We start from the raw sequence: 144,179 nt of genomic DNA, 5'->3' as shown, positions 1-144,179 counted from the left end.
ATTATGGGGGTGCATTATACTATATGGAGGATTATCAGTGGCGTATTATACTATATGGAAGGCTATGTGGGGCCATTATAATATTTTGAGGGCTATGTGGGGGGCCATTATACTGTTTAGAGGGCTAGTGCAGGCCATTATACTGTATATAAGCCCATTATAGTGTATGGAGGGCTCTGTGGGGGTCACAGTTGGGGGATCATACTGTGTTGGTGTCACCATACTTTGCCTTGGGAGCTGAAGTGGGGTACTGTAGGGTCATTATACTGTGCATGTGGAGGCTAATGTGGAGGAATGCACCATGGGGGTATCATACTGTGTTTGGGGGGCACTTTTGTTGGCATCATACTTTATGGGGAAATGAAAGAGGGATCTAGGACTTTAGCAGGAGGACAATTACTATGTAAAGCCTGGAAAGTTGTGAGATCTGCTCTTCTGTGATACAGACAAATATTTATTTATTTATTTATTTGGGGGGGGGGCAATTAGAGCTTCTGCTATGGGGCCCCATGATTTCTATGTACGCCCCTGGCTACACACAGACACGTACGTAGAAACCGTGCATGCCACCATCACCATACACAACCAGTGTCCTGGTCCACCAGTGGCCTTTGCAATTCAAGTCTAAGTGGGTTTAAACAAACTGTCTCCATAAGAAAACCATGTGCTTGGAACAGCAGGAATACAGTAACACCAGGTTAATATTCTTCGGGCACAGAGATGTAAATGCAGCAAACCCTCTCGAAAAGGAGAATTCCCTAAGCAATAAGTACCCACATAATTGGAGGGACAAATTGCTAGCCCTTGCTGCACCATGGTGTATGTCCAATGGTGGCTATTCTTAGTCTAAGGCCCCACTATCAGTATTTGGTCAGTATTCGGTCAGTATTTTTTCCCAGGAGTGTTAGCCAAAACCAGAAGTGGGTGATAAATACAGAATTGGTGACTTGTTTCTATTATACCTTTTCTCTGAATGTTCCTCACCTGGTTTTGGCTAACACTCCTGAGAAAAAATACTGACCGAATACTGACCAAACACTAGTTGGCCTAAGTTGCTCTTCAGATTGCATGGTGATAAAGAATCAGAGGGTCACATACAGTGTACCTTCAGAATAAGATCTCATAAGGGCACAGTACCTTGAATTGTGAAGAACACAATAATGTTTTTCATACAATTCTATTGTGTTCTATTCAGGATATATTAAAAAAAAAGTATGGTCCTTATAAAATGGGGTCAATACAATCTCAGGTGAACAACAACATATGATGAATTACACCAGGTCATCATTAATTTACCAAAAATAGACTTAACTGCTGAAACAGTGTGGGAAAAATTAAAGGGGTTGTCCAGTGAAAACAAGCTCCAATCTACGGGAACCTTTATCCCCTTTAGAGTGGAGCGGTGGTGCGCATGGGACCAACGTTACACAGACTTCCATCAGTAACACACTACGCCGCCAGGGACTCAGATCCTGCAGTGCCAGACGTGTCCCACTGCGTAAGTCATTACATGTCCGGGCCCGTCTGAAGTTTGCTAGAGAGCATTTGGATGATCCAGAAGAGTATTGGGAGAATGTCATATGGTCAGATGAAACCAAAGTAAAACTGTTTGGTAGAAACACAACTCGTCGTGTTTGGAGGAGAAAGAATGCTGAGTTGCATGCAAAGAACACCATACCTACTGTGAAGCATGGGGGTGGCAACATCATGCCTTTGGGGCTGTTTCTCTGTCAAGGGACCAGGACGACTGATCCATGTACATGAAAGAATGAATGGGGCCATGTATCGTGAGATTTTGAGTACAAACCTCCTTCCATCGCAAGGGCATTGAAGATGAAACGTGGCTGGGTCTTTCAGCATGACAATGATTCGAAGCACACCGCCAGGGCAACGAATGAGTGGCTTCGTAAGAAACATTTCAAGGTCCTGGAGTGGCCTAGCCAGTCTCCAGATCTAAACCCTATGGAAAACCTTTGGAGGGAGTTGAAAGTCCGTGTTGCCCAGCGACAGCCCAAAAACATCACTGCTCAAGAGGAGATCTGCATGGAGGAATGGGCCAATATACCAGCAACAGTGTGTGCCAACCTTGTGAAGACTTACAGAAAACGTTTGACCTCTGTCATTGCCAACAAAGGATATATAACAAAGTATTGAGAAGAACTTTTGTAATTGACCAAATACTTATTTTCCACCAAAATTTGAAAAAAAATTATTTCCAAATCAGACAATGTGATTTTCAGGATTTGTTTTCTCATTTTGTCTCTCATACTTGAGGTCTACCTATGATGTCAATTACAGGCCTCTCTCATCTTTTTAAGTGGGAGAACTTGCACAATTGGTGGCTGACTAAATACTTTTTTTCTTCACTGTATATTAATACTCACACTACACACCATACACATATTTAATAAAAAAACAATATATAGATGAGGGTGCTTTTTGAACTAAAACTTCTGTACTAGGGCTGGTATTACCACTATACAATTACCATGTCATGATAACATAAGTTTTACACCAGTGCTCTGCATACAATATATTTGTGTACTGTGCAGGTTCTCAGCAGTGACGTTGTCGCTGATTGCATTCATTTATTTTTTATTTTCTTTTTCGTTTGGCCCAGACCGCTGTGACCTCTTCTTCCATCTATAAGTTGTCCCTGAAAAATGTAACATAGAAATATGTAAATTACTGCTTTTTCAGGACCCTTCTCACATTCCAACACATCTACACAAACTATATAGCACTATATTACAGAAGGGGCATTATTACTGACTAGGGCACTGGTTAGTGTCCTCCTTTTGTGCCCCACACAATAACAGTGCCCCTACACAGTAATAATGTTCCCTCTTTATTTCTTTATAGTAATAATGCTCCCCTGTGCCTCCTTATAGTTATACAGCATCCTACAGAAATAATGTCCCCCTGTGCCTCCTTATAATAATAATCCCCCTTGACCTCTTATAATAATGATCACTAACCTCCTTATAATAATACAAACTCTCAGGTGCAATATTATAATAATAATAATGCTGCCTCCTGTGCTCTCCCTATAATCATTCCCCATTGTGATTCTCCTTATAACCCACCCCCCACCTATACTGTGCCTCCTTATAATAATACCACTGAGCAGGTGTTTACATACAAGACCCTTTTGCAAGAGTCCTATCACGGCACATAGGCGTAGTCATAGGTCATACCTCTACACTTTTAAGACAAGGAGAGGGATATGTGTTGCCGGACTTACAGTTATTTCGCCCCCTACTGAAGCCTCTTAGTGTTCCCGCCCACTATGATACCCCTTCTATGGCCCCCATAGCGTGTGGTGCCCCCAAAAATTCCCCCATACAGAATAATGTTCCTACATTTTTCCACCTACACAGCATTATGTCCCCAAAATCCTGATACAATAAAATGGCCACTCCAGCCCACCACACATTATAATGGTCAACCCAGAACCCCACACATACGATTGCCACCACTGACCCCTCACAGTATGATGGTCCCTCCACGGCATGATGGTATCCACAGCCCCGCACACAGTATGATGGTTCTCACACAGTCACCCACGCAGTATAATGGTTACCCCACAGCCCCCTACAAAGTATGATGGTCCCCCCACATCCCCAATACAATATGTTGGAGCCACCCATATAGTATGATGGTCTCCCCACAGGCCTCCACATAGAATGAGGGTCCCCACAGCGTCAATACAGTATGATAGTACCCCACAGCCCCCAAATAGTATGATGGTCCCCCTTACAGCCCCAATACTGTATGATGGCCCCCACAGCCCCATATAATTTGAGGGTCCCCCTCACAGCCCCAATACAGTATGATGGTCCCCCACAACCCCCATATAGCATGATGGTCCCCTAACAGCTCCTATACAGTATGATGGTCCCCGTTCACAGCCCAAATACAGTATGACGGCGGTCCCGCACAGCCCCCAAATAGTATGATGGTCCCCCTTACAGCCTCAATACTGTATGATTGCCCCCCACAGCCCCATATAGTTTGAGGGCCCCCCTCACAGCCCCAATATAGTATGATGGTCCCCCACAGCTCACATATAGCATGATGGTCCCCATAACAGCTCCTATACAATATGATGGTCCCCCTCACAGTCCAAATACAGTATGCGGGACCCCACAGCCCTCAAATAGTATGATGGTCTCCCTTACAGCCCTAATGCTGTATAATGGCCCCCCCACAGCCCCATATAGTTTGAGGGTCCCCCTCACAACCTCAATACAGTATGATGGTCCCCCACAACACACATATAGCATGAGGGTCCCCCTAACAGCTCCTATACAGTATGATGGTTCCCCTCACAGCCCTAATACAGTATGACAGTCCCCGTATAGTATATGGGATACCAACACAGCTTCAACACAGTATGATGGTCCCCCTGAGAGCCCCCATATAGTATGAGGTTCCCCCTCACAGCTCCAATACAGTATGATGGTCTCTCTCACAGCCCCAATAAAGTATGATGGTTCTATACAGCCCCCATATAGTATGATGAACCCCTTTACAGCCCCAATACAGTATGATGGTCCCCCTCGCAGCCCCAGTAAAATGTCATGGTCCCTCTCATAGCCCCAATATTGTATGATGGTCCCCCTCAGTCTAATATAGTATGATGATAGAAAAAAGAGAGGGGTCGCTCACTGGTCTATTCGGGTGCTCTGAAGAAAAGAGTAATCTCAATTGCAAAAAGAACTTCGGCACTCCATACATGAAAATATAAGAAATATTGTATCTAGACTAATGTCACTTTGAAAAATGAAGGTTTTTTGCGCATAATTTGGCCAAATTATGCGCAAAAAACCTTCATTTTTCAAAGTGACATTAGTCTAGATACAATATTTCTTATATATTCATGTATGGAGTGCCGAAGTTCTTTTTGCAATTGAGATTACTCTTTTCTTCAGAGCACCCGAATAGACCAGTGAGCGACCCCTCTCTTTTTTCTATTAATCATTTTTGGGATCCCGCTCCTGGAGCATTGCAGCAGGTACGTGTTCACACTATTAGAAGTTTGACAGCCTTTTTTCTGACCATGTGTCCCTCCCATTCAGTCACAGGTGGTTTTAACTAGCTCTACCAGCCCATACATTGTAGGTTAAAAGCCCAAGCAGAGACATATTGTCCATACAGGCTTACAGCCCAAGATTGGCATATCCAGTGGTAGCGTAGCGTAGTTTCCCATCATACGAAGGTGACCTTGTCGTGGTTGATGGGCACACATAAATTGGCCAAATTATGCGCAAAAAACCTTCATTTTTCAAAGTGACATTAGTCTAGATACAATATTTCTTATATTTTCATGTATGGAGTGCCGAAGTTCTTTTTGCAATTGAGATTACTCTTTTCTTCAGAGCACCCGAATAGACCAGTGAGCGACCCCTCTCTTTTTTCTATTAATCATTTTTGGAATCCCGCTCCTAGAGCATTGCAGCAGGTACGTGTTCACACTATTAGAAGTTTGATAGCCTTTTTTCTGACCATGTGTCCCTCCCATTCAGTCACAGGTGGTTTTAACTAGCTCTACCAGCCCATACATTGTAGGTTAAAAGCCCAAGCAGAGACATATTGTCCATACAGGCTTACAGCCCAAGAGGGGCATATCCAGTGGTAGCGTAGCGTAGTTTCCCATCATACGAAGGTGACCTTGTCGTGGTTGATGGGCACACATAAATTGGCCAAATTATGCGCAAAAAACCTTCATTTTTCAAAGTGACATTAGTCTAGATACAATATTTCTTATATTTTCATGTATGGAGTGCCGAAGTTCTTTTTGCAATTGAGATTACTCTTTTCTTCAGAGCACCCGAATAGACCAGTGAGCGACCCCTCTCTTTTTTCTATTAATCATTTTTGGAATCCCGCTCCTGGAGCATTGCAGCAGGTACGTGTTCACACTATTAGAAGTTTGACAGCCTTTTTTCTGACCATGTGTCCCTCCCATTCAGTCACAGGTGGTTTTAACTAGCTCTACCAGCCCATACATTGTAGGTTAAAAGCCCAAGCAGAGACATATTGTCCATACAGGCTTACAGCCCAAGAGTGGCATATCCAGTGGTAGCGTAGCGTAGTTTCCCATCATACGAAGGTGACCTTGTCGTGGTTGATGGGCACACATAAATTGGCCAAATTATGCGCAAAAAACCTTCATTTTTCAAAGTGACATTAGTCTAGATACAATATTTCTTATATTTTCATGTATGGAGTGCCGAAGTTCTTTTTGCAATTAATATAGTATGATGGTCCCCCGCAGCCCCCATATAGTATGAGGGATCCCCTAGCAACTCCAATACAGTATAATGGTCCCCCTCACAGCACCCATATAGTATGAAGGTCCCCCTAACAGCTCCAATACAGTATGATGGTCTCCCTTACAGTCCCAATAAAGTATGTTGGTTCCCTACAGCCCCTATATAGTATGATAAACCCCTTTACAGCCCCAGTAGAGTACGATGGTCCCCCTCGCAGCCCCAATACTGTATGATGTATAACGTTCGTGGTAGTGGAACCACTGTGCCGTGGACCGAGGAGAGCCTGGACGGGCGTGACTAGTCAAATACCTGACTCTTCAGTAGAGCCCCTGATAGTGGGGTTAGACTTGGCTCCAGATGGACGCCAGGTGTTACTCCAGGACAGATCTTGGACGCATGGCAGCTGACCGCCAAAGGGGCAGGTAGATGGAATGGCCAACACTGGATTGACTTGACGAGTACAGGCAGGCATGGCAGGAATACTGGAAGAATTGGCAGGTGTAGACAGGTACAGCTGGTCTACAGACTGGCTCGGCAGGTGCAGGCAGGTGCAGCTGATATACAGACAGGCAGGTGCTGCTGGGCACGGCTGGAATACAGGCAGACAGGTGCTGGTGGGCACGGCTGGAATACAGGCAGGCAGGTGGTGGCATGCGCGGCTTGAATACATTAACATAAGGCAGGTACAGGCAGACAGGTATAGGACCGGTAAACTGACTGGAGTGTTCAGGGGACATGAGAACTTTCAAGCATGCAGACTACTGATATAACATGTTGCTCAGGCACCTCCCAACAGGTGAAGGTGCCTTAAATAGTAAGTGTCTCTCAGCCTTTGGCTGGGGACACTTTGGGACGGAGCGCGCTGTCCCTTTAAGAGACTGGGAGCGCACCCTAAGCACAGTGCCTGGGGATCTTTGAGCAGTGCGCAGACCACCGGCAGCAGCAGGAGGAGGAAGTGTGGGACAGAGGTTGCAGCGGTGAGTGAGCCGGCGTCCCTGTCGGGGGATGGAAGAAGCGTGCAGGAACGCCGGGGCTACATTATGTTCCCCCTCACAGCCCCTATATTGGATGATGGCATCCTCTGAACATCCATTCTGAACTGTCTTCCCACCTCTCCTCCTGCTCTCTCTTTGACCGCCTCCAATCTGGCTTCCGACCACACCATTCTACTGAGACTGCCCTGACTAAAGTCACCAACGACCTACTAACCGCCAAATCTAAGTGACAATACTCTGTCCTCCTCCTCCTAGACTTGTCATCTGCCTTTGACACAGTGGACCATTCCCTCTTACTACAGATTCTCTCATCTCTTGCATCAAAGACTTGGCCCTATCTTGGATCTCCTCATACTTAACAGACAGGACATTCAGTGTCTCCCACTCACACATCACCTCCTCATCTCATCCCCTATTTGTCGGTGTCCCCCAAGGTTCAGTCCTAGGACCCCTGCTCTTCTCCATCTACACCTTTGGCCTGGGACAACTCATAGAGTGTCGTGGCTTTCAGTACCACCTCTATGCTGACGACACAAAGATCTACTTCTCGGGACCCGATATCTCTTCCCTACTAACTAAAATCCCACAATGTCTGTCCGCTATCTCATCCTTCTTCTCTGACAGATTTCTAAAAGTTAACATGGATAAAACAGAATTCATTGTCTTTCCACCAACTCATTCATCCTCCCCACCTGACCTATCTATCAACGTCAATGGCTGTCCACTCTCCTCAGTCCCTCAAGCTCACTGCTTTGGGGTAACCCTGGACTCTGATCTCTCCTTCAAAACACATTTCCAAGCCCTTTCTACTTACTGCCAACTCCAATTCAAAAATATCTCTGGGATCCGCACATTCCTCAACCACAAATCCGCAAAAACAATAGTGCATGCCCTCATCATCTCCCCCTTCGACTATTGCAACCTCCTGCTCTGTGGCCTCCCCTCCAACACTCTCGCACCCCTCCAATCTATCCTAAACTCTGCTGCCCGACTAATCCACCTGTCCTCACGCTATTCCCCGGCCTCTCCCCTCTGTCATTCCCTTCACTGGCTCCCCATTGCCCAGAGAATCCAGTTCAAAACCCTAACCCTGGCATACAAAGCCATCCACAACCTGTCTCCTTATATCTCTGACCTAGTTTCCCGGTACATACCCGCACGCAACCTCCGATCCTCACAAGATCTCCTTCTCTACTCCCCTCTTCTCTCCTCTTCCCACAATCGCATACAAGATTTCTCCTGTGCATCCCGCCTACTCTGGAATTCTCTACCCCAACATATCAGACTCTCGCCTACCATAGAAACCTTCAAAAGGAACCTGAAGACTCACCTCTTCCGACAAGCCTATAATCTGCAGTAACCATTGCTCCACCATACAGCTGCACGACCAGCTCTACCCTCACCTTCTGTATCCTCACCTATCCCTTGTAGATTGTGTGCCCTCGCGGGCAGGGTCCTCGCTCCTCCTGTTCCAGTCGTCGTCACGTTTTGTTAAAGATCTTTGTAATAGTTCATGTATGTACACCCCTTTTTCACATGTAAAGCGCCATGGAATAAATGGCGCTATAATAATAAATAATAATAATAATAATCCTCGCAGGCCCCATATAGTATGAGGATCCCCCTTGCAGCCACAATGCAGTATGATGGTCTCCAACAGCCCCATATAGTATGAGGTTGCCCCTAACTTCTCCAATACAATATGATTGCCCCCCTTGCTGCCCCAATACTGTATGATGGTCCCTCTCACAGCCCCAATATTGTATGATGGTCCCCCACAGCCCCATATAGTAGGATGGTCTCCCGCAGCCCCCATATAGAATGAGGATCCCCCTAACAGCTCTAATATATTATGATGGTCCCTCTCACAGCCCCCATATAATTTGAGGGTCCCTCTCACAGCCTCAATACAGTATGATGGTCCCTCTCACAGCCCCAATAAAATATGATGGTTCCCTACAGTCCCCATATAGTATGATGAATCCCTTTACTGACAGCTCCAATACAGTATGATGATCAGGGTATCATTATAGTGTATTAGAGCAGTTAGGGGACCCTCACAGTGCCAATACAGTATGATGGTCCAGCACAGCCCTATATAGTATGAGGGTATCTATCACAGCCCTAATACAGTATGATGATACCCCACAGCCCCCATATAGTATGAGGGTCCCCTAACAGCTCTAATACAGTATGATGATCCCCCTTACAGCCCCAATACAGTATGATGGTTCCCCTCGCAGCCCCAATACTGTTTGATGGTCCCCCTCATAGCCTTAATGCTATATGATGATCCCCCACAGCCCCATACTGTATGAGGGTCCCCCTCACAGCACCAAAACAATATGATGGTCCCCCACAACCCCCATATAGTATGAGGGTCCCCCTAACAGCTCCAATACAGTATGGTGGTCCCCCTTACAGCTCCAATAAAGTATTATGGTTCACACAGCCCCCATATATACAGTTATATGAAAAAGTTTGGGCACCCCTATTAATCTTAAGCTTAATGTTTTATAAAAATTGGTGTTTTTGCAACAGCTATTTCAGTTTGATATATGTAATAACTGTTGGACACAGTAATGTTTCTGCCTTGAAATGAGGTTTATTGCACTAACAGAAAATGTGCAATCTGCATTCAAACAAAATTTGACAGGTGCATAAGTATGGGCACCCTTATCATTTTCTTGTTTTAAATACTCCTACCTACTTTTTACTGACTTACTAAAGCACTTTTTTTGGTTTTGTAACCTCATTGAGCTTTGAACTTCATAGCCAGGTGTATGCAATCATGAGAAAAGCTACTTAAAGTGGCCACTTGAAAGTTGTTCTCCTGTTTGAATCTCCTCTGAAGAGTGGCATCATGGGCTCCTCAAAACAACTGTCAAATGATCTGAAAACAAAGATTATTCAACATAGTTGTTCAGGGGAAGGATACAAAAAGCTGTCTCAGAGATTTAACCTGTCAGTTTCCACTGTGAGGAACATAGTAAGGAAATGGAAGAACACAGGGACAGTTCTTGTTAAGGCCAGAAGTGGCAGGCCAAGAAAAACATCAGAAAGGCAGAGAAGAAGAATGGTGAGATCAGTCAAGGACAATCCTCAGACCACATCCAGAGAGCTGCAGCATCAACTTGCTGCAGATGGTGTCACTGTGCATCGGTCAACTATACAACGCACTTTGCACAAGGAGAAGCTGTATGGGAGAGTGATGCGAAAGAAGCCGTTTCTGCAAGCACGCCACAAACCGAGTCGGCTGAGGTATGCAAAAGCACATTTGGAGAAGCCAATTTCTTTTTGGAAGAAGGTCCTGTGGACTGATCAAACCAAGATTGAGTTGTTTGGTCATACAAAAAAGCGTTATGCATGGCGGCAAAAAAAACACAGCATTCCAAGAAAAACACTTGCTACCCGCAGTAAAATTTGGTGTAGGTTCCATCATGCTTTGGGGCTGTGTGGCCAATGCCGGCACCGGGAATCTTGTTAAAGTTGAGGGACGCATGGATTCCACTCAGTATCAGCAGATTCTTGACAATAATGTTCAAGAATCAGTGATAAAGTTGAAGTTACGCAGGGGATGGATCTTTGAGCAAGACAATGATCCAAAAGACCGCTCCAAATCTACTCAGGCATTCATGCAGAGGAACAATTACAATGTTCTGGAATGGCCATCCCAGTCCCCAGACCTGAATATCATTGAACATCTGTGGGATCATTTGAAGAGGGCTGTCCATGCTCGGCGACCATCAAACTTAACTGAACTGGAATTGTTTTGTAAAGAGGAATGGTCAAAAATTCCTTCATCCAGGATCCAGGAACTCATTAAAAGATACAGGAAGCGACTAAAGGCTGTTATTTTTGCAAAAGGAGGATCTACTAAATATTAATGTCACTTTTCTGGTGAGGTGCCCATACTTATGCACCTGTCAAATTTTGTTTGAATGCAGATTGCACATTTTCTGTTAGTACAATAAACCTCATTTCAAGGCAGAAACATTACTGTGTCCAACAGTTATTACATATATCAAACTGAAATAGCTGTTGCAAAAACACCAATTTTTATAAAACATTAAGCTTAAGATTAATAAGGGTGCCCAAACTTTTTCATATAACTGTATAACAAACTGAAATAGCTGTTTCAAAAACACCAATTTTTATAAAACATTAAGCTTAAGATTAATAGGGGTGCCCAAACTTTTTCATATAACTGTATTAAAACGAACCCCTTTACAGCCCCAATACAGTATGACAGTCGCCCTCACAGCCCCAATGCTATATGATGGCCCCGCTGCAGCTCCCATATAGTATGATGGTCCCCTTCACAGCCCCAATATAGCATGATGGTCTCCCACAGCCCTATATAGTATGAGGGTCCCTCTTACAGCCCTAATACAGTATGATAGTACCCCATAGCCCACATGAAGATAGTGCACACAGTAGTTACCAGCCAGGGCCCTCTAAAGTACGTTTCGTCTGTTTTGCTTCCTCAGAAAGGGCGCCCTTTTCGCAATTTTCTAAATTTGAATTTTCATGCCATTAAATCAGAGAGATATGTCACAAAAAATAGTTAAAAAATAACATTTCCCACATGTCTACCTTACATCTGCACAATTTTGGAACCAACATTATTTTGGTTAGGAAGTTCTAAGGGTTAAAAGTTGACAAGTGATTTCTCATTTTTCCAACAAAATTTACAAAACCATTTTTTAGGGACCACATTAATTTGAAGTGACTTTGAGGGTCCTTTATGACAGAAAATACCCACAATGCTCCAAACTACATTCAAGAAGTTTATTAACCCTTCAGGTGCTTCACAGGAATTTTTGGAATGTGGAAGAAAAAAATTAACATTTAACTTTTTTCACAAAAATGTTACTTTAGACCCATAAAAAAAATTTCCGCAACAGTAACAGGAAAAAATGGACCCCAAAATTTGTTGTGCAATTTCTCCTGAGTAAGCCGATACCCCATATATGAGGGAAAACCACTGTTTGGGCACATGGCAGGGTTGGGAAGGGAAGGAGCGCCATTTGACTTTTTGAATGTAAAATTTGCTTAAATAATTAACGGACGCCATGTCGCATTTGGGGAGCCCCTGATGTGCCTAAACAGTGGAAACCCCCTACAAGTGACACCATTTTGAAACTAGACCCCTCAGGGAACTTATCTAAATGTGTAGTGAGCACCTTGAACCCCCAGGTGCTTCACAACAGTTTCTAACATTCAGCCGTAAAAACAAAAATTTCAAATTTTTCCCACCAAAATGTTTTTCAGCCCTCAATTTTGCATTTTCATGAAGGTAACAGGAGAAATTGCACCATGCAATATGTTGTGCAATTTCTCCTGAGTAAGCCGATACTCCATATGTGGGAGAAAACCACTATTTGGGCGCACTGCAGGGTTCGGAAGGGAAAGAGCACCATTTGACTTTTTGAATGTAAAATTTGCTTGAATAATTAGCGGACGTCATGTCGCGTTTGGGGAGCCTCTGATGTGCCTAAACAGTGGAAACCCCCCACAAGTGACACCATTTTGGAAACTATACCCCTCAGCGAACTTATCTAGATGTGTAGTGAGCACCTTGAACTCCCAATGTACTTCACAGAAGTTTATAACATTCAGCCGTAAAAATAAAATTTTCACATTTTTCCCACAAAAATGTTTTTCAGCCCCCAATTTTGTATTTTCATAAGGGTAAGAGGAGAAATTGCACCATGCAATATGTTGTGCAATTTCTCCTGGGTAAGCCGATACCCCATATGTTGGCGAAAACCACTCTTTGGTTAAGTGCCCACGTAGCGTTTTTGTAGCGTTTTTGCGGCATTTTTACGGCTGCGAAAACGCTTGTAAAACAGTCTGCCATGAAAAGCAATGTGAATTTGGATGTGCTGTGCACATGATGCGCAAATTTGCGTGCCAAATTCGCATTGCGTTGCAAAACGCAGCATGACCATTTCTACTGCGATTACGCTGCAAATTCGTGGCCATTGAGGAACATTGAAACGCAGCAAACCCGCAGGTATATGTGAAATTTGCTGCGTTTCAATTAAATTCAATGGCCGCGAATTTGCAGCGTAATCGCGGTGCGTGTGGTACCTGGGATGAAGAGGAGACTACAACTCCTCTTCATCCCGGCTACCACGCGGTGAAAAAAAGAAATAATAAAGTTAAAAATAAACAAAACCTGTATATTCACCTCTCCGGCGGCCCCCAGTCTGCTCCCGGCCACGTCCTCTCTGCTTGGCGTCCCGCGGGGTACTGTCAGGACCTGCGGTGACGTCATTTAGTCACCTGATGGTCACGCGACCGCTGACTAACAGCTGACTAAATGACGTCACCGCAGGTCCTGATAGTACACTGCGGGACGCCGAAGAGAGAGTATCGCAGGATCGCCGCTGGGAGCAGACTGGAGGAGACCGGAGAGGTGAGTATACAAGTTTTTTTTGTTTTTTTTTTAACTTTTTAATTCTCTTTTTTTTTTTTACTATAGATGCTGCATTTAAAGCATCAGTTGTTCACACATTATAAATCCATGCCGGTTGCATGGATTTACATTGTGTGACCAACTTGTCAATCACTTTTCCAAGTGATGCTCAAAATCGCTTGGAAAAGTGCTTGAAAAAACGCATGCAAAAACGCGTGTAAAAACGCTGAGAAAATGCTTCTCTCTGGCAGAAAAAACGCATGTAAATCTGCATGCGTTTTTTCTGCCAGAGAGAGGCAAAAACGCTCTGCATCAAATCTGCTACGTGGGCACATAGCCTTTGGGCGCACGGCAGGGTTCAGAAGCGAAGGTGCACTGTGTGACTTTTTGAACGCAAAATTGGCTAGAATCGAGAGCGGATGCCATGTTGCGTTTGGAGAGCCCCTGATGCGTCTAAACAGTGGAAACCCACCACAAGTGCCCCCATTTTGGAAACTAGACCCCTCAAGGATTTTATCAAGGGGTATAGAGAACATTTTGAACCCAGAGGTACGACACAGAATTTGATAACATTAAGTCATCATATTGAATAAGTTGTCATTAGACTTGAGCGCAAGTGCTCGCTACGTGAGTTTGCATCGGGTACTCGGGTATGCACCAAGTATCGCGGGTTCTCGAGTGACATGCTCGTGTCCCCGCCCCGCATGTTTCACGATTGTTAGACACTCAAAAGAAACATGTGGGGATTGCCCATGCATGGCAGGCAATCCCAGCGTGTTTTCTTTGGGTGTATAATAGCCACTAAACATATGGGGCGGAGATTCGAGCATGTCACTCGAGCACCGACAATACTCGGTGCATACCCGAGCACCCGATGCAAACTCAAGTAGCAAGCACTTGCGCTCAACAGTAGTCGCCATATTGTCGTCATTTTTTTTTTTACTTTTTCAAAAGATGCCAACACAACCCTAACCCCAACCCTAATACAACCCCAACCCTAGCACAACCCTAACCTTAACCCTAGCACAACCCCAACCCTAGCACAACCCTAACCCTAGCACAACCCTAACCCTAACTCTAGCACAACCCTAACCCTAGCACAACCCTAACCCTAGCACAACCCCAACCCTAGCACAACCCTAACCCTAGCACAACCCCAACCCTAGCACAACCCCAACCCTAGCACAACTCTAACCCTAACCCTAGCACAACCCTAACCCTAGCACAACCCTAACCCTAGCACAACCCTAACCCTAGCACAACCCTAACTCTAGCACAACCCTAACCCTAGCACATCCCTAACTCTAACCTTAGCACAGCCCTAACCCTAGCATAACCCTAACCCTAGCACACCCTAACCCTAGCACAACCATAACCCTAGCACAACCCTAGCACAACCCTAGCACAACCCTAACCCTAACCCTAGCACAACCCTAACCCTAGCACAACCCTAAACCTAGAGTTTATTTTTTACGCCATTCCTTGTGTGGTATAAGTGATTAGACGACTTTATTCTTTGGGTCAGTGCAATTACAGCGATACCAGGTTCATATCGGGTTTTTATGATTGACAACTGTCACACACTAAAAAAACCCTTTTTTTTTTGCAAACACTAGTTTTTGCATTGCCATATTTTGAGAGCTATAATTTTCCATATCTGCCGACAGAGTCATGTAAGGCCTTGCTTTTTGCAGGACAAGTTGACGTTTTTCTTGGTACCATTTTCGGGCACGTGACATTTTTTGATCGCTTTCTATTCCGATTTTTGGGAGGCAGAATAAACAAAAAGCAACAATTCAGAGATTGTTTTTTTTTATGTCGTTCCGCATGTGGTAAAATTGATAAGGCAGTGTTAATCTAAGTTTACAGTGGTACCTCATTTATATCTTTTTTTATGTTTTGGCGATTTTACACAATAAAAACTATTTTATAGAAAAAATATTTTTTTTTGTATCACTATATTTTGAGAGCTATAACTTTTTTATTTTTGGATGATGGAGCTGAATGGTGGCTTGTTTTTTGCGGGACAAGATGACGTTTTCAGTACTACCATTTTTATTTACATTCGTCTTTTTGATCGCACTTTATTCCATTTTTTGTTTGGCGGTATGATGATAAAGCATCGTTTTTTGCTTTGTTTTTTATTTATTTTTTTACCGTGTTCACTAAAGGGGTTAACTAGTGGGACAGTTTTATAGGTCAGGTCGTTTCGGAAGCGGCAATACCAAATATGTGTACTATTATTGTTTTTTTCATTATAATATTTATTTATAGGTCCAGTATATTTTTATTTTTTTTAATTATTATTATTTTTTTTTAAATATCTTTACAATTTTTTTTTTCACTTTCTGACACTTTTTTTTAACTTTTACACTTTGTCCCACTATGGGACTTTCATTTTTTGCAGGCTGATCGCTTGCACAGCATAAGGATGAAGCATCATCCCCTATGCTGTGCAGGCTGCAGCCCCTGCACACACAAGTTAGGTAGAACGAGGACTGAGCACTCTTACCAGTTCCTGCATCGGAAATGCGATTTCGATCGCAGCATTTCTGGGGTTAATGTGCTGGGAGCAGTGCGGCACTGCTCTTAGCACATAGTACCGAATGCCAGCTGTGACAATCAGCTGACACCCAGTGGCGATCGCGCCCGCACAGTCTCTGGCGTAATAATACGTATCTGGTCCAATAGGCCCAGGCCACAGATACGTATAATTATGCCCCACATCAGAAAGGTGTTAAATAAAGACTTATCATTTTATTTATTGTACAGGAGTCTTCTTCTGTACGTTGTGTATGTATTCTTTACTCCTGTAAAACTATAAGACCTTTTTAGGCTATCTGCGGAACCTGTCTGCCACCTTGGAGGCTGAGTACCCAGCCCAGAACCCTGTACCTGAAACCATGTCGGCAGTATCTGTACCCTGTGGCCGCATCGGCGGTACCTGCTTGCTATCCCGAGACCAGTGTGTCAGAACCTATCCCAAGTGGCCGTCCGGTCAGCACAGTCTGAACTTGTCCCAAGTGGCCATTCTGTCTGCACAGTGTGAACCTGTCCCAGTGGCCGTCCTGTCGGCACAGTCTGAACTTGTCCCAGTGGCTGTCTCGTCTGCACAGTGTGAGCGTGAACCTGTCCCAGTGGCCGTCCTGTCTGCATGGTATGAAGCTGTCCCAGTGGCCATCCCATCTGCAGAGTCTGAACCTGTCCCAGTGGCCATCCTGTCTGCATGGTGTGAAGCTGTCCCAGTGGCCGTCCTGTCTGCATGGTGTGAAGCTGTCCCAGTGGCCGTCCTGTCTGCACAGTGTGAACCTGTGCCAGTGGCCATCCTGTCGGCACAGTCTAAACTGGTCCCAAGGGCCGTCCTGCCCTATTGACAATATGAAATAACGTATCTGCCCTGTGTGGTCAGTTGCTACTGCCGGACCTGCCATGGAGTAGTACCTGGCAGCTACCTGCCGCAAAAACCTGACCACTAGAGACTCCAGTGAACACCAAGGTAGCTGCTTAGTTACCCCCCTCCAGGGTAAGTCCAGTCTGTGGCACAGTTGGTCCACTAACCTCGTGAGCCACCTAGGAGCGTAACAGTATGAAAATGCAAAATGAATATTCACCCCTTCCCCTGCCCATAATCTCGCTCACCCCTCCTGGCTGGCGTCACTGATTGGTTACCGTCAGACTGCTGTGTTACTTGCATCGCAATCCTCAGACTTGCCGTCTGCTCTCCTGACATGAGCATGACAGCATGTATTTCTATGCAGCTGTCACTCTCAGGTCAGGAGAGCAGACGGCTAGTCCGTGGATTGAGATGGGATCCTAGGGCATACAACAGTCTGACGGAATCACTCATGCCAGTGTAGAGGGATGGGCGGGATTATGGCTGGGAAAGCGGTGAATATTCATTTCCATTTACATAATGTATGCTTGACTTGCCCGCGTGCGACAATACATTTGTCCAGGGCTTACAGCAACACAACAGGGCCATGTTCAGAAATAAAAGTTACATATCCTGAAAGGGCTGCCCTAGCCCTATTTCAGGATACTATTAGTATACAGCACAAAAATGACCTGACAGATTCCCTTTAATAGAGAACACAGACCTGCCTCTTGAACAAATAAGAGCTCAAAACCATAGTCATTAAATACAGATCCAAGAGTAGAAACCCTAACAATTGCAGACCCAAGACCAGGTCCGGCACCCATTTATAGACCCCAGACCAGAAACCAAACTGCCCTGTTACTGGTCTCAACTTAGATAAGTGCAGAAACAGAAAGAATCAAGAGTATGTAGGGCACCCAGGAGGTTCATTGTCTGTTTTTGGAGTCTCCTGGACATCTAGGCTAAGAATGAATGGAGCGATGTCCATGGCTCTGATCTCTCTGGTCTACGAGATTTCTAGAAACAGTTGAGCATTGTAAGATTCTGTGATTGCTCATGTGTTTTCCGTATCTTCTGTAAAGTTATATGGAGAGAGCTATGCACACCTTTCTATTCTCCTCCTAGATGCTTGGGTTGTATCAGCTGAGGACCTCTGTTGTCCTAAAAGGTGAGTCTTAAAGTAAGACCGCAAAGAGAAAATTATATTTTATTCACCACGATACTGTATACTCCATAAACTGCCTAAGGAGTTAACAAAATAACTATTCAGTGTGTGCAGAGTCCCTCCCCGTGGTAGGTGTGGTGATGTCCCTGGCAGCAGAAATATTAGACAGTGTTTGCAGAGCTGAAACTGAGTACAACATATTTCCCATGAGGCTTAGTTCTTCGAGACGTCTCTGTACTTACCAGTATCATATAAGTGTATATACAGTACACCATATCCCCAATGTTAGCACCTTCAGGTAAAACACGTTTCAATAATTGTCTTCTCATGACAATGCATGATTTCTAGAGTATGACCAACACTTCCCAATGATTGTAGTGCCCTTAGGCACTGCTAGAGTTCAGGATGAGGACGGCTGTCATAGCTAGCAGTATAGGTTCTCTACGTATCACATCATGGTAAATAATATATGGCTACACCTGCATTTGGAAGATGTATTGATCTGTTCCGTTTTTCGGAACAGACTAACGGAATTAATGTTTAAAGAGGATTTGTCATCAGGTTAAGAGTGTTCAGTTTTTGCTCTTATTTTATTATGGCTGCTTTCCTGAGAATTCCTTTTTTTGTATTTCTTAAATCTGCCATACGGTTCCAGAGATATGAGTCTTTTTGTTCAGTAATAATTTTTATGGTCTATTTATGGGCATTGCTCCAGGAATTCTCTGTGTCTTTAGGCTGCTCTGCATTATTACAATGTAAGCATCACCCCCTTGGTAAAGATTATAAAAATTTGCACTAAATAAAAGCCCCATATCTCTGGAACCATAGGGTGGCATTAAACGAATAAAAAAATTAAATACACTTTCTAATCATGCAGGAGAATAGACCAGGGAATCAAAGCTGTACCATTATATCTCACACACTGAGAAACCTGCTGTAACCCATGGTGGGGGCGTGTTCTTCGTTTTTCAGTGTGTTGCTGACTGCTTATGATTGGCCTGCACCATATAGGAGGAAGAGGTATACGCCCCCAGTGAAAACTATCTGATAACACCCACTTGGACTTAACTCGTTAGCTGTCAAATAATTTCATTGCTAATATCTCCGCAAAGGAGAGGAGTTTTATTCTGCTCTGCAGCCACTATTATATCATGTGTCCAGTTCAATATGAAAAGTTTGGTGAAAGGTCCTTTTTTAACTGGATCTGCTGCATAACTGATCCAAATGGGAACAGAGGGGCCTCATTAATTATTATGGGGTCGATCTTGGAAAAAAAAGGTCTATATGATGTGTTTTTTCTTCTGTTCAAAATCAGACAAATAACAGAATTCAGATGGTTCTTATAATAATCAATGTGTCCATCTGCTTCTGTTTGCATCACATACTGTATGTAACAGATCCATTTTGGACATTAATTATAGTTACCTGTTCCTAAAAATGGAACAAAAAAAAAGGAATGTCCAAATGCAAGTGTGAGTGTAATCTTATATATTCACTGCTAACTATGCATGTCGTCTTGTTACCAGAATAAATATGTTTGCTATTTATCTGATATTTAAGACTATCTGAAGTGGGTGATCCCTTCTAGATAAGAGGAATATGTTCTCAGCATTTTGCTCTCTTGTAAATATTCCCAATTGTTGCAAGGTCCATCATATGGGCACATCTCCATATAGAGAACATATTGATCTCAAATAATTGGGGACCCTAAAGGAAACCCATTTTTCTTTGAAAAAAGGGGTTAATGGCAGTAATTTATGCAAAACAAATAGTTTAGGGGACCATGTGAACGATGGTTGGTTTCATATACAGTTTTTTGACGGTGGTGATATTATGGCTTATTTTGTGTGTTTATTTTTGGTCTAAAATTCTGCACCCAGATATTACATTAAACTCTATAGTGACATTTTGAACACTCTACATAGAGAGCACTTTGGACTTTGCCATATTTGTTTTAGGGGTGAAATGTGATTTGCATAAAATGCAGCATGCTGTGGATATGGCATTTTTATTAGTGTTTTCTCCCTCTGCTTTTCTATAGGTATTGAAAGACGTCAGAAAAAAATGCATGTGAAAATAGTATTAAAATGATTAAAATACAAGACTTCTTTACGTGCTTGAAGGAGTCCTAAAGGAATTGTAACCAAGTAATGACAATTTATCTGTCAGAGCACACGATGTGCTTACTTTGTGGAAGAGTGTTGCAGTGAATTGATGGCTGAGGCTATTCTAACCGGCAGGGTAAAGTTTGTATACTCTTCGGCCGTTATACGACTGCCAATTGGCTATATACAAGCTGATCGGCGTCATTTACTGGCCGACCTACAATTCTGTACACACAAAATGACGTTAATATAATTGTTCTGTGTGCATAGAACATCATGTCATCGGCAGGACATGTCCTAATTACACAGGACGATGTGCTGCCAATAACAATGATTTTTAAACATACTAAAAAATCATCGCCCCTGACGAACAACCAATTTACTCATTTGTAGGATATTTGCCTTCCCGTTTAGATTTTAGGCTGATAGTCGGGGATGAGGATTCCTTCAAATGTTCATTCCCCAATTATCAACCCATCTAAATGGATCTTTAACCCCTGCACCACCTTATAGCTCCTCTCTCATCTCAGTCTATCGTCCTACACGTGCCCTCCGTTCCACAAATGACCTAAGATTAACATCCCCCATAATCCAAACCCCGCACCTCCGTCTCCAAGACTTCTCTCGTGCTGCGCCAGTTCTCTGGAATGCTCTACCCCAGACGATCCAATTGATGCCTAGCCCCAATGTCTTCCAGCGCGCTTTAAAAACCCATCTCTTTAAACAAGCCTACCACCTCAAATACCCAGTAAACTAACTTTCCCCTTTTCCCTCCTAAATACTATTCAGAATCTGCTCCCTACTGTTCATCTGTCTCTACACCCTCCATGCACACGATAACTGCACTCGGTAATTGAGTATTGCACTTGAACATACAGGCTGATGACCGGATCATACAGCTTTATATGATAATCCCGACTTATTATAATTGCCAGACCTGAAATAACAAGCACTTTCCACCTATTGTGTCCCCCCATTTCCTTGTAGAATGTAAGCTTGCGAGCAGGGACCTCACTCCTGATGTAACTGTTAAACTGTTAAACTGTCTCACCTTGTATTGAATTTATTGTTTGTACATGTCCCCGCTTAATTGTAAAGTGCTGCGGAATATGTTGGCGCTATATAAATAAAAATTATTATTATTATTAACGACCTTGGGTTTTTCCGATTTTGCATTTTCATTTTTTGCTCCCCTTCTTCCCAGAGCCATAACCTTTTTATTTTTCAGTCAATATGGCCTTGTGAGGGCTTATTTTTGAGGGAAAAGTTGTACTTTTAAATGCCATCACTGGTTTTACCATATCGTGTACTTGAAAACAGGAAAAAAATTCCAAGTGCGGTGAAATTGCAAAAAAAATGCAATTCCACAGTGTTTTTTTTTGTTATTTTTTTACCACATTCACTGAATGCTAAAACTGACCTGCCATTATTATTCTCCAGGTCATTACGAGACACCAAACTTGTATAGGTTCTTTTTTATTTAAGTGGTGAAAAAAAAATCCAAAGTTTGCTAAAAAAAAAAAAAAAATGGTGCCATTTTCCAAGACCCGCAGCGTCTCCATTTTTTGGAATCTGGGGCCAGGTGAGGACTTATTTTTTGTGCGTTAAGCTAATGTTTTTATTGATACTATTTTGGGGCAGATGTGATGTTTTGATCGCCCGTTATTGCATTTTATTTCAATGTTGCGACGACCAAAAAAAATTAATTCTGGCGTTTAGAATTTTTTTCTCGTTACACCGTTTACTGATCGGATTAATTCTTTTTTTATATTGATAGATCGGGCGATTCTGAACACGGCGATACCAAATATGTGTATGTGGTTTTTTTTTTATTATTATTTTATTTTGAATGGGGCGAAAGGGGGTGATTTAAACTTTTATATTTTTTTTATATTTTTAAAAACATTTTTTTTCCACTTTCTGCATGCTTCAATAGTCTCCATAGGAGACTATAAGCTGCAGTTATCTGATCGTTTCTGTTACACAGAGGTGATGAGCAGATCGCCTCTGTGTAGCAGAAATGCTCACTTGCTATGAGCGACGATCACTGGGTGGCGCTCATAGCAAGCGAGACGGGACAACCACAGGGGTCTGCTGCAGACCCCGGGTTGTCATGCCCATGCATCCGTGACCCCCGATCATGTGATGGGGTCACCGATGGGCGGGGCTAATGCCCCGCTTCCAGTGCGGCGCTGTTAAATGCCGCTGTCAGAGATTGACAGCGGCATTTAACTGGTTAATAGCCGCAATTCCACCCGCAGCTGTTGCAGGCCCATGTCAGCTGTAAGAATCAGCTGATATGTGCCCGATTCAGTGAGGCTCAGCGCAGGAGCCCCTGTTGAACCGGTGGTGATGGCCTGAGGCGTACTAATACGCCCTAGGCCATTAAGGGGTTAAGCGTATAGTACATTTTCTGGCCCTGAAGATCCCCATTAAGATAGAGCTGTCTTGTTTTTTTCTTTCATATGGAGCATAAGTGATAGTAACATTTAGGCTATGTGCCCACGATGCAGAAATTCTACGGATTTTTCCTGAGCGTTTCTGCATCTCCCTGGCAGAAAAAAACGCATGCGGATTGTACATGCGGATTGTACATGCGGATTGTACATGCGTTTTCCTGCCAGGGACATGCGGATGTGAAGCGTTCTTCACATGAATTTCCGCAAAAGGGTGCACAAGCGCTTTCCAAGCGATTTTAGCATCACTTGGAAAGTGCTTGACAACTTGGTCACACTATATAAATCCATGCCAAAGGCATGGATTTATATAGTGTGACCCGAGAGAATGTATAAAAATAAAAAATGAATCTATACTTACCCTCCGATGGCCCCCGGTGTCTTGCTTCACTCGGTGCTGACTGCCGGCAGATCGCGGTACACTGAAGGACCTGCCGACGTCAGCGTCGCGTGACCCGTCACATGACTATGACGTCAGCGCAGGTCCTTCAGTCCATCGCGATCTGCCGGCATGAGAGGAGGAGTGCAGCTGGGGCCGTCAGAAGGTAAGTATAATATTTATTTTTTATTTTATTCTTTTTTTTTACAGTTTCTATGGTACCCAGGTCCGGAGGAGAGTCTCCTCTTCTCTAGACCTGGGTACCATCCGCACATTGGAACGCGTGGATTGCGCATCTACATTTACAGTGATGCGTAATCCATGCGTTCTAATGCAAGTCAATGGCGGCGAAAACGCAGCACTTCCGCAAAATAATTGGTAGTGCTGCGTTTTTTTCCGCAATGGAAATTTCCGCAGCATGTGCACAGCACATGTGGATTATCATTGGGGAACATGGCAGGCCTTCTACCAAGCGTTTTTTAAGCGTTTCTGCAGCATTTTTGCCGCTGCGGACATGCTTAAAAAACGCATCGTGTGCACACAGCCTTAAGTTACATATAAAAGGGGTTTTCCAATTTTGGATAGAGCCTGTCCCCTGGCTTCTGTTTAAAAAAAAACACCTTTTCTCACCATCCTTGGGTCCAACACTGAGTCTGCATTGCTGTTCTTGATGTTTGTTGTGGTCTGCAGCACTGACGTCATGCTGACAGCACTGCAGCTATTCAGAGAGCGCAGCAGCTCTGCCCATGTAGATGGCATGAGCTGCTGAGCTCACTCATTGGCTGCAGTGCCCTCGAAGTGACTTTGGTGCCGCAAACAATAACAGACACTGGGAGCAACAATGGAGATTCAGCGCTGTGCCCAGGGATGGTGGTTATCGAATGGTTTGTTTTTTAAAAAACAAAATGTGGCAGGATATAAGGGTTTTCCAAAACCCATAAAACCCTCCTCCCTACTAACCAAAATCCCACAATGTCTGTCCGCCATCTCATCCTTCTTCTCTGACAGATTTCTAAAACTCAACATGGATAAAACAGAGTTCATCATCTTTCCACCCTCTCATTCACATCCCCCATCTGACCTAGCCATTAAAGTCAATGGCTGTTCACTCTCCCCGTCCTACAAGCTCGCTGCCTTGGAGTAACCCTGGACTCTGATCTCTCCTTCAAGCCACATATCCAAGCCCTTTCCAATTCCTGCCGACTCCAACTCAAAAACATCTCCCGGATCCGTGCATTCCTCAGCAAAGACAATGCAAAAACACTAGTGCATGCCCTCATCATATCCCGCCTCGACTACTGCAACCTCCTGCTCCGTGGCCTCCCTTCCAACACTCTTGCACCCCTCCAATCTATCCTAAACTCTGCTGCTCGACTAATCCACCTGTCCCCCCGCTATTCCCCGGCCTCTCCTCTCTGTCAATCCCTTCACTGGCTCCCCATTGCCCAGAGAATTCAGTTCAAAACTCTAACCATGGCATACAAAGCCATCCACAACCTGTCTCCCCCATACATCTGTGACCTAGTCTCCCGTTACCTACCTGCACGCAACCTCCGATCCTCACAAGATCTCCTTCTCTACTCCCCTCTTATCTCCTCCTCCCACAATCGTATACAAGATTTCTCCCATGCATCCCCCCTACTCTGGAACTCTCTACCCCAACACATCAGACTCTCGCCGACCGTGGAAACCTTCAAAAGAAACCTGAAGACCCACCTCTTCCGACAAGCCTACAACCTGCAGTAACCACCGCTGCACGACCAGCTCTACCCTCACCTAATGTATCCTCACCCATCCCTTCTAGAATGTGAGCCCTCGCGGGCAGGGTCCTCGCTCCTCCTGTTCCAGTCGCTGACTCGTTTTGTTAAGATTATGTAAATGTTTTTGTTATGTATATCCCTATCACATGTAAAGCGCCATGGAATAAATGGCGCTATAATAATAAATAATAATAATAATAACCCTTTTAAGGAATTTGTACAGGTAAACTTAAACGATGCTCAGATTTAATAAATATTATGCATAGTTTAGGCACTGAAAATATATTATACATGTAAGTGAATGGCTTGTTGGATTAGTACAGTGGTCACTCAAATTACAATGGTCACAGGCTACAATTTCACTGCTTAAATTTCTGTAAATCAATGCTTCATCAATGGGGACAAGTATCACCAATCAAGCGCTATATAACAGTTGTGGTCAAAATTATTGGCACCTTGATTGTTTATTATAATAAGCCAGTGTCTTCAGAAATGAGTGGATATGCACCAACAGTGCATCATTAGAATATATTAACACAATCGGCAAATACATTCAACAAAAAAGTTGAAATATCACCTTAAATGCAGTGATTTCAAAATAAATAAATTAAGAAACATAATATATGACAGCCTCCAAAGGTTCCTGTGAATATCTATTAGCTAATTGCACCTCCTGAATAACGGGTGTCATTAATTGTGTACTGGAATTGTTTTCTATTTTGCATCATCTTTTCCCAACAAGGTTTATTCTATTTTTGTGTTTTTCTGTCTCAAACATTTGAATATACACTGCTCAAAAAAATAAAGGGAACACTTAAACAACAGAATATAACTCCAAGTAAATCAAACTTCTGTGAAATCAAACTGTCCACTTAGGAAGCAACACTGATTGACAATCAATTTCACATGCTGTTGTGCAAATGGAATAGACAATAGATGGAAATTATTGACAATTATCACTCAATAAAGGAGTGGTTCTGCAGGTGGGGACCACAAACCACATCTCAGTACCAATGCTTTCTGGTTGATGTTTTGGTCACTTTTGAATGTTGGTTGTGCTTTCACACTTGTGGTAGCATGAGACGGACTCTACAACCCACAGAAGTTGCTCAGGTAGTGCAGCTCTTCCAGGATGGCACATCAATGCAAGCTGTGGCAAGAAGGTTCGCTGTGTCTGTCAGCGTAGGGTCCAGAGGCTGGAGGCGCTACCAGGAGACAGGCCAGACCACCAGGAGACGTGGAGGGGGCCGTAGGAGGGCAACAACCCAGCAGCAGGACCGCTACCTCCGCCTTTGTGCAAGGAGGAACAGGAGGAGCACTGCCAGAGCCCTGCAAAATGACCTCCAGCAGGCCACAAATGTGCATGTGTTTGCACAAACGTTTAGAAACCGATTCCATGAGGGTGGTATGAGGGCCCGACATCCACAGATGGGGGTTGTGCTCACAGCCCAACACCGTGCAGGACGCTTGGCATTTGCCACAGAACACCAGGATTGGTAAAGTCGCCACTGGCACCCAGTGCTCTTCACAGATGAAAACAGGGTCACACTGAGCACATGTGACAGATGTGACAGAGTCTGGAGACGCCGTGGAGAGCGATCTGCTGCCTGCAGCATCCTTCAGCATGACCGGTTTGGCAGTGGGTCAGTAATGGTGTGGGGTGGCATTTCTTTGGAGGGCCGCACAGCCCTCCATGTGCTCGCCAGAGGTAGCCTGACTGCCATTAGGTACCGAGATGAGTTACTCAGACCCCTTGTGAGACCATATGCTGGTGCAGCTGGCCCTGGGTTCCTCCTAATGCAGGACAATGCCAGACCTCATGTGGCTGGAGTGTGTCAGCAGTTCCTGCAAGATGAAGGCATTGAAGCTATGGACTGGCCTGCCCGTTCCCCAGACCTGAATCCGATTGAGCACATCTGGGACATCATGTCTCGCTCCATCCACCAACGTCACGTTGCACCACAGACTGTCCAGGAGTTGGCGGATGCTTTAGTCCAGGTCTGGGAGGAGATCCCACAGGAGACCATCTGCAACCTCATCAGGAGCATGCCCAGGCGTTGTAGGGAGGCCACACATAATACTGAGCCTCATTTTGACTTGTTTTAAGGACATTACATCAAAGTTGGATCAGCCTGTAGTGTGTTTTTCCACTTTCATTTTGGGGGTGACTCCAAATCCAGGCCTCCATTGGTTAATAAATTTGATTTCCATTGATGATTTTTGTGTGATTTTGTTGTCAGCACATTCAACTTTGTACAGAACAAAGTATTCAATGAGAATATTTCATTCATTCAGATCTAGGATGTGTTATTTGAGTGTTTCCTTTATTTTTTTGAGCAGTGTATATATTTTCACTAAACACTTTATTTTAAGAGATATTTAGCATGGTGCATGTAAATATTTTGCGCTGCCAATAATATTCACCACAACTGTACTGTATGTAGTTACCAGATGTCTAGTAGTACTATGTGTGTCCTGCACTGGTCTTCACCAGTAAAGCTAAATTGCTTCAACATCTTCCTACAATTTTTTCATGGCTTTTAAATGCAAATACTTTTATAGTTTTAAAGGTTGAAGGTAGACATAAGTCCACTGAGTACAACCTATATACTTATGTTACACACCTGTTCCGAGTCCGGGCTCTGCTCCCTTCACCCTGGTCTGCTAAACTTTCTTGTGCTCCATGCTAGGCTTTGCAAGTAGCCAGGCGTGCTCCCATGTGATCATCCACCTAGGCCTATAAAAGTCTCACCAGGACACAGAACTGTGTCTTCGTATTAAGACTTTAGTGTTCTTGAGTACTGTCTGCCTTCAGCCTTCAGTATCTCTACAACCTGTCGACACTCTCCAAGATGTCTCCTTGCTGCCTGCGGCTTCCAGTTCCTCAGTATCTCTGCAACCTGTCCACAGTCTCCTGGCTGTCTGCGGCTTCTAGTTCTCCAGTATCTCTGCTGTCTCTCGTGTACCTCACCTGCTTGCTGCACCATTGTCCATGGCCCAAGTGCCACCTGAACCTTGGACTTAGAGAATCCACCTCACCTGCTGAGCCTAACACCTAACATGTTGATCCAGAGGACAGCAAAAACCTCATGAGGCAGATGCTAATTGCCCCATGTTAGGGAAAAAAAATTCTTCCCAACTCCATGTATGGCATTCAGACTAGTTCCCTGGATCAACATCCCATCACAGAATCCAGTTGTCACGCAAGGTGAGGGAAAGACTAAGTGCACAACCACGGGAAGAGGGGAAAGGGAGCCAAACAACTAGGGAAAGGGGGAGTAGAGACCCCTAGGCAGATATAATATCACTCTGACTATCCTATGGTCCCTAAATAGGTTCTGCACCAAGCGCCGAGCAGGAAACCTAATCCCTGAATGTCCCTAGAGTTAGGCACTAGGTAGGGAAGGGACTGGGTGAACAATAGTCATTCCCCACTGTAACTAAAGACAACAAGGTAAATAAACAAAGGGGATACACTTAGCTTGAGTAGGCACCAGAGAGATAACGACAACTGTCCTCCAAGGGAAGTCCAAGAATAAACTAGCCGACTACTAGCACTCCAGGCATGGACAGAGGAACATAGAACTATCACTGGTGACTCTCTGGACACACTGAGAGTTTTTAAATACTAAGCAAGGGTGTGTCAATTAGCAGCATAAGGTGGAGGTTGCTGCTGGGTCCTAAATGGAGAAGGATATCACTACACTACAAAGATGGGAGGATCAAGAAGGCGTCTGCAATGCCAAGCGCTGTGACCTTCTATAGCCAGATCCAGAGCGACTGTCTGTCACACTTGATACACCCGTGACACCAGTACCCATAACCTGTAATATTATATTTTTCAAATAAAGTTTCCAGGCCTTGCTTGATATTTTCTAGTGAATAAACCTCATGTGGCAGAGAGTTCCATAGTCTCACTGCTCTTACAGTAAAGAATCACCATCTGTGATTATGATTAAACCTTCTTTCCTCTAGACATAGAGGATCCCCTCTTGTCACCGTCGCAGGCCTAGATGTAAAATAATCAGTAGAAAGATCTCTGAACTGTCCTCTCATATATTTGTACATTGTAATAGGATCGCCACTAAGCCTTCATTTTTCCGAAGTGAATAACCCCAAGTTGGATAACCTGTGTGGTATTGCAGATAACTAGTGTTGAGCATTCCGATATTGAAATATCGGGTATCAACCGATATTCGCGGTATCGGAGTTCCGATACTGAGTTCCGATACTTTTAGAATATCGAATACCGGAATCGGAAGTTGCCATAATGCCTGCGCTCTGCAGTGTCTCTGAAGGATGACAAGCTGGATGGCAGCGCTCAGCTTACTGTACTTGTCATTTAGTGTTAAAGGATTTATTAAAAAAAATAATAGTGTTTTCATGCACCGTCTCTTTAAAAAAGCCGGCCGGCAATTCAGCATCGGTACCCGACAATTTAGAATAGAAAGAATAGAGTATCACACATAGATTAGATAGATAGAAACATGTCAGTCACATATATAAGAAGTACAGTGATAGTGTTGATTACTGTACTTGTCATTTAGTGTTAAAATAAAGGATTTATTTAAAAAAAAATTGGCGTGGGGTTCCCCGTATTTTAGTCTCTAGCGGAGGTTAAGCAGACGGCTGGGGCAGATGTTTGAAGCCTGGGAAGGGGGTAATACCCACGGAGCTTTCCAGGCTACTAATATCAGCCCCCAGCTGAATACCTAGCCTTTACTAGCTATTAAAATAGGGGACCCCCAAAAAAATGACGTACGGTCCCCCCTATTTTAATAGCTAGCAAAGGCTAGGCAGACAGCTGGGGACTGATATTAATAGCCCAGGAAGGGTGCCATGAATATTGGCCCCCTCCCAGGCTAGAAACACCAGCCGTCAGCCACCCCAGAAATGGCGCATCCATAGGATGCACCAATTCTGGCACTTAGCCTCGCTCTTCCCACTGCCCTGTAGCGGTGGCAGTGGAGTAATAAGGCTGGGGTTGAAGTCAGCTTATAATGCCAGCTGACATCAAGCCCAGTTTAGTAATGGAGAGGCGTCTATAAGACACCCCCATTACTAACCCCATAGTCAAAGTTAAAAAAAACAAACACAAACACCCGGAATAAAGTCCTTTAATTGAAATAAACACACAATTATTTATTGTTCTCAATTAAACCATACTTACCATCACGCCCATTCCAGCTGAAGCCAATGTCTTCTGCAATAAAAGTAAAATAATAAAGCAACATCATCCTTACCTTTCCATGGTTCCCACGACGGCTCCAGCTCTGCTACATTCACATGACAGGCTGGATCGCAGCCGAAAGCTGCCATCCAGCTAGCCATGCCGCAGACACTGAGAAGCGCCGGCATGCTTGCGCTCCTCAGTGTCTGGCTGTGACAGCATCCAGATGAGCCGAGGTCATGTCCAATGAACTCAGCTCACCTCATGCACGTCACTGACAGCGTGGGAAAATTCTCCTGCGCTCAGCGCTTGAGCAGGAGAATTCTCCCACGCTGGGATGGCATTGAGATGACAGGCTGGATCGCAGCTGAGCGCTGCCATCCAGCATGCCATCCTTCATAGACACTGCAGAGCGCAGGCATGCTTGCGCTCTGCAGTGTCTCTGAAAGATGACAAGCTGGATGGCAGCGTTCAGCCTGTCATCTCAATGCCATCCCAGCACTGAGCGCAGGAGAATTCTCCCACGCTGTCAGTGACGTGCATGAGGTGAGCTGAGTTCATTGGACATGAACTCGGCTCATCTGGATGCTCTTACAGCCAGACACTGAGGAGCGCAAGCATGCCTTCTCAGTGTCTGCGGCATGGCAAGCTGGATGGCAGCTTTCGGCTGCGATCCAGCCTGTCATGTGAATGTAGCAGAGCTGGAGCCGTCGTGGGAACCATGGAAAGGTAAGGATGAGGTTGGTTTATTATTTTACTTTTATTGCAGAAGACATTGGCTTCAGCTGGAATGGGCGTGATGGTAAGTATGGTTTAATTTAGAACAATAAAGAATTGTGTGTTTATTTCAATTAAAGGACTTTATTCCGGGTGTTTGTGTTTGTTTTTTTTAACTTTGACTATGGGGTTAGTAATGGGGGTGTCTTATAGACGCCTCTCCATTACTAACCTGGGCTTGATGTCAGCTGGCATTATAAGCTGACTTCAACCCCAGCCCTATTACCCCACTGCCACCGCTACAGGGCAGTGGGAAGAGCGAGGCTAAGTGCCAGAATTGGTGCATCCTATGGATGCGCCATTTCTGGGGCGGCTGACGGCTGGTGTTTCTAGCCTGGGAGGGGGCCAATATTCATGGCACCCTTCCTGGGCTATTAATATCAGCCTCCAGCTGTCTGCCTAGCCTTTGCTAGCTATTAAAATAGGGGGGGCCCCACGTCATTTTTTTTTGGGTCCCCTATTTTAATAGCTAGTAAAGGCTAGGTATTCAGCTGGGGGCTGATATTAGTAGCCTGTGAAGCTCCGTGGGTATTACCCCCTTCCCAGGCTTCAAACATCTGCCCCAGCCGTCTGCTTAACCTCCGCTAGAGACTAAAATACGGGGAACCCCACGCCAATTTTTTTTTTAATAAATCCTTTATTTTAACACTAAATGACAAGTACAGTATTCAACACTATCACTGTACTTCATATATATGTGACTGACATGTTTCTATCTATCTAATCTATGTGTGATGCTCTATTCTTTCTATTCTAAATTGTCGGGTACCGATGCTGAATTGCCGGCCGGCTTTTTTAAAGAGACGGTGCATGAAAACACTATTATTTTTTTAAATAAATCCTTTAACACTAAATGACAAGTACAGTAAGCAACACTGTCACTGTACTTCTTATACAGTACAGACCAAAAGTTTGTATAAGAAGTGTGTATAAGAAGGTCATAGCTAAATTAGAGGGGGTGTAGAAAAGAGCAACCAAGGATATTGAGGGAATGGGTTATCTGTAGTGTTGAGCGATGCCTTCCGATATCTTCACTCTGCGGTCCAGCTCACCCCAAACCATCTCGATTGGGTTCAGGTCTGGTGACTGTGGAGGTCAGGTCATCTGGCGTAGCACCACATCACTCTCCTTCTTGGTCAAATAGCCCTTATACAGCCTGGAGGTGTGTTTGGGGTCATTGTCCTCTTGAAAAATAAATGATCGTCCAACTAAACGCAAACCGGATGGAATAGCATGCCGCTTCTTATACACTGGAGCCCAAAATTGTACAGTATTCAACATGTGACCACACTAGTGACTTGTATAGAGGCAAAATTATGTTCTTGTCATGAGCACTTGCGCCTCTTTTAATGCATCCCATTATTTTAGTAGCCTTGGCAGCAGCTGCCTGGCACTGGTCACTAAAGTTGAGTTTACCATCCATTCACATGCCCAAGTCTTTTTTAGTGACCGTTTTACCAATTAGTACATAATTATACATTTCATTTCATCTACCCAAATACATGACCTTACAATGAAATCATTGGTTGTCATCTACTTGTCCTCTTATTTTTATTAATTTTTTATTATTTTGAGTTAACATTCAACATTTGAGAGTTTCAGAACCAATAAGTTTTCTACTTATGATCGCAAATTAAAATAGCCTGATGTTACAATGGTCATCCAAGGTACAATGTTTCTCAGTGTGAAGAGTGTCAAGTCAGTGCAAGGAGACTTATAGGCCAAGCAATACTCCAATGGTCATGCAGAAATGAATTAATATTGCAACTTGAGAGATCAATTTGGCAGCTCAGTGCTGTCATTCAAGAGATTTTAAGCAGTAGCTGTCATGATACTTACTATCCCCAACAGCAAGGCAATTGAAGAGATACTTATTTAATGGCTGTAGACTGTGCACTAATTTTATAGATGTTCTCAGATCTCATTGTTAAGATGTCTGAAGAAGCAGACCGAGCTTTGCGAAAGATGAGTGATGAATGTTAAGAGTTCCGCCTGCAGTGCTAAGAGGTTAACCTTTAACTAGAGATTGTGGAATTCCCCTTTACACCTCATATGGTATCGGCACAGCTGGGTAAGTCTCTGACAGTTTTTTATTTTCACTGAAGGTGACATCACTGGTTTCACTGTTAAGTGATTGAAAGGTGCACAGAAAAACACTGGCAGCAATTTCTGGTACAATGTTGTGGTTAGGTTTACCTTTATCCACCTTCTGAACTGTTTCAAGGAACCGCACAGAGGAAAAAAAGATGTCAGCCTCAAAAAATGAGAACTTTGCTATAGTTTTAAAATGTGAATGATAAGAAGTGGATGGCTGCATTACAGGAATGATATTTTTATAAAAGTGTAGAAGAACTTCAACGAGAACCTCTGAGATAGTTAAAGTACACTTCTGAGGTTCAACTGAGCCGCTGCTTATTTTATAGCTATAGATTGGGTGCCATAGGCAATGCCTTTGTTTTTTCTGCTGCAAAACGTTTTTTACTTGACCACTGGTAGGAGGATTTTAATCTCACCTTCAGCTGTATGAATCATTAAAAAATGTTTTACTGCTGCTCTGTATTCACTCTAATCTGAAATTTCTGGACATCTTTCTTGAAGTTGAAATATACTGGATTTCTCCCCAACATGTTTCACTGCTCCTCTTGTGTCTTCAGGAGATCGGAACAGAGGTGAAATGTTACACATATGTCCCAATCCCCTGATGATGTCACAGGAGCGGCGAAACATGTTGGAGAGAATTATGTAGCAGGTGCAATTGTTTAAATTATCACAAAATGCCAGGCAGTTTATACAGCTATTGATAGTGTTCACAATCATTCTGTAATTTACAGTAAGTAAACACATTAAGGGGGTTACCAGGACATGTAAAAAAAAATAGCGAATTAATCTAATATGTGGAATCCTAACAGTGCATAATGTGCTGTTAGGATTCACTGTTTCACAGTCCAAGGTCATCAAGTGACCACTAATGATTTGCGTAGTAGCGATCACGTGACGACTACTTCCTCTTCCTATTTTCTAAATGGTCTCAACCCCTTTATTGTGAAAAAAAACTATAGAAATAATAATAAATCAAAGACAGAGTGCATTATTTTTACCTATTTTGTTTGACGTTACATCAGTTTACAATGCTCTAAATTTTACTATAGATATATACTTTTTTTATGGCCTTTAAGTGAAAAGCCGCTTCACTACTGGGGCTTTATACTCTTTTACTTATTTAATTTCTGTTATAAATCAGTTTTTTTTTCAGGCCTGTCTCCTCTCCAGTATATATTTATTCATATAATGCTTTCTCCCCTCTCCACAAGTTATAACATTGTGGGAAAATTGCTAGAGCAGAAAGGGGCAGTAGTTCTGGTGGATTTGCACAACTTACTGACATTCTGGGCCAGCAAAATGGTAGAAAATGTTTAAAGAAAACTATTTATAAAGTTGCTTAACTTTGCATTTAGGAAGCAAATAAACACTAAAAAAAATTCTTTACAAATGTATATATACCGTTAACTACTTCTGGACCGCACATACACTTTAATCGTCCAAGCAGTTCCATTCCTACTCTGCAGTGATGTTCTAACACATCACAGCATAGAAGCGCAGCTACATGCGCTGAAGTGGGAATCTGGCTGTCAGAGACCGCGCTTCCTCCTCTATACATAGTGGCTGTATGATCGCTGTGTATAGCGAGGGAGCAGGAGCTGCTGGGTCATAGGAGAGCCAGATAGCTCTGCCATATAACCAGCAGGCTAATATACTAGCCCCAGCTACAAGGGAAATAAGATGAAAATAAAAATAATTCAATATTTAAATGCCTCCTGGAGGTCTTTTTATGACCTTACTGAGGGGCACAATCTGTAAAATAAATAAAAAATAACAGGTAAAAAAATAAATAACAATAAAAAATAAAACAAAACAATAAAAAATGCCACCGTCAATCCAAATTGCTATTACTAGCTCCATCCCCGCCCCAAAAAAATCTTATTCAATATATAAAAACATTTGTTAGACAATGGGGAACAAATTTTTAAATGTAATTATAGTGGCACAGGGTGGTCATAAAAATAAAATAAATAGAAAAATAGACACTTATTTCCCTTATTTTTCCATCAATTTTGCCTGATAAAAAAAAATGAGCATATGACTGTAATATAAAAATGAAGTGACGTGTATCACGGAAAAAAGACGCGAAATTGCTTGAATATCCGAACGAGAATTTTTTTTTATAGCTCTTTGTACAAAAATTCGAAAAACGTGTCTATGGGGCTGTTCACATGTACGTGTGATTTCACAGACTGTGTGTTTGGGCAAACCTCATGGAGACATGTTCGTTTTTTAACAGCAGCTCGGATGAAATGTACCAATACAAGTTTATGGGTCCGTGAAATACACATACACCACACGGATGGCATGAAAGGCTATCCGTGTTTATCGTTGCAAAGTATAGGAGAAGCTTAATAACTTATTTATCCATCCATGAAAAACACTGATGGAAAAAACAGACACACGGACCGTACACTGATGACACTTGGATTCAAAACACTGATGACTCACGTACCACTTTTTTGCGTTCATGAAAAACACTGCCGTCTGAATGAGGACTAATTCAGCACCAGCAGAGTCAATGTGAATGAACATTTGACATTTTCAGATCCGCAGTATATCAATTATTGTCCGGAATTCGTGAGGCCTTGAAATTCATCGGGTAAAGTCTGCAATAAATTTGCAGAAATTTTGTCTCGAAATGTATAAAAGATTTTCTGCAAACAAGTCTGTTGGGGTCCATTGTGCGCTGCTCTTTCGCTTACTTGCAGGGTTTTCATAAATGGCTCTTTCTAATTTTTCGATAATCCCGTCCTCTGATCTTATTTGTACAGTGTATACCTTTCTCTTACTGTTCCTTTTCTACCTGTTTGTAATCTTTTCTTCTGGCAGACCTTGTAGTGGAGTCACCTGTAGACGCAGCTTCCGCCATTGTCATTAACCCTCCCCCTCCTCATGTCCCCGTGTCACAGGATACACACAGGCGCAGGTGATCATTCACCTGTCGCCTCCCACATTCCTCCGAAGTCTGACCACGCAATGCTGAAATACGGGATCACAAGTGTCAGGAAAGGCTGAAGAAGTGACAGCACCTGCCAATGACTGGTATGTGCCTCGCACTGGTCATGTTGTGTTATGTTTCCCTGTCTGTCCTCGTACTTCTCCGCTCACAGTTGTTAATATCCCCTGATGAAGTGACGTCCCGGGAGACTGGGGGTTGTGTCTGATCTACACTGTACATTACTGTGCTTTTGGGGACAGACATACGGCTGCTCTGTACAGGAGGCAAGGCCAGGATTTATGCTGCAATAGAAGAGCCCGATCACCTCCAGTATACAGCTGTTTACTTCTTTGTGTCCCTTCTTCTGTTCTTCAATTTGTTTGTTTTCTTTTGCAATAATATGTAACAATTTTTTCTATTAGGGCGCAGTCAGACGGCCATATAAAACAGTATGAGATCAGAATGCTTTGCACGGACTGGCCGGCGGCTCTCCCTATCCAAGCATGAGAGCTCCATACATCTCTATGCAGCTGTCACGCTCGGGTCGGGAAAGCCGCCGGCCAGTCCGTGCATTGCATCCTGATCCCGTTCCAATTTATACGGCCATCTAAAAATTTGCTAGCGATAACATAGCTCTTTGCATTGAATATAACAACATGAATATGTCAAATAACTTAACATCGAGGGTCCTGTTCATCACGACTTTTGCACCTTTTTTTGGCTACTTTTGTGTGTTTTGTGCCTGTTTTTGTTATTGCGCCATATTCATATTTCCAATAGCGCCTGCATTTGTATGTTTTTTTTAATTTTAAGTTCACCACTGTGGACGGGGTTTAAGCTTTCCAAATGTTTTCCGATTCATTAATTGTGACTTTTCAAAAAACTAGCAACATGTTTTGCGCAAATGTAATCAAGATTTGCACTTATTTTATGTACACCAGAATCACCCTCCTTTCCCAGAATTTTTGAGACTTTTTGCAAAACGTGCGACTTCTTGAGCCAAAAGGTGGCAAAAATGTTCAGACATGAATAAAGGCTAGAGATGAGCGGATCAGGCAGAATATGAATTTCCCTGTTTGCATGGATTTTTATGGGAAATTCTACTGGTTGAGAAGTTATTCTCCGCAAATGGAATGTCCCTTATTATGCTCTGCCGTCTCTAACACAAGTAAGATGTAAAAATAATTAAATACTTAAACTCAGGTCACCGCTCACCTCTCCGGCAGCTCCACTCCTCACCATCACCTGTCCGGTCCTCGTTGCATCTTCTTATCATTGCCGCGAGCGCTGAAATAACATGGGCATCTCACAGTAGACTGGAACTTCCAGCTCTGATGAGACACTTGTGGGTTCTGTGCAAGCATGCGAAAGGCCACGATGTAATGACGTGTGTGAATATGTGCGTAAGTGAATTACAAAAAATTAACATTTTGGTGAGTGCGGAAATTTGCAAAATTCAAGTCCACTTGAATATATTCGCTTATCTTTAAGGGCTCACTCCCACTAGGGCATACATCGGGCGAGTACTATCCGATTTTATCAGATAGCACTCGGGCCAATGTTATACTATGGGGCAGTGCTGATCAGCTTTTTTTTTCTCATACCAATTCAGCATGAGGAAAAAATTGCAGCATGCTGCAGTTTGCAGCGCAAATCAGATCACACTCATCCATTCAAGTCAATAAGTACGTGGAAATCCTCAGACTGCACTCAGATGTCATCTGAGTGCAGTCCGATTTCTGCTGACTCACACAATGGAGAAGATGGAGAAATTTTGTTCTCCATATTCTCCTCACCTGTGGTATGATTCTGTTATTCGAGAGAATTGGATCACACTATGCTGACACTCCGATCAAACTCTAATCTCGGAGGAGAGAATATCCGCTTGTGTGACCCCCTGCCTAATAATGACAATGTTTTACATTGTGCAAAATTCATCAACCACGTTAAAAAACGACAACGAATATCATAAGACAAAAAAGTAAAGTAATTAGAAAAAAAACCCACAAACAATGAATCTCGGCTCTAATCTTCTTTTGTATTTTGATGACGTTCTGCACTGGCATAGTGAAATATGTTAGCCTGCAGTCCCATGTAAAATCGGAAATAATATATAATATGATGAAGACTTCGGAAAATAAGGGGTTTTCACACATTGGATTTTGTACAACGGAAATCTGAGGTTATAGCCTTAGATTTTTGCCATGGATTTGCAGCAAGTGTCAGCATATTCACAGCTGATTTTTGGTCCATGTTTCTGTTTTCACCATTCGTGTGTTATCTGTTTTTCTCATTTGCAAAGAAAAACTGATGGGGTTATTATAATTATGCATCACATTTTACATTCATTACCGTCACTGTCCCCATTGTGGCTCACAATCTAAATTCCCTATCAGTATGTGTCTGAGTGTGGGAGGAAACTGGAGAACCCAGAGGAAACCCACGCAAACACGGGGAGGACATACAAACTCCTTGCAGATGTTGTCCTTGGTGGGATTTGTACCCAGGACCCCAGAGCTGCAGTGCTAACCACTGAGCCACCATTTTGCAGATTACCCAAACTCCATGCTATGTGCTGTCCATTTTTTATCACTAAACCATTCACTTGAATGGGCGAGCTTGATTCGTAAATCAGATCAAACTAGGACATGTCCCATTTTTCTTAATGCAAATCATTGGTCATCCTAAAAAAACTGTCATGAATAGACACATGGAATACAGCTCTGGCAAAAATTAAGAGACCACTGAACAGTTTTCTATTGGAAAGCATGGAAAGACTGGTGGATAGCAGCCAAGGCGCATGAAAGCTGGGATTAAAAATCATGGTTATTCCACCAAATATTGATTTCTGAACTCTTCCTGAGTTAAAACATCAGTAATTTGAGGCCTGAAAGCACTGTTTCTTTTTAAGCATTTTGATGCTTTTTCATTTGCTGCAAATAAATACAACATTTTTAGCGTTGAATTTCGGAGACATGTGGTCAGTAGTTTATAGACTAAAACAACAATATACATTTTACTCAAAAATATACCTAGAAAGAGAAAAATCAGAGAAACTGAAAATTTTGCAGTGGTCTCTTAATTTTTGCCAGAGCTGTATAATTTGTCAGTGATAGAGTTGAGCAAAACAATGACGTCACAGGGGACCTTCCAATCGTAAGAGGCGCCAAGGATGCCAACAGATAGATGGAGATTCCCAGGGCTCTGATCTGGTGGCCACAGACTACCGATCTGGCCACTTGACCAGGCTATTGTAAATCTTTTGGTTTTGGTTCTTTCATTCAGACGTCCATTTTTTGCATATGAGTGCTATCTTGTTTTCACGGATAGCTGTTGTACCTGGGATAATCTATGGTGCCATTTACATGCCTGTTTTCTTTCACATATAGAGCAGTCCAGTGAAAATCGCGGAGACAAGTCTGATATTTTGAGGATCAGATCAAAATCGGCAATACAAGTCGGCAAAATCAGCAATTCCTTTCTCAAAGTCTGTGAAAATCAGACCGGACTCGGATGGCATTCGAGTGCAGTGTGATTTTTTTCATGGACTGTCAGAAACATGGAGAAACTATTTTTTTATCTCCACGTATGAGAAAAACTGATGACACTTGGATCACATTCTGATCCAAATAATCGGCCCGTTTTTCTCATATGTGAGAAAAACGGACGTCTGAATGAGGCCTAATGCCAACTGCAATGCTAAAATCTATCCCAGTGACAAATCTCTGATGGAAATCTTATCCAAAACACTGATAAAAATCAAAAACATGACGTGAAAACATCTTTTGTCAGTGAAAAACACGTACGTGAGAAACTGAAATGTGAATGAGCCCTTAGTTGAACCCTGATGATTTGCGCTCTCTAACTGTAATGAGTTAATAGTCTATTACACAGTATGATATATTTTCCCATCCTCCAGGCGACTGATTCCCAATTTTGCCATGACAGCATCTTAGGTAAATGGTTGTAAAGATACTTGGCAATATTGTAAGCTACATAAACTAAGCTAGCCCAGACATGTTAAATGAATAATATATGAGGTGTGCCTTTCTGCCTTCGAGGTTTAACATTACCTAGAGATTATCAGACGCTAATGTCTGTCTGTCTCAGGGTGGCTACAGAATGAAGCTTGTGCGATTATAATTTCACCCTTCTCATGTAAACTGAAAGGAGCTGGGTGATGTGGAGAATGGAGGACAGAAGACATGCTGTGAAGATATAAGAAAATACCAATAAGCTAATGATAAACACATAGCTTTTTGCTGATAGGTGTCCCCCAAGCTATTTTGATGATGTTTCCTATTCATTTTTGCACGTGGCAGTGTGTCATAGAGATGTTTTGATGTTTTGTGTTTTTAAGCCACAATCTGCACCAATTTCAACCTGATAACTAGTTTGAATATTGGCAAATGCCATTAATGTCCTTCAGTAGAACAGACTCCAGCTTACCTCAGCACCCCTGGTATCTCCAGTATTACATCAGCTATACAGAATGGAAAGTAGTGTGAGCAGCCTCATCTTACCTCAACACCCCGGGTATCTCCAGTATTAGATCAGATGGACAGCGTGGACAGCAGTGTGAGCAGCCCCATCTTACCTCAGCACCCCTGGTATCTCCAGTCTTAGATCAGCTAGACAGGGTGGACAGCAGTGTGAGCAGCCTCATTTTACCTCAGCACCCCTGGTATCTCCGGTATTAGATCAGCTAGACAGGGTAGACAGCAGTTTAAGCAGCCTCATCTTACCTCAGCACCCTTGGTATCTCCAGTATTAGATCAGCTAGACTGGGTGGACATCAGTGTGAGCAGCCTCTTCTTACCTCAGCACCCCTGGTATTTCTAGTATTAGATCAGCTAGACAGAGTAGACAGCAGTGTGAACAGTCTCTTCTTACCTTAGTATTCCTGGCATCCCAAGTTTTAGATCAGAAAGATATGGTGGACAGGTGTGTCAGCAGCTTCTTGTTATGCACACGCCCGGGCTAAGCGGCGTGTGCGTGAGATTGGTAGTGATTCCACTGGACCGTGCCGGAGAGTGAATGCCTGGAGGGGCGTGACTAAGTATTCACCCGATCCGACCAGGGTCGCACGACGGCATACGACGCCAGTGCACCAAGGAGGAACCGAGCAGAGGGACCAGGTGCTACTCCAGGACAGACCCCGGACACGGCTGTTGACCCACACAGGGAAATACAGGAACAGGCTGGTAGGCTGGCACACAGACTGGAGGGTATAGGCAGGCACGACTGGTATGCAGGCAGGCGGGTATGCAGGCAGGGGGGTAAAGGCAAGCACAGCTAGAGTGCAGACAGGGAGACACTAGCAGGTAGGAACACAGGCGGGATAGAACCCAGTACACACCGGGACTCAGGAACAATACAGGCAGAGGGTTACAGGCAAGCACAGCTAGAGTGCAGACAAGGTTGAGCAGGGAGGACAGGGCTCTGTTCACACGGAACAGACAGGAAGGGAAAGACAGAGCCAGATACTCACACAGTACTTGCAGAGACAACAAGCAGGAGTTAGGTACGAGTTCAGACTCTGCAGAAAAAGGAAGGGAACGGACATAGAGGCAAAACAGGTAAAGGACAGGAGAGAGTTCAGACTGGAACTGAGTGTACGGAGGAGACCGACACTGCAGAGGGATACAGGAGCGGGTCTGGGAATACGGCCCCCAGAGAGGCGGAACGAACAGGCAAGGAGCGTGTTCAAACAGGACAGACCAGACGCAGGAGCGGGTCTAGGAAATCGGCCACTAGAAGGCGAGAGGAACAGGCTAGGAGCGTGTTCAGACAGGACAGACAAGAGAACACAGAAAGGAGTCAGTTCAGACACGGGAGCTGATACCGCAAAGCAGGAGACATACAGGACTCAGTTCAGACACGGGAGCTGATACCGCAAAGCAGGAGACATACAGGACTCAGTTCAGACACGGGAGCTGATACCGCAAAGCAGGAGACATACAGGACACAGTTCAGACACGGGAGCTGATACCGCAAAGCAGGAGACATACAGGACACAGTTCAGACACGGGAGCTGATACCGCAAAGCAGGAGACATACAGGACTCAGTTCAGACACGGGAACTGATACAAAAAGCAGGAGACAAGAGACGGGACCTGGCACCTTCAGAGTGCAAGCACACACTGAAGGAAACACTATGCTCAGGCAGGGATAGAAGGGAGCTGCTGAGCTATATACCAAGTGACAGACAGCAATAGGCTGAGGACGCACAAGGGGTGTGACCCACAGCAGGTACAAAAGGCAGGAAGTGATCGGGCGCCGCCCTTAAGCAGCAGAAACAGACACAAACAGACAGCATGGAGGGAAGCCAGAGAGACATTCTGGACAGGAGATCAAGTGCGCCCTCTTGCACAGTGGGAGATGGACCACCATGCAAGGACGCCGCCAGGTATGTTACAGTACCTCCCCCCTTACGCCCCCTCTTCTTCAGGCCTGCCAGAATCTTCCGCAGGGAATTCGAGGGCCAGTCGTTCACTGGGTTGGAGGGGGACAGAGACTTAAGGGTAATCTCTGCTTCGAGGTACATCTTGTCAAGCTCACAGGAAGAAATAGACGGGTTATCACGTACATAATGAGGAAAAGTCACTGTCTCTTTGTTATCTGGTGGTATCCCGGAGGATTCAGGAAACAACTGGAGGTCCTCCGCCGGGTCAGAAGAGTGCAGAGGCTCAGAGAAAACAACTGCTTCAGAGTACACTAGGTCGGACTCACTGGAGGAAGCAGGCGAGGTATCGGGTACCGAGTATAGGAAAGTCTCTGTCCATTCACCACCAGGTGGCACCCCGAAGGGTTCTGGAGACAGCTGGCGGTCCTCCGCCTGGTCAGAGGGGTGTAGAGACTCACGGGTAACCTCTGCTTCAGAGTACACTAGGTCGGACTCACTGGAGGAAGCAGGCGAGGTATCGGGTACCGAGTATAGGAAAGTCTCTGTCCATTCACCACCAGGTGGCACCCCGAAGGGTTCTGGAGACAGCTGGCGGTCCTCCGCCTGGTCAGAGGGGTGTAGAGACTCACGGGTAACCTCTGCTTCAGAGTACACTAGGTCGGACTCACTGGACGAAGCAAGCGAGGTATCAGATCCAGGATATAGGAAAGTCTCTGTCCATTCACCACCAGGTGGCACCCCGAAGGATTCTGAACACAACTGGAGGTCCTCCGCCTGGTCGGAGGGGTGTAGAGACTCAGGAGTAACCTCTGCTTCGGAGTACACTAAGTTGGACTCACTGGACGAAGCGAGCGAGGTATCAGGTACAGAGTATAGGAGAGTCTCTGTCCTTTCGCTACCAGGTAGCACCCCGAAGGGTTCAGGAGACAACTGGAGATCCTCCGCCTGGTCGGAGGGGTGTAGAGACTCGGAGGTAACTACCACTTTGGGGTACCCATTGTCAGGCTCACAGGACGAAGCGGACAAAGTATTGAGTACCGGGTGTAGAGAAGTCTCTCTCCATTTGTCATCGAGTGGTATCCCGGAGGGTTCAGGAGGCAACAGGGGATCCTCCGCCAGGTAGTAGAGGTGCACAGACTCTGAGGTAACCACAGCTTTGGAGCATCCTTGGACATGCACACCGGTTAAAGAGAAAGAAGCATCTGATGCCGGGTGCAGGAAGTTCTCCTGTGTGGAGTCTGGATGGGCAGAAGTCTCTTCGGCCAGGAGAACTGGTGCACTACCCACGCACATTACCCATTGGGGTTTCTCCGGGATACAGGGAGATGAAGCTTCAGTAGGGACTCCAAGGCTGGGGTCAGGAGGTCTCAGGGAGGACAGACCCTGGCGTGACGGCTTGCCTCTAAGTCTAGCACGTCTGGACTGCCTCTTGAGGTTGAGAGAAGTATTCCGGAAAGCGTAGTCACCCTGTGAGGATTCTGGGTGGGCAGTAGTCTCATTGGGCTGGAGGACTATTGCGCTACCCACACACATTACCCGTCGGGGCTGCTCCGGGATATTGGGAAGTGAAGCTTCAGCAGGGGCTTCAGAGTTAGGGTCCTCGAAGACCATACGAAAGGCCACCAGGAAGGCCTGCAGGTCAAGGATGACAGGATCCCATGCTTCCCATAGGGGGGTGACCCATTTCAAGGCATCACCCGCTAGGTAGTCAATCATAAAGGCCACTTTAGCCCAATCGGAAGGAAAATAGAGAGGGTAGGCCTTAAAGTGTAGCATGCATTGCTCCACAAATGCACGACACTGTCTTGGATCCCCATAGTAACGTGGCGGATCCGCAGGAACGAGGGCTGATAGATCCATCTGGACGGGTGCGTAACTCGCCTGGAACCCAGCTAAAGGGGAAAAAAAATTTATTTATTTTATTTTAATGCATGTATTCGCTGGAAAAACTTCTCAAAGAGCGAAGGCCGTGGGGCTCAACGGGAACCATGGCCTGAGCATGCTGTTATGCACACGCCCGGGCTAAGCGGCGTGTGCGTGAGATTGGTAGTGATTCCACTGGACCGTGCCGGAGAGTGAATGCCTGGAGGGGCGTGACTAAGTATTCACCCGATCCGACCAGGGTCGCACGACGGCATACGACGCCAGTGCACCAAGGAGGAACCGAGCAGAGGGACCAGGTGCTACTCCAGGACAGACCCCGGACACGGCTGTTGACCCACACAGGGAAATACAGGAACAGGCTGGTAGGCTGGCACACAGACTGGAGGGTATAGGCAGGCACGACTGGTATGCAGGCAGGCGGGTATGCAGGCAGGGGGGTAAAGGCAAGCACAGCTAGAGTGCAGACAGGGAGACACTAGCAGGTAGGAACACAGGCGGGATAGAACCCAGTACACACCGGGACTCAGGAACAATACAGGCAGAGGGTTACAGGCAAGCACAGCTAGAGTGCAGACAAGGCTGAGCAGGGAGGACAGGGCTCTGTTCACACGGAACAGACAGGAAGGGAAAGACAGAGCCAGATACTCACACAGTACTTGCAGAGACAACAAGCAGGAGTTAGGTACGAGTTCAGACTCTGCAGAAAAAGGAAGGGAACGGACATAGAGGCAAAACAGGTAAAGGACAGGAGAGAGTTCAGACTGGAACTGAGTGTACGGAGGAGACCGACACTGCAGAGGGATACAGGAGCGGGTCTGGGAATACGGCCCCCAGAGAGGCGGAACGAACAGGCAAGGAGCGTGTTCAGACAGGACAGACCAGACGCAGGAGCGGGTCTAGGAAATCGGCCACTAGAAGGCGAGAGGAACAGGCTAGGAGCGTGTTCAGACAGGACAGACAAGAGAACACAGAAAGGAGTCAGTTCAGACACGGGAGCTGATACCGCAAAGCAGGAGACATACAGGACTCAGTTCAGACACGGGAGCTGATACCGCAAAGCAGGAGACATACAGGACTCAGTTCAGACACGGGAACTGATACAAAAAGCAGGAGACAAGAGACGGGACCTGGCACCTTCAGAGTGCAAGCACACACTGAAGGAAACACTATGCTCAGGCAGGGATAGAAGGGAGCTGCTGAGCTATATACCAAGTGACAGACAGCAATAGGCTGAGGACGCACAAGGGGTGTGACCCACAGCAGGTACAAAAGGCAGGAAGTGATCGGGCGCCGCCCTTAAGCAGCAGAAACAGACACAAACAGACAGCATGGAGGGAAGCCAGAGAGACATTCTGGACAGGAGATCAAGTGCGCCCTCTTGCATAGTGGGAGATGGACCACCATGCAAGGACGCCGCCAGGTATGTTACACTTCTACTTACCTCAGTACCCCTGGGATCTTCAGTATGGGATCTTCAATATTAGATCATATAGACTGGGTGGAAAGCAATGTGAAAAGCCTCTTCTTACCTCAGCACTACTGGTATCTCCAGTATCTGATCAGATGACATGGTGAACAATCATGTGAGTGGCCTCTTCTTACCTCAGCTACCCTGGTATCTCTAGTATTAGATCAGATATAGAGGATGGACAGCAGAGTGAGCAGCCTCTTCTTATCTTCTTAGCCTCAGCATTCCTGATATCTTCAGTAATTCACTGCTTGTACATCATCTATGAGAGGAGGATGCATACCTTACTACTCTCCATGATCACAGACACCTATCTTATCAACATTCTTGGACAGCTTTCTGTCAGTGTAACCAACCAAAGGCCATTTTAAAGTATTATAGTTATCACCTCCATACACAAAATGAGTTTCATTCCACTACAGGAATTTAGGAATTTATTTTATATTTTTTTTCCATTCACAGGGGACCCCTTTTTAAATATTTTAGAATTTTAATGTAGAATATAGAGCCTTTTTTTTTTAAAGGATAGTACACAATGACATATTCATGTGCACGATCCCCTCTTTATTGGTATGTCACTTAAGCTAAAAACTAAAATTTATAGTATACAGTAAGTGAAATATGTATTTAGAAGTAAAAATATCTTGAACCATCGTGATATTGCCAAATTAAACAAAGGGTAGTGGAGTATAGTGAAACTAGATTTACTAGATGTAATAACAAACACATTAAAATAAAAAGCCAACAACAACCAGTCTGTGCGCAACTAACTCATCACAACACTTGTGGGAAGTATTTGAACTAAAGTACAGGACATATTGCAGATACAGAAACTTGAACTTTGTATATATATTTGTATTTGTTTATCAAGTTCAGTCAACATTTTTGTCTCTTTCTCTTGTTGAACATTAACTTCTAAAACAGTAGCTGGCATTAGTTTATGACTGTGTGTAAGCATCTTTAACAGTTGTAATCTGCAGTCATCCCTGATGAAGCCACATCTGGCCATACATTTAAACGAACGACCAGCATCCATGCATTGTGTGGATGTGCAAAATCTGCTAAAATAAGAGATGTTCCTCAATCTGTTCTTTTTGTCCTGGCTTATAAAGAAGGTCCTGAGAGAAGTACCTATCCTATGAGGTCCACATGTCCTAACATAATCAGGGCTGATAGACAGGCATCGTCTTTGAGGGACAACTACTTAAGATATAAGCATTTTATGAAATAGTTGTGGCTAAATTATCACAAAAAAAGTGTTGTTTTTTTTGCCCGTCATTATTGTATTTGTTATGCAAGTAAATTGATCACTCCCATGTGCTCGCCAAAGGTAGCCTGACTGCCATTAGGTACCGAGATGAGATCCTCAGACCCCTTGTGAGAACATATGCTGGTGCAGTTGGCCCTGGGTTCCTCTTAATGCAGGACAATGCCAGACCTCATGTGGCTGGAGTGTGTCAGCAGTTCCTGCAAGATGAAGGCATTGAAGCTATGGACTGGCCCGTCTGTTCCCCATACCTGAATCCGATTGAGCACATTATTATTATTATTATTTATTATTATAGCGCCATTTATTCCTTGGCACTTTACATGTGAAAAAGGGGTATAATACAAGAACAATTACAATAATCTTGAACACAATGTGACAGCGACTGGTACAGGAGGAGCGAGGACCCTGCCCGCGAGGGTTCACAATCTACAAGGGATGGGTGAGGATACAGTAGGTGAGGGTAGAGCTGGTCGTGCAGCGGTATGGTGGAGCGGTGGTTACTGCAGGCTGTAGGCTTGTCGGAAGAGGTGGGTCTTCAGGTTCCTTTTGAAGGTTTCCACGGTAGGCGAGAGTCTGATACGTTGGGGTAGAGAGTTCCAGAGTAGGGGGGAAGCATGGGAGAAATCTTGTATGCAATTGTGGGAGGAGGAGATAAGAGGGGAGTAGAGAAGGAGATCTTGTGAGGATCGGAGGTTGCGTGCAGGTAAGTACCGGGAGACTAGGTCGCAGATATATGGGGGAGACAGGTTGTGGATGGCTTTGTCTGGGACAAATCTGGGACATCATGTCTCACTCCATCCACCAACGTCACGTTGCACCACAGACTGTCCAGGAGTTGGCGGATGCTTTAGTCCAGGTCTGGGAGGAGATCCCACAGGAGACCATCCGCAACCTCATCAGGAGCAAGCCCAGGCGTTGTAGGGAGGTCATACACGCACGTGGAGGTCACACACAATACTGAGACTCATTTTGACTTGTTTTAAGGACATTTCATCAAAGTTGGATCATCCTGTAGTGTGTTTTTCCACTTTAATTTTGGGGGTGACTCCAAATCCAGGCCTCCATTGGTTAATAAATTTGATTTCCATTGATGATTTTTGTATGATTTTGTTGTCAGCACATTCAACTTTGTACAGAACAAAGTATTCAATGAGAATATTTCATTCATTCAGATCTAGGATGTGTTATTTGAGTGTTCCCTTTATTTTTTTGAGCAGTGTATATTGTTGATGTTTCCTTTCTCCTGAAGCTTTGTTTTATCATCTTACAGTAGCAAATAGTCAATTGCACAAGGGTAGCAGAGGTCCTTCATCAACAAGCAGCTGTTAACATTATTCTCATGAACCACAAGGCTATCATGTGTCTAGCAATATCCTTAAGTCTTGTCGTGGGAGATTATAAGGGCATGCCAACTTCTTTCCATTATATTGCTAAAGACAACTTATTGATGATAAAAGATTTACAGAACTAGCACTATTCATGTTCTCATTCTTCAAAAATGTGTAAAGATGAGCGGTGTGATGTCTCAGGACCCTTCTTTTTTCTTTTTAAGCATTCCAGTTAGAGTGGATTTGATGTCTGATCTCCTAGAAAAGAACCAATGTGGAAAGAAACACGTTGCGTCATCTTTGCTTGGTTGCAACATTCACTGCTTCTTAAACATTGGACATGACACTAATTGAATGGGTCTGTGAGACCAAAGAAGTTGCGTACAAGGCTGAGACCATTGTACTTTGCCAAGTTTTGATTGGGGTTGTAGAACTAGGGCCCGTGGAATGTTTCAGAGACATCAATATGGATTGACATATCAGGCAATGTGATCAAATGTGCTGACTGCAACGTTTGATTGAGGAGAAATAATGGCTTGCAGCTGCCTTCTAAACATTCCGCTCCAACTATTAGTTTCAAAGCAAAGAAGTCTGAATGCAACAGCAACAGTGACATTAAAGAGAAATATGTTCTCCCAAAGAAAATCATATGAAGGGAGAACACTACACATATTTTACACTTTACATTAAAAGGGTTATCCATTACATTTAGACATTTTATTAATTGGCCCAGGGTGGTCAAAAATTAAAAAAAGTGGATACTCACCTGCTAGAACAGCGAAGTTCCTCTGTACAGTCGCCCGCATCCTCTGCTGGACTGCTGGCTTCATCTTCTGGGAGGGAAAACGGTGGACAGGTGAACACTGCACAGTATTTCTTACTCTTTGAGCAGAATGTCAAGGCTGCAGGTGATTAGTAGGCGCTCATTGATCGCCAGATCCCCTCGCCAATCCGGAAGAGAAATACATGAGATCAACAGGGAGATGGCACCAGGCAACTGGAGGAGCTGCACTGTTCTTGTAAGTGGCTATCCTCTTTCTTTTATTTTTTGACCATCCTGGGCCCATTAATAACACATCATAAGAAGCGGACAACACCTTTAACTTTAGAGATTGTCACATGCCAAAATGTTCATATGTATAATGGACTATGCAGACATAACAATAACTGCTATTGGATTATTGGTTTTGCTGCCTGTACAGTTTAGTTCCAGCTGTTCCTCTTTGCTACAGTTGCCCAGTTATGGTCCAAGATGTTAGACTTAAAGGGTTTATTAGGTTTATTAGGAAAATGTATATTTTTTTCCGCAGTTTGAAATAAACCAAACAAGGACAATTTATATAGATCAACCAGACTAATATAACAAGTGGTTTTTCCAAATTCAATACAATATACCACTTTTTTCTGACTGCTCCAGTCCGAGAATTATTCCGCACCTTCATGACGAGCGTCTTTACTTATTAGTAAAACACCCATTGGCTGTTATGATCTGCTGCAAAAGTGATGCATGGCCAGACACCAGCTTCTGGCACTCATTGAGGAATGTTAGTCCATTTCTCAAGAAAGTCTGGAATCTTTTCTAATAATTTGCTATAGGGGGTGAATAAGTTTGACTGCAACTGTGATTTAAGACTTCTTCTATTAGCTGAAGTCAAGAGCATCTTCATAATGGAGCCATGCTAGGTGGGACAATTTTCAAATGGATACTGTCTAACCCTGAAAGATCCCACTGTCCCATAATGGGAGCTGTCAGGCTTCTACTTTAAACTGCACTTTTCTTGTCTTGATATGCTGATATGGAAGGAGCATAACAGATGTTATAAACAGTTTAGCCATATAATCATCCATTGTCTTCAGTGGGTGTTTTTCCTGCTTTGCTAACATCCACGAAATGAGCATAAACATGGCCTAAAATATTTTACATAGATAGGAATCTAGCAATCAGCCTTTGGAGAAGGGCTACCCAAAAAAGGAGACTAGATTAAGAAACTTAAATGCTATTTTCACCTTAAGACAGCATTTTTTCATTTGTTAAGTTGCTTCCTAAATGCAAAGTTCAGCAACTTTTTAAATAGTTTCAATCAAAATTTTTCTACCCTTTTTACCTTTATCTACAGTAGATCACACACATCAAACTCTGGCCCGCAGGGTGGTTTTATTTGGCCCGTGAAACCAGAACCGCCACCCCATGTGTGGCCATTATTCTGTATGGAGGACTATATGGGGCCATTATTCTGCATGGAGGACTATATGGGGCCATTATTCTGCATGGAGGACTATATGGGGCCATTATTCTGCATGGAGGACTATATGGGGCCATTATACTGTATGGGGAACTATGTGGGCCCATTATTTTGTATGGAGGACTATGTGGGGCCCATTATTCTGTATGGAGGACTGTATGGGGCCCATTATTCTGTATGGAGGACTATGTGGTGCACATAATACTGTATTGATGACTATGTGGGGCCTATTATTCTGTATGGAGGACTATGTGGGGCCCATTATTCTGTATGAAGGACTATGTGGGGCCCATTATACTGTATGGAGGACTATGTGGGGCCCATTATTCTGTATGGAGTACTATGTGGCGCCCATTATTCTGTATGGAGTACTATGTGGGGCCCATTATTCTGTATGGGGGACAATGTGGGGCCCATTTTTCTGTATGGAGGACTATGTGGGGCCCATTATACTGTATTGAAGACTATGTGGGCCCATTATTCTGTATGGAGGACTATGTGGGGCCATTATTCTGTATGGGGGACAATGTGGGGCCCATTATACTGTATTGAGGACTATGTGGGCCCAATATACTGTATGGAGTACTATGTGGGGCCATTATTCTGTATGGAGGACTATGTGGGGCCATTATTCTGTATGGAGGACTATGTGGGGCCCATTATACTGTATTGAGGACTATGTGGACCATTATTCTGCATGGAGGACTATGTGGGGCCATTATTCTGTTTGGAGGACCATGTGGGGCCCATTATTCTGTATGGAGGACTATGTGGGCCCATTATACTGTATGGAGGACTATGTGGGGGCCATTATTCTGTATGGAGTACTATGTGGGGCCCATTATTTTGTATGGAGGACTATGGGGGGCCCATTATTCTGTATGGAGGACTGTATGGGGCCCATTATTCTGTATGGAGGACTATGTGGTGCACAAAATACTGTATTGAGGACTATGTGGGGCCCATTATTCTGTATGGAGGACTGTATGGGGCCCATTATTCTGTATGGAGGACTATGTGGTGCCCATAATACTGTATTGAGGACTATGTGGGGCCTATTATTCTGTATGGAGGACTATGTGGGGCCATTACTCTTTATGGAGGATCATGTGGGGCCCATTATTCTGTATGAAGGACTATGTGGGGCCCATTATATTGTAAGGAGGACTATGTGGGGCCCATTATACTGTATGGAGTACTATGTGGGGCCCATTATTCTGTATGGAGGACTATGTGGGGCCCATTATACTGTATTGAGGACTATGTGGGCCATTATTCTGTATGGAGGACTATGTGGGGCCACTATTCTGTATGGAGGACCATGTGGGGCCCATTATTCTGTATGGAGGACTATGTGGGGCCCATTATACTGTATTAAGGACTATGTGGGCCCATTATACTGTATCGAGTACTATGTGGGGCCATTATTCTGTATGGAAGACTATGTGGGGCCCATTATTCTGTATGGAGGACTATGTGAGGCCCATTATTCTGTATGGAGGACTATGTGGGGCCCATTATTCTGTATGGAGGACTATGTGGGCCCATTATACTGTATCGAGTACTATGTGGGGCCATTATTCTGTATGGAAGACTATGTGGGGCCCATTATACTGTATGGAGGACTATGTGAGGCCCATTATTCTGTATGGAGGACTATGTGGGGAAACCTTACACTAGACCTCAAGCAGCTTGGATTGTGGCCTCTCCACTCTTTCTCCAGACTCTGGGACATTGATTTTCAAATGAAATGCAAAATTTACTTTGCATTTACTTAGTGTCAATGACTGCCTTCTTGGCATCTGTCAAGTCAGCAGTCTTCCCCATGATTGTGGAGCCTGCTGAAACAGACTAAGGGACCTTTCTAAATGCTTAGGAAGCCTTTGCAGGTGTTTTTTGTTACTTATTCTAATTTACTGAGATAATGACTTTTGTGTTTTCATTGGCTGTAAGCCATAATCATCAACATTAACAGAAATAAACACGTGAAATAGATCACTCTGTTTGTAATGACTCTATATAATATATGAATTTCACTTTTTGTATTGAAGAACTGAAATAAATTAACTTTTTAATGATATTCTAATTTAGTGAGATGACCTGTATAGTTAATGAAGCATCCTGGACACACTGAGCTCATATTCAGCCTATATTACTGGGAGAGATACTCCAAGAGGGAAAAAAATTGGAATCTTGCATCTGGCTGTAAACTGCATATCATGGGGTCTGAAAATGAATGAGTGAATGAAGATTGCAAGCTTAAATTTAGTGCAATTTTATTAAGTAAATCATTTTGCAATGGCAAAAGTGTCCATAGCCTTTAGGAATCCCTACAACGTGATTTTTGCTACACTTGTAGATTTTTGCTGTTTTGCTGATTAGTCACTTGACCAAATGATGCGTGGTTAGTTACCTCTTCAAGAATTTGTGTAATGTGTTAAGCATAATGTTAGCTGTCACAAGCAGGTTCTGAGAGATGGGGTTTTCCAACGAAACCTTTTGTATTGAAAGATATGAAATGTAATGAGCTATGATATTATGAAGCACAGAGGCATCACATTCCCATAGATTCCTCCAGTATAGTGTTTAAACACTAAGTTATTTATAATGTATGCAAACAGTATAATCAATGTACCTTTGCACTTTTCAACCTTTGGCCACATCTGATAAGATATTGCTTTCCTCTGGGTTGAACAGTTTTAAGCTCACAGAATTCTTTGCCAACTGTGTTATAAGGACTTAACCCCCTTTTCATTTTCTGGAGGCCTTCATTTAAGGGTACGTTAACACAATGGGGCCAAGTTGTATTTTTTTGCCCTGATTACCATGAAATTTCACAGAAACATTGCATTTTGATGCAGAAGAAGAATACCTATTGGGACACAATGATTTTTATATCTTATAGTCAATAAAAAAATCACCATATTTTAACTAGTCAACAATTTGTCCTCATTTTATGGCCTATATGTCATTTACCTACAATATATCTTTTAGTGAGCTGAGAATAGAGCCTGGCATACCACTGGACAATCCAGTTCTGCAGTGTGTCCTTGCAACACCTGAGCCGACCCCGCTTCACTTCAGCTACGCCATACCCGTAGGACGAATACTGGCAATCTTAAATAACAACCTGCATTCTGGAGGCACTGTATTAGGATACTAGTTGATTGGTCCATATTAGTAAATTTCTGTATGTAAAATCGTGGCAAAAGTTTTGAGATTGACATAAATATTGGGATTTCACTAAGTCTTCTGCTTCAGTGTTTTTAGATCTTGTAATCGGATATTTCAATGGTTACTGAAAAACAATTGTAAGCATTTCAGAAGTTTTTACACTTTTATTGACAACTGCATCAAGTTTGTGCAAAGACTCAATATATATAGTGTTGACCCTTCATTTTCAAGACTTTTGCAAATCGCCCTGGCAGCTGGATATCAGCTCCTTGGCTAAATCCTGACTGATGACACATTCTTGCCTTATCAATGCTTGGAGTTTATCACAATTTCTGTGTTCTTGTTTGTCCTCCCACTTTTTGAGGATTGACCACAGGTTCTCAGTTGGATTGAGATCTTGGAAGTTTCTTGGCAATGGACACAAAATTTCAATGTTTTGTTAACTGAGCCACTGAGTTATCACCTTTGTTTTTGGACATGGCCTCCATCAAGCTGGAAAAAGCATTGCTCATCATCAAATTGCTCCTGGGTTGTTGGGAGAAGCTGCTCATGGAGGTTGTTTATTTATGGCAGTGCTCATGTGCAAAATTGTGAGTGAGCTTACTCCCTTAAATGAAAAGCTTCGCTACATGCGAATGGTCTCAGGATGCCTGTACTATTGGCATGACTCAGAATTCATGGTAGCGCTCACGTTTTTCTTCTCCAGACAATCATTCTTCCAGATGTCCTAATTAGTCTCAAGGGGGCTTCATCAGAGAAAATATCTTTACCCCAACTATCTGCAGTCCAATCCCTGTATTGCCTTCAGAATGTAAGTTTTTCTTGATGAGAACAGTCTCCTTTGCTGCCCTTCTTGATACCAGGTCAGCCTCCAAATACCTTCACCTGACTGTGCTTGCAAATGCACTGACACCTGCCAGCTACCATTTCTGAGCAAGCTCTGCACTGGGGTTGAACCATTGTTGTAGATGAATCCTCTTTAGGAGTGGGTCCTGACACTTTCTGGATCTTCTTGGTTGCCCTGAAAACTTCTTCACAGAAGGGCTAAAATTTAGTGGAAGTGGGGCTTTTGTGCTTAAACGTATGTGCGCACAATCACTATTTGCTTGTAGAAATTTCTGCAGCATTTCTGCAAGGTTCTGCACCTCTTGGCAGCAAAAATGCTGCGGAAATTCCGCAACATTTTTTATGCGTTTTTGCCTGTGGATTTGCCATGTTGTTTTTCAAATGCATTGTATAAGAAAAATGCAGGCAAAAACACACAAAGAATGAACATGCTGCTTATTTAAACGCACATGTAATCCTGTCAGGAAAATTCCTGATCATGTGCACAGGTCTTGCAAATTCTCATAGAAAATGCTGGGATAAGGTTTGCAATGCATTTTTGAGGCTAATTCCGTGCGGATCTACCGCATCAAAAACACACCGTGTGCACATACCCTAAGTTAAAACAGTTGCCACTGCTTCAACAACCCCTTCTCAATCCCTATGTCTCCAGTTGTAAAATAATAACACTTAGGCTATGTGCCCATGATGCAGAAATGAAGCAGAAAATTTCTGCAGCATTTCTGCATCTCCCTGGCAGAAAAAAACGCATGCAGATTGTGCATGCGTTTTTCCTGCAGAATACATGCGGATCCACATGCGGGTTCACATGCGTTTCCGCATGCAGATTGACAAGCACTTTCCAGGCGATAGCATCACTTGGAAAGTGCTTGACAACTAGGTCACACTGTATAAATCCATGCAAACAGCATGGATTTATACAGTGTGAACCGTAAAAATTAAAACAAATAAAGCTATACTCACCCCCGAGGCCCCGGCGTGGCTGCAGCGCTGCTTCCTGGCTTGTTCCCGGCTGCCGGCATATCGCGAGACAGAGTGGCGAAGGGCCTGCGGTCACATGACTGTGACGTCACCGCAGGTCCTTCAGCGCTGCTGGCATTCAGAGAGAAGACGCCGGACAGGTGAATATAAACTTTATTTGTTATTTTATTCTTTTTTTACAGGTACAATGGTACCCAGGTCTGGATTAGAGTCTCCTCTCCTCCAGAACTGGGTACCATCCGCACATAGAGACGCATAGAAGCCGCTTGTACAAATGTACAGTCGCGGTTTCTATGCGTCTCAATGCAAGTCAATGGCGGGAGTTCCGCTGCGCTTCCGCAAAATTAAATGACATGCTGCGGATTTTTGTACGTAGCATAAACGCTGCGGAAAAATCCGCAGCATGTGCATAGAACAAGCGGAATCCCCTTGGGGACCATGGGGTGCGGATTACCTAGCGTTTTACAAGCGTTTCCGCTGCGGAAATTCCGCAGCATAAACGCTTGAAAAACGCTACGTGGGCACACAGCCTTATACTCACCTCCGCAGTTCATGCAGTATCCGACTGGCTCTCCCAGAGATCGTGTGACATTGCTATGTCAAGCGATCCCTGCGGCCAATCAGTGATGGATTCACTCTTCCTGCCTTCAGACGAATCACATACATCTGGAGAAAGTGAGAGAATAGCAGCATCTGATCACTCTACATAACAATCTACAGTTAATGCAAATTACCACTATAAAAACTGAAACAGCAAACTTTACGAAAACCCAAATTTGTATTTAAAAAAACTTTAGGCTACAACGTTACTCATTTAATTAGCAATAATATTTATTTTGGTGCTGAAAACTTCTTAAGGTACTTTGCTGTGATTCTATTAAAATTAGTTCAGACTGATCACCTTATTTATTAAAAGGTTTTGCCACCATACAAATTGATACAATACACACAATGAAGAGGCTGTGTATGTGTATGAGCCTTTACATTTACTCCCATGAGAGTAAGGCCAAGTTCTAATAGATTTGGGTAAATCCCCATGTACCAGACATTTCTGGCATGTATTTGGGTTTGCAAGTGTAAAAGGTAGCAATTAATATGATTGCCACTATTCCGTAACATACTCCATGTTTTCCAAAAGGCACATGCAATGTGCGCTGCACTGCTGTCCCACACTGGCGAACTGCAGAGCGCTTCTAATTTTTTTAAGAAAACCGCACTACAGTGTACATGCAGATGATCGCTGCACAAATCTACGCTTTTATATTAATGGTGAAGCTAGTCTTGAGTATGATGTTTGACTTTTCTCAGCTGTCACGTTATGGATCTTGAAATATGTCCTGGTACATTTAATATCCTACCAAGTGTTTGTGGTCTCTGGTGAATGCTTTGGTGACAGCCCCCGATTGTGCATATCAGTGGCTTATCCAGCAGAGCGACTAGCTTAGTTTCCAGCTGGTTTAATATCCAGGGACAGGTTCATACATGTGCTTCAACATTTTTTTTGCTGTAAATGTGTTGTTTTTCCAGCAGGGACAAATGTTTCCACTGATTTATAATGAATGCTTTTAATCTCATATTTTCATATCTTTGACTTTGGCCCACCATCAAATTGATCATTTTGCTGCCGATCTCTATGTCAGTATGACCTGTAAATATAGCATTGTCTCAGAGGAAGAGAGCAGGATCTCTTCTGCCACCTATTTAAGTCACCAGTCCTAAAAATCAATTAATTGACCCTTTAAAGGTCCTTGCCACAGAACTTAGGATAGGAAATTAAACCAGAAACCTCAATTTGCAGACATGTGCTTCAGGGGTGTTTGCCCCTCATCAGTGCAAAGCAGGAGATCTGTTTGGCTGGGTGAGAGGCCTCTGATAAGGAGTCTAAGGGGTAAACTCAACCAGTAGAAACTTAATCTTAGTATTTGCGAAATATGCAAGCAAGAGACATTATAAGGAGTGTTTCCCTGCAAAAGTACAGAAAATAGTTTTCGAGAAAACCACGTATTGTAGTACAAATGGAACATGCATGTATGCTAGATCTAAGACAGTGCTGGGCTTCTTTTTTTGTCGAATCACAAATTGAATCGCAAAGTATTAAAATTTGTGTGTAACCATGAACTTCAAGAAATTTCAGGAAATTCAACTGGAACTCGATCCTCCGCGCATCGATTCACTCACCTCTAATTAGGATTAAAAAAATTTCCCTCTATGCCCACCATTACTGTCATTATTTTTCGGCTACATTTATCAGGTCTTTTTTCATTGTTTAAAACTATTTAATATTAATATTTAATTAAATAAACACTGATACAGTGTGCAACGTCTGCTGCTGGAGAGGTATTCTCCCTTTGATGTGTTCTTTCAGTCTTTGTGTCATGCGCATGTTCTTTCCCTCCCTATGTACTGTAGTGCAATTGCCCTTAGCAGTCAATCAAATTCCAGATCTCATTTTCAGAGACCTTTTGAAAATTAAATAAGCCATCCTTTCTATTGCTATGGACGAGATCACCTCTTGTCTTTTGCACCATTTTTCATAATTCTCTAGTTTTGCCTGGAGTGCTCCTTTAATGGATGTGCTTGGTGTCTTTTGTTTTTGTGATATGGATGAGTGGTACAACTGTAATTGTGAATTTTTTTTTCATTTTTCACTCAATTCACAGCACAAATTTCAATACAGTCTGCAGCATAAAGCAAAAAAAAGGTATCTGGACATATACTGTACAGCAAGCATAACTCTGACATAGGGTAAAAGTATCTTTTTTTAAAGACATCTGACAAGTTAACATCTGGATACCTTTCTCTGAATATTTTGACACACAAGTTCTGCTGACTTTTTCACATGCTACAGAAATTGACATAATTTGACATTAACATCTAGGTATTATGGCTCTGGCACACAACCTTACAACAGCTCCAGCGGCAGATATATCATCGATACATTCAGTGCAAGAGCTAAGGGGGCTCGAGAGGTAAGGGGACCAACTAACACCTCCAAAACAGGTGGAATTATGCATTATGATGAGCTATTGGATTGGAAAGGGCCCATATATTGTGCTTGCACAGGGCCTCTTCTGTCTGAGTCTGTCAGTGAACAGCTCCCTACAATTTCTGAGTTGTATAGAGCCATAAACTGCAACTATATACTTCCACTGGTCACTATGGGCCATCTGTAAATCTCAAATTTTACATAAAATTTCACAGAGGAGCATTACATGGTAAATAAGTCTCCTTACATTGGCATGCCAGAGCCGGTATGTCACTCTCCCCAAGGAGAAACGTTACCCCTTAGACCTCAGTCCAGAGCGTCTCATCTAGCCAAATCAGATCTCATACTTTGCACTGATAAAGGCCAATAGCCTGAAATACCGTGTCTGCAAATTGAGATTCTCATTTGGATTTTATCCTAAGTCATATTGCAAGACTCATTAAAGGGTCGATTGTGACTTGTAGGATTGCTGCTTCCAATAGGTGGTGCTATAGAGTTCAAGTCTTTTCCATCTCTGATGAGCAAATTTGCATATAAAATTTCCCAGAGGAGTATTGTACGGTGAATAAGCCTCCTTACCTTGGCATGCCAGAGCTGGTATGTCACTCTCCACAAGGAGAAACGTTACCCCTTAGAGCTGTCACGGCTGTGTCAGGTTTGAAAGACAGTCATTCTGGATCCGGCTGTAGAAGGTTGCTGCGCTTGGCTTTGCAGACACCTTCTTGATCCTTTCATCATCCTTCCCTCTCTAGGACCCAGCGGTAATCTCCACCTTCTGCTGCTAATTGACACACCCTTGCTGGATCTTTAAATACACTCAGTTTCTCCAGAGAGTTGTTAATGATAGAGTTAATTCCTCTGTTCAGGTCTGAAATTCTAGCAGTTGGCTAGATTCTCCTTGGAGTCCCTTTGTGGATTGTAGTCGGTATCTCTCTGGTGTCTTCTCAAAGTTAAGTATATCCCCTTGTTTGTTTCCCTTGTTTGTCTTTAGTTGCAGTGCGGCTGACTAGTGCTCACCCCTCCCCCTCCCTACCTAGGGCCAAGCTCTAGGTTCAGCCAGGGCTAAGGTATCCTGCTCGGCGATAGGTGCGAAACCTATTTAAAAACGGTAGGGGAGTCAGGGTGTTATAAGATCTGCTTAGGGGTCTCCACTCCCTCTTTCCCTAATTGCGGGGCTTTCCCCCTTTTCCCATCGTAGTATGCTGGGTTCTTCCCATATCTAGCATGACAAGACCTCAGTCCAGAGCCTCTCACCTAGCCAAATCAGATCTCATACTTTGCTCTGATGAGGGCACCGTGTCTGCAAATTGAGATTCTGATTTGGCTATTATCCTAAGTCATATTGCAAGACTCGATAAAGGGTCGATTGTGACTTGTAGGATTGCTGCTTCCAATAGGTGGCGCTATACAGTTCAAGTCCTCTCCATCTCTTTGCAGTTTTACACAGTGATATCAGACTTTGGAGTGAATGAATTTGCAATACTTTACCATACAAAGAAGCATATGGTGGCACATGAAGGTCTACACTCATGGTGCTGCAGAAACATCTTGTTCATCCATATAACCTGCACGTGTATGGCTTTTCCTTATTTATAAGGTCTTAGTCTCACCTGACCGGCTTGTGAATTCTGCATTATTTGTCCACTCCTGATGTAAATTATATTTCTTGCTATTTCACTGTCCTCACCAGGTTTTATGTAGATGTAGATCCTATGTTGCTATATGATGATAAGTACACTATAAAGCCATTTATTGCATGAACTGTCTGGACATAGTTAAATTTTAGAATCCATATTGATGATAGTTTCTCAGACAATAGAGTACTCTTCCTTTTAAAAGGTGAATTTCCCTGTTTTCCTTCTTGAGAGGGTCAGTGAATTTAATGTTGCTTCACATTATTGTGTAGGATAACCCCTCTGTCCACTAATGCATTTATTCTTTCCAAAGGAAATGCAAGTGCATCCAAAGGAAATGTACTCCTGCCGCCATAAGGAGCCCCTAGCAAAATGTGCTCAGATAGCTCAAGCGGAAATACATTGAATGGAAATGTTTGTGTAAATGGACCTGTGCACATATACAAATGTACGCTGTGTAATCATCAGACAAAAAGCCAATTACCCTATTGATGGGTATATTTTGAATGCATGTGTATGTAGGAACATTGAGCAAACTGATTATGTTTCTGTTTTACGTATTTCTGGATATGCCAGGGATAACCAATATGGTTAAAGTGCCTCCAAGGCTTGGGGTTGTCACCTAGATTTTCCATAAGAATGTCAAAATTCCCAATTTGTGCATTAATATATAGGTTTGCAAATGCTTATACAGACGTCTAGAATAGCTGGGTGACAATCTGTATTTTTTAGTGTCAGTCGTATTTTTGTCACCCAGATTAATAATTTCATAAAGTTTTTCTCATATGAGAAAAATGATGGACGTTTCCCTAGTTTCTTCTAGAATTATTTAGTGAAAAACAGACAACAATTCCGCGTGCTATCATTATTTTTGCAGATGCACTCACTTGAATGGGCGAATTTACTCCACAAATTGGATAAAACGCATGGTGAAAATCGGACACGTAAATTGTGCTTAAGGGCTTATTCAGATGTCATTAATTTTTTATGAATCAGGCCAAGTTCACACATTCAGTATTTGGTCAGTATTTTACATCAGTATTTGTAAGCCAAAATCAGGAGAGGAAAACTAGTAGAAACACATCACCACTTCTGCATTTCTCACCCACTCCTGGTTTTGGCTTACAAATACTGATGTAAATTACTGACCAAATACTGAATGTGTGAATGTGGCCTAAGACTGATTTTGGATCAGATTTTCATCAGTGTTTGCTCAGTGTACCTTTAGTTTTAGCATTAGTGTTTAATTTTTTTTGTGTGAATGTGAAAGTTTTTTCAAGCTTCTCCTCTCAAACATGAAAATCCAATAGCACTAGGTTGCAACTACACTGTGTGCAGAATTATTAGGCTAGTGAGTATTTTGACCATTTCATCATTTTTATGCAGATTTTCCAACTCCAAGCTGTACAAACTTGAATGCTTATTGGATGAAGTAGATCAGCTGATGTGTATTTGTGTAATGCGGGATGGGAGGGGGGGAGTAGGTAGTGGCGAAAGGATATCACCACCCTTTATCAAGGTGTGCAGCATTAGTAGGCGGCTTGTCTTCTTCAGGCAAAATGGGCCAAAAAAAGAGATTTCACTGACTCTGAAAAGTCAAAGATTGTTACAATGCATGAAGAGCCAGAAGACTTCAAGTGTGTTCTTGATTTAAAAAACAGATCCGAAGACAAAATAATTTAAGGTGGTTTATTGTCAACGCGTTTCAGAGTCAAATACGACTCCTTCTTTAGGACAACCACATATGAACAGCAAGATGGATGTGGGAACTGCTATACGCTGGTATTATTAAAGACGAGCTGTCACGATTCCACCACTCATGGTGTCCTAAGGACGCTTTGAGTAACAGGTCAGTCTCCCTAGAGGATCAAGGGCTTGCTGGGATCACAGTATTGTGAATGACAGCCCAGCTGTGCAATATTGCCGAGCCTGTAGGGTTTCCTCTAGGTGTCAGGGTGATTACCTGGCTATTTAGCTGGCTGGCAATGATCAGAGCATTTCCAGTTGTAGCCTTGCTATGTGGTGTGTTTGATCTGTGTTCTGATTTTCTGATCTTTGTGGCTAGACCTTGGATTTGCCTTTTGACTACTTGTTTGTATTACTCCTTTTACCTTGATACATTCAGACCTTAGATAGATGACCCTGGACTTTGCCTCTGACTTTCCGATTGTCTATTCCCTTTGTCTTTTATGTACCCTCCTGGCTTTTCTGCTTGGACTCCTGGACTCAGACCTCACAGCTCGTCCGTGAGAAGTGACTCAGAGACACATGAGCTAGTTGGACCTTTTCGGGTTTAAGATGGACTCAAAATTAACTCCCAAACCTACTGCCAGTTTATGAAGATACCTTCTTCAAGCAGTGGTACAGGAAAAAGTATGTTTCTTTGAAGAAAAGCAATTCACTGAAAAGTACATATAATTTAAAAAAAAGCACCCGTGTTTACCAATACTGGGTCACATTTTTGTTGAACTAACAGAATGCAGCAGACCCCATGATATAGGTGGAGACAACACAGATGCAAAATACTGATGAAACAACCACTCATACACCTACCACTCATGGAGGGGATGGTTGCCTTGTATTACAAATGCACGCAGATAAGGCTTGTATAGGGTGCCACACAGATATGTGATGAAGAATCCAAAAGAAAACCAGATTGTGAGAATAGTAACATACATTTGTCTATACCATTGTCCATATCAAGTGTTTATACCTTCTTCCACAATGAAGCTGTAACACCAAGATGGAAAAGTTGTGGAATTATAGAAATCACAGGATGGATAGACATGTTAATGATATTCAAATAATGAAAAAATAGAAACAAAAATTTTGAATCATCTTAATTTATTCAGTATTGAGTAAGAGCACCACTTGCAGGAAAACATGCACTTCCATACCTTGGTTGCTTTCAGTGAGGTTATTAATGGTTGTCTGAGGAACGTTCTGCCACGCTGAATGCACTTGGGCACATAAATCATCAAGATCCACTGCTGGCAGCTCCCTTTGAAATTTCCACCCAATGATGTCCCATATGTCCTCCATGAGAGACAAGCGCGGAGACGCTGCAGGCCATGAAAGCACGTTTAGGTCATGCAGGCTGCTCACAGTAACACAAGCAAAATGTGGGAAAAATCAATGTAACGCAGAGCTGTTAATGTTCCTGGAAGGAAAACTAGTGTGACATTCCTTCAAGAAGGTATCTTCATGACGCTACCCATGTGGTCTTGTCAAATTCTGAGAATGTCGCTTAGTAATCCATTCCGTATCGCATGTGAAATTAAACGTCTCATATCAAGCCTAAGGCATCAAACAATGTCTACACAAATAATCAGCTATCATGGTGCAGAGCAAGATGGTAATGGAGGCTGGAATAGGGGTCTATCCTCTTCAGTGACGAGTCACGCTTTTGTCTTTGATGCAAAGCAAGCTGGCAGCAGCAGATCCTGATAGCATGCCAAGGCTTCTAGGTGCATGTATTGCACTTATAATTGATACTGAATAAATTGAAATGTTTCGAAAATTTTGATCCTATTTTTTTAAATCTTTCTTTTATATCATTACCATGTCTATCCATCCTGTGATTTCCATAACCCCATGACTTTCCCTCCTTGGTGTTGCAATTTCAAGATTGAGGACTCGGAGTGTAAATTAAATGTATATGTGCTTTAAGTGGTGAACAGGATACAGGTGACACTAACATAGCCAGCATTAACTTTTTCAGTAAATTGCACTACAGTATCTCTTCTGTGGTATCAGACCAGACAGGCTAGCTTATCCCATCCATCAGTGAGCCCTGGATGCCAGTGATCCAAATACTAACCTGGACCAAGCCCTGTACCATATGTCAGTGCTGGAAGCAACAGCCCGGCTCACTCGCACCTCCTGTTCACCACCGCAGGCGCCCACTCCCGAGCGGAGTTTCCTCACGGATCTTTAGTGCTTGACCAACTGCGGATATCTCTCGTACCTGGAGGTCTGTGACTCGGTTCTTGACTGACGTAGTCTGGGCTCCAGGTCTTAACTGGCATAGGTCTGGTCTTCGGACCTTGACCGGCATAATCTGGACTCCGGGTTTTGAATGGCACAAGTTGGGTTTTTGGGCCTTGACAGACGTAGTCTAGATTCTGGGACTCATCCAGCACCGCCTGGGTTCTGCTTCCAGTCGCGCCACAACCCACTGCCTCAGGCTTTCTGCCACGGCCTGTCACCTCGGCCTCAGCGTCTCCCCTGGCACACGACCTGCCCATTCCTTTTCTTGGTGTCAAATCCCCTCCCGGTTTGGCCTTTTATATTGGAGAACTGTGTCATCAAGGTCACCTGACCTTGTGTTCCATCTAAACTCTTCCTTCCTGAAACTCTCCCCCTTCCGGTTGGTTTCGCAGGGTCCTACTTGTATGGTAGTTGGCAGTTTTCTTGCACAAATGCCGCACAGCGCTGAGGATTCCCATTTTCTATGGCACACCTTCTTACATACCCAGTTGCCCAGCCAGCAGAACTTGGCCCTGTCACAGTCACTGAAATCCTTGCATTTTTTTCTGGCATCTACCTTAAGAAGTGTTTGTTCTCTTACTGCCTAATATATCGCACCCATTGACAGGTGCCAATGTCACAAGATAATTAATGTTATTCACTTTACCTGTCGGTGGTTTTAATATTAGGGCTGATTGTTGTGTATATTTATATATGTATAAATTATGCATATGTCCATATATTTATAAATAGACGTACATTTCGGATTTCTGTGTCTTGGATGGCTGCCCTTCCAGGCACATGTGATGGGTAGCCTCGGCTTATTCGTTGATATTGCGGGGAGGGCCGGCTGCATGTGCAGTGCTCAGTATTGGCTGCTTTTCGCTCCCCCTTCCAGCTCAGCTCATTGCGGACGTCACTGCGAGCTCCGTGCTGAATCCTAAAGCAGCTCTTCCCTCTCCATTCATGAATCTCCTGTGACGTCAGAAGAGCCCTGGGCTCTCTTTGCAGTGGGCTGCAAGATTGTGTGGGTGGCATCTTTCCTACCCCTACAATTTTATTTTCCAGACCCCCTCCGCATCCCATTTTATCTATATTTCCTGATTTGTTACTAGTCCATTCTTTTTCTTGACATCCTTAAAGCCAGAACATGGACACCAGGCTTATGCAGCAATGTGAGTATCAGCTGTCAGCGTAACCTCTTTGTTTAATTCCTTACAAGGGGGGCACAGAGGTAGTAGCGAGGGTGGGGGGAGTGTGATTTCGTGCTACGAAGGACAGATGGATGGGTGATGGTCCATCTGTCTCATATGATCTCTAGGGCAAAAAAAATGATGCTGTGGGACCAGAAACCTGATACCTCCTTTTGCAGGATGGATCCTGCCACACAGATGCTCAGCTGCTGTATTGTAACCATCGCTGCCCTGTCAAACCCCCTTCTAAATGAAGTGCAATTTTCCTTTGTAAGACTATACTGGGCCACAGCTGAGCAGAGATAAGCAGCAGGGGAGCAGAACATTTCTGCAGGAGGCACACAACCTTTCTTCTCCTACCTTCCATGTCTTCTGCATCCACAATTCTGGAGTCTTTAGATGATCCCTTCAACTTTAGGATTTACCGGTAAACCGTCACTTATACCTTGTGGTCATTCTCTATATTATACCGTATATTCTCATTTTATGTCGGCGGCGTGTTTAGTTGTGGTCCACAGGACAGTGCCTCCGTTCTGGATAGCGCTGTAGCAGGGGATGAGTTAACAGTTGTCGCAGGAAGGTTCTGAAACATTTTTTTTATTTTTTCGATGTAATTTACAGAAATATGTATTAGGCCTGGGGGTCCGTACCCTGTATACATCAACTCTTTTATCCAAATTTGACGCTATAACTATTAAAACTAATATTTTATTATACGATATTAAAAACAATTACAATTATTTTCCATTATTAAAATAATAACATAAATAATAATAATATAATAATAACATATAAATAATAATAATAACATAAAAAATAACAATAATTTAAACTACGTGTAAGAAAAGCTAGTGGAATTGTGCAATACACTTTATATTGAAGCATCGTATAGGTAACAGGGTACAAATCTGATTTGTATCTGGATTTCTGAATGATTGCTATGTACAATCTGCTTCAATTACTATTATGTGTCAAAATGGAAATAACATTAGAAAGTGTAGCAATTATTAGGTATCTTACTGTGGGTATTCTTCCTATATATTTCTTACATATTTGTGCTTTGCCGTGAGTTACTGAGATCTTATTTTTTCCCCTATGATTTATTATTTGCAGCTCATCCTTCGTGTTCGCACACAATTAATGCACTTTTTACATCATTTTGTTGGGTGACGTTTGGTGCTTCTTAAGAGTAATGGTAGGCATCCTTGGTTTAGTACTGCTGTGGAAATAGAAGCTTCAGGGAATGCTGGGACTTGTTGTATCCCTGCATCATCACAGTGAATCTTACTTATGCATTGATTCATAGATTATGCAGAAGATGTATTATGTAAGTATGAATTATTCTTCACTTTCTTGCATTATTTGTAGGTGCGTCAGTTTCTTATCTATTTTTACAAAAAGGGGCAGATTTTATATAAAAATACTTTGGCATGTATGACGTGACCCTCACGAAGGCACAACTTACGTCTATGTAATACTTATTATGGTTGGCTTCAGACAAGGGCCCTGATTGCATTATCATATATTCCACATTTAATTGCGTATATCAATGCACATGTGTCATGTCGGAGTGTGGGTCATTAAGAAAATGACGGCAAAGGTCAGCGACAAGTTGATGGGTCCCAGTTTCCATATACTACAAATGGATCCTTTACTTTACACATGATCTAAGGAGAAAGCTCCAGTGGTGCATCTGAATAAGCCATTTAAGGACACAGCACGGCTTTTAGGTGAGTGTAAAGGAAATGGCTTTGTTGTTGCGGATGCATATATTTATAAAGGTTAAGTGCTTAATAATTTATAGTTTTGCTTTTATTTTGTTTTGCATTTTAGCATTATGGAATTATATACAACCAGTCATCTTGCATGATTGAGCAGGGGTTTTCTATTTTATTAGATTAGGTAATTCCTCTTTTAGTCTAATCTCCATCAGTCCGCCATTGTATGATGGTAATTGAGTTTTTGTGATGGCTTTACTGACAGAAGTGTCATTTGGTGTATTTATATACAAAAGATGGACACTCCTCCAGCATTTGGTTCATAGATCCTTTCCCACAGCCAAAAGGGTCTTGGCAGTATCATACTTTACACCGTGGTACCTGTAGAGAGGGTGCCAGGAGGGTGATCACACTACCCATTGGTCAGGGAGATGGAGCCAATTTACATTGAGTAATCACTTGTCAGAGCCTTATAGCAGTTGAGGAGACTGCATTTCTGGTACTGTCACTTTAACCCCAATGGTTCCAGTTTGTACCAACCAGTGTAATATTGTATAGGCCCCGCTTGTTCCACCCCAAAAATTCTGACACGTTAAGGAATGGATTTGGACCAGATAGTCTACTGACGTCATCTATGAGCCTTGAGCCTTGACTCTGTCGCTGATGCACTGGTTAACCTTTCTTTGACAACATTTCTTGCCTTTTTTGAAATGCTCTGAACCAGTTTGCAATCACAATTTGGCCCTTTGGTCATAATTGCTCAGATCTGTCCGGTTGTACATTGGTCTTCCAACACATCAACTTCCTGAACTGTTTTTTTCTGCCTAATATATCCCACGTCTTGACAGGTGCCATTATCATAAGATAATCCATGTTATTCACTGGTCCTAATGTTAATATTATTACGATGCCACTGGTGGTCACTTGCAGTCATCTTGGGGCATCTTGTGTGTGTTAGGCTAAGTGCCTTTTTAGGTAGATGGGGAATTGGAAATTGTGATTTCACAGCTTTTTCAGCACAGCTAATTTTTTTAGGATTATGACTTTAGCACAAACATCTATGCCATGCAGAAATGCTGGAGTAACAGCAACAGATAGCCCAGGACTCACTAATAAAAAATAAATGTAGTGTAGATTTCTAATAAAAATAAGTGTAGAATAGATCTGGTGTTTCAGTATTGTATGGTTTCTGATAGTACGAGCATGTATTTATTATTGTTGATGTAATAATTGTTAGTCTTTATTGTTGAATTACCTACATAGAACATTGTATCCTGCTTGGTCTGTGGACCTATATAGGGCTTAAGGTTGTGGTCTCATGAATACAAACCCTGTCCATATAGCCTATTAAGGAATATGGAAGTGATGGGGTCATTCTGCTCTGTGATAATTCCCCTGCAGCTTCCCCATAAGGGAAATGTATGACCTATAGTAGTGGTCCCCAATCTCTCTTACCTTAAGAGTCACTTTGAACTCAGAGAGGATCGCAAAACACATCCAGAGCCCACCTAGTAGTGACAACCAGATTCCGCTCCTCCTCACCCCCCACAGCAGTGACACCCAGAGCAACCAACCAATATCAGCTAAAGCTTCTCTATATAAATCCCACTGAGACAGTATGCCTACATGCTTGCATCAGGCACTCTCACCACACAATCATATCCAGCTTCAAGCAACCATCTAACTGGCAGCATCAACCTAACTCCAGTTTACCATATTAATTTGTCTCTCCAAACCTCACTCCAGTGTTCATTTAGATCTGCTCCTCAGTGCAGGGCTACTCACAAAAGTCACCAACTGGAAATCTGCTCTTCATAGCTGTTTGCTTGACCTGATGCTAATGCAACAAGCTGACAGACAACAGTGAGCCACAAGTTCGGGACCCCTGGCCTACAGAAACTTGTGTTGGCAAAATCAGTTGTTGAGGTATAGCCAGTGGCGTTACTAGAGTCCGATGGCCCCGATGCCAAATTTGGACCTGAGCCCCCACCTGTATGTTGGTTAGAGGTATGTGACCTTGTAGCATTCTAGATCTTATAAAGACATGTGTTTTCACCCTCCATGTAATAATGTCCACTGTCCTGGCTCCTTCCTGTAATAATCTTCCACATCTTGGCCACTTCTTGTAATAATGTCCCCAATCCTGGGCCCCCCCATGCATAATATCACCCATCCTGGGCCTCTTCCAGCAATAACGTCCCCATCCTGGCCCCTTCCAGTAATACTGCCCATGATTCTGGGCCCCGTGCTATAATTGTATCCCCAATCTGGGCTCCTTCCTAGCATAATTTTCCCATCCTGGGCCCCTTCCTGTTATAATGTTGCCCATAGAAATAATATCCTCCGTCCTGGCCAACTTCCAATAATAATGTCCAATCCTGGACCCTTCCTGGTATAATGCCCTCCATCGTAGGCCCCTTCCTGGTATACTGCCCTCCATCCTGATCCCTTCCTGGTATAATGCCCTCCATCCTGGGCCCCTTCCATTCTTTTACAGCATATTTTAAAAAGAAACAAACAATTATTCTTGAATTCCTCTGCTTCTGGGACATGCGGCATCCTCTTCTCTTGCTGGCACAGAAGTCAGCAGCTGACTTTGGTGTGCCGGCATAGGCAGCACGTCCCTGCCATGCGCCTCCCATCACGGGCAAGCCAATGTCTATTGTCAGCCTCTGATTGGCCAGCAGTGTGTATTGCAGAGCAGGGACTCAGTGGGTCCATGCACCGCAATACATTTTAGCTGAATGTGGATCCGATGACACACATTCAAGTGAAATTGGTGCCAGCGGGCCTTCCTCCCACACAAGCTTGGCCGCAGTCATACCCTCTGCGACCAGCATCATTATGCCCCTGGGTACAGGTTTTCTCTGAAATCATGTGTCATTTTGAGTGATCCCAAACATGTAGAATAATAAAGTAGTCGTCACCTTTTCATTTCTGTTTAGCCTCAGGCTGAGAACAAACTTTTAGATACACCTTTAGATTTTGTAAAAACATCAACAGTAATGTAATTTTATACATTGCTGAAAAAAATCACCAAGAAATGAATCTTAGGAACAAGTGAAAGAAAACTGAAGTTGATTAACTTATTACAGAGAGTATTAGCCTTATTTGCTATTGAATCATTTATTTTAATAAAAATGAAATTCTGATGAGTTTGATATGCAAATTCCTTCCTGGAGTTTATTAAACTATTGACTCTAAGGCTTTCAATTTTTTTTCACATCAGTGAAAAACAGGTTAGCTTTCCCTTCCCCTCCAAGGCAGCATTTACATATGTACATCCTCAGGCAAGAATAACAAAGAAGGAGCAAGATGGGAATACTCTAAAGTGCAGCAATGCCTACATAATATAATCTTTAATATCAATGTTTTTAGGTATTTGGGGTGTGTGCACAATGTTATTTTCTGCTTGTACCATAACTGTGAGTTATTACTTAACAAAGAGGTGGATTTTCACCTTCTCCTTAATCTTTATCAGGTTTGTCAGTAGGATACAAAACTACAAGTAAATTCTATATACCAATCTCTAAATCATCCAAAGTAAATGGGGCCCAAGGGCAATAATGGAGAAATTGAAAGTTCCTGTGTCTTATCTCTAACCTTCTGCTTCATTAATTTCGGTAGCGCCCATTTGAATAGTAAAACTGGCTAAAGGCTCATTTAGATGACCTGATAATCGTAAATGAGCGTCCATTAGAATGCTTGTTCAATGATTATTGGCTTGTATAAATAATCACCCAACAAATGAGTAAAATGTTCATTTGTTGGGTGATTGGATCCTTTATATAATAAAAATCGGAGATGTACTGCCGATAATGATTAAATTCTATATGCTCAATCATTCTGGGTGTATAAAATATAGGTCGGCCCTGTATAAACAGTTCTTCTTCAGTTCGTTTTTCTAAATGGGCCTTGAACCTGACAGCTGATGCATGCTGCACGATCCACAGGCAGCATCTATCAGACACTTGCTGTGTGATTTTACCTATGTATGTTTCACTCCAAAACACTGAAGGGTTTCAAAGAAAACCATTCTTTAAAAGCCGCCGGAGACAAAGCTGCACTGGAGACTAGACGGAAAGGAGACTAGTCCGATAGGCAGGTCCCTGTGACTTTCCCATGCTCACTACCCATGTGCGACAAATCTCTCTGCGTGCGTGCATAGGGAGAGACCTGTCAGTCATTGGCAGTGGGCAGGGGGAAGCTGCCAGGGACTCGTTTGTCCCCTGTCCGACTAGTCTCCGTGCATCTCGGTTCCCGGGAACTTTTAAATGTTGATTTTATCTGAAATGCCAGAGCATTTCAGAGTCAAATATAAATGACTGAAATCATACAGCCAGTGTCTGATACATAATGCCGTTGGAGCACACATCATTTTTTCCAAATTCTTAAAGTGCTGTTTAAATTTTTTTTTTAAATGACTTCAAAGCAGGTAATGCAATAAATTATATATTCGCCAGGTAAATTTGCGGCCATTCCGTTGATCCCACTGGTCTTCCTGAACTATCCTATAGTGATGATGTACTGACCATGGTAAGCATAACCTAAGCAGTCAATCATTGACCACCAGTGGTGGCATGATGAATTGTATTGATTAATGCTGTTCACAAGTGCACAGGTCAGTGCACAAAGAGCAGGGGATTCCACGTTAGTATACATATCTTTTTATTTTATCAAATTTCATACTTTGCGGTCATTTAGAGAAAAAAAATTTGGGCAGCGCCTTTTGTTTCTAACAGAGATAGAATTTGAAGAGCAAGAATTGTGCCATCTAAAATACCTTTGGAAAGTATTTTTGCTTTCTAATTGCAGTTTGGACAACACTGGCTCTTATTGAAGGTCTCCCAGAGTCAAGCTGATTCTGATGGGTCTTCAACTGTCCTTCGTAATTCTTTGGAGGACTACAATGTAAAGCAACGCTGCAGGGAAAACTAAGCATTGTAGGACATTGCTGCACCAGGCCAATATTCCAATGAGCAAATCTTGTAATAAAATGTATAACAAGAAGACCGACGTGTACATTTGGATCTCTGAACATCAGATGCCTTTGCCTTTTTACATGGAGGCCTAGGATGTTCCCATGCTAAAACTGCTGCTTAAAATGCATAGTTAAACTCAATAGCTTAATAATTTTCTTGATGTCTGTCCGATTGGGTGAAAAATCTCAGCTTCAAACTTGCTGAACGGTTTGTGAACTCATTTGTTCCTGAGGTCCATATGGGAGAACAAAGTAGGAGCAGAATTTTTCTACTTTTGCACTTAATGAACTTTAGGTCTCATTCAAGATCAACATTTGCTCCTAAAACACAGGCAGATGTTGTATTGTTGATAATTGGGGATCATCATATGGGTGTACAATGTGACCAGTATATAGACAATACATGGAACAGGCGTTTTGCACTTTGGGTATATCTGCACAATGCAGGGAGCGAAATGCTGGGTGCCTGTCACACTGGAGCCGATACGCTGTGTGAATGGCATCCTTGTCTGCTGTTTATTACAGACTGTTGTGTCCACAAGACGACTTTCTGGTGTAATTCATTGCCTACATGAGGTCATATTGTTGCTAAACATTTATTAGACTTACTTTTATAAGTTGCAGTTTTCTCATATGTCAGTGCTAAACTTTATGTCTGTTGCTTAATGCTTGCCATATTTATATTGATTTTCATCCGTGACCTTGAGCGCACTGTCTGGAGGGTGCATAGGGGCTAATAAAATAATGGTTATATAAGTGTCCTAACCCAAGGCTATTTCTCTTCCTATGTAGCTAACAAAAGTAAAAAATTAGGGTAGTTTTACAGAAAATGTCCTGCTGTTTTTATAGGAGTTTGCTCTACATAAAAAAGAATGGCTGAATGTTCCCTAATCTGTTAGTATACTCAGTTCTAAGATTTGGTGACTCAGAGGTCAGCCCTCTTTGAGACACTTTATAATAAAGCGAAAGGCTCTGTTGTTGCCGCCGTATTTATTCACTCTCGGAAACCCTTTTAAGTCTACCTGCAGAACCCTACAATGGATAAGCAATAGAATTTGCGTTTTTACTCCGATTTTAATTCCTATCAACATTTCATCCAAGTGAATCTCTTGTGGTACTATTAAAACGTTAAAATTTTCCTATTGCTATGATGCCCAACATGTGGCCAGTAAGTGTAGTCATCATTTACTTCTGGTTATTCATTGGGCAGGGGCGTCTTTAAAGAACTGTTGCCTGTCTTTTTCCCCACTTTATTTGCTCTTGGCAGTATAGTGCCATCTTTCCCATCCGTCAGACTTAAAGGGAATCTGTCAGCAGGTTTTTTGCTATATAACCTGAAGACAGCATAAGGTAGGGGCTGAGACACATATTTCAGGGATGTGTCACTTATTAGGCTGAGTGCTGTTGTTTCTTGCCAATGAAGGCTTTATTACCAGGAGGTTATCACTGCCTGGACTACAGCTCACGTGACTCCTAGTGGGTTATCACTGCCTGGACTACAGCTCACGTGACTCCTAGTGGGTTATCACTGCCTGGACTACAGCTCACGTGACTCCTAGTCCAACCACTCCCCTCCTCTAATTAGCAGCTCACTGTCAACATACAATGTACACAGAATGCTGTGGTGTTGGCAGGGGAAGCTTTCTGAGCTCTGCTGCCTCTAACAACTCAGATTGTGTCATAACTGTTGCACCCAGTAAACTAAGTGGGAATCAGGGTCTCTTTTCCTACATTATGCTGCTATCAGATGAGGTAGCAAAAACCTCCTGACAGAGACCCTTTAAGCCTATTCTCCATCTCATCTCATCAATGTTCTGCCCATCTCTTTAAAATGAGTCAAGGGCTGCATTTAACCCACACCCCCGCCTTAATATGTCAGGTTCACCTCTACTGATGTAGCATAAGAAAAAATATATATACCGCATTATTATAGAGATGATGAGAACAGCCAGTGACCTTTACCACGTAACAGGGAAATTAAGGTAGAAGCAGGTCAAACCCTTATCCTACCCATAAATCATCCACAGTCATCAAATAATACATGTTAGTACATAGATCTCTGTGTGCTAGACATATTTATGACCCTGTTCATACTTTGTGTATTAGAAAAACCTCTTGCCCTCCATAAAAGACAATGGAAGATATATACTTTAATATTTATACTATATTATTTGCTGGGATTTTGACGCAGTAGATTTTTGCATGATTCACTCTTCTGTTCACTGTTAGTAAATATTTAGTATGTGAAATACATGTAATAGGTGCTTATGTATATATTATACTGTAATATGCATATATACGCTGCAGTTTTGTATTCACAAATGTTTGAGAATTTCATCCATTCTGCTCATCAGACCTTTGCCCAACGCAACCAGAACATAAAAAACACTGACAGGTGAAGTCAATACATTGATTATCTTGTAACAAATTCAGTTAGTTCCTAAAGTTGATGTGTTGGAAGCTGGAAAAATGAGCAAGCACGAGGGTCTGGGAAAATTTGACAAGGGTCAAATGGTGACGACTAGATGATTGCATCAGAACATCTTCAAATGACAGATTTCTGTGGGGTGTGCCCATTGTGCGCTGGTCAGTCCCTGCCAAAAGCCGTCCAAGTGACCCAGTGAACTTGTGACAAGATCTTGGGTGCCAAAGGCTCATTGGTGTGTGGATAGAGTGAAGGCTACGCTGCCTGGTCTAATCCCACAAAAGAACTATTGTAGCACAAAATGCTAAAAAAAAATAATGCTTCTGTCGATACACACAGTGCATGGTAGCTTGCTTTGTAGACTGGTCAGATTGCTCCACTGATACCTGTCTATCGTTGGAACACCTACAAATTCTCTTCTGCAAGACTGAAGAGGTGGTCAGTAGACGGTCTATGTCCTGGTCTTCATTGTCAGAGGAGAGCAACAGTCGGTAGAGCATCAGCGCCTTATCAGATTGCGGATATGACTCTAAAACTTCTCAAAAGTTTTATGAAAGTCCAGTTACACTATATAGAAAATGGTGCAATAAATCGCCATTCATCACAACGAATCACTCAAGCACACCATACTATAATGTATTGGCACCTTATGTTTTGCACAGTTATTGAAAAATATGGAGACATTATCAACCTAGGATAGAATTAAAAGGCATTGACTTATTGTTTAGTGATGAGCGAGTATGTTCTGTTAACCCTTTCGGCGAACATGCTCGAGTGCTCGCCGAGTATCTTCAGCGTGCTCGGGTGTTTTGTTTTAGTCTCGCTGTGTGCATGATTTGCAACTGTTTGACAGCTTTAATACATGTGAGGAATGCCTAAGAAGTAGGCATTCCTCACATGTATTAAAGCTGTCAAACAGTCGCAAATCATGCACACAGCCCGACTCAAACATAACACCCGAGCACGCTGCAGATACTCGGGAAACACCTGAGCATGCTTGTAAATCTCGAGTAACGAGCATGCTCGCTCATCATTATTATTGTTGAGTTGTCCATATAGTGTACGTGACAGTGAAATGTGCACTACTTTGTAAAAAGCACTTACTCTGTCCCAAAGCCCAAGTTTTCAAGGCCAAAATATCCATGCGTACATTTTCTTGGACTTGTAACTTATGTCTCAGTCTATCCGGCTATTTTCATTGTCACCTTCTCTCTTGAACTTACAAATATAGTAAAATGTAGCAGCATTTCGATTGCTTGTTTTCTCAATTTTTTTTCATCGTGAAGCATTTAATAAATAGACATTTTCTATTACATGCACCCATCAAATTGAAATTGCAACATCAAGAAGGAAAATTCATGTAATAATTATGGAAATCACAAGATAGACATGTTAACGATATGCAAATGATAAAAAAAATGGAAATCAAATCTTCAAACATGTCGATATATTCAGTATTGAGGATGAACTCAACAAGCAGAAATCCCTGCACACTGGCTGTAACACTGGTTCCACAATTGATCCATTCTGTTCTGCAAGTGAAATTGGATGTCACATACCGAGCCTAAGGGATAAGTGTCTACACAAATCATCAGAAGGTGTTTGCATGACATTCTGCTACAAAACAGACATCCAGCTACATGTGTCCCACTGAATTCACGCCACCACTCTCAAAGGCGTATCATAGTGCAGAGAAAGAGAACAATGGTGGCTGAAATGGACGTCTATACTCTTTAGCGATGAGTCCCACTTTTGTCTAAGATGCCATGATAGCAGTAGATTGTTTTGGAGACCAAATGGGCAACACCATGAAAAGGCCTTCAGTAGAGAATGTCATACCAGTCCTACTCCCAAGATTATGGTGTGGGGAGGCATAATGCATTATAGCCTGACCACTCTAGTCTTCACTCCAGGTACACTAACAGCTCGACATTATATTGATTTGGGCGTGGAACCAGTGGTATGGCAGTGTCCCAGTAGCTGTTTTCAACACAGCAATGCCTGTCCTAAACGTGCTACCATGGTCTGCAGCGTCCCCTGACAGCTCCCATGGAGCACATCTGTGACTTCATTGGTCGGCAATTGCAAAGGGAGCTGCCAGCAGTGGAACGTGATGATTTGCATTCCCAGGTGCATTCAGTGTGGCAGAACATTCCTCAGACAACCATTAGTAACCTCATTGATAACAGCCAAGGCATTTAAGTGCATGTATTCCTGTGCTTGGTACTCATACTTGATACGAGATGTTTTGAAAATTTTGTTTACATTTTTCATTATTTGAATATCATTAACATATCCATAGATCCTGATTTCCATAATTACATGACAGTGTGTATCTATATATGTTTATATGTATATGTATATATATATATATACAGTATGCTTATATATATATAGTACTGTACAAAAGTTATAAGTGGATGTGTAAAAAATGCTGAAAAGTAAGAAAGCTGTCCAAAATAAAAAGAAGTGTCAATAGTTTATAGTTTATGTTTATCAATTAACAACATGTAAAATGAATGAACAAATTAGAAATCTAAATCAAGTCAATATTTGGTATGATCACCTTTTGCCTTCAAAATTTCTTTAATTAGTCTAAGTACACTTGGACACAGTCTTTGCCAGTATTACAGACAAATATTTCTATTTCTGACTCATCAAGTTGATAGGATCTGCTGCCATTTTCTGTACCCCAGCTCCTACTGTATGTCTTCGTGCATAGTTCATTCACTTAAACATGTTTCTATTTCAAAGATATTGCTTTTTACTGCAATTCTTCCATGAAGACCACTTCTGGACAGCCTTCTCCGAACAGTAGATAAGTTTAGCTGGGTCCCACTAGTTGCTACCAGTTCTGAGCTGATGCCACTGCTGGACATCTTCCGATTTTGAGGGAAATAAGCATGATGGCCCCTATTCATTAAGACCGGCATGCAACTCTGGATCACAAATCTTACTCAAGACAGGGACTGGAGTAATATTTGTGGTGTAAGGTATGCCACAGCATGTCATGAATTAGACAAGCTGAAGTGTCACGCCCCCATCTCCCCTCCACCTTGACACAGTTCTGCCCATTTTGGCGGAACTTGGCAAATCTGGCATGAAAACACCAGAAGTTGTAAAATGTTTGTGCTACGCCGCATTCCACAAAAACTGCAACTTTTCAAAGTGATTCATGCCAGAATTCTGGTGTAATTGCTTTGAGGTTTAGGAACTGGTGTGTCTTTTATCTGTTGCACTAAGTTTCTTGGCTGATCACGGCGTCTACATTCTTCAATATTGCCCATTTCTGGGTGCTTCAAAAGAGCTTGAACAGCACATTCTGAAACTCGGTCAGCTTTGCCTGGCAGAGACCTTGCTGATGCAGTATAACTACCTTATGTCTTGTTGCTGTGCTCAGTCTTGCCATAGTGTACGACCTGTGACATGAAACTATTTTCCGCAATCTGACCTTTGTAAAACAGTTTGGCTGTTTCTCACCTAGTTTTAAGCCTACTACACCCCTGTTTCTGTTTCAGTTAATGACTGTGTTTCAATCTACATATGCAAATGATTATCAGTATGAACTGTTTGGTGTAAATGTTTGCTAATACACCTGACAATAATCCTACAAAATCCCTGACTTTGTGCAAGTGTTTTTAGATGATTGATGCTATTTTGAAGGTAAAGGACAGTCACACCAAACATTGATTTTATTTAGATTTCTATTTTGTTCATTCACTTTGCATTTGATAATAGATAAAAATAAACTAATAACACTTCTATTTTTGAAAGTATTCTTACTTTGCAAAATTTTTCCCCCACCTGCCTAAAACTTTTGCACAGTACTGTATGTTTCACTGTTACTCAACATCCCTTCCTGGTATTCTGGTTGCATTTCTGTTTGGTCAGTAATTAGAAAATTATCAAATGTAAATTTGTAGACTATGCTGACCTGCAAATATCAATGGTTCACTTGAGGGACACACCAAGACATATGTTTGCTTATGGGGTGGTCTCTAAAAAATGACTAAGTAACACTATGTAAGGGAATGGTAAGAAGAGTGTTAATTTGAAATTGCTACCCAAGAGATGATTTCCAAACTTATACTAATTACAGTATGATCTAGTGCGCACATTTAGGGATCCTTGATAAACATTGTGAATAAGAAGGACACAGTCAAATCCAACGAGGCAGTTGTTACCAGAACGGAAAAAAATCCCTCCATGGTGGAAACACCTGCTACATTGGGATTCCTTGTACACATATAATCTAATGGAAGCTTGATATATAAAACCCATTATTGTTCTAGACTCATTTTGGAATCCTCAGAATCATCCAAACATGTACTGTATGTAGATTACAATGAGGAGTCCTTTCTACCTACATACTAGGATCACATGAATCAATTGTACAACAGAAAGAAATTGGGCAGCTGCTGAGATGCCTGAGTCCCCAAGGACCTTTGCAAGGGACAGAAGGAAATGAAGCCGGATTGATTTGAGAGATCCGGTCCAGCTGCATTGCACTCTTCCCATCTTCCCAAGCTTTATTTCAGGTCATCTCCATCTCCCATGAGATTGAGTGAGACAAAAACCCTTTGTGGAGATATAGGTATATTAGCATTTTACACTTACGCAAGTCTCAGAGTGCAATATGTACATTGTTTATAGAACAAGACTTTATTTGCATCGTTGTCATGTTTTGTGAAGGGGACACACATATGGTATACTACAGCTAAATGTACTTGCATTATACTATGGTAAGAATTCAGATTTAGAGGGATTGTCTATTTGAGTCATACTGAATCATTGCTCTGGCTCATTTGGACCTTGGGATATCGTTATTAGAGTCCTAGCTAACACCTATGGTACGTCCTGCCAAATTCTTCATGAGCTGTGAGGTAAACCTGATGGTTCTCACTTTGTGGTGGTATAAAGCAAACCTATTCCTCCTTGATGGGAAGCCTATTCCGACTGCTCATCTATTTAGACTGCTAACATTGTGAGAACCATTACTTTAGCTGTATAGTGAATCTTACGTTTGGTGGTAGAAGTCGCCAGCTACATTCTCATACCTTCCATTTCTAGAACTTTGACTTTCTCTACCAATGAATTTGACGCCCCCCCTGGGCCGCGCGTGTGTGGGGATACCCGGAACCGGACCCGTTGCGGATGCTGGGGGTTGTAGTCCTCGTGTGGCGGGGACCCGGTCCCGTGGCTCAGGGTGGTCAACTCAAATGGCGGTCTATTTATAGGATTTTATGATATTAAATGTCCAACTACGCCACCCGTGGATTGCGGTCAGAATGAACCGCCGCTGCAGGGCAGACCGCTGAGGCTGGTGTTGTGAGTGCAGCAGGAAATAGTATAACTCCCCACGGGAGGAGTATAGCCTCAGGGCAGCAAGTGTGGATGTTGGGGGTGATGGTGCGCGGGAGCAGCAGTAACGACACAGAGTCCTGTAATGCAGTTCAGGGTGTTTACTCACAGTTCTTTATCCACGTTACTACAGCTGGTCATAACGTCCCACGTCGCACTGTGCTCACCAGGTGAGGGGCTCGGCCGACTCCCAGTTAACTTTGGAGCGTTTCATAGGACCCCCTTTGTGTGTCCTTTCTCTGGCCTGTCATACCCCGCCAGTGACCTCGCTTCTGTCCGGCTGCCTCGGGCCTTGGTAAACTTGGCGTCAGTTTCCCTGACCCTATATGGTGCCCTCCTAGCGGGTGTAGCGAGGGGCTGCGCCACGTGAAATGTCACAGCCTCCGGTTTCTAGCTGAGGGTAGTTCCCCGCCTCCACTAGTTTCGGGGACCAGTCTCCCCCTTTGGCCTGACCCTTCTATGCAGGTAGATTCGGGCGTGTGGCGGCGACTCGCCGGTCCACACCCCTGGGGTCCCTTCGTTCCTTGTTGCTGGAGCCTCCTCCGCTCCTCTTCCTTCCTTCTCCTTCCTTCTCCTTCCTTCTGCTTCCTCCAGGCTCCGGCCTCTCTCTTAGGCCTGCCTGCGGAGCAGAGCCCATGCAGAGCCTCTGCTCCCACCTCCTGCTCCCTCTTCTTCTCTGTCTGAACTGAACCCTGAACTAAGATGGTGCCCACCTTTTATACCTCTCTCTAGGTGCACCAGGGAACTGCCCTCTCCCTCCTATGCACTACAGGGTTCCCCCTTCCTCGGTGTTCTCTCCCCCCACTCCAGCCAGGGACAGGGACTGTCGTGCTCTACTTGGAGCATATCGGTCGCCCTGCCCCCCGGAAATGTGGTGTAATGCATGCAGGTGTCAGGGTCCTGATCCACACTCCATCCTTACCTGGAAGTGAGATATCGCACATCTGGATGAGGTGCAATACCTCTGTAGCAACTGAGCCCTTTATTATGTAAAAGCCCATGTTAAATTACAGATAACATGCTAAACAGCATTTGTGTCCTGTAAGAATGATTGTTTCACAGTCCATATCTATTGTTACATTTCACCTATATTGTCTTTATTAATCCACACTGTTGGGATTTTAGTGGATTTGCTGCTTTGCCCAATTTTGATTTCTGTGTATGTTTTGCTAATCCCTTTCCTTGCAGGATCTGGATTTTTTATTTCCCTGAATCAGAAATTTCTGCTTGTCAGATTTACTCTAGGGAGTAACAGATTGAGGGTAATGTGGGTCTAGAAATCCGATCTTCCCGGCACTGGCTCAACCAAATCTGCTTAGTGTGACTCTCCGAAGGATTACCAGTGCTTATGGGCTCAGAGCGTTCTCTTCGAATCATACGCTCCAAGCCAGTGTGATGTGTAATTTAGGGTTTGGTGCAGAAGAAAGTATGCCGAGAAGCCAAGCTGTACACCGCAATGAGAATGACTTCACTATAGAAACACACCTTCAAGAAAAATGTCATCCTCTTTTATTTGGTATGGCGGCATACATTAGAACATTCAGGATGTGAAGGTGAACCCCTCACATTGGACATTGCTTCTCTAATGGAGAGTGTATGGATCAGTTAACTGAAAATGTTTTCCATTACTCGGAATAGAGTTGTTTCTGTAGCTTGTGAAAAGATTTCTGCAGCCCCATTCCAATAAATAAGACAGTCACAGAACACAAATCTGCCCTGTATGAATATGCCCTTAGAGCAAGGTGAGCTGAACAGTGCATAATTGGTATTTATAGGGCCTCATAACAAAGTCATACATGGAATAACATGTAATGCCGAGATCCCACTTGCATAACTATTTTTACCAGTCAATAGATAAATAGCGTAACTGTATACTGCGAAAAGCAAAAACTTACATAGTAGATTGGAAAAACAACACCAGTAGAAAAAGAACACTAACTGCGTATTAGTGAGCTCCCTGTGTCTCGGGGCCACATAGTTACAAATATCACTGTTGTCAACTCTCCCCAAAATCTCCAGGACTGTCAAAGGGAGAACAGAAGAGTTGGCAACTCTCCCAGGTCACAAACCAACGCTCCTGGCTGAGCTTTGCTTGTACACTGGGTCAAGCTACTGTATCATCCAAGTTTTCTTCTAGCACCACGGCCATAAATGTCCCCCCTTCTTTCCTGTTCCTGATTTATGTAATCATCCTTTTAGTGTCATTTCTCTAGGAGCCCCCCTAATGCACGTGTTTCAGATGTCTGCCTCCTTAGTGCCCCTGTTGTCCGGCCTTAGGCTATTGTATGTGACTGCAAACTCGTGAACGCACACATCGCATGCACTGCGCACTGTGAGGATTCTCCAGGCACGTGACTGCAAGTTTGTGATTTGCATACAGTACAGACCAAAAGTTTGGACACACCTTCTCATTTAAAGATTTTTCTGTATTTTCATGACTTTGAAAATTGTACATTCACACTGAAGGCATCAAAACTATGAATTAACAGATGTGGAATTATATACTTAACAAAAAAGTGTGAAACAACTAAAAATATGTCTTATATTCTAGGTTCTTCAAAGTAGCCACCTTTTGCTTTGATGACTGCTTTGTACACTCTTGGCATTCTCTTGATGAGCTTCAAGAGGTAGTCACCGGAAATGGTTTTCACTTCACAGGTGTGCCCTGTCAGGTTTAATAAGTGGGATTTCTTGCCTTATAAATGGGGTTGGGACCATCAGTTGTGTTGTGCAGAAGTCAGGTGGATACACAGCTGATAGTCCTACTGAATAGACTTTGTTAGAATTTGCATTATGGCAAGAAAAAATGGCAAGAAATGAAGGTCAGTCAGTCCAAAAAATTGGGCAAACTTTGAAGGTGTCCCCAAGTGCAGTTGCAAAAACCATCAAGCGCTACAAAGAAACTGGCTCACATGAGGACCGCCCCAGGAAAGGAAGACCAAGAGACACCTCTGCTTCTGAGGATAAGTTTATCCGAGTCACCAGCCTCAGAAATCGCAGGTTAACAGCAGCTCAGATTAGAGACCAGGTCAATGCCACACAGAGTTCTAGCAGCAGACACATCTCTACAACAACAGTTAAGATGAGACTTTGTGCAGCAGGCCTTCATGGTAAAATAGCTGCTGAGAAACCACTGCTAAGGACAGGCAACAAGCAGAAGAGACTTGTTTGGGCTAAAAAACACAAGGAATGGACATTAGACCAGTGGAAATCTGTGCTTTGGTCTGATGAGTCCAAATTTGAGATCTTTGGTTCCAACCACCGTGTCTTTGTGTGACGCAGAAAAGGTGAACGGATGGACTCTACATGCCTGGTTCCCACCGTGAAGCATGGAGGAGGAGGTGTGATGGTGTGGGGGTGCTTTGCTGGTGACACTGTTGGGGATTTATTCGAAATTGAAGGCATACTGAACCAGCATGGCTACCACAGCATCTTGCAGCGGCATGCTATTCCATCTGGTTTACGTTTAGTTGGACCATCATTTATTTTTCAACAGGACAATGACCCCAAACACACCTCCAGGCTGTGTAAGGGCTATTTGACCAAGAAGGAGAGTGATGGGGTGCTACGCCAGATGACCTGGCCTCCACAGTCACCAGACCTGAACCCAATCGAGATGGTTTGGGGTGAGCTGGACCGCAGAGTGAAGGCAAAAGGGCCAACAAGTGCTAAGCATCTCTGGGAACTCCTTCAAGATTGTTGGAAGACCATTTCCGGTGACTACCTCTTGAAGCTCATCAAGAGAATGCCAAGAGTGTGCAAAGCAGTCATCAAAGCAAAAGGTGGCTACTTTGAAGAACCTAGAATATAAGACATATTTTCAGTTGTTTCACACTTTTTTGTTAAGTATATAATTCCACATGTGTTAATTCATAGTTTTGATGCCTTCAGTGTGAATGTACAATTTTCAAAATCATGAAAATACAGAAAAATCTTTAAATGAGAAGGTGTGTCCAAACTTTTGGTCTGTACTGTACATACGATCACATGCTGACTAGATGGGCATGTCTAGTCAGAATGTGTCCGGAAGTATGCAAATCACATACTTGTGATCACATGACTTCCCACTTCCAGCGCCGGCATCGGTGAATCCTCACAGCATGTAGTGCTAGCAATGTGAGGATTCACAAGTTTACCACCACATAGAGTGACTGCAGACTTGTAGCCCAAGGCCGGACAACCCCTTTAAGGCATTTCCCTTATTTATTGCCCTTGCTGGAGGGAGTGTGGGCCTTAGGCCACGACCCCACTGTCAGTATTTGGTCAGTATTCGGTCAGTTTTTTTTCTCAGGAGTGGGAGCCAAAACCAGGTGAGGAACAATCAGAGAAAAGGTATAATAGAAACAAGTCACAAATTCTACATTTATCACCCACTCCTGGTTTTGGCTCCCACTCCTGAGAAAAAATACTGACCAAATACTGATAGTGGGGCCATGGCCTTTAAAAGAAAAAGGGACTGCAAAAAGTGTATAGTGTAAAAATGAGGGTTCCTTATAGACAACAATTTATCTGGGTAGCCTATATGCACCTCTTCTTTCAGATAATTTACAAAAAAACTTTGAAAATATGATCTACAATCATACAGACACTGCATGTAAAACAATACTGTGCGCGCCTTGCTTGTATGGCTGTTGATGCTAATGGACACTATTGTTCCCAGATGTTGCAGGTATTACTTCCCAAGCCGGTTTAGAGAATGTAAAATTTGAACATGGATCCATAATAGTATTAATGGCAATAATAATTTGTAGGTGCTGTCATTGTAAGCGAAACATCTGCAGTAATCAGGTGGAATATGTAACACTATAGATACAGAAGTGCAGCAGGACAACTATAAGTCACAGATGTGTTATTAAGGGTCATATATAATCTCTAGGAACCAGTGGACTCCATGGAGCGATTCGATTACTGTGTAGCTTTACTGCAGCTACGATAAAGTATAATGGTTTCAGTCATGTCTTCAGTTACCAATTATCCTGTCAAGTAATAACCTGCGTGCTCTTTCTGTAGGTGCATCCCATAGATTGGTGAATTTGCTATATTTAGGACACGAGAACAGTGATGCCAGCTTGTTAGCCCAGCTTCAGCACTTTGCCACTGACTAAGGCATTTAAAAGTGGCACACAAAAAAAGCCATTGCAAGAGTCACAGATGTAAAAATAAGACACAGTTATAACAAATGTGATGGAGACAGGATGAGGTCACTATTCTGATCTGTGTTGACCCTTAAAGACATGATTATTGTATCCTTACCATAGACTGATTCCATGTAGTTTTGTGTCGGCAGATCAGGAGTGTTGGGCAGGTTGGCATACTGTGGGCACAGTTATAGCTCTGTTATTAGACTATTGTAGCACCCTGAGGATTCGGCTGCTACAGGGGTATTGCACCTCAACCCAGAGGTGTGATATTCCACTCCCGGGTAAGGATGGAGTGTGGAACTGAGCTCAGATAGACTGCATGCACTACACACATCCCACTTCAGAGGAGCAGGCCGACGGTACTCCCACTTAGAAATGTGCAGGTACAACCCAGCCTGTTCCTGGCTGGAGTGGGAGGGGGGTGGTACATCCCATGTAGTGTAGGGGCAGATAGGGGGAGCAGCCTGGGTAAAGTTAGGAGCTCATTGGGTGCTGGTCACCTGAGCTCACACATAGAGGGTGTATATAAGGTGGGCACCAACTAGAATCAGGGTCAGATGCAGAGGATCAGATGCAGGAAGTGAGTCAGCTGCAGGGAACAAGTCAGGAGCAGAGGAGAGAAGAAAGACAAAGACCCAGAGTGAGAGAGGAGAAAAGAGAAAGACCCAGAGCACAGAAGAGAAGGGACCCAAGAACCCAAATTAGAGCACCGGGTGAGGAGTCAGCATCAGGGTACCGGAACCCAAGCTGGTGGGGGCAAAAACAATCCCTAGCCAGAGACCGGAGATCGTGGGCAGCGTTTGCCACGGTCACCTACCACATTCACCCCGAAGGCACACCACATGAAGGGTCAGGGAACCCAGGGCCAAGGGTGTCCCAACAGAAGGCCCGAGGGAGCTGGACCTAGGTGAATCACTGGTGGGGACGGCTGAAGAAAGGACAGAGGGAGAGCTCAGGGCCACGCTCCGGACTTGTTTGGGGGTTGGCTGGATCCAGGACCTGGTGGACGCAGCACGGCTCGGGTGGTCACTAGCAGCTGGAGTGACCAGTACAACATCTGCAGTAAGTAAACACCCTTAACTGCACAACCCGAGTCTGTCTTCATTGCCGGCTGCACCGCACCACCACAACCCCCATCCTCTGCGCCTGTCCCCTCTGAGGCTATACCCCTCCCGTTGGGGGTTATCTCACCAAGCTGCGCACCCACCATCAGCCTCAGCGGACCCTGCTGCAGCGGCGGCCACAGTGACCGCATTACAACGGGTGGCGTAGTCGACACAAAAGAACTTTAGTAACATCTGTAGAACTGCCACATCACACTGAGCTTGACGCCCTGGGCACGGGACCGGGTCACAGCCGCTCGGAGACTACAACCCCCCCCATCTGATCCGGTGCCGGGTATTCCCCTCAAAAAGGAATATGTCCCAGGGGGCGCGTCAACTTTGGCGTAGTCGGCAGGATTACGTGCCCGCAACACCCGGGTACTGCGTGCCTGAAGAAAAGTGCAAGTTTACATCAGAAAGAAGTCTCCCGCCGGTTCCAGAGGGTCCACGCCATCGGACTCCATCACCAGTCGTTTCCCGCCGATTGTCCGCCATTTCCAGCTTGTTCCCGCCATCTGCCGAGTTTCCCGCCACTGGGAAGCGATTCCCGCCAAAACCGCAGATTTCCCGCCTTGGAAGAGCAGCGGACGCCATTATGGGCGTGCCAAAGGAGGGCAAGAGGCCACCTCCCATCGTGGGCCAGGACAGAAAATGGCGCCAAAAGTGGAAACCGCCCCCACCAACAGAGACTGTGATGCTGGAGGTGTCTGTTAGCGTGAAAGAACTACCCCTGGAGCTGACAGTCACCGAGTTGCCCCGGGACCGCCCTCGAAGTGGGAGGAGACGAAAGAGAAGAGAAAAGATGGGTGTCGCTTGGAGCAGTCTGGAGCGAGCGCACCCGGAGGCAAGAGGTCTAACAAGGAGTAGCGGAGGAGCTCACCCGGAGATGGAGAGAAAGCAGAACAGCACCGGCCCGCTGGCCAGGAGTCTGCTAGAGACCGAGGAAGGAGGGCAGAGCAGCACCGGCCCGCTGGCCAGGAGCCTGCCGGAAGCCGAGCAGAGCAGCACCGACCCGATGGTCAGGAGCCTGCTAGAGTCCACGACCCCGCTAGGTCTAGCGGAGATCCTAGCGCAGCTCCCCCGAGACCGGGAGTGTGCACAAACTGCCCTGGAGGGCCTCGCAAGGAGGATGGCCCGGGTACAGCGCGAGATACTGGCGGAGTGGGGCCGGGAGATGACCCAGCAAGCAGAGACCAGTCAACGGAGCACGCTACCCTGGAAGAGGAAGCAGACCGCCTCTGAGGATGGCGCAGGAGGACCCAAGGCCGGAGACGGCGCCGAGGAGGGAGCCGAACGCATGGAGGCAGGTAAAGGGGACGCCTATACCCCAAGCCGTGACACCGCTTACCTGCCCCAGCTCCCCGTCGCAGAGCCCGAAAGTCCCCCTGCTGTGCCCGTAGCCGCCAGGTCACCGCCATGGACTAGGCCCCGACCGGAAGCCGCCGCAGCGACCCCTGTGACGTCACGCGCCCCGACCCGGAGCGTGACAAAGCAGGAATTACCACCAGCCTGGTCGCAAGGCCTAGTACCCCCGGGCGCCGCATCACCAACAGCGCCCCCTACCTCCGCGGAGCCTCCGGCCTGGCCGCAAGGCCAGGTAGCCCAGGGCGCCGCCGTCCTAACGGTGCCCTTCACCTTCCAGGTGCCCCAGGCCTGGCCGCAAGGCCTGGGCAACCCGGGCGCCACCACCACCGCGCCCGCGCCCGCAATACCTAGGGTGCCACACCTGGGGGAGGACCTCTTCGGCCAGCTCACATGGCCGGACGGGCGGCCCTTCATCTGGCCCGAAGGGTACCCTGAGCTGGAGCGGCAGCAAAGACTAGGGCCCTTGTGTGAGCCCCTAATCCCGGCTCCGAAGCCCGTGGCTCGGGTCTCGCCTCCTCTAGCAGAAGCCCAATTCGTGTGGGACCCCACGGGAGAAGATTTGATGGGGTTCACCGGAGAAACTCGGGCAGCCGCAGCTGAACGTACAGAGTGTTGCCGTCAACAGCTGGCAGAGTTTAAGAGAGAACGGGAGGAGAGGCGGGTCAGAGAACAACAGGCCCAAATCCAGAGCGCGGAGCAGAAGAGCCGGACTAGGAGGAACCCCCGTGCAGCGCATTGTCCCCGCACCATCGGGACAGTGATAAAGTTCAACCCGCAGCATGGGTGGGGCTTTATTCGGGACCGTAACAACCGCGGTGACGTTTTTGTGACCCGCAGAGACGTCGAGTCCCACCTGCCGGAAGGTCACAAAGGCCGTGACCTCTACGTCGGAGACGAGGTCACTTTCACCCGGCACAAGTGTGCCAAAGGACCTTACGCCCTCCACGTACACCGCTTGACGGAGGAGGAGTTGCGGTACGGAGAGGAGGAGCCAGAGGACCCGGACGGGTCTGAAGAAACATCATATCAAGAAAGAGCAGGAGGAAGACGCCGTTGAGTGCGGCAGAGCAGGAGTTGTAAATAGTTACCCAATCGGGGTATAAAGGAACTGAAACTGGAACTGTTGCTGCTGCTAAAATAGTCCCCGTTGGGACCAGTGAACTGTTTTACCCGTTAACCCCTTCCCTCTACCTGGCCGAGGACTGAGAGCGGCCAACTTCCAACTTCCCTGTATATAGTTGCGCGTCCTAAAGCGCCCCCTACCGGTTTTATAAGAAAACCAGATTTTCTAAGAGACTGTCGCACTTTTCCCGGACACACGGTGCACAGTGTCCGGAGGAGGAACCTGAAACCAGAGACGACGAGAATGTTTTATATGAAAAGTTTTATATGATGTTTTATATGTTTATGTTTATAAAAAATTGTATGTTTTGGTGTTTTTGTCTTTACAGCCCGAGGACGTGCTGTGATTTACCAGGGGGGAATGTAGCACCCTGAGGATTCGGCTGCTACAGGGGTATTGCACCTCAACCCAGAGGTGTGATATTCCACTCCCGGGTAAGGATGGAGTGTGGAACTGAGCTCAGATAGACTGCATGCACTACACACATCCCACTTCAGAGGAGCAGGCCGACGGTACTCCCACTTAGAAATGTGCAGGTACAACCGAGCCTGTTCCTGGCTGGAGTGGGAGGGGGGTGGTACATCCCATGTAGTGTAGGGGCAGATAGGGGGAGCAGCCTGGGTAAAGTTAGGAGCTCATTGGGTGCTGGTCACCTGAGCTCACACATAGAGGGTGTATATAAGGTGGGCACCAACTAGAATCAGGGTCAGATGCAGAGGATCAGATGCAGGAAGTGAGTCAGCTGCAGGGAACAAGTCAGGAGCAGAGGAGAGAAGAAAGATCAAGACCCAGAGTGAGAGAGGAGAAAAGAGAAAGACCCAGAGCACAGAAGAGAAGGGACCCAAGAACCCAAATTAGAGCACCGGGTGAGGAGTCAGCATCAGGGTACCGGAACCCAAGCTGGTGGGGGCAAAAACAATCCCTAGCCAGAGACCGGAGATCGTGGGCAGCGTTTGCCACGGTCACCTACCACATTCACCCCGAAGGCACACCACATGAAGGGTCAGGGAACCCAGGGCCAAGGGTGTCCCAACAGAAGGCCCGAGGGAGCTGGACCTAGGTGAATCACTGGTGGGGACGGCTGAAGAAAGGACAGAGGGAGAGCTCAGGGCCACGCTCCGGACTTGTTTGGGGGTTGGCTGGATCCAGGACCTGGTGGACGCAGCACGGCTCGGGTGGTCACTAGCAGCTGGAGTGACCAGTACAACATCTGCAGTAAGTAAACACCCTTAACTGCACAACCCGAGTCTGTCTTCATTGCCGGCTGCACCGCACCACCACAACCCCCATCCTCTGCGCCTGTCCCCTCTGAGGCTATACCCCTCCCGTTGGGGGTTATCTCACCAAGCTGCGCACCCACCATCAGCCTCAGCGGACCCTGCTGCAGCGGCGGCCACAGTGACCGCATTACAACGGGTGGCGTAGTCGACACAAAAGAACTTTAGTAACATCTGTAGAACTGCCACATCACACTGAGCTTGACGCCCTGGGCACGGGACCGGGTCACAGCCGCTCGGAGACTACAACCCCCCCCATCTGATCCGGTGCCGGGTATTCCCCTCAAAAAGGAATATGTCCCAGGGGGCGCGTCACTATGATGGGACAGCTGTGTCTGACACCTGGGCACCTGGGATGGAATGAGAAATAAGCACCTATGGCGTCATTTTTAAGGGATACAATTTTCTTTTTTATAAGAAAACACTTTGCCTTTAAATGGAACCTGCCACCAGGTTTTCCCACTATAAACTATGGATACCACCTTTAATGCCTCTTTTAGAGTATTCTAGAAAGCTGTATATAACTATATATTATATATATATTATATATATATACAGCAGAACCTTTAGAAAAGGGCCACCTCTTTGAAAAGAACCCTCCCTTATCTGAACTAGATTTCTTATGATGTTTTTCAGCTCCCAGACATATTATGCAAACTGGCAATTTTCTTTGAGAAGACCACTTTAGTCATCTGTATAATAAAGATAGGTATACTAGGGATCGGTGGAGCCATTAAATGATTGTCAATCCCATAAAGATCATGCTGAACTTCTGAGACCATAAGACACAAGGGGGGCACATTCGAAACTTTGGTCTGTGACACTAAGAGCGCTTGTCCTGCCCCTGTCTGCCATTGTTTTTAGACAGCAATTTGACTGTATTGCTATTATTTTTCCATGGAAAACAATGTGAATGATATAGGGGACTTTTAGAAAATAAAAAAAGAAAAACAAGTTTATTATTAGCTCTAATATGATGGTTGAGATCAATACTGTAAAAGTCCCTTCTGTGGGTTTATTTGTTGCGAAGATCTGTGAAACTGCTTTGTTATGGAGCTCATAGGTCAGCAGAAACTGCCTGCAAGCAGTACAATAACTCTCGGAGAACTATTTCCCGGTTTTTACTTCTGTGTTTACCTGCTGCCCAGGTGATGTGCTGTGTTTGTGTACATTATAGAACACCTTCTTTATTCATGCCGGATGCAGGCATGGCACACGCAGAGAAATACTAAATATTAATAAGTGTCAGGTAATACCCGCAGTATGATGCTGGCAGCTGCTATTAAAAAAGGAGATGCCTAGAACAGCCAATAATACAGAAAAATCTGCTAGACCAGCCTTCAGGCTGCTTCATGCGGCCGGCAGGCACCATAGACCCCGATCGCGGCCCGGTCCAGGAGCTGCCAGCAGCTGCGCTTCAGTTCAGTGTATTGCCGCGCAGAGACCGGCTCTCTGCACAGCAATACCAGTGGCAGCCGCCGGCCTATCAGAGGCCAGCAACTGACATCTGCGTCCCAGCGCAGCGGCGTATGACGTCACTGACACGCGCTGATGTCAGCTGCTGGCCTCTGATAGGCCGGCGGCTGCCACTGGTATTGCTGTGCAGAGAGCCGGTCTCTGCGCGGCAATACACTGACCGGGCCGCGATCGGGGTGTATGATGCCTGCGGGTCACAGGTGCAGAAAGGACGTCGAGGGAACGGAGGACAAGTGAGAAGAATTTTTTTTTTCTCTCTTGTATGTGTAGAACGGCACAAGGGACAGTCCTCCAAGATGGGGACCAGGCTGGGGACAGTCCTCCAAGATGGGGACCAGGCTGGGGACAGTCCTCCAAGATGGGGACCAGGCTGGGGACAGTCCTAAAAGATGGGGACCAGGCTTGGGACAGTCCTAAAAGATGGGGACCGGTATGTGACATTACGACAAGATGGGGACAAAGATGGGGGACATTACAAGATGCAGACCAGGGTAGGGCACATTACTACAAGATTTTGGCAGAAAAACTTCAAAATAAAGCATGAAAAAATATTTTGCCACTAAAAATGCTGCTTTATAGCTAAACTAAAGTAAACAAAAAAAGTGCATGTTTTATTATCGCCACATCCATAACGACCCAAGCTAGAAAAAATAAAACAGCAAAAATGTTCAAAAGGTGTATAGAAAAAAAATGGTATCACTAAAAATGTCACTTTGTCCTGCAAAGAATGCGGCCCCCCAAATTAATTTTTTTTCCGTGTGCGGCCCATATACCCAGCCGAGTTTAAGACCCCTGTGCTAGACAGTGTAAGCACAACAGTAGTCACTGTTCTCCCTATTTAAACAACATTGACTTCTGACAACTTTGGCTTTTCTATATTCATCTTTACTGATATGCTCAAGTATGAAGAATATCAAAATATTATTTAAATATAATATATGAAATTGACCTAAGAAGATGATATCTACTATTTCTTCATAGTATACCCAGATGAAGAGCATTATTATCATTTATTAATACATTAGTTTGCAGCGCTGTTCCACTGTATCTTCAGACACATCAGTCCTTTTGCCATTGGCACATACAAATAATTGAGAATTCCCTAATACTTTCATACTGTAGTATAGTTACGTACAGAGTATATTTGAAAAATCTATTACAATTTGTGCACTTAAATTATTAATGTGGTATATACGGGATAAGTAATAAATGTTCCACATGGCCGGAAAGCATTGCCTTTATTTGTACAGGCTGTAATGTTTTCTCAGCACACAAGAGTGCGATACCATGAAACCTGGGTTGTACTTTGACTCCCTCCTTGTGATAGAAGTCCAGGTCTCTTCACACTACCTGGTCCCTGTCACATGCTGTTTGATTTGGACGTCCTACAAGATGTTCAAGCGTACAGATATTTACACAGAACGGGTCTCCTGATCAGACAGTACACGCCAGCACTGCTCTAATTTGGGTGGAAGATGGTAAAGCAAACAGATCAAGTGTATTACTCCATAAAATCAAGACTGGTATTATAGGTTCCCAACTGTCCTCTTATGTGATATTGTCATAAATTGTGTTTGGCTGCTTCTTAGTTTTATCTGTTTCTGGGAAAGTTAAAGAGGTTATCCACTACTTTTACATTGATGGCCTATCGATAGGATTGATTGTCAATGTCTGATCGGTGGGGGTGCGATAAGCTTTATAGTGACCGGGGCTTTCGTACTACACATCCGCATCTATTCAAACCAATAGATGTGCAGTACCCGGCCGCGGCCCGTATTCTGTCAACAGAGCTGCGCCATGCAGCTCCAGAACTCAGCACTGGGGACAGCTGATCGGCGGGCTGCAGGGTGTCACGCCCTCACCGATCAGACATTGATGACCTATCCTAAGAATAGGTCATCAGTGTTAAAGTAGTGGAAAACCTAGTGACAACCAACTATATATCTCAGCGAGGCTGTCATCCAGCTTCCTGTATAAGGCTGTGTGCCCACGATGCGCTTTTTAAGCGTTTCCACAGCGTCAATTCCGCTGCAGAAGCGCTTAAAAAACGCTTGGTAGAAGGTCTGCCATGTTCCCCAATGATAATCCGCATGTGCTGTGCACATGCTGCAGAAATTTCCGCTGCGGATTATTATTGCGGAAAAATACGCAGCACTACCAATTATTTTGCGGAAGCGCTGCGTTTTCGCCGCCATTGACTTGCATTGGAATGCATGGATTATGCATCACTGCATCTGTACATGCGGAATCCATGCTTTTCAATGTGTGGATGGTACCCGGGTCTGGAGAAGAGGAGACTCGCCTCTGGACCCGGGTACCACAGAACCTGTAAAAAAAAGAATAAAATAAAAAAAATATATTATACTTACCTTCCGATGGCCCCCGGTGTCCTTGTCTTCGCTTGCCAGCAGATCGCGGTGGACTGAAGGACCTGCGCTGACGTCATTTAGTCATGCGGAAATGCATGTGAAGAACGCTTCACTTCCGCATGTCCCGGGCAGGAAAACTCATGTACAATCCGCATGTGTTTTTTCTGCCAGGGAGATGCAGAAACTCTCAGGAAAAATCCGGAGCATTTCTGCATCGTGGGCACATAGCCTTACAAACACGATACATGTGGTGTAGTTATGTAATGGCACACGACAAAGAGAAGGGGACCCACAGAAAATATAAAAATGGCATTGTTTCTTGTGCTGCTCCTTAAAGCCACACTCTTAACCTCCAGGTACAGGGGTTTCTGGGGGATTTAAAACCCTAATTCCCATAGCTTGTTGAGACTGGAACCAAGGGCAGGATCTTACCACCCATTGCAATAGGTGATTAAAACAACATGGACTCTCTAGGGGCCGACAGCAGTATGTGCATTTACAGAATCTACCTAGTAAACACATCCTAAAGTTTGCCTGTGTGATATGCATAGCCGTAACCATTTAGCAATGCATTGTGTGTATACAGGGCTGAAAACAAGGGGTTCATACAATTCTCTGTAGATGTATGGCGCAGGCTCAGAGTCTGAACCTGCGTCATTCACAGCAGGTGTGGAAACAATATGTGAAACTTGACTGCCTACTTCAATGGCAGGGATATGAGATAACTCCAATCCCAACAATTTAACTGCACAGATAGCATGATTAGCTGCAACTGTGGCATCTAAGCGGCACAAGCACAGGGTGTTGTTGGGTTGACATAGCAGATAGGTGCCTAACAAAGACTGCCAGGTCTGCCATAGTGCCATTCAGTCCTGCACAGGCAACACATAATAGGATGCTGAGAGAACATAATACACTGAAATACAAAAGTATTGCAATGTAAGACTTGAGTGATGTTAAAAAATATTTACGAATAACAAAAAAAAAACACAATCACAAAACAAACTTCTTCATCAACTTACTTTAATAAATAAACAAGTATAACAAAAATGAAAAGCTCACATACTATAAAATTATTACGTTACTTACCGGTAACTATAAAATTATGACAATATTTAAAGTAATATAAAAAATGATGTTATTTAAAGTAATATAAAAAATGATTACGTTATTTGATTATAAAATTATTCCGTTATTTAATTATAGACTTATTACGATATTTAACCTGGACGGTGAACACTAAAAGATATAATAAAAAATATATGTGTATGTACAGTACAGACCAAATGTTTGGACACACCTTCTCACTTAAAGATTTTTCTGTATTTTCATGACTATGAAAATTGTACATTCACACTGAAGGCATCAAAACTATGAATTAACACATGTGCAATTATATACCTAACAAAAAAGTGTGAAACAACTGAAAATATGTCTTATATTCTAGGTTCTTCAAAGTAGCTACCTTTTGCTTTGGTGACTGCTTTGCACACTCTTGGCATTCTCTTGATGAGCTTCAAGAGGTAGTCACCGGAAATGGTTTTCACTTCACAGGTGTGCCCTGTCAGGTTTAATAAGTGGGATTTCATGGCTTATAAATGCGGTTGGGACCATCAGTTGTGTTGTGCAGAAGTCTGGTGGATACACAGCTGATAGTCCTACTGAATAGACTGTTAGACTGCAAGAAAAAAGCAGCTAAGTAAAGAAAAACGAGTGGCCATCATTACTTTAAGAAATGAAGGTCAGTCATTCCGAAAAATTGGGAAAACTTTGAAAGTGTCCCCAAATGCAGTTGCAAAAACCATCAAGCGCTGCAAAGAAACTGGCTCACATGAGGACCGCCCCAGGAAAGGAAGACCAAGAGTCACCTCTGCTTCTGAGGATAAGTTTATCCGAGTCACCAGCCTCAGAAATCGCAGGTTAACAGCAGCTCAGATTAGAGACCAGGTCAATGCCACACAGAGTTCTAGCAGCAGACACATCTCTTCAACAACTGTTAAGAGGAGACTTTGTGCAGCAGGCCTTCATGGTAAAATAGCTGCTAGGAAACCACTGCTAAGGACAGGCAACAAGCAGAAGAAACTTGTTTGGGCTAAAGAACACAAGGAATGGACATTAGACCAGTGGAAATCTGTGCTTTGGTCTGATGAGTCCAAATTTGAGATCTTTGGTTCCAACCACCGTGTCTTTGTGCGATGCAGAAAAGGTGAACGGATGGACTCTACATGCCTGGTTCCTACCATGAAGCATGGAGGAGGAGGTGTGATGGTGTGGGGGTGCTTTGCTGGTGACACTGTTGGGGATTTATTCAAAATTGAAGGCATACTGAACCAGCATGGCTACCACAGCATCTTGCAGCGGCATGCTATTCCATCCGGTTTGCGTTTAGTTGGACCATCATTTATTTTCCAACAGGACAATGACCCCAAACACACCTCCAGGCTGTGTAAGGGTTATTTGACCAAGAAGGCGAGTGATGGGGAGCTACGCCAGATGACCTGGCCTCCACAGTCACCAGACCTGAACCCAATCGAGATGGTTTGGGGTGAGCTGGACCGCAGAGTGAAGGCAAAAGGGCCAACAAGTGCTAAGCATCTCTGGGAACTCCTTCAAGATTGTTGGAAGACCATTTCCAGTGACTACCTCTTGAAGCTCATCAAGAGAATGCCAAGAGTGTGCAAAGCAGTCATCAAAGCAAAAGGTGGCTACTTTGAAGAACCTAGAATATAAGACATATTTTCAGTTGTTTCACACTTTTTTGTTAAGTATATAATTCCACATGTGTTAATTCATAGTTTTGATGCCTTCAGTGTGAATGTACAATTTTCATAGTCATGAAAATACAGAAAAATCTTTAAATGAGAAGGTGTGTCCAAACTTTTGGCCTGTACTGTATATAAATATATATCTATATATAGAGGAGTTTTCCGCACAATCTTATTTCATAGATGCCATTATACAGTTGAAACCAGAAGTTTACATACTGTGATGTAGCAGACATCCCTTTAATGGTTCAGTGTGTTTTGAATGACCATGTACCTTCCCCTTTAACTGACTGGTCACATGACCGTGACATCACACAGGTCCTTATGCACACAGAAGGACCTATCTGATGGGTGTGTGTGTGTGCTGCAGTATATATAAACCCTGTGTGTTCCTGTGTGGGTGTGTTCCGGTGTATAGGAGTTCCTGGGTGTTGGGAGCTCCTGTGTGCACACCGTGTGAGAGGCACGAGGCTGTTCCCTGTGTGTGGGGGGAACGCCGCTCGTGTGTGGCCTGGTGAGGCCTGGTGGACTCCTGGGAGGTGAAGCCTGGATCCCTGTGTGAGAGTATGGGGGATGCCAGTAAGCCTCGGAGTGCCACACAAGCGTCCTGAAGGGTGAAGCCTGGGTATGATATGTGTAATATGCCAGTAAGCCTTAAAGGGAGTGACGGCTGGAGACCACGTGTGGTAAGCCGTAGAGACACAGGGGTGGTGTATGAAAAGGACTATCACAGCTGAAGTCGGCAAAGGTAATACTTGTGTGTTATGGACATTTAAATGGACATTGTTTTAGTATTTCCTTGCGGAAGGCTGTAATTAGAGCCCAGTGGGCCGGTCTGCCACTTGGGCTCGTGGGCTTTATCAGTGTGTCGGCGGGCCACGGAGTTGGACCCGGAAAGAAGCTGTTTATGAAGTGTAATAAACTGCTGAGCATTGTTGAAAAAACAGAGAGCTTATCATATGTGAGTTGATTTACGCAGCGAGCAAGTATCCCCCAGGATAATGACAAGTGCTGCCTTACAATACACTATATAAAAAGACACATCTGCATGTTTTTCTCAATATCTGACATGAAAGCAGAATAAACCTTTCCTTTTTTAGGTCCATGAGGATTACCATAATTTTTAATATTTGCCAAATGCCAGAATAATGAGAGAGAGAGAGAGAATGTATTAAGGCATTTTTATTACTTACTGCAAAGTCAAAAGTTTACATACATTCAATTAGTATTTGGTACCATTGTCCTTAAACTGAATGACTTGGGTCAAATGTTTGGGAAATCCTCCCACAAGCTTCTCACAATAGTTGGTCGGAATTTGGGCCCATTCCTCCTGACAAAACTGGTGTAACTGATCCATGTTTGTAGGTTGCCTTGCACATACCTGCCTTTTCATACTTGCCCATAAATTTTTGATAGGATTGAGATGAGTGCTTTGTGATGGCCAATCCAAAACATTGACTTTGTTAGCCTTAAAGAGGTTGTCCAGTACTTTATATTACCCCCCAATGTATCCCCCCGGGGCCCCTAAGGATTTTTGTAATTACCTTACGTTGCAGATACTGCCTGTGAGCGGCGCTAACATTGGCTGCTCACAGGCATCACGTGATCCCCGGCTGCAACCGGGTCTCTGACATCTGCTGACGTCACGACAAGTGCTGGCAGCAGTCGGGGGTCTCTGTCATCTGCGTTCCACGGTGGCTGCTGGGTTGTGGGCGGGGTTACCCCCTCGTCACACCTGGCATTTACCCCGCGCTCTGCCTCTCCCCATTCATTGGAAAAGCGCACGGTGGATGCTGGGTGTGACACGGGGGTAACCACGCCCACAACCCAGCAGCCACCGCGGGGACCTCAGCACTGAGTCACGCCTCACTCGTCATGACGTCAGTGCGGGGTCACGTGATGCTTGTGAGCAGCCAAGGATAGCGCCACTCGCAGGCAGAAACAGCAACGTAAGGTATTTACAAAAATCCTTAGGGGCCCCGGGGGGATACATTGGGGGGGGGGGGGGGTAATATAAAGTACTGGACAACTTCTTTAAGCCACTTTGTTACCATTTTGGCAGTATGCTTCAGGTCAGTGTCCATTTGGAAAACGCATTTCCGCCCAAGCTTTAACTTCCTGGCTGATGTCTTGACATGCTGCTTCAGTATTGCCACATAATCTTCTTTTCTCATGATGCTATCTATTTTGTAAAGTGCACCAGTCCCTCCTGCAGCAAAACAACCCCACAACATGATGCTGCCACCCCGTGTTTCACAGTTGGGATGGTGTTCTTAGGCTTCCAGGCATTTTTCCTTTTTCCTCCAAATGTAACGATGGTCATTACGCCCACAAGGTTCAATTTTAGTTTCATCAGACCACAGGACATGTCTCCAAAAATTAAGGTCTTTGTTCCTGTGTGCATTTGCAAACATTAATCTGGCTTTTTTATGTTTCTTTAGGAGTAATGGCTTCTTCCTGGCAGAGTGGCCTTTCAGCCCATATTGAAACAGTACTCGTTTCTCTGTGGATATTGACACAACCTTACCAGCTTCCGCCATCATCTTCACAAGGTCTTTTGCTTTTGTCCTTAGGTTGATATGCACATGTCAGACCAAAGCACGTTCATCTCTGGGACACAGAACCCGTCTCCTTCCTGAGCGATATGATGGCTGGACATTCTTGTTTGTACTTGCATATAATTGTTTGTACAGATGAACGAGGCACCTTCAGTTATTTTTAAATTGTACCCAAGGATGAGCCAGACTTGTGCAAGTTCACAATGCTCTTCCTGATATATTGGCTGATGTTATACTTTCCCATGATGCTACACAAAGAAGCGGTGTGTTTCAGGTGTGCATTAAAATACATCCACAGGTGTGTCTCTAATTAACTCAGATGTTGCCAAAAAAACCTATGAGAAGCTTCCAAACACATGACATCATCATATGGGCAGTCCAGAATTGTTTAAAGGCATAGTAATCTTAGTGTATGTAAACTTTTTGTAACATCCCTGGCGGCATGCTTGCATAGTGCACCATCTCCCACTATGCAAGATCACAATCTTACCTTTCAGTCCAGCTTGCAAATCTTGCTCCTGCTCATATTGTGTGCATGCCTCTGCTCTGACTGCTTAGGGCGGGGGCCCGGTTACTTCCTGATTCTTGTAGCTGCTGTGGGCACACCCCTAATGCGTCCCCAGCCTATTGCTGTGGGTCACTGGATATTTAAACCTCCTTCTCCCAGAAGAAGGTGCCTGAGCAACTCTTACCTTCAGAGGGCTCCTTGCCTCTGATGTGCCAGGTCCCGTTCTGTTTCTTGCCTGTCCGCCAACCAGGGGGCTGTATTTCCCGGCCTGTCTGAACTATCTCCTAGCCTGTTTGTCTGCCTCTCTGGGGGCCTTATACCCAGATTCGCACCTGTATCTTGTTGCAGCGTCAGTTCCCGTCTGAACACTCTCCTAGCCTGTTTGTCCGCCTCTCTGGTGGCCGTAAACCCAGATTCACTCAGGTATCTTGTTGCAGTGTCAGTTCCTGTCTGAACACTCTCCTAGCCTGTTTGTCTCTGTGTCCGTACCTTCCCTTTTCCTGCAGTTTCCGAACCTGCACCTAACTCCTACTCGTTGTCTCTGTACTTCTGTTGTGAGTTTAGAGTCCACTCGCTACTTCATTGAAAGTACCGTGTGTATCTGGTTCAGCTTGTCCCTTCCAGTCTGTTCAGTGTGAACAGAGCCCTGTCCCCTCTGCTCTGCCTTGTTCACCGCTCCGGCAGTTTTGCTCTGCTCTGCCTTGTTCACCGCTCCGGCGGTTCCTTCCTGCTCTGCCTTGCTCACCGCTCCGGCGGTTCCACTCTGCTCTGCCTTGCTCACCGCTCCGGTGGTTCCGCTCTGCTCTGCCTTGCTCACCGCTCTGGCGGTTCCTCTCTGCTCTGCCTTGTTCACCGCTCCGGCGGTTTCGCTCTGCTTTGCCTTGCTCACCGCTCCGGCGGTTCCTTCCTGCTCTGCCTTGCTCACCGCTCCGGCGGTTCCACTCTGCTCTGCCTTGCTCACTGCTCCGGTGGTTCAGTTCAGCTCTGCCTTGTTCACCGCTCCGGCGGTTTTGCTCTGCTCTGCCTTGCTCACCGCTCCGGCGGTTCCTCTCTGCTCTGCCTTGCTCACCGCTCCGGCGGTTCCTCTCTGCTCTGCCTTGCTCACCGCTCTGGCGGTTCCTCTCTGCTCTTCCTTGCTCACCGCTCCGGCGGCTCCTCCTGCTCTGCCTTGCCCACCGCTCCGGAAGTTTCGCCCTGCTCTGCCTTGCTCACTGCTCCGGAGGTTTCGCCCTGCTCTGCCTTGCTCACTGCTCCGGAGGTTTCGCCCTGCTCTGCCTTGCTCACTGCTCCGGCGGTTCCTCTCTGCTCTGCTTGTCTACCGCATCTGCGGTTCTGTTCCTGAATCCCAGTCTGTACTGGACCCTATCCAGCCTGCGCTCCAACCTGTTAGCGCCTCCCTGTCTGCACTCCAGCCGTGCTTGCCAGTACCCCCCTGTCTGCATACCAGCCGTGGTTGCCAGTATCCTCCTGTCTGCACTCCAGCCGTGCCTGCCAATACCCACCTGTCTGTGGGCCAGCCTAACCTGCCTGTTCCTGTATTCCCCAGTGCGGGTCAACAGCTGTGACCGGGGTCTGACCTGGAGTAGCTCCTGGTCCTTCTGCTTGGTTCCTCCTTGGTTCACGGAGTCGTTAGCCGCCGTGCGACCTTGGTCGGATCGGGTAGATACTTAGTTACGCCCCTCCAGGCACTCCTCAGTTCATGGTACAGTGGGACCACTAATCACGCTCACGCCAGTCAGTCCGGGCCCGAGCATAACACTTTTCACTTTGCAGTAAGTTATAAAAATGCCATAAAACATTCTCTCTCATTATTCTGGCATTTGGCAAATATTAAAAAGTATGGTAATCCTAATTGATCTAAAAACTAATCTAAAATGGGAAAGGTTTATTCTGATTTTATGCCAGATATTGAGAAAAACATGCATGTGTCTTTTTATATAGTGGATGTAAACTCTTGGATTCAACTGTAGATAACCACGACAGACAGGACATAGGAGCGGGAGCACCTGTCATAACCTCCCCACCAGCGACTGTGTGATAAAGACCCAGGACTGAGTGGTAACTTAATATGTTGCTTCAATTCCTGCACTTTTCCTGCAAAAGTCTGAACATATGTCTGTTTTAATAAAGTAATGTCATCTATGAAATAAGAGTGTGCGGTGAAATTCCTGTGTTCCAGGGGTTAGTATCCCCTTCCACCTGCACCTCACAGTTTTGACTGTGTGCACGCCAATTCTCCTTACCTATATACTGTGTATATATATTTAGAAGACTAGATGAACACAAAAAAATAATTCCGGAATTATTTTTATTCATTCCACCCTCCAGAACTGGAATAAAGGTTGGATGTACCACAAACTGGTACCCTTTTCTTGTGCTGTCATTCTGGGAGACAACTTGTAGCAGTTATATAATGTGTCAGCCAGCTTTCCTAGAAATGGACATCATTAAGAGAGAGATACAATTTGACCTAGGTATAAGCAATAATATATCAGTACATGATACACACAGCAAATCTTTATATTGTGCATGGCTGGTAAATTGTCTGCTTTTTTTTACTATTTTAGACAATGCTTTCTATTCTTTTTGTGAAGCTGCTTTTAAAATATGCATTTGCAAAACTATTAAAGACGCTGCTAAAAGCTTAAAAAAATGTCAGAGCACAGAGCGCGGCGGCCGCTGGACTGCAGGGTATGTCATTAAGAAGAGTTGTCTTCACATTCCCATAAACCTGCAGAACATCTCTAATGAACTTCGAGTTGAATGGGTTTATTCCACCCAAGGACAGGCTGTGGTAGGCAGCTGTCACCAGAGGTTCTGCTCTGATACCGTCACGCTCTGTTAATTCCTGTACAGTGCATTATGGGTAATTGAATGTGAGCGCTGCACAGGGCATGGGCGGAATCTGCATGCAAAAGCAGACACCACCTATAGTCATGTCACTTATTTACTTAACTAATTGGCTTTTCAGTCCATAGCTGAAATTTACCATCACTGTAATCAAGCTCTTCTGTAGATTAACCCTACAACGGTAGAAGGGAAGCACATCCTTATAATATATGACATAAGGGTTCACTAAAATCATTGTGTAATTAAAAATGGCCAAAATAAAAAATGTATGTATGTACTCATGGCATTTCCTAACATAATACATGTGTCCATGTGACTGATATCCTACAGACTTTTTCCAGTTCAGATGGAGCAAACTGTTGAGGTCTCCTACAAGAGGACATCAGAGATGTTGTACGTGATGGACACTGATAAGTCTGATGGGATTTTGATGTGTGATATAGTTTGGAGTATTTTTTTCAATCAGATATTATATATTTACTATGTATTTTTTTTCTTATTGTTTACAGGTCCATGTGAGCTGCTTTTAGTTCCCAAGCTAAGCTGAACAAACCGCCTCAAGATCTGGTGTCTTGGGGTTGGCTGCCCCATGCACATCGATGGTACCATGGCCAGTCCGCACGAACCATTGAGTTGGTCATCTTCTCCAAATCTTATTGTTGATTCAATACGGGAAGATAAGGAGTACATAGTGGATTATGGCGATCACAACACAACTGGTCACCATCAGTCTCAAGAGTCTCTGGAGAAGTGTGATAACTTGGAAAATGCCAACAGCCCCATCACCGCAGCCGTCCTGACTTCCATCAGTGAGGACTCGAGGGATCAGTTTGAGAACAGTGTTTTGCAGCTGAGGGACCAAGATGAAGTGGAGAATATTGCACCACAGGGCAGCAGTCACTCAGGCGATGGAGGCAGTAATAGTGGTACTGAAGACATCAAGATACATTTTAGTCGCTCTGGGAGTGGAAATGGAGGATTCTTGGAGGGACTTTTTGGATGTCTGAGGCCTGTTTGGAATATGATAGGCAAGGCTTATTCTACGGATTATAAACTGCAACAGCAAGGTAAGGAAACCCCTATATACTCTGCATATAAGGGTATGTCAACATAAACTCTTTTTCAGGCGGATTATGGCTGGTACCCCTGAAAAAGCTCTCAATAAATGTTTCAAACAATGAAGTAAATGCGCACCATGTCAAAACTACTTGCTGCGCATGTGTTCAGTGTTTTTTAAATTCTTTTAACTGCTTCAGGCTTTGAAAGTCGTGAAGCGGCTAAAAGAAGCGACCTGTCCATTCTTCTGGCAGCTTCCGTTTGTAAGCTGCCGTCATTCTATATATATAATTTTTTAAAAAGACACTGGAGGCGAAAAGAGGACAAACAATATGTTTCAGGAAAAACAATGTCGACTAGTTTGGCTTAAAAAAAATTCTGGATACACCGGCGTCTATAAGACGTAAGGTGCACATACCCAAAGCTTCAATCACAGATCATCGTGTATGTGTGTATATATATATAAATATATATATATATATATATATATATATATATATTTCACGGGATCTTGTAGCCCCTACCTACCACACTGAATATTAGCCATGTTTTTTTTCTACGGGGTCCCTATGAGGATGTTAGGAGAAGCTTTTATTGATGTCAGCCTCTGCCTACACAATGCCAATCAACAGCACATCAGCAAAATACAAAAATACATGCACATTGTGGCACAAATCTCTACTTTTCTGCTCGGAGGGATGCATTGAAGTTTCTCCATCTTTCTTGATGTGGCTGAGCAGATGGTGACCCCCTCCCCTCCTCTGACTATTGTCTGCAGCAGCAGGACGCGGATTATAGCACTTATTGTTTACTAGTGAGTGAAGAGCTTGTGTGTCAGTCAGTGTCCATGTCTTATAGTCATGTGGAGGGCAAGGCTAGGCTGGAAAGGTGGGAGTGGGGTCTAGGACACAGAAGCTGATGTATATTCCACTGTCCGAGGGGTGGAGGGGGGATTTCTGTCTGTAATGAGAGACATGAAGGTTTTTCTTTTGGGAGGGGGTGAAATCCATAGTCGACAGCTGTTTGCTACTCCCCAGACAGTGACAACATGAAGCATCTCTGCATTGTTTGCACCACACAATATAGTTTCTATTATTCTGCATGCCGGACGCCCTTCTGTTCACCAGGCCAAACACAATTAAGAAAGAGGAAAATGTAGAAAAACAGAAAACAAATAGCGCACTCAGAGCTCACTGAGGCTGGTTTTACACACTGAATTTTTCTAAAGTAAAGTCTTTACGGCATTTTTCTCTGTTATTATTGTCTTTTTTATTTAATTTTCTGCCATTTTTTTCCATAGGCTTCATTATAGGACTGGAAACATGACAGAAAAACTGTGGCCCCGATTCATCGAAGCAATTTTGACAGAATTCTAGAGTAAATTTCTTTGATATGTCGCCAATTTATGTCGCAACTCGGAGTTGTGCAAAAATGCTGTGACTTTTGCCATTTTCACAACAATTTCTTCCAGCTCTGCTAAAATAGGCAGGACGGGGGCACGGTAGGGGCATAACTGAATGAATTAGACGAGCTGTGCTGTTCTCTATGCCAGAAATCTCAATCCAATCTGGGACTGGAGTAAGATTTGTGGTGAGATGCACGACAATCGTCAGACGCTCCTGATTCATTAATAGGATGCTCCTCTTAATGTATCAGGAGCGTCTGACTCCAGCACGACCCTTCATCAAGACCGGTGAGAAAATCACCAATCTTGAGGAATGAGGGCCTGGATGTGCAAAATGCTACAAAACCCCAATTCATCAAACTGATGATTTTCTTGCCGACCTTGATGAGGGGGGAGTGGTGGAGTCCAACCGTCCTGATTCATGAAGACATACATGCCTCTTAATGGATCAGAAGCATCTGACAAGTGACGTACACCTCCGTGTGCCACAGCTTGTTATGAATTAGACTAGCCGTGGCGTTATGCCTCCATCCCGGCCCAATTCTGCCCATTCTGGCAGAGCTGGGAGAAACTGGTGTGAAAATGCCTAAAGTCTCAAAAGTTTGACAAAATTTTGTGACTTTTCAAAAACAATTTATTCCAGAATTCTGACGAAATTTCTTTAGTGGATTGGGGTCATAAAATTTAATGCACCAAAAATGCCCTAAAACTGCTTGTTACATAGAAAAAAAATCTGACAAATTATGAAGCTAAGGACAACTTTCAAATGTGCTTTCAAAACTAATCGCATCCTTTTTTCAAACATAAATTATCTGCACCATGTTGCATTGGATGCCATATTCTTGTAGTGTATTATCATTATACGGTCTATGAGGGTCTACGGCTCTGTAGTACAGAAGTGCATGTGTTGTCCACATCCTTAATACTGATAATTATGACTATTTTGGGACCACATTTGAGAACCATTTAGTTGTATTTCATTTTAAGGGATAGGATTTATTAAGAAAAATAAGTGCATCTATTAACATGATTACATTAATACAGTCGCCACTGTTGTGAAAGCCTTAGCGATGAAGATGTTATTAGTGGGTCTTCTTTAACCACAATGGAAACTATAACATCCACTAGAAACTGCACTTAAACACACTCTAGAGTGGTAAATGTTTGGTGATGAGTTTTGTGGAAATTAATGGTTTTTTTTTCCACCAAGTAAATTCATACTTCAGAATTATACTTTTTTTAATAGCTACAGTAAAGTGGCTATCCCTTTTAGCCGCTGGGGAACGAAGTTCCTCTTGTCTGGGTGGAGAATATGCCATTAAATGCATTGATTGAAAGGTTCTGATTGCTGGTACATGCCATTATAAATTAGCAGTGCCTATCCTCTGTGCTGTGCATGCATGATCTCAATTTATAAATATTATTTCACTAGTTAAGTCTACGAAGGGTTAAGCTGGCCATACACACCATGTAGCTGCCAGCTGAACACTGGTCCGCTACAGTATCTGGATCCCTCTTGGCCAAGCATGCCTGTGTTCTGAATAGGGAGTGGAAACTGAGATACTGCCAGACCTTTGGTTGTGGCCAGGGAGAGCAAATGGATTTGGTGGTTAAATTCGATCTGCCCAAACTGAGGGAAGGGTCAAGAGTTCCCCATACACATTTGATGGTTGTCCAAAGTAAACATAAATCATTGGGTTTAGCTGACTTTAAATGAATGTGTATGGAGGCCTTAACGTGGCTCGTTTGGCCATCTCCCTGATCTAAGACCCTTCATTTTTGGGATCAATAATTGGATTCATATCAATTACATTTTTGCATTATCTAATTGAGATTCTATAAAACATTGAAAATAGAACCTCTACCTCTATTACAGGCTAAATACATAAGGACCATTGACAGGAGGATATCAGGTCAAGAAGTGTACAAGTAAAGAGTATAATTAAAAATATTAAGTTATTGATTAATCACATTAAAAACATAAAGAATATATAAAAAGAGGTGCCTCGTGCCAAAAAAGGGATACGGAATGATAAAAAAATCAATAGCATTTGTTATGAAACAAGCATAAGTTTAACCTTTATTGTACCAATGTACTATAAGTATAGACTAAGGCAATAAAGTTCAGTTCATAACCATTAGTGCCCAATGGATACTAAGTGTTGTCAATAAACATAAACAAAGGTATGAAAAGTTAGTTTTTACCCTCGAATGGCATTAAAGATAAGAGTCCTACATCCCTTCACCCCGACGCGCGTTTCGCTCTTGGCTTCTTCTGGGGGTGTGACATATATATTTATGCTTTATGAAGAGTTACCCTCCCATTGCTTAGAGATTTTTGGACAGTTATGTTTACTTTATTACAGGCTATAGCAATATTTTGTGCAGTACCCTTGTTATGTTGAGACATTTCAGTATAGGCATTTAAGTATAGTTGATAGCAAGAATAGCACAATATGAAAAGTCAAATTTAGTGCCAAAAATACTCGAACCTCAATGGACCTTGTAAAGCTCAATAGGGATCATCGGGATTTACCAGTATCCACTTGAAAACAAATCTCGCGCAACTGCCACCTAAACGGAAGCCATGATCGTAGCGTTAACAGTCTAGTGTACAATCATCTACTCTTCTTTTTTTATCTCTGTGGATGTGACAGTGGAGATTCATTGCATGCAGGGTTGCCAACTTTATTTTTTATTTTTTCAGGACAGTTTCTCAAAAAAATCACGGACAGACAACTTTTTTTACGGACACATTAGAAAACCATAATAAATTATTATGATTAGAAGACATACATGTCTGCAGCCCATAATTCTGATATGAGACATCAGCTGCATTCACTGTGAACTGTAAAAGGATGATAATTACAGTCAAAATAATCTGTAGAAGTTTTTCAGCTTCCAAAAAATCACAGATGCAACAATTTTTTTTTACAGACATGAAAAAAGTGCCTATTTTTAAGAACTGTCCAAGAATTTTTGTATGGCCGGCAACACTGATTGCATGGTGAAAATCTGTATTAATGTAGACTTAAAAGTTTGCATTTGGCGAGTGTTTTTTATTTATTTTTTTTGTAATACAGTGAACTCCTGTAAAATTATTATCTTCTAGTGTGTTCATAATGGGGTGTATTAAGACTCACCATAGCTGAACACTTGGTGCTATATGCTGTATGTTGGATGGTGGACACTTGAAATTCTCCATTTGAATTTTGCTATATACGATATATATCAGGTAAAGATGTAGAGCTGAAATTGTCACCCCTCTGGGGCTCTGGTGTTTTTCTCTGTGACAGCAAATTGATAATAACCAAGACTTATCCAGACTTTGCAGGACTACAGATCTCTGATAATGACAAACTCAACTGTGTCACATCTGGTAAATCCAGTCCACTACAGCTGTAACTACATTTTTTTTCTGCCTTTTATGTATATTTTGCTATACATAGATGACAATATTTCCAGAATGTATATAAATCATGTATAGTGTAGACTTATGTGCCTTTAATCTTTTCCTTACTTCTCAGACACATGGGAGGTTCCCTTCGAGGAGATTTCGGAGCTGCAGTGGCTGGGCAGTGGGGCACAAGGAGCCGTTTTCCTAGGGAAGTTTCGAGGAGAGGAAGTTGCAATCAAGAAAGTGAGAGAACAAAAAGAGACTGATATTAAGCACCTGAGGAAGCTGAAGCACCCCAACATCATTGCTTTCAAGTATGTACCGTGATTACTACCCATTACATGACTCATTCAGATACAGTACCTTTACAATCCTGTAAATGAATCATCAGTAATAACCCCTTTTGGGATGATGTCTTGCTTGTAGGTTTAAGATTAAGAAAAATACAGATTGTCACTATAAAACGTATATACAGAAAAAAAAAGAATATGGGCATTAAACTTTTCTATTCCTGCTTTTTGTTAAGGTCTTTTGACAAGCAGCTTTCATTTGCAAAGACATTGTAATAACTATCATTTTTACTAGTTTATAACAAATTGAGACGACATCTGGATACACCCAATGGTCATTTTGCCTCTGGTCCAAATGAAACCTTTAAAAGGGTTGGTTGTCACATCTGGATAGCCCAATTCCTAAATTGGGCACCACTCATAGTCAGCTGAATGCCATGAGTATAGTATCTTGAACCCACACATTGTTAGGCTCACCAGGTGAGATGGATCCTCTAAGCCTCAGGTCCGTGCCCCGGGCATTGATGCAGGAGCTCATGTGGGCAGGGTGGACTTGGCACCCTCAGGAATCTCAGGAGCAACAAGACGGATGAAAGGAAACCCCGCAGGGTGGGAAGCAAGTAAAAGCCCAGTATGCACACCAAACATTAAAGTTTAGAGTCTCAATCTCAAGACACATGTGTGTGTCTAAATTCACCTTAAATACGTCTAGGGCGATAATGTATTTGATCCTTACCAGGCAACTTGCAAAACCCGACATGGAGCACAATAGAAGGCAGTGAACAGAAGGGATGGAAGCGGAGCCTGGGACTCCCAGGACAGGCGTGTAACACTCATAGTCAGCTGAATGCCATGAGTGTAGTAGCTTGAACTTCTGGTAATCAGTTGTTACTTATGCAGATGATGCAGAAAGCGGCCGGCAGTGGCTACAGGATAAATTTAGTATTACACAATGCCCATTCAAAAAATGGACAAGTCTATAAGATATGTTAGAACTAAGACCAATAGAATAGGCAATCCACTTTATATTATACTCATGGGTGTCTTTGCCATTAAGTGATGTTGGCTTTGTCATAAGCTGCCAATACAAACAACTCCTAAATGTACTGTACATGAAATCTAAATTCAAGAGGTCAAGGCTTCCAATATATTAAAGACAGTCTAGGAAAGTATAAGATACAGGGACAAATTCACTTGCCTGATAAATTGACAACTTACAAAAACTTTAAAGGCCTGATCTGCCTGTTTCATATGTTTACTGAACAATCACCTTAAAATCGCTAACCACAATGTTTATGTAATGCTGGTGGAGGTGGACCCACTGCGCCACAGGACGGGCTTACCCTGGAGGGGCGTAACTAAGTGACTACCGGGTGTTTGCTAGAGCCTCTTATAGTGAGGATATGCTTTGCCACCGGTAGACACCAGGTGCCACTTCAAGCCAGTCCCTGGGTTTGCAGCAGCTGACAGGAGGGTCAGAGGCGCGGATGTGATTTAGAGGGGTGAGACAGAAGTGTGGTCAGACGATCTGAGGTCGGGGCTGGCAGCACAGGATCAATTAAAGTAGCTGAGGTCAGGAGTAGAGAGGTCAGGCAGGACAGGTAAACAAGCAGGGTCGTTAACGGGGAGCGGAATACAGAGGAATGCATAACGTGTGCTAACAAGGTAGAAACCAATGTTCGGGCGCGAAGTGGTAGGAAGAGTTGACCAATAAAGACCCTGCTAGCATGGGACAGGTCAGGAAAGCTAATCTCTGCGGGACACCGCTGGGTTCAATTTCTGCAGAGACTGGCCACTTCTCCTAAAGTTAAATAAATGCCACAGCAGAATCAGCAGTGCTGCAAGAAGCAGACTCAGAAGGCTGACCTGACATGGGGAGAAACCGCACAGTTAGTAGAGGGGCACTGAGGAGACACATGGTTTACCGCCGTGACAGTTAACATACATGTTTCACTGGGAAATGCTATTTTTGGGGGGCTTTTGTGTTTATTTTGTGTTGTTATTTTTCTACTGGAAACTGTTTCTAAAGCCGAAAGATTGCCACACTTTTATGGGGAAATCCGAGGTTTCCATCTATTGTAATATGTGGCTAGCAAACTCTATTGGGGGCATATCTGGCTATTATATTGATATGGATATATTTGTTACGAGCTCTCTTAAGTAAGAAGTTTTGGCAACTCAAAAATAGCATACATTCATTATACTGTATATGATCCAGTAAAGTACTTATGCTGGAAATGTACGGCAATTGTATTTTGGTGAAATGGACCAACAATTGTGTAAAAGGCCTCCTGACTGCAGACGTCAGGACAAAACAAATGTTGGATTTCAATATCGCTGATTCTTTGTTCCTGCAGGCGGAATGTTCTTCTCTCCTTATGGAAATATACATGTACATTGTACTTTCAGTCAACAGTTATTTTATGATTATGACAAGCTTATATACTGATGACCTATCCATCAGAGACCAGTTGGGTTCCAGCAGTGGCTGAATGTAAGCGATGTACAGAGTAGCAGCGACCACTAAATAACATACGGAACTGTGGTGTTCTGCTCTGTACATCGCTTCCATCCGGACGCTGCTGGAACAGAAAGCAGTTAAATGGACGGACACCCACCAATCGTGTTAGGTAATCCACAAGTAAGTTCCAAGCAACCCCTTTAACGCTAACATCCTATACAGTATTTTAGGGCATTGCAATCTGCATTGAAGAAGATAATGTAACAAATGTGAAATAGGGTTGGCTGGTATGCCAATGACCAATATACTACTGCGTTGGATCATCAGGATATGGAAATATTACAAATTTGCATTGCTGCAGTATTGTCTCAATTCTTTTGCCAACAGAAATTCTGTCTGAATGAGCATCAGTATACAGATCACTACAGTAGATTTCTGTAAGTAAAGTCTATAAAGAGCTCTGTCTAAGGGCACTTGGATTCTTATTTGATAATTTTTATTCATTTTCCAGAAAATTATCCCTTAATCTAACTAATTTCCCCCCTCTTCTACTTCCCAGTCAACATTGTTCTTATTTTTTTTACCTGCTGACTCTCACATTTGTATAATCCATACATGTCAAACTCTGGCCAGCAGGGTGGTTATATTTGGCCCGCAACACCAGAACCACCAACCCTATGTGGGGCCATTATTCTGTATGGAGGACTTTGTAGGGCCCATTATACTGTATGGAGGACTATGTGCAGCCCATTACACTGGAGGACTATGTGTGGCCCATTATACTGTATGGAAAGCTATGTGGGGCCCATTATTCTGAATAGAGGACTATGTGGGGCCCATTATTCTGTATGGAGGACTATGTGCAGCCCATTACACTGGAGGACTATGTGCAGCCCATTATACTGTATGGAAAGCTATGTGGGGCCATTATTCTGTATGGAGGACTATGTGGGGCCTATTAGTCTGTATAGAGGACTATGTGGGGCCTATTATTCTGTATGGAGGACTATGAGCAGCCCATTACACTGGAGGACTATGTGCGGCCCATTATACTGTATGGAAAGCTATGTGGGGCAATTATACTGTTTGGAGGACTATGTGGGGTACACTATACTGTATACTGGTTGGCCCGCGACGTTGTCCAAGTTTTTCATTTTGGCCCTGTGTGTTTGAGTTTGACATCCCTGGTGTAATCTCTTTTCCTCTGTCTTGATACATTGGTCTCGCTCATAAGTCTTTTCTTTCTGTCACCCTGCTTTTCTCTCTGTTCCCCCCTATCTGATTTTTGTGGCATATCCAGTAAACAATCAGCTCAAGTTCATTTAAGGCGAGAGTAAGTTAGGATGTTCAGAAGATGCTTTATGCAGATGCACCATGTACCATCATGTCCTCTGCCAGTAGAAGAAAGGTTCCACTCTTATCTCTTAATCCAACATTTCAGGCTTATTGCCAGAATCCTACAATTGTTTGGTTCTGAATATATCAATCATCAGTTCTTCCTAAAATAAATGCTTTAATTACTTCCTTGTAAGTTGTCAAGTTTGTCCCAATTATGTACAATTTTGATTAACTTATCTTTAGTTAATAGGTTTTTCCGGTTTAGAAAACCCTGTTATGACATTCTAAGTCAACAGAAGAAAAAGCCTCTCAGGACTCATTCAGCCAGAATGGAGAGCTGTTATCTAGAGCATCTCTCTCTCCTTCTCATTCTCTTTGATGGCTCCAGCCTGTTCATGGATTACACATAGTTTCCCATGTAGTGGCACAGCAGGAGAATTGACCACTTGCTTTTGGTTCCCCCAAAGAGTACAGCTGAGTGCTGAGGTTCTCAACACCAGGACACCCTATGCTTAGCCTATTTTGTGGTATCATTTAAAAAAACAAACAAAAAGGAACTGTCCAAAGTGGACGACTAGGAAAATCATGGCCTCTATACAGCTCCCAAAGGTCTCCTTACCTGTATCTCTAGCTGTAAAATACTCCTGATAAGCAGGCCTGTCTAGAAGCTGACAACTTATATTGGAGCTATAATGGAGAGCACAAGAGGCTGTGACCTACTTTTTCAAGAAAAAGCTGAAAAGTATTTTTAACAACTTAATAATTGCGGACAATAAAATAAGTTATGGTTACTGGCGATTTTATTTTTTTATGATTTGTGGAAAATGTAACATTCTGCTCTGCTAGATGAGAATATACTCAACAACTCCACTCCTGTGTCTTTTATATTGGCATGCCGCACTAGCTATTGTCAGTCACATGTGTAATGTTATTGCTTTGCAAATGTCTGATTGTTGCACAGGAGGTATTAAAATGGTTTTCCCAGAATCAATATTTAGCACATATCCACATGCACCAAATGGACAAAAGTAATGGGACATCTACACATTACACCTACAGGAGCTTTAATGATGTCCCATTCAAAATCCATAGACATTAATATGAAGTTGATCTCCCCTTTGCAGTTAGATCAGCTTCCACTCGTCTGGGATGGCTTTCTACAAAATAATGAATTGTCTTAGGAAATTTTTGCCCATTCATCCAGGAGAGCATTTGTTAGATTAGACACTGATGTTGGATGAGAGGGCCGAGCTTTCAATCTCCGTTCTAGGTCATCCCAATGGGGTAGAGATTAGGGCTCTATTTGGCGAATCAAGTTCATACCAAACTTTCCCAACCATGCCTTTATGGACCTTGCTTTGTGCACTGTATACAATCATGCTGGGAAAGAAAAGGGGCTTTTCCAAAATGTTCCCACAAAGTTGGAAGCAAACAATTATCCAAAATGTCACAAAACGGATATGCAACATGGTACCGGCCACCACTCATCAAACACACAGGGCGATGAGTCCCCAAAAGATATTAGAGAATCAAAAAAGGCCACACACTGTCTGAAAGTCTATGGATTATTCAGAGAATACAATGACCAGACTTATTAAAGTTTTTAATCTGTAATATAGAAATACAGTACTTACAAGAAAATATATGAAAAGGTAAAAATAAAACAACACACAAATATGCAAAACAGTTATAAAATAAAAAGGGAGAAACAACAGAAATACTTAAATGTTTCCATCTGAAGTTATCTTTAGTTTCTTTGAGGGAAGGAGAAATTAATTATGGATCACAACCAGCATAGGCAGGCCACCATATGTGAACAACTTTTGTCTTGTGCAACCCAGCTCTTATATGCTTGAGCACGGGCTCTGATTTTCAGGACGACCTGGATTGGACTATTTACAAAGTGCTGTTTGTGACTGCACAGTGGGCTAATTTAGGGGCCAGGGCCTTGCATTTCAAATATTTTGTGTCTCTAGCTACTCCCTCCATACAGTACATAGGAAATATTCAGCTTCATTATAATAACCATTTGTTAACCCTTTAAAGCTCAGAGTCTCTGAGCTGAGGTGCCATGTTTGACACCTCCAGGGAAAGCCCCTTTGTTCCTGCAATACTGGTAAATCCAGTTTGTCCTTTTGTCAACTAAATGTAACTCTACTGCTTTCATACATTTCCCCTACAATTATATATTTTCTTCACACTGAAGCATTAGGATTTCCTTTCATTGGAAGTAAGGCTCCTTGGCCAACACCTGTAAAACAGTTCTGTAGTATTATCTTTCCACCACCAAACTTCACAGTTGGCACAATGTAGTCAGGCGGATAACGTTCACCTGGTATTTTCCAAACTCAGACTCGTCCATCAGACTGCCAGATAGGCATGTGCAATTCATCACTCAACAAGATTCCACTGCTCCAGAGTCCACCACTACAGCCAATGCTTGGCATTGTGCTTGGTGATGTAAGGTGTTCATGCAGCTGCTTGGCCATAGAAAACCATTAAATGAAGCTGCCAGCACACTGATTTAGTGCTGATTTGAATGCCTGAAGAGCTTTGTAGCTCTACAGTTATTGAGTCAGCAAAGGGGTGGTGACTTTTATGAATTATGCCCCTCAGCACTCAGTGATCCCTGCTCTGTAACTTTGAGGCGGAGTTCAATAATACCACTCACAGTTGATCGTGGAATATTTCAGAGTGGAGAAATTTCACAAACTGACTTGTTGCAATTGTGGCATCCAATTACAGATCATATAAAAAGACCCATTCTTTCACAAATTTTTGTAAAGGCCGACTACTTGTCTAGGATTTTATACTTTTTGGACTATGGGACTAAATTAAAAACATAAATTCAATGATTAACCCCTTAATGACCGCAGTAACGCATTTACCGGTGGTAGCTGAGACCCTGGAGAATATGATAAGGGCCGTTTTTTTACGGACCCTTGACACGTGATCGCTGTTATTCACCGAATAATGGCGATCACAAAAAAAAAGCGTGCCCGCGGTTTACAATCATTTCTCTCTCCTCTGACATTTCACTCTGATATACATGTCAGAGGAGAGAGAAATGAAGCCCCCTGGTACCTTCGCCATCCTCTGATCATCCCCGGATCTCCCCCCGGCTCTTCGGCATATTGCCGCAGAAAAAATGGCGGGCGCATGCGCAGTGCGCCCACCGAGATCTGCCGGCCGGTGTCCGGCAATAACAGGGAATTTTCCCTATTGGTTCATTTTGATCAGTGTGATAGGGTTTATCACAGTGATCAAAGTAAAAAAATGAATAAATAAAGCCCCCTTTTGTCCCCTTGTCCCCCCTTAGGTAAATAAAGATTATAAAATAAAAAATATATATTTTTGGTTAGGGTTAGGGTTAGCCCAGGGTTATGGTTAGGGTTAACCCAGGGCTAGGGTTAGGGCTAGGGTTAGCTCAGGGTAAGGGTTAGCCCAGGGTTAGGGTTAGACCAGGGTTAGGGGTAGGGTTAGCCCAGGGCTAGAGTTAGGGTTAGCCCAGGGTTAGGGTTAGCCCATGGTTAGGGTTAGCCCAAGGTTAGGGTTAGCCCAGAGTTAGAGTTAGGGTTAGCCCAGGGTTAGGGTTAGCCCAGGGTTAGGGTTAGGGTTAGCCCAGGGTTAGGGTTAGGGTTAGCCCAGGGTTACGGTTAGGATTAGGGTTGTGTTAGGGTTACGGTTAGGATTAGGGCTAGGGTTTTGTTAGGGTTGTGTTGGGGTTGTGATTTTTTCAAAAGTAAAGAAAAAAATTACAATATTGCGACTAGTGTTTGCATCGGGTACTCGGGTATGCACCGAGTATCGCGGGTGCTCGAGTGACATGCTCGAGTCCCGCCCTGCATGTTTCGCAGTTGTTATACTGCCAAAAAAACACGCGGGGATTGCCTGCCATACATAAGCAATCCCTGTATGTTTTTTTTGGGTGTCTAATAACCGTTAAACATGCGGGACGGGGACTCGAGCATGTCATTCGAGCATCCGTGATACTTGGTGCATACCCGAGCACCCGATGCAAACTCAAGTAGTGAGCACTTGCGCTCAAGATTAGTGACAACCTATTCATTATGATGACCCAATGTTATCAAATTCTGTGTCGTACCTCTGGGTCAAAATGTTCACTATACCCCTTGATAATATCCTTGAGGGGTGTAGTTTCCAAAATGGGGTAACTTGTGGGGGGTTTCCACTGGTTAGGCGCATCAGGAGCTCTCCAAACGCAACATGGTGTCCGCTAATTATTCAAGCAAATTTTACATTCAAAAAGTCAAATTTCGCTCCTTCCCTTCCGAACCCTGCCGAGCGCCCAAAGAGTGTTTTTTCCCCACATATGGGGTATTGGCGTGCTCAGGAGAAATTGCACAACAAATTTTGTGGCCCATTTTCTCCTGTTACCCTTGAGAAAATTAAAAATTTGGGGCCTGAATTAAAATGTGTGTGAAAAAAAGTTAAATGTTCATTATTTCCTTCCACATTGCTTCAGTTCCTGTGAAGCACCTGAAGGGTTAATAAACTTCTTGAATGTGGTTTTGAGCACCCTGAGGGGTACAGTTTTTAGAATGGTGTCACTTTTGGGTATTTTCTTTCATATAGACCCCTCAAAGTCACTTCAAATGTGATGTGGTCCCTAAAAAAATGGTTTTGTAAATTTTGTTGGAAAAATGAGAAATCGCTGGTCAACCCTTATAAAAAAAAAAAAATGTTGGTTCCAAAATTGTGCTGATGTAAAGCAGACATGTGGGAAATGTTATTTATTAACTATTTTGTGTGGTATATCTCTCTGATTTAGGGCATAAAAATTCAGTTTGAAAATTGAAAAAATTTCATCAAATTTCCTTTTTTTTTCACAAAAAAACGCAAGTCTTAACGAAGAAATTTTACCACTAGCATGAAGTACAATATGTCATGAAAAAAACAATCCCAGAATCAGGGGAATCTGTTGAAGCGTTCCAGAGTAATTACCTCATAAAGTGACAGTGGTCAGAATTGTAAAATTTGGCCTGTCATTAAGGACATAATTGGCTCCGTCCTTAAGGGGTTATGAGGTCCCAGTACTTTTGTCCCCATATTGATGAGTCTGAATGGAGGGGTAGTCAAACATGCGCATTGCTACCCCTTTCGCAGTCTATGGGACTAGTGGTGATGGAGGAGTACATGGCTCAGGTGTTTCCTTTAGAGCCGAGACACTAAATGGAGCAGGAGCGCACATGCTGAACCACCACTCCATTAAAACTCCACATCACTTAAGGAAAGAGGGAAATTGACCCCCATTTCTAGTGATGTGGGAGTCCCAGTGTTGGGGTCCCAGTGATCAGATAATTATCACCTATCCTGTATATAGGTGATAAATGTTGAGTGTGGAAAGATACCTTTAGCTCCAATCACTAGAGTTTACTATGAGAACAAATTATATTACATCTCACTTGCTAGATATATTTTAGTCTTAAGTAAGGAGTTCATTGCTCATGCTACTAACCTGATCTCTTGTACTCTCTTCTGTGCTCCATACAGAGGTGTTTGCACACAGGCTCCATGTTACTGCCTTATCATGGAGTACTGTGCCCATGGACAGCTTTATGAGGTGCTCAGGGCTGGAAGAAAGGTCACCCCTAGGCTCCTGGTGGACTGGTCAAGTGGAATCGCTAGCGGCATGAACTACCTCCACCTGCACAAGATAATCCACAGGGATCTCAAATCACCCAAGTAAGTTTAAAATATTTCATAATGCAAAAGCTGCCAGATTAACTTTATTAGTGATAAAAGAAGTATTGTACGGACAAGCCAAATTATTCTCTGTGTGTTGATGTTAATCTCCATACTGTTCTTCGAAGACCAATACTGAGTATAATTGTATCCCTTCCAGTGTCCTAGTCACCCACACAGATGCAGTGAAGATTTCGGACTTTGGAACGTCCAAAGAACTTAGCGATAAAAGCACCAAGATGTCATTTGCTGGCACTGTGGCATGGATGGCTCCTGAAGTTATCCGCAATGAGCCCGTCTCAGAAAAAGTGGACATTTGGTAAGTAGGAGCTATTGTATCTAATGTATGTGTGTCCTGGTCACTCCTCTTATATCTGATCATATTTCGTAGATTTATGTAATTTATTAAAAATCAAAGTGTTAAGACTGGGAATTTAGAATTCCTTATAGATCACTGTATTACGGCTCCATGTACTGTATCTTCCAAAGTGTTCAGAGCTATAATAAAGCTTCAATAGATGTCAATGGGGCCCTACTCTACATCCACTTTTATTTCATAGGAAGACATGCAGAAAAAAAATAGTTACATATTCGATTTGGTGCCGTATTACGACGTAGATATTCTCAATGTAACACAGGCATAATACCGCAGCACATGATTTCATAATGGCTCTGCTGTTTGCATGGCCACTAATTTCCAAAGGGTCAAAACTAATTATGATCCCCCAGTCTAGCTAGGGTCAAACATGCTTTGGGGTCTAGGGAAATGGGTTTGTGATGGCTCTTGGGGAGTGATAGGTTGGGTATCTTTGTTTTGGCCTTATGTTTGGCTTGTATTCTGTTGTTACAAGAGATGACCCACCATATCAACTACAGTTTTTTATCTGCGCTGCGTGTAATAACTTTGCTTTCATGATTTGTCAGGTCTTTTGGGGTCTTGCTGTGGGAGCTATTAACTGGAGAGATCCCGTACAAGGATGTGGACTCATCAGCCATTATTTGGGGTGTAGGAAGCAACAGTCTCCATCTTCCAGTTCCTTCTACTTGTCCTGATGGCTTTAAAATCCTCATGAAGCAGACGTGGTAAGTGATGTCTCTATTTTATGACAACTGAAAAATACTTTCCAACATAATTAAATGAACCTTTACAAAACATATCTGCAACCCAGAAGAATTTTTGCACCTCTCATTTATTTTATTTTTTTTTGGTATGGCCACTGTAAAAATATTAAAATAAGCGTCACCCACTCACCACAATAGCAGTACTGCCTCTCCTCCACTGCCCCTACTCTTTATTGTCAGGCTGCAGTGGTGACATCACATGGCTACAGGCTGCTGGGGCGACGTCACAATTACAGTGCACATGACCGCTGCAGCCAATCACTGGGCTCAGCAGTCCCATGCTGACTACTAATCAAATTATCATGCTATATCTCAATTTTAAATATTTATTTTAATCTTGCTCTTGACCAGGCTAGTTAGATTTTCCTCCTTATTTTCATTCATTGAAATGAGGAGTAAAATGGGAGTCTCTGCCAGAGAAAAGTGATATTGTCCGAAACTCATTTGCAGCTTGCAGTGTTGCTAGCTTCATAGAAATCCCAAGGCTGTGTTCACACGCAGCAGTTATGCTGCCACTGAGAACCGCAATAGTCCTGTACTTCTGCGGCCTTTCCATTGTTTCCCCAAACAATCACTTAATCTTGCTGTTTCACCTGTAAGACACTCCACGGTGCCCGGATAAGGCTTGTGAGGTATCAAGCTGCTTTGTTCAAAGTGATGAGAAAGGTTTTTCAGAACAGCAAAACAAATTAAAAGCAAAAGATTCTTTATTGTGACTTCATTAAAATACCAGCATGGACATATAAAAATATCTGACACGTTTCGAGTCTGGCAGACTCTTAATTGAAGATTAATGTAGACTCTTATCAACGATTTGGAGTCAGCCAGATCCGAAACGCGTCAGCTGTTTTTCTATACCCATGCTGGTATTTGAATGAATTAGCCATAAAGTGTGTTACAGATACAGTATATACCAGAGTCCATACAACATCCTCATGAAATGCCTAAACAATGCAACCTCCTGTAATGTGGCCCAAGGAATAATGGGGTAGGCAAGACTGCAGGTAATAAAAGGGCTGCAAAGTGCACCAAAAAGAGCATTGGGGACTGTGGAAATTGGGCAAGGCAGCAAGTAATGAAAAGCCCCCCCAATCAGTACACCTAAGATAGTAGAGGTAATGGAAAATGTGCGGAGCTAATATGTCCAGAATGTAAGTTTAGCGCATGGTGCATTTGGAGTCCTATAGATGCCCCCTTGGTGCACCTTGGTCTGTGGAAGCTTATAGAGCACCAGCCATGGAATACTGGAGCAATGTCATAGATGGTCCCTTATCAGTCCAGCGCTGTCACTCTTTACTCACTTTTTTCTCCAGCCAATTTCTGGCTGTGATATCGTCCCCATAACGTGATTGATATTTGTATCATTCATGAAATAAATCCTGGAATTAATCAGAATACATATCGGAGGGCCATTATGCTGAACTGTGACACATTTATCTACATCGTCTATACAGTAATTACCCCAGTTCATCTATTCAGCATCCTAATTTTAATCATCACTTCTTCTACGTACAGAGATGTTAATTATACGTCTGTTTTTACATAAATTACATCGTCAGGATCTCGTGCAAAATATACGTATTAATATTTCATGCGGGCTATGCTAATCACTGGAAATGATATGCAGGCTGGGATATTGATTTGTGAATGATGTTCATAGGCAGAACATTTGAACAAATCTGTATGCATGAAATATTTTGTATTTTCATTTTGCTTAAATTAAAAAAATAAAAATAAATATATGTAAGTTAAAGAGGTATTGCCATCACACAAAATGACAGTCATCACTTTCCGGCAGAGGTCTGTTTGACCGATGGGACCCCCAGTGCTGATTAAGTGTTGCCTCTCCCCAATCTCTGCCGCCACAGAACGACACTGCCGCTTCTGCTGACATCACGTAGACAGAACAGCGGCTTCTCTACAGCTGTGCTCTGGTGAAGGGGCGCGACTGCTGATGTCAAGCTGATTGACAGCTGACTCCCCGCTGCCTAACTGCAGGGAGCCAGCTTTCAATCAGCATGACCTTGGCAGTCACGCCCCATCCACAGAGCAGCTGGGAAGAGGAAGAACTGCTCTGTTGACATGGAGAAGCTGAATTGCCGGCATGACCAGTCAATGACGGCTCTGAGCCGACGCTCGGTAGAACAGGCAGGGAGTTGCTGCAATAGCAATTACCTACTTGTTAGTTTTTAGGCCCATAGTAAAAAAAAAAACCTAAATAGTCCTGGACAAAGTTAGTTAAGTAAAGTTAGTGTCATTAAATGCTACATATAAAGAACCAGATACAGTTTTTGCCAAGGAGTGCAATTTTTGCCAAGCCTGTAATTCATTGTCTGTCCGGGTCTGCCAGATTAAGGCTATGTTCACACTTGGTGTTTTTGCAGCATTTTCTTTTTGCAGAAAAGAAGCTGCGTTTTATAGTTCCAGCAAAAACGATGAGACTTCAGACAGCATTTTTTTTCCTGGCTGAATTTGAGCACTGCACTTTTTAAAAATCTGCAGCATGTCAATTCTTTCAGCGTTTTTTACCCATTGAAAGTAATAACAAACTGGAGAAAACGCTGTATACCATTTGTGCTGCATTTTTACAGCGTTTTTGGTGAATAAAATACATTTTATTAACATGTACTGTAGACAAATCACACATGTAATCCCCAATAAAAAAAATCGTAGCAAATAAAGTTTTATACATAGCGTTTTTACTGCCAAAAGTGAAGGTTTTGGTTGCAGAAAAAAAACGCTGCAAAAACACCACGTGTGAACATAGCCTAATGCTCCTTTAATATGTTAGTGCCTCTCAGCTCTAGTTCATAGGAGGAGACGCAAAAGCCCCGCATGGTCTAGAAGCAATAACAGTTCCTGCTAAACCACAACCTTCACAGAAAACTAATTTTTTTTAATTTTTCTAACTTTTTTTCGACAAATCTTTAATACAACCAAATCCAATAATGCTAGATGTATAGAGGTCGTCTGTCTGAGATTAGAAAAGCTGCTACATCAGAGTTGCAGTATAATAATATAATATAAAATATTAATAACTACAATTGTGACATCAGATATATATACTTCACATCTAAAGCGAGACTCTCAAATAAACAGTCTTCAATTGCATTTCATAGGCAAAGCAAACCCAGGAACCGTCCATCTTTCAGGCAGATCCTCATGCACCTGGACATAGCCGCAGCTGACGTCCTGGGGACACCTCAGGAGACGTATTTTAAATCGCAGGTACGATTGCTATATTACTATATTTATCCTTTTTTATTGCTTTTTGCAGGTTACAGCAATGTAACAAGTATAAAGGTAGAACAACCAGATTTTTCACCTTCATTTCCTCTTTAAATTCAAGTAGATCAATAACAAAGAGTTATTGAGATCTGGTTCATGGCAGCATTGCACATTGCCTGGATCTTGTTACAGCATTATCTTCCAGGTTTGCAAGAAAAAAAAAGTTCTTAGAGGGTTTTACCCCATTCAGCATGCGGCACACCAAGATAAAGATGTTAGAAACACAGTATTCTGGAATGCAGAATGTTGAAAGCGGAAATCCCTTTAAATTTCTGGACAGAGTCTAGCACTTTGCTGTTGCATTGTATTCACATTTGATTTATTTCCTTTGGAAAATCTTTAGCTATTCCAAGCAGTGCATGGAAAAGAGGGAGTCCCCAGCTCAAAAGCACCAATCTATTAGCGAAAAAGCATCATGTCTCATCTGTGCGGTCAGCCCGGATCCATGCAATTCTTGATTGCAGCATAAATGAACATTTGAAGACCATTTCCAGGCAATCAGAACATTGTACTATTCAAGAGCTGTTCCAGCCAGAAACCCCATGCATTTAAATCTACTATATTTATTAATAGATAGGCATCCTCGTTAAAAAAAATCATGCAGTAGGTTCTAACACATGAAATAAAGTAATTTACTAAACTTCTTCTAGTGCTAACCAGGTACCCTGCTAATCTCAGCCAATGCAGCAGCCAGTGTTTGGATGAAGTGGTCATCCTTTTATGGACATGTAACCACTGCAGCCAATCATTGGCAGCAGCCGCTCTACGTTAGTCAACAGCGCTTTGCGAAAGGTTTCATTGTAAAAAAAACATTAAAAGCAGTCATGATTCGTATAAGATTGTGGCATTTGCAGCTCAGCCGCTTTCAAGTATACGGGGCTGAGCTGCAGCACTAGACACAAACTATGAACAGGAGTGGAGCTGTTTGTTGGGTGTAAAACAAAAAAGCAGAACATTTAACCCCTCAGACAACCCCTCTAAATGAAAAAGAAATCCTCTAAAATTTGTAGGTAAAACTATAATTTAATATAAAGTTTCACAGCAGTTAGAATCCAATTGTTTTACTTGGTTCTTTTTTTGGAGATGCGGATTGCATGCAGATGATGCAGATTAGGTGGGGGAGCATAGGAATCATTATATCTTTTGTGTAGAAACAAGCCCCCCTGCAGCCCCCAGGTGAGTCAGTGCACATCTTGAACATTACAGATAATGTGCGAGCTGATGCAGCCTCCTCCGAGCGCACATGACTCAGAGGTTTTCAGCTCAAGACAAAAATAGCCCATTTTTCTGCTCTGATGACGGCTGAAGTGGCTAGAGCATTTGTGCGCATATTATGCTCCTCTTGTATTGTCAGCTCCTCTGAAAGAGCTTTAATAGCCTTCTAGACCTAGAGTGCTTCCGCTCTCCGCAGCGTCCTATTCTTCTACTGCTTTATTACTTCGGTTCCTCAGACTGACCAGATTTCTCCTCTGTTTTTGCCTTTACAACCCATAGTCAAAACCTCTGTCCATGCATATTATCCCCACCTAAAGTTTTATATTTTAGCAGACTCTAGTGGCAAAAAACCCCCAAAACATAAAAAATACTCTACATGCCATATCCTGTCCTCAATGTCAGACTGGGGTACCAAGGGTCCACCAGTAACCAACTCCAGGGCTGCACTTTTCAGCTCCATGCAAATGTGACATTATCCTCAATCACAAATTTATATAACAATGAACTGGGTAGATTGTTAAATGAGTAAGATGTTGCCTCTATCTGTACATGGTGATTCAAGTATATTGTGCCAAGTACTGCTCATATAAGAGGGTGGTGGCCCACTCTTCCATAGGGGCCCACCGGAGGATTGTCCTGTTCTCCTGTGGGCCAGTCCAAGCCTGCCTGTCCTCCATACAGTGCCATATTACAGAGTTATTCTCCTGTAAGCATAAGTTGTAGAGGAGAATACTTCCGTAATAAGGCATCCATCGGACAATGGGACAAGTGACATATAGTAGGGATCCAAAAGATGAGCTGAATGATGTGACACAATTTTCCTTTATCCATTTAAGGCTGAATGGAGAGAAGAAGTCAAGAAGCATTTTGAGAAAATCAAGAGTGAGGGGACGTGTATCCATCGACTGGATGAGGAGCTGATCCGTAGGCGCAGAGAAGAACTGCGGTAAGTCAAGAACTTGAGTCCTGGTATAGTAATAAGATGTATTTCTTTTTGTGACAGAGGGGTTTACAGTATCTGGACCATATAAATATATTAGAAGTGCTTGTCCTCCTTTCTGTGCTAACAGAAAGTTTGGAATAAAGGATTTATTGATAGGACTTGATCTACCTTGTTATAAATATTTCCTAAGTCTGTAACGTAACAATAGAGAAACTATAGTATTAGTCCATTTTCTGAAGTTATAGCATTTGTTTTTTTTCCCTATTGGTGTTTGAGCTAAAATTGTAAATCCCCACCAGGCATGCGCTGGATATCCGTGAGCACTACGAACGTAAGCTCGAGAGAGCCAATAACCTGTACATGGAGTTGAGTGCAATCATGTTACAACTGGAGGTCCGTGAGAAAGAACTGATCAGGTACCAGAGAAAAGTGAGACTATGGATGTTAATAATTTTCATTTTTCTCTGAAATCTATATATATGTATGTGTATATATACAGTGGTGGCCAAAAGTACTGGCACCCCTGCAATTCTGTCAGATAATACTCAGTTTCTTCCTGAAAATGATTGCAATCACAAATTCTTTGGTATTATTATCTTCATTTAATTTGCTTGCAAGGAAAAAACACAAAAGAGAATGAAGCAAAAATCAAATCATTGATCATTTCACACAAAACTCCAAAAATGGGTCAGACAAAAGTATTGGCACCATCAGCCCAATACTTGGTTGCACAACCGCTTCCGGTAACCATCAATGAGTTTCTTACAATGCTCTGCTGGAATTGTAGACCATTCTTCTTTGGCAAACTGCTCCAGGTCCCTGATATTTGAAGGGTGCCTTCTCCAAACTGCCTAAGGGTACCTAATGGCAGTCAGGCTACCTCTGGCGAGCACATGGAGGGCTGTGCGGCCTTCCAAAGAAATGCCACCCCACACCAATACTGACCCACTGCCAAACCAGTCATGCTGAAGGATGTTGCAGGCAGCAGATCGCTCTCCACGGCGTCTCCAGACTCGTCACGTCTGTCACATGTGCTCAGTGTGAACCTGCTTTCATCTGTGAAGAGCACAGGGCGCCAGTGGCGACTTTGCCTATCCTGGTGTTCTGTGGCATTTCTTTGGAGGGCCGCACAGCCCTCCATGTGCTCGCCAGAGGTAGCCTGACTGCCATTAGGTACCGAGATGAGATCCTCAGACCCCTTGTGAGACCATATGCTGGTGCGGTTGGCCCTGGGTTCTTCCTAATGCAGGACAATGCCAGACCTCATGTGGCTGGAGTATGTCAGCAGTTCCTGCAAGATGAAGACATTGAAGCTATGGACTGGCCCGCCCGTTCCCCAGACCTGAATCAGATTGAGCACATCTGGGACATCATGTCTCGCTCCATCCACCAACGTCACGTTGCACCACAGACTGTCCAGGAGTTGGCGGATGCTTTAGTTCAGGTCTGGGAGGAGATCCCACAGGAGACCATCTGCAACCTCATCAGGAGCATGCCCAGGCATTGTAGGGAGGTCATACAGGCACGTGGAGGCCACACACAATACTGAGTCTCATTTTGACTTGTTTTAAGGACATTACATCAAAGTTTGATCAGCCTGAAGTGTGTTTTTCCACTTTCATTTTGGGGGTGACTCCAAATCCATGCCTCCATTGGTTAATAAATTTGATTTCCATTGATGATTTTTGTGTGATTTTGTTGTCAGCACATTCAACTTTGTACAGAACAAAGTATTCAATGAGAATATTTCATTCATTCAGATCTAGGATGTGTTATTTGAGTGTTCCCTTTATTTTTTTGAGCAGTGTATATATAGATAGATAGATAGATATATACTGTATATAGATATATATATATATATAGATATATATTATTATCTATCTAGATACCGTACACATGTGCACCCATGTACTTCACACCCTTTGTTTTTTTTCTTCGCTCTTAATCCACTTTGTTTTATCCATCTGGGAGTCAGCAAACACAGGAGAACAAATGTCAAAGCATTTATACTAAAGATACCCAACGCAAAAAAGAAAAAAATATAATAAGAATCTTTGTTTTTATACAGCGCCAACATATTCCGCAGCGCTCTATATACATTATCATGGCTCACAATCTAAATTCCCTATCAGTATGTCTTTATGCCATATATCACTTAATTTTGCATAAATTATTTTCTAATATCAATAAAAATGACACTAACTTTTCTAGGCGTGAACAAGCTGTAGAGAAAAAATATCCTGGGACATATAAGCGACACCCTGTTCGCCCGATAGTCCATCCCAATGCTGTGGAGAAACTGATCAAAAAGAAAGGTGCTTCCTCCAAGTCATCATCTCAAACAAGGCGGTGAGTAACTATTGAGGGCAATCATTACCTATTGCTCACCAATTTTAATCTTCGAGCATTAATACAAATGTGTTTTTATAGACCCGACTTATTGAAATCAGATGGCATTGCTAGCGTGGAGTCAAATGTTCCCAGTTCTTCTCCCATATCTGGAAGTCCAAAGGTATCCTCAGGAGGAAAGAATCGCTATCGAAGCAAGCCACGTCACCGACGAGGGAACAGCAAGGGTAGCCATGCTGACTTTATAGGTGCAATAAAAAACCAGGACTCTCTTTCACCTTCTCAAGCTACTCATCATTTTCCTCCTGCTTCTCCTCCATTTACCCCACCCGGTCCTCGGCATGAACCCGCTCAGCCTGTGTTGACCCGTCATCAAACCCTCAATGTGCATGGGCAGAATATTGCTAACTGTGCCAACAATTTGCGTTACTTTGGCCCTGCAGCAGCACTAAGAAGCCCTCTGAGCTGCCACGCTCAGCGGTGTATGTCTGGCTCCAGCCCTGACCTTCTGTCCAGCACGCTGGAAGCTGACAGCCGCATGCAGTCAGAAACAGACTGGGACTACTGTCAACAAGATCCTTACAAACCCTCTCTTGGTTGTCCGGAGGCATTCCCTCCTCCAGATACGGATCAGGAAACATGGGAAAATTCTAGAGGTGATAACATAGAGCTGTTGAACTCTGAGAAAAACCCTCCAGAGTCTCCAAGACACCATCATTTACAGGAGGCATCTGAGCCGCAGCAGAGTGGAGTTGACCAGTTTCCTACAATTAGGGCAGCAGTAGGTGTGAGCTCCCTTGCTGTTCCTACACCTCCGGCTCTTCCACGAAGAATAAGGACCCTCAGAAAGGTAATTTCAGCTTGTATCTGTATCTGAAGCAAGTGCAAGTTTGTTGACTGAGGAAATCTTGTGTTGGCTTATGGCCATGCAGCCTATAATTAGATTTTCTGAGGCTGTGGGTGCTCAGTGAAGCATTGGGTCTGCCGAAGTGCTGCTGAGAGGGACAGACTCATATCTTTCTACAAGTAATCTTATATAAGAGTTTGATTCTAGGGCAAAGGCTGGAAAAAAATCACCAAAAAATATTGTATAAACATGTATTATGAATCTAATAATATGTATTTTGAATGGTCTGTGCTGTGATTAAACTGTATAATGACATCCCATTCATTAACGTGTTCTCTTAGTCTTTAATTAGATTATATAGTCCAGTTGGTTGTTCTACTCAGCTATTGACGGATATTTCTGCATTAATGCCCATACAGAGATAGCAATCAATCACTGATTAGTCCAAAATGAGTGGAGGCTTAAAGAATAAGTTGCAAGTTACACAGAATCTTTTACAAAAAATATATATATTTCAATCTGTTTAGCTTCTCCTACACAATAACATGCTGAGCACAGATTGGACTGCCTTTTAAACAGGATGGATTACCACCATAGATGAGCTATTCTCTTTCATCTTGCCTAGTATACAGTTTATTTAATAGAACTTAGCTACTGGAGTAGCTACATTCTAGGAAAGGAGTTAACTCCTAACATCCTAACCAGCTCTCTCAAGCCTATTGATTTCTACTCAGATTATTTGTTCACCTCCCTCCCTCTCAGCTTCTCCTGACAGGGCTCTTATCAGTCCTGTAGAGTCACAATCCCAAAGCCCCCTGCATCGGTAGTTTCCAGAGCTGTCCTCCTAATCATGGATTTCATTAAAATAAATTAATAACAGTGTAGACTCAGAACAACAAATGGCAGACCGTAAATATGTAGTAGTAGAATGAAGCTTCTCACCAGAACTGTCACTCAAGGAAGAGCACCAGCCCCACAAGCAACCAGGAATTAAGGAGACTCTAAAGCTGTGAGCTGCTCAAGAGACAAGTTGAGAATACTCATTTAATGTTGTCTACCAAATGCTAATACATAGTAACTACCTAAGAGTAAAAGTGTCATCTATAATTTTTTATGAAAATATATCTACAGATATACAATATCTATAACAGTATCTATAACTATTCCATAAATGAGGAAAGTCAAAAGGTAACCCAGTACAAACAATTCATAGGAAGTAATTATTCCTGGCCACAAGTGTTTAATGCAAAAGTGAAAACATATTAGCATAATGCAAAGCATTAGTGAGTGAGATATCATTTACACAACGTGATGTGTGATCTGCTGTCACATTGGAGCTGTTAAATTCTCAAAACAGTTTGTTAATATAAAGTAACTCAAAGTTTTGCCATTCCTCTATACAATATGCAGATGGATCTCAGAACTAATGTGAGAAAAAACACCAAGGGTATGATACATTTAGTCTGGTGTCAGTTATTGAATGCAGTTATGCCAATAGTACATCCCTATATTTTACACCCCCGCCTCTAAGAACTGCAGTGATTTTTAACGAGTTTCCAAATAATATAAAAAAGTCTATCAGCAGGAGCTTTACACATCAGCTCTATTTTGCAGTATAATACTAAACCTTCTTACAGATCTTAGTAGCATCTATCATTAGGCCAATAAATGGAAAAATAAAACAACTTTACATATTGCGAAATTGCAAATAATGTGAAAATTATGTCAATTATTATTGTGTAAAAAGTCATCTCTAGTAAAGTTTTGTTCCTACTCTACAGACTGGTGACGAATCTTCTGAAGAGGAAGAGGGTGAGGTTGACAGTGAAGTTGAGTTCCCAAGAAGACATCGTCCTCCCCGGGGGATGAGCAGTTGCCAGTCTTATTCCACCTTCAGCTCAGAAAACTTCTCAGTGTCTGATGGAGAAGAGGGAAACACTAGTGATCATTCTAACAGCCCAGATGACCTAGCCTGCAACCGCAAGGACCCACTAGGTGACAAGTTGGAAGATCTGCTATCTCAAACACCAGATATTCCAATTGAAATCTCCACACAATCAGATGGCTTGTCTGACAAAGAGTGTGCCGTGAGAAGGGTCAAGACTCAAATGTCCTTGGGCAAGCTCTGTGCAGAGGACCACAGCTATGAGGTAATGGGGAGGTTCTTATTTACTAAAGTATGTCTACCATAGAAGTGATTGTGGTAGCTATGGGGAATATGGGGACTAGGACTCCAGACAATAAGAGAAAATTACCCAAAGTTATCTTCTCATACAAGAAATGTGGGCATTGGTACAGGATGTGGATAAACCTACAGGATTTATACCTAAGGTGATCCCTCTTAAAGGAATTTTCCACTATATTTTAAGTAAAGCTTGTTTGGCTCAGTGGCTGTAATAAAATAAAGTAATAAAATAACCTGTACTCACCTCCCTAAGGAGTGCCGCTCCTTTGCTATCGTAGTTGTGTTCCCCACATTGCTGGTATTAACAGCTATCACAGGCGTCACATAACTGCTGCAGCCAATCAGCGGGCACTGAGCTTCTGCAAAGTTTTCATTCCATATTAGTCAAGTTTCTTGTGCCCGATAATTGGCTGCTGCCATCACGTGATGCTGATGCCAGCAGTCCCACTGGAACACAGCTGCATGAGTGGAGAAGTGTTGCTCCTCAGGGTAGCGAGTACAGTTTTTTTTTATTTTACTCCTCCCTGGGCCAAAAGAGCAGACACTAAAATCTAGTTAAAAAAACACTTTAATAATAAAGTACATACTATTTTTCATTGGGTGTCTTTCATCATAGAGACAGCCTTATTTTTTGGTTTAAGAACGCATTCATTTTTAACAGGAAACACAGAGTAACCTGATTTCACATTGCTTAATTTCAGCTAAACAAATGGAAAAAAAAAACAACTTAAGGCTTCATTCACACTTCCAATTTTTACGTACGAGTGCTCTCCGGATAGCATTCATACTTGTGATAGTTTATGGGGCCACTCATATGTCTGAGATTTTTCGGGGACTGAGCGGTCTGTGGAAAATCGTGGAGACTTGTCTGATTTTCATCCTAGTCTTGGATCAAAATCAGCTATAAAAGTCAATGGGACACCTGAGTGTGGACCGATTTTTAAGGACTGTCAAAAAGGAGAAGGTGGAAAATTTTTTTTTTGCTTCTCTACATACTAGAAAATCTGATGACACTCGGACCACATTTTGATCAAACTCTGATCAGAGTCTGATCAGAATAATCTGTCCCTTTTTTGTCACAGGTGGAAAAATCAGACTTGTGAATAAGGCCTAAAATTGTACATTTTTGTTACCACAATCTTGAATTCATATTGTATTCTATTGTTTGCAGAACCCAGGGAATTTTGCTGAATCGGACTGTGATTCCTCAGAAGCAGAATGTTCTGATGCAACTGTGCGAACCAACAACCCTGGCAACACTTCCACCTGGTGAATGAATTCAGTCTGCCAAGAACAGTATTTCATAGCCCCTACATATGCCAGTTGTGAACTTCTCTACACCAGAAATGTAACGGCCACTTCCCATTTCCTTAAGTCTTTTGAAATAACCTTTCCACTATTAAGTGAGAAGCAGCAAATTATTGCAAAGCAATATGTTGTTGGTTCTCCTGCCAGGTCTAAGAATAGAGTTAACTGATGTCTGCAATAATGAGGGCCCAAAGACTTGTGGGAGACCACTCCTCGAAATGAACAAGTTTTACAACGGAAACGCGTCTCTCTATGTATGGCAGGGATAAATATTTTAACAAACTAAGGTACTGTAAAATTCCATATTTATTTTATTTTTGTGCGTGTTTGGACCCTTTTACTATATGATAGGCCTAAAAGAGAAAGGTATAATAGCACTAACCTAATGGATCACTGGGAAGAGCATTCATTTCTGATGGACATGTAAATGCCTAGAAGATCTGCTGCTGTTTTATTTCTTAGGGACCAAATGTTTGGGTTTTTTTTTTTCTTCGAAAAGTTAGTCTTGAAAGTATGCCCTGAAGGGTTACACATGCTTGAGAACAAAGCCTAGAATGCTATGGACATAGAGGATTTGCTTATGTCTGCTAGAATTGCTGCATGATCCTCCACATAGAATAAGAGTTGCTGGATACAAGTATGAGGACAAAAGCAGCAAGAGACTGAAAATGGTCCATTATCCGGTAAAAAAAATATATAAAAAAAACATTCTGGGTGGATTCTAGACAGAACTGCTGGCTGAGAAGTCAACGTTGTTTTCTATAACTTCCCGGAACCTTGCTGTTGGCAACACCATTCCACCCTTCCCTGGATGAACAAAAGCGCAGAAATCCTCAATTTCTTGCAAGTAAATGTTTTGGTTCAAGCTTTTACAAACTGTGTTCGAAGACACCAGCACTTGGAAACATCTCCCATGATGTCTACTCTTTTTTTTTCTCATCCTCCTGTATACAGATCAAATTCAGGGAGTAGAAAGGTCACCTGCCACCCCACTCAGGAGAGTTCCCAGCCATAGATCCCATGTCTCATAGTAGTGACCTTTCCTCTCTCTTAGACACTTCTATCCCCCATACAAGTAGACATGTCTCATTTTCAATGCACCTTTCCAAACCACATAAAAGCACATGATGGGATATACGGGACTGAAGAGAAATAGGACAGGAAGCCTCCTTTACTCTCTGATGTGGATTATCGAAGAGCTAATTCCAGTGTGGTGTATAAGGGCTCACTCCCAGCTCCACTGCATGGTACCAGAGAAGAGGTCATGTACGCCAGAGAAGATTTCCAACCAAATTATTGTGATTCTCAAGGTTTGCTCAACCAGCAAAAATCACATATGCAACCTACTCGGCTTGAAATTGGACTTCTTATAGCCTGTTGTTAACAGGCTAATTTTTTGTCCCCAAAATATGATCCAATTACCGTAACTAACAAACTGCACTTACAACTTACATTACAGGGAAAGGAACAGAGCTCCTTATTGGCTAATGTTAAAAATAAGACGTCTAAAGCTTTCAAAAGATCCATGCATTTGTGCCGTGAGACTTGATTTCATAGGCTGCCAACCTGCTGAACATGTCACACTTTTTACTTGTCGGAAGGGTCTTTTGTTTAGGGTGACAGAACTCCAAAGTCAATTAGCCAATCAGAAAGTGTATGGATCATCGGACCATTCTTCCATTTACTGTATTGAAGTCTGTTTGCTTTTTTTATGTTTTTGTTACTTTTTATGTTTGTGTTTTTTTTTGTGTGTGTGTGAATTAAGCCATAATTTTATTTCTATGGCAAGTAATTTATTTCCCTGAAAACCTCAGGACCCAGATTCAGATAACCTGGAATTCAAAAGTGAACCCAGTCACCTAAACACAGTGTACACGGCCATATAGTAGACTGAATTATTCATCCCTACTGAGATACCTACGTGGACTGGATATGATTTAGCCCAATGGCGTTTTGCACTGAGTATAGGTTCTTGGGTCTCTTTAGGCTTGGAGCACAACTGGGTTCTTCCGGTGTAAGTGCCAATTCATATAAATGAATCTGGAAGCTTTATTATTTTCATTTTGTTTACACATATGTGCAAATTTAACCCCTTTGCTGCTGCATAAATATGAGAACCAACCTTTAATAAAAAGAATCACTCAATCATGGCAGAATAAATTTCAGAATTAGATAGAGATTCCTTGTAAGAAATTTGTTTGGCACCCTAAATTATGACTTGGTTGCCAGCCAGTGTGAGTCCAGTATTACTCACCTTGAAGAAACAGTGCTACATCTAGGTACTGGTAAATGAATCCTTACATACAGAGAAATTAGAGCTTTCACTATGGGGGATGAACCTTCCTTATGATGATCTTGGTGCTATATTATCTTTTTTAACTCCCGTAAGTATAAAGTAATATACAGTATGTGGCCACCCCCAATAGTATATCCATATTAAGATGGGTATCATGAATCTGGGTGTTTGGTGCAGAAATATTGGCATGAGCACTGGTGTCTGTGGATTAACACTCTAACTAGGTCCGATTCTGTCCATATATGCCTTACTCCCGAAGTGTCATCAACCACATGCAGTCACTGATAAAAACTAGTGCAAGCGAAAGTCAAGCATAGCCCATTTCAACTAGTCCACTTCCTGCTGTCATTTTTTTAGTGCAGTTTGGAATATATAAGAAGCAATCTAGATCCTATGGGCATCCACTTTCCGCACTAGCTTTGATTAACAAGAGTCAATGGGGCAAATTTATTAATGTGATTGCGCCTAGACCTTGGCAAAATATGCAGCAAAATTGAGTCCATTTTGGCGCATAACCTTGCATTATGGTTATTTATTATTTACTATTAATATTACTATTTATTATACGTCTTTTTGCACCGATTTTTGCAGGTCCTCTAAAAAAAAAATGACACATTGGGTTTACAAATCTTCAGAGAAAAGGAGATATTCCTGAAGCATCATCTGTTTGAAAAACTGACTTTTATTGACTGCTGGAAAAAGACGTAGTGTGAACATACCCTAAGACAACAAAAAGTGGCAAAAAGAAAGCCAACCAATCGGTGGTGTAAACTGTCTAATTATGCACCAAATTTAGCATCCAGCATAAGCCACTGTCGTAAAGTTGGTGCATTTTCACACTGTCTAGTCTAAGTTTGCACTAACTTAATATTGAACAGAATTAGTAACATATTTTTGTGCTTTAATCGACAATATCAGTGCTCATTTTTTCTGCAGCAATTGGGTTAAATGTATAATTAACATTGTGGCTGCCAGAGGCTCCAGCAACATTAGATTGCGGTGCCAGCCTCTGTGGCAGACAACTGCGAGTGTTAAGTTTTGTGTAGCACCTTAGGACGAATGAAGGGAAATGTTTTATTGTTATGGGAAACAGTATTGTATGAAGTTAAATTATTTCATTTTCTCATGTAGCCGGACTACATTCAGATTTTAAGTTATGCAACATTTAATTATTATTGTTATTATTATTATTATTTCTGTAATGATTTGTTTTCTGTGGATCGGAATGTCTCTGTGTGTGTATCATTGGCAGCACAATAATTTTTTTGTGTCGTAAGGGAACAAATGGGTTTTGAGATCAATCAAAGAGTTTACTGATTCGAGTTCAGAGCGATCATTGGACTTCTAATTCCAGGAATGGGCCCTAAGATCAGAAACCAACTATTTCGCAGTTGCCATAAAGGTTTGGAGGTACAGCAGGGGATTTTCATATGCTGCTACTATATAAATAATCCGATGTTATAGATGTCTTATCAGAATATCTTAAAGGGGAAAATAACTTTTAATATTTAAAGGGGCATCTTCCTAGCACATACCCTTTCATTTAACCTATTGGTGGGTGTAGTCCTCTTCTTGGGACACAGAAGAACAGCTCATACCGGATTTTTATTAGGTATTGTGCAGTACATTTCCGCTGCTCTATACTTGCAGGGGAATCTATATGTACTCACAAAAAACACCATGTAAGCCCTGGCCGCCTATTTTAGGGAATCGCTAATAAAATAAAGTATATTGTAATTGACATCCACCTACTGAAAAATAATATGGTCAAATGCCCAAAATTTTGAATTAATTTATAGGTCCGATTTATATGAAGATGCCTGGTAGGGGTTTTGGAAACTGTCCTGTTGAACATAAAGGCAAATGCATGCAACGGTATGCACATATTGAATAGTGCAGTTTACCGCACTTTTCAATACCTTTAGGGCTGTAGCCTTATGTATTGCAGCTAAACATGTGGCTAAAAGTCTCCCCTGCATATTGGTGAATATATGGGAAATTTGATTGACAGTCCAATGAATTCAGCCTTCCTACAGTAAGATTTATTTTCAGCAGTGCAACACAATCTGTAGCCTGCAGGTGGCAGCACAGTAAGCATAATAAATGCAGTGGAGGCTGAAGGATTTGTACCGATACGCTGCATATGATTTCCAATGCTGTATGTCCTTCCCTGTACATCTCCATAAAATAACATTCCTACACTTTCTTGTTAATTAGCCGTAGTTCTGTGTAGCATCTCTAGTCGTGTATTACCCACAGCTCATGTGTCTACTTCTCTAGTTTTACATCATGTTTTCGCTACGTGGGTACATCAATGGGGAAGCGGAGCGCTGCACGTATTAGGCAGTACTAAGATTTGGGGCATGGATGATGTAGATACCAGATCTCCCCTTTACTGCAGGCTTTTAGTGATAAGACATTATATACTGCTGCCCTGAGAGATCCCTGTATATGTCCTCTAGGTCTTTACCACGAGCTATAAGCAGCACATTCCTCTACTAGCGATGACAGCGTTCTCTCTGTGTGAAGCCATTGTCATTATTTGTGACATAACCTTCCTTTCTTGCCTTTTTCTTTCCGGATCACCTTGTCCTTCTTCTGTCCAGTTTGTACATTCGTCTTTGGACCAGCCTGAGCTTTTTCTTCTTGTTGTTTGTATGGGGACGGGAAATCAGAATGAATATCAAAAGCAAACAAATGCATGGAATAAAAAGCCAGTGTACCTTACCATGTCGTGCGAGTCTTTATTGTCAAGCTACTCATTGAAACATTGCTACCGACATCCAGATCGGTCTGCACCCATGATAAAAAAAAAGAGACATCAAATATACATGAACAGAAAAAAATTATGTACATAGCGGCTTCCATGAAACCATCTTTAATTCTCTAAAGTTCTTTCTTAAAGCACCACTCCAGGTTTTTTTTATTGCAGCGCTGGAATGGTGCTCTAAGTTCCCTGCCTCTAGTCTCATACTTACCATCCGCCAGCTTCATCTGCTCCCAGCACCACTCTGGTTGGTCTCCTGCAGTTTCTGACATGCAGGATTGCTCCAGTGTCTGCTGGGTGATCCACAAGTCACAACTCTCTTAGTCTATGAGAGCCAGAATGAGGGTCTCATAGACTTACACTGAGAACTTGTGACTGTTACTTTTGACTTACGTATAGTCAGAAGTTGTGGTTGCAAGAAGGCAAATTGGGACCAGAGCGGCACTGGGAAGAGCTGAAGACAGCGACTACTGAGTATAATACTAGGATCAGGGACCTTATGTTAGTGGCATCACTCCAGTGGTAAAATAAAAAAAACGGCTGAAGTAGTGCTTTAAGGAGTTCTCTGCTTCCTGCTTGCCCAGGGGTGGTGCCCTCCTGATGATTGACAGTTCAGACCTGTGGCGTGGTTGCAAACTGAGCGCTCGCAAAGGCTGAAATCAGAGACAGCTTTGCCTCTGCAACATGGAAGAAGAGCAGGGACATGGAGGCTGGTTGGAGGTTGCAATCTGACCAGCTTCAGAGCACCATGAGCAGACTGTAAACCATAGAGCCTGCTAGCGGCATTCGATCTTTGTTTAGGTAACCGGCCATTCGGAGACTATAGTATGGCCGGTAACCTAGACAGCAAGATGTATACTATAAAATTAAAAATCAATCCGTTCTTTAGAAGAGAAAGGATTTTTAATGTTTTTTACAAGCAGTGAGCAATTTTACCCATTTAACAAGTTGAGACAACCCTGTCAAAGAAAAATAACTTTTACAACCAATCTTATAGTGCTCCAATTCCCTTGAAAAAATATTTTAAAAATTTTGCAAATAATTTGTTATAAAAATATTATTCCATTTTGGGCCGCAGCTCCTTTGTGCTTATTTAGCCACACATTTTTGCAGAAACTGCAAAACCATTAAACATAAGAAAGCAATTTCTAATGATACAGCAGAAAGCTGCTGAGACATTTATTAAGCAGATGCTCAGCAGTCGGACCTTGACGCACCCTACTTTCATGCCAAATGCTACTTGGGATCCCAGCAAACAGAAACAAAGCAAACACGTGAAGTTTTCACTTTTGCACATCAATTGTCCTCTAAAATTAAAGAGGAGAGATACTAATGGTATTGTCACTTTCATCATCCAGTGACTGCCAGGCATAATGTTGGCATTGTTTTGGCATCCCTGTAGGCTTGGGCTATTAGTGTTAGAATACACTGAGTGATGTAGGGAAACTCACCGTGAGGCCGGTCTTCACCAGTACACCACATTGCAATAGACATGTCCATAGATGTTGGAGATGAAGCGACTATGTGGACCACTCTGAAGACTTATCCTTGATTAGTCTGTAAACATTAAATCATACCTCCCAACTTTTGAAGAACAGAAAGAGGGACAAATTATGTGGCGTGCTATGCAATTTTTGGCCACGCCCCAACCCACGTCCATTTACCATTTTTTTCTCCCCCGGCAAGAGCAGTTGTCAGAGGGGCGGTGGCAGTGAGGGACATTCAGCAGACGCCCGAGACTGCAGGGTGTAGACCCAAATCCGGGACTGTCCACTGTATCCGGGATAGTTGGGACTAAAGATGAGTGGATGGAATCACAGGACTCCAGTCCAGTGTCTAGGTCAGTGGTACGTGGCAGCTGGACTGGAGGCCACGAATCTGTAACCTTCCGGCATGGCTTTTGATCACCCAGGGCAGTGCAACGTCACCTGTGCGTCCTGCTCATTTCTAGTGTGGACCTGTAGATTATTTTTTGCTCCTCATTCACAGTCGGAGCCGCCAGAACTTTCTCATCTTTATTTAGCTTCACTATACGACATCTGGCCTTTTTGTGTCTGCGAGGCAGTGTTCACACAGTGCAGAAATTCAGTTTTTTTTGTTTTCTGCAGGTGTACGCATCAAACTACACAATAACAATCTTCTCCCCTTTATTTGATGCATTTTTGGTGCAGATGTGAAGCCGCGATTTTAATGTGTTTTTTTATAGTACAGAAAATCTTTGATTCTGCACTTAAAGTATCTGCAGTTTTTTACATTCGTTTTTATTTTAGGCCCCACGTAGAAGACGAGAGAAAAAAAAAAGCACCAAAACCGCACAACTCAGCAACGTGTTTTGACCATAGGGGGTGGAGTTTTCATGAAATCACATCCACTTTGCTAGAATAGTTAAACACAGCAGAATTTCTGTGCTAAAAAAGCAGCAGAAAATACTCAGCATTTACACTACATGTGAATGTACGCATGTACGAACTGGACCTAAATATTCAAGCAAAGTGAATGTGATTCCATACAATGTCCTCCCCCTGTGGTCTAAAGACGCTGCTGGACTCTGCAGTTTTGGTGCATTTTTTCTCTATAGGCCTCTTCTGGAAAACTGCATGCAAAAAAAATGGCGTTGCATTTTTAAGAGCAGAAAGCTTTTCTGTAGTATTGAAAAAGCGTTAAAAACTCTGCTTCATATCTGCCCCAAATTCACATCAAATAAGGGGAAAACGCATAAAAGAAAAGCAGCAAACACGCAATAATCAGTGAAGATTGTCATGGAGTTGTGTGGTGAGGACATCTGCAGAAAAAAAGAGGTACAAGCATGCATGCTATATGTGAACACTGCCTCAGTGTTATAATTTTATTATTTTTTCTCTATTAAACCCATAAAGAATGTATCAATCACGCCATTTTTTTTGCGCCATTTACCGTTTCCAGTAAATAATCACTGTGATGTGCGGGTTGTCACGATTACAGGGACACCAAATATGACCATGCTTTTTGCTGGTTTGTGATGTTTATTATTTTAAAAAAAGCATTAAAATGAAATTTTTTTCATTATCAAGTGTTTTTCATTATTTTTTTAGTAATTTTATAGGATGCAAAAATCTCTTATTCTTCCTCTGGAATATAAATACATACAGTACATTGTACATAGAAACACACTGCTATCAGTACAATCTGCCTGTGCAGTCAGAGCCTGCAATACAGATGAAGTACACAAAATTCTCCCCCTTATATCACTAGAGCCTAAGGCTCAGTAGCTTTAGCTCCTGCCTGTAATGTTGAAGGTTGTGGGTTCGATAACAGGGAATTACATTTTTGTAATTGCTTCTTATTATTTTTACTACTTTTATAGCAACAAAAAATATATTTTTCTTCACCTCAGTATACAGGGAACGTAGAAATACATTGTTTTATACAATGTATGTCAATGTATAATAGTAGTATAATCCGCTTCTGGGCTTACTGCCTGCAATACAGGTCAAGGATACCAAATTCTCCTATGTTTACCATTATGAGCTGTGGCCCATAGATAGAGTTGCAGCCTGTGGACATGGAGACCAATCACAGGAAGGAGAAGAAGTGAATAATATAATTTAATTTATAAACTGAGCAGAGAGAAGCGGCCCCACCCCCGAAGAGGAGCTACAGAGCAATGAAGACATCAGAGAGATGTGAGTATCAGAAGTCGGGAGAAATCTCTGATGTGTCGGGACAGTGGGACTGAGCCCTCAAATCGGGACAGTCCCACTTAATCCGGGATGGCTGGGAGTTATGGTAAACTGTTTTAGTTTGTGCCACAGCATTATGGGGCGATTTTATCAGCTCCTCTATGCGACTAAACTAGAGCCAAAAGTTTTTTATAAATTTGTGACAAAATTTGCAGAAAACTTAGCGACCGTTGTCGGATTGAGGTGCCAAGGGCCAGCAGTAACATTTATTCTGGGGGCGCACTCTTCAGGTACATGCAAATACAGGAAGTCCACGACTTACGAACATCCAACTTACGCACTACCCCCAATTACGAACATTGGATATTAAAAAAAAAAAATTCTCACCTTACTGCTGACCTCTCCAGCTGCTATCTGGTCCTCTTCTTTCTACCCTCACACGCCACATCCTCAGCCTCTTCACTACAGACCAGTATTCCCAGCCATGTCCAGGCCAGAGCTCACTGCGTTTCATAAGGTTGCATCGCCATCGCAACCTTATGACCCGCAGCAAGCTCTTGCTTGGATGCTGCTAGAAGTCCTTTATTATAGTAAAAAGGTCTGACATGCAGTACGCTCGACGAAGAGAAAACCAGATAGCGAGGGGAGTATTGTTTAAAAATAATAAATAAATAATAATACCTCTCCAGCCGCCTCGCTGCTTCTTTCCAGAGTCACGCGCCACATCTCCAAGACTTCCAGCTGTGTCCAGGCACTGGTGGTCACTGCATGTCATAAGGATGCGATGTTCACGCTGTGACCTTATGATGCGCAATAACCTCTGAGTTCAGGACACGGCCATATGTCCTGGACTATAGTAAGGAGGCCGGAGATGTGTCATGTGACATTGTAAAGAAGAGGACCGGATGGCATACGATGAGCAGTGTGGCGACAGGTGCGACCAGCGGTGAGGTATTAGTCAACTTACATACATATGCAGGTTACGAATGAAGCTACAGAATGTATCTCGTTTGCAACCCAATGCTCATTCACAAATTTCTGGCTGACATTCTCCATTCAACAATATATGAAAATGGACATATTTCCACCAAATTTTGCAGTTTTCAATTCCATTTTAAGTTTTCTACGGGAAATCGCAAGTTGGTGCAGATTTTGGCCTAATTGCCCTTGTGCTGTAGCTAGCTACATTTCTGCTGCCTGTTCCTTCCTGGACTCGGGACCAAAATCTCTGACAGCTCAGTCAAGGGTGACATAAATTTCATTTTCTGGTGTGTCAGCATTCCAAAGATGAACACCCACTAATAAATGTGACGCACCTTAGTACCTTAATCAGCTGGCTGTAAGTTCAACAGTGGCACATAAAATGTCAGTCTTGTGATATACACACACACTCATATATATAATGTGTGTGTGTGTGTGTGTATATTTATACACTGCTCAAAAAAATAAAGGGAACACTCAAATAACACATCCTAGATCTGAATGAATGAAATATTCTCATTGAATACTTTGTTCTGTACAAAGTTGAATGTGCTGACCACCACAGACTGTCCAGGAGTTGGCAGATGCTTTAGTCCTGGTCTGGGAGGAGATCCCACAGGAGACCATCCGCAACCTCATCAGGAGCATGCCCAGGCGTTGTAGAGAGGTCATACAGGCACGTGGAGGCCACACACAATACTGAGCCTCATTGTGACTTGTTTTAAGGACATTACATCAAAGTTGGATCAGCCTGTAGTGTGTTTTTCCACTTTAATTTTGGAGGTGACTCCAAATCAAGGCCTCCATTGGTTAATAAATTTGTTGAGTGTTTCCTTTATTTTTTTGAGCAGTGCATTATATATATATATATATATATATATATATATATATATATATATATATATATATATACACATACATACAGGGTGGTCCAAAAGTAGGTGGACAGAAAGTGTAATAAGGTTATGAACGGGGAGATTTATCAGACATGGTGTAAAGTGAAACTGGCTCAGTTGCCCTTAGCAACCAATCAGATTCCATTTTTCATTCGTCACAGACTCTTTGGAAAATGAAAGGTGGAATCTGATTGGTTGCTAGGGGCAACTGAGCCAGTTTCACAGATCTAGTTTTCACAGATAGATCTCCCCCAAATCTGTTTTCTTTTCAGATAATTCAGATAACACATAATGGCAAATAATTTAAATACAGATCAAAGAAAATGGATTTTAACAGAGTATTGGAAATCTCAAAATGCTGAAACCGTTAGAGCAAATTGGGTTGAAACATTTGGTACTCAAGCCCCAAAGAGACAAACCATTTACCGCATTCGTGACAAATTCAATGCCACTGGCTCAATCCTTAATGCTCCAAAAACTGGTCGACCCAAAACCGTCTGTACAGAAGATAATAAACAACTTGTTGCTGAAACATTTGTTCAGAGTCCAAAAAAGTCCACAGAAGAGCCTCTTTGGAATTGGGAATTTCAGGAGCTTCTATCATGCGAATACTGAAATCTATTGGGTGGAAAGCTTATCGACCACGTCTAATTCATGGTTTATTGGAGGATGATCCAGACAGGCAGCTGCAATTTAGTGAGATTATGCTTAACGAAATTGAAGAAAATCCAGTAATTTTAGATAGCATTATGTGGAGTGATGAAGCTTCTTTCAAATTCTCCGGCCATATTAACAGACATAATTGTATTTACTGGTATAATGAGAACATGCATTTAACATTAGAGCAACAACTAAATGAGCCTGGTGTCAATGTTTCGGGTTGTATTTCAAGTTTTGGTGTTTTAGGACCAATATTTTTTGATGGAACAGTCACAGGAGATAAGTATCTCGAAATTCTGATGAATCCAGTTGTTCCCCAGTTACAGCAACAGCCTAATTCAAATGACCTTTATTTCCAACAAGATGGGGCCCCTCCACATTATTCAAGAGTAGTCCGCCAGTATCTTGATGAAATGTTTCCTAATAAATGGATTGGCCGAAGAGGCCCACTTGATTGGTCGGCACGTTCACCAGACTTGACCCCAATGGATTTTTTCTTTTGGGGAGTACTCAAGGACAAAGTTTATAATCGAAAACAAAAAAGTGTCAGTGATTTGAAAAATTACATAAGAGATGCATTTCAAGAAATAAATACCCAAAGAGACTTGTGCAGAAAAGTTTGTCGAAGCGTAACAGGCAGACTTCAAAGCTGTGCAAATTGTAATGGAAAATAGTTTGAGCACTTGCGTTGATAAAATTTAAGGACTTTTGTATTATTGTTCAGAATAAAATTGAATTGTCAATGTTATGCTTGTGTTAGTAAATATAATTTTATATATAAATCAAAATAAATGTTATTATTTTCTGTCCACCTACTTTTGGACCACCCTGTATAATGTTATAAAATCATTATTCTACTACCAATTTTAATGAAAAAATCTTGTTAGCGATGCACATTGCATCACTAACAAAGCAATGGGGGCAGTGTAGATATTACATACGACATGACAGGTTCCCTTTAAAGCCAGGGATGTCAAACTCAAATACACAGGGGGCCAAAGTTCAAAGCTTAGACAAAGTCGTGCACAAACCTTGATATTTTTTTTAAAAAAATGACTACAATTGAGGAAGTTTTTTTTTATCAAATATAACGATTAATTTAAAAATTATAGTTGAATATTATAATATGTTATGTAAAAGCAGCAAGAAGCATATGGCCCAATGGTCTACTTTAAATATGTAATTTAACAGGGGATAAAAATCCTTGAATGAAATAGATAATAATGTACAAAAGTGCCCCCAAACACAGTATGATACCCCCACAGTGAATTCCTCCACACTCATAGTATGATGACCCTACTGTACCCCTCTCCCTCAATCCCCCCAACAAAGTATGGTTACCCCATCACAGTATGATTCTCCAACTGTAATCCCTACATAGTTCTCCATACAGTATAATGGCCCAACATAGCCCTCCATACAGTATAATGGCCACAAAGAGTCCTCCACACAGTATAATGGCCCCACATAGTCCTCCATACAGTATAATGGCCCCACATAGTGCTCCCTATAGTATAATGGCCCCACATAGTGCTCCATACAGTATAATGGCCCCACATAGTCCTCCATACAGTATAATGGCCCCACATAGTGCTCCATACAGTATAATGGCCCCACATAGTGCTCCACACAGTATAATGGGCCGCACATAGTCCTCCATACAGTATAATGGCCCCACATAG

General features: G+C 43.1%; 1 protein-coding gene across 4 annotated transcripts; it reads left to right on the top strand.

Moving 5' to 3' along the window:
- Positions 1-35,877: 35,877 nt before the first annotated feature.
- MAP3K13 (mitogen-activated protein kinase kinase kinase 13) lies at positions 35,878-136,261 on the top strand. 4 transcript variants are annotated; one of them, XM_073646523.1, is made up of 13 exons: positions 35,878-36,030; positions 102,838-103,395; positions 108,317-108,500; positions 117,790-117,981; positions 118,142-118,300; positions 118,906-119,064; positions 122,223-122,331; positions 124,443-124,552; positions 124,849-124,965; positions 126,761-126,898; positions 126,980-127,748; positions 129,527-129,895; positions 131,102-136,261. In XM_073646523.1, exons 2-13 carry the CDS (start codon positions 102,918-102,920, stop codon positions 131,201-131,203), a joined length of 2,886 nt encoding a protein of 961 aa, XP_073502624.1. In that variant the 5' UTR covers positions 35,878-36,030; positions 102,838-102,917; the 3' UTR covers positions 131,204-136,261. The 4 variants fall into 4 exon arrangements, with proteins under 4 accessions (XP_073502624.1, XP_073502625.1, XP_073502627.1 ...); XM_073646524.1 differs by lacking the exon at positions 35,878-36,030 and adding an exon at positions 65,019-65,290; XM_073646526.1 differs by lacking the exon at positions 35,878-36,030 and adding an exon at positions 65,618-65,735.
- Positions 136,262-144,179: the final 7,918 nt, after the last annotated feature.

Source organism: Phyllobates terribilis, unplaced genomic scaffold (genome assembly GCF_046119375.1).
Source record: "Phyllobates terribilis strain yellow unplaced genomic scaffold, ASM4611937v1 Scaffold_9__5_contigs__length_417890890, whole genome shotgun sequence".
Taxonomy (NCBI): domain Eukaryota; kingdom Metazoa; phylum Chordata; class Amphibia; order Anura; family Dendrobatidae; genus Phyllobates; species Phyllobates terribilis.
This window is presented reverse-complemented; position numbering and strand designations above follow the sequence as displayed.

Excerpts from the sequence above, each read along its gene's own strand:
- MAP3K13 (XM_073646523.1), top strand. The coding sequence starts at position 102,918 with ATGCACATCGATGGTACCATGGCCAGTCCGCACGAACCATTGAGTTGG. Across the intron at positions 118,301-118,905 it reads TCAGAAAAAGTGGACATTTG|GTCTTTTGGGGTCTTGCTGT; the intron begins GTAAGTAGGAGC and ends ATGATTTGTCAG. Across the intron at positions 124,966-126,760 it reads CGTGAGAAAGAACTGATCAG|GCGTGAACAAGCTGTAGAGA; the intron begins GTACCAGAGAAA and ends TAACTTTTCTAG.